The sequence below is a fragment of the Oncorhynchus nerka genome, linkage group LG19 (assembly GCF_034236695.1).
Source record: "Oncorhynchus nerka isolate Pitt River linkage group LG19, Oner_Uvic_2.0, whole genome shotgun sequence".
In the NCBI taxonomy this organism is placed as follows: Eukaryota; Metazoa; Chordata; class Actinopteri; order Salmoniformes; family Salmonidae; genus Oncorhynchus; species Oncorhynchus nerka.
In genome coordinates this window covers 41454685-41598863 of record NC_088414.1, presented here as the reverse complement: position 1 = coordinate 41598863, position 144179 = coordinate 41454685, and the positions used below count along the sequence as shown (strand labels likewise).

The 144179-nt window shown below is 44.2% G+C and overlaps 1 protein-coding gene across 2 annotated transcripts; it reads left to right on the top strand.

The window, feature by feature from the left end:
- The first annotated feature begins 39807 nt into the window (after window positions 1-39807).
- LOC115127383 (sterile alpha motif domain-containing protein 9-like) lies at window positions 39808-114091 on the top strand. Of its 2 annotated transcripts, XM_065004944.1 has the most exons (10): window positions 39808-39922; window positions 87258-87322; window positions 90150-93545; window positions 93910-93947; window positions 97284-97351; window positions 99803-100017; window positions 111219-111460; window positions 111600-111719; window positions 111878-112019; window positions 112186-114091. In XM_065004944.1, the coding sequence occupies exons 3-10, from the start codon at window positions 90623-90625 to the stop codon at window positions 112494-112496; spliced, it is 4059 nt and encodes a 1352-aa protein (XP_064861016.1). In that variant the 5' UTR covers window positions 39808-39922; window positions 87258-87322; window positions 90150-90622; the 3' UTR covers window positions 112497-114091. The 2 variants fall into 2 exon arrangements, with proteins under 2 accessions (XP_064861016.1, XP_064861017.1); XM_065004945.1 differs by lacking the exons at window positions 39808-39922; window positions 87258-87322 and having other exon boundaries at window positions 87349-93545.
- Window positions 114092-144179: the final 30088 nt, after the last annotated feature.

The window sequence follows — 144179 nt, the reverse complement described above, 5'->3', positions numbered from 1 at the left end:
GGGGATTATCTTGTTTTTTATTTGGATTATCTCATGATGAGAACAAAACTACTTATTTTACTCAACTAGAGACTGAAATAAATGGCGTTGCTTTAAAAAGATGTCTCTGACTGACATGGACATGGACTCCTCACCTTATTATCCTCGTGGTTATCCATGGTTGTTGGTTCTTTACCAGGTAACAACAAGTGAAAAGGACTGAAACAATATACTCCTTATTTTACACAACTAGAAGTTAATATAAATGGTGTTTCTTTGAAAAGATGTGCCTGGCTGACATGACAAATACAACAAGTGGAAAATATCCACTGGTTGCCATGGTTAACACGAACACAGGACATTGAATGCCACCTGAATTGACTCAGAAAAGTAAAGTGCAGAATCCTACAGTATCACATAGGTCAAACAGGTGTGTGTGTTAGTCAGATTATCCAGTGTCCACAGTTACACTATTAATTATTCTCTACCCCCAGTGTATGTGGTATATTGTGGTCTTAGCCCCCCAGTGTATGTGGTATATTGTGGTCTTAGCCCCCCAGTGTATGTGGTATATTGTGGTCTTAGCCCCCCAGTGTATGTGGTATATTGTGGTCTTAGCCCCCCAGTGTATGTGGTATATTGTGGTCTTAGCCCCCCAGTGTATGTGGTATATTGTGGTCTTAGCCCCCCAGTGTATGTGGTATATTGTGGTCTTAGCCCCCCAGTGTATGTGGTGTTCTGTGGTCTTATCTCCCCAGTGTATGTGGTATGTTGTGGTCTTAGCCCCCCAGTGTATGTGGTATATTGTGGTCTTAGCCCCCCAGTGTATGTGGTATATTGTGGTCTTAGCCCCCCAGTGTATGTGGTATATTGTGGTCTTAGCCCCCCAGTGTATGTGGTATATTGTGGTCTTAGCCCCCCAGTGTATGTGGTATATTGTGGTCTTAGCCCCCCAGTGTATGTGGTATATTGTGGTCTTAGCCCCCAGTGTATGTGGTATATTGTGGTCTTAGCCCCCCAGTGTATGTGGTATATTGTGGTCTTAGCCCCCCAGTGTATGTGGTGTTCTATGGTCTTAGCCCCCCAGTGTATGTGGTATATTGTGGTCTTAGCCCCCCAGTGTATGTGGTATATTGTGGTCTTAGCCCCCCATTGTATGTGGTATATTGTGGTCTTAGCCCCCCAGTGTATGTGGTGTACTGTGGTCTTAGCCCCCCAGTGTATGTGGTGTTCTATGGTCTTATCCCCTCAGTGTATGTGGTGTTCAATGGTCTTAGCCCCCCAGTGTATGTGGTGTACTATGGTCTCATCCATGATCTCAATAACCCTCATATTTTCTCTCTCTCTCTGTCTCCTCTACCGGAGGGCCTGAGACCTCTTGGACCGAGACTGAGGACAATCCTGCCCCAATCCCACCCAATGCCCCTCTGCCAATTACACCTGGCCCCCTCAAGTCACTGACAGCCCCCAACACTCCCCACACACCCAGAAATGTGGATTCCATTACTTACCATGAGGTCTTTATGAAAAGTGTGAAGTGTTAGTACTCTCTCTGTGGTCATGATGGATATTGTCTGAGCCTGCTGGTTATTCATATTGTTCTGGTATTGTTCTTTCCTTATTGAATGTATAGATAAAGGAAGACTATTATTTTATTTCCAAATAAGACAATGAAGACATTGTTATATTGAATGTATGTATTTTATACGGTCTGTATCTCTGTATTAAAGCAAGTCAAATAAAGATGAGTGCATAAACAGGCAGTGACACTTCCTTCTGTCAATGATTTCCTAAGGCTGAGGTATTTTGTCAGTTATCACTTATTCTATACCAAGGCTGCATGGCAACTGCACCACACACAACGGCAATGGGAACTAATAACACCACACTAACGCAGCCACTGCCAGCTAGCCTACAAAGTCAACAACGCAGCCACTGCCAGCTAGCCTACTTCAGCAGTACTGTATCATTTTAATCATTTTAGTCAATAAGATTCTTGCTACGTAAGCTCAACTTTCTGAACATTCGAGACGTGTAGTCCACTTGTCATTCCAATCTCCTTTTGCATTAGCGTAGCCTCTTCTGTAGCCTGTCAACTATGTGTCTGTCTATCCCTGTTCTCTCCTCTCTGCACAGACCATACAAACGCTCCACACCGCGTGGCCGCGGCCACCCTAATCTGGTGGTCCCAGCGCGCACGACCCACGTGGAGTTCCAGGTCTCCGGTAGCCTCTGGAACTGCCGATCTGCGGCCAACAAGGCAGAGTTCATCTCAGCCTATGCCTCCCTCCAGTCCCTCGACTTCTTGGCACTGACGGAAACATGGATCACCACAGATAACACTGCTACTCCTACTGCTCTCTCTTCGTCCGCCCACGTGTTCTCGCACACCCCGAGAGCTTCTGGTCAGCGGGGTGGTGGCACCGGGATCCTCATCTCTCCCAAGTGGTCATTCTCTCTTTCTCCCTTACCCATCTGTCTATCGCCTCCTTTGAATTCCATGCTGTCACAGTTACCAGCCCTTTCAAGCTTAACATCCTTATCATTTATCGCCCTCCAGGTTCCCTCGGAGAGTTCATCAATGAGCTTGATGCCTTGATAAGCTCCTTTCCTGAGGACGACTCACCTCTCACAGTTCTGGGCGACTTTAACCTCCCCACGTCTACCTTTGACTCATTCCTCTCTGCCTCCTTCTTTCCACTCCTCTCCTCTTTTGACCTCTCCCTCTCACCTTCCCCCTACTCACAAGGCAGGCAATACGCTCGACCTCATCTTTACTAGATGCTGTTCTTCCACTAACCTCATTGCAACTCCCCTCCAAGTCTCCGACCACTACCTTGTATCCTTTTCCCTCTCGCTCTCATCCAACACTTCCCACACTGCCCCTACTCGGATGGTATCGCGCCGTCCCAACCTTCGCTCTCTCTCCCCGCTACTCTCTCCTCTTCCATCCTATCATCTCTTCCCTCTGCTCAAACCTTCTCCAACCTATCTCCTGATTCTGCCTCCTCAACCCTCCTCTCCTCCCTTTCTGCATCCTTTGACTCTCTATGTCCCCTATCCTCCAGGCCGGCTCGGTCCTCCCCTCCCGCTCCTTGGCTCGACGACTCATTGCGAGCTCACAGAACAGGGCTCCGGGCAGCCGAGCGGAAATGGAGGAAAACTCGCCTCCCTGCGGACCTGGCATCCTTTCACTCCCTCCTCTCTACATTTTCCTCTTCTGTCGCTGCTGCTAAAGCCACTTTCTACCACTCTAAATTCCAAGCATCTGCCTCTAACCCTAGGAAGCTCTTTGCCACCTTCTCCTCCCTCCTGAATCCTCCTCCCCCCCCCTCCTCCCTCTCTGCAGATGACTTCGTCAACCATTTTGAAAAGAAGGTCGACGACATCCGATCCTCGTTTGCTAAGTCAAACGACACCGCTGGTTCTGCTCACACTGCCCTACCCTGTGCTCTGACCTCTTTCTCCCCTCTCTCTCCAGATGAAATCTCGCGTCTTGTGACGGCCGGCCGCCCAACAACCTGCCCGCTTGACCCTATCCCCTCCTCTCTTCTCCAGACCATTTCCGGAGACCTTCTCCCTTACCTCACCTCGCTCATCAACTCATCCCTGACCGCTGGCTACGTCCCTTCCGTCTTCAAGAGAGCGAGAGTTGCACCCCTTCTGAAAAAACCTACACTCGATCCCTCCGATGTCAACAACTACAGACCAGTATCCCTTCTTTCTTTTCTCTCCAAAACTCTTGAACGTGCCGTCCTTGGCCAGCTCTCCCGCTATCTCTCTCAGAATGACCTTCTTGATCCAAATCAGTCAGGTTTCAAGACTAGTCATTCAACTGAGACTGCTCTTCTCTGTATCACGGAGGCGCTCCGCACTGCTAAAGCTAACTCTCTCCTCTGCTCTCATCCTTCTAGACCTATCGGCTGCCTTCGATACTGTGAACCATCAGATCCTCCTCTCCACCCTCTCCGAGTTGGGCATCTCCCGGCGCGGCCCACGCTTGGATTGCGTCCTACCTGACAGGTCGCTCCTACCAGGTGGCGTGGCGAGAATCCGTCTCCTCACCACGTGCTCTCACCACTGGTGTCCCCCAGGGCTCTGTTCTAGGCCCTCTCCTATTCTCGCTATACACCAAGTCACTTGGCTCTGTCATAACCTCACATGGTCTCTCCTATCATTGCTATGCAGACGACACACAATTAATCTTCTCCTTTCCCCCTTCTGATGACCAGGTGGCGAATCGCATCTCTGCATGTCTGGCAGACATATCAGTGTGGATGACGGATCACCACCTCAAGCTGAACCTCGGCAAGACGGAGCTGCTCTTCCTCCCGGGGAAGGACTGCCCGTTCCATGATCTCGCCATCACGGTTGACAACTCCACTGTGTCCTCCTCCCAGAGCGCTAAGAACCTTGGCGTGATCCTGGACAACACCCTGTCGTTCTCAACTAACATCAAGGCGGTGGCCCGTTCCTGTAGGTTCATGCTCTACAACATCCGCAGAGTACGACCCTGCCTCACACAGGAAGCGGCGCAGGTCCTAATCCAGGCACTTGTCATCTCCCGTCTGGATTACTGCAACTTGCTGTTGGCTGGGCTCCCTGCCTGTGCCATTAAACCCCTACAACTCATCCAGAACGCCGCAGCCCGTCTGGTGTTCAACCTTCCCAAGTTCTCTCACGTCACCCCGCTCCTCCGCTCTCTCCACTGGCTTCCAGTTGAAGCTCGCATCCGCTACAAGACCATGGTGCTTGCCTACGGAGCTGTGAGGGGAACGGCACCTCAGTACCTCCAGGCTCTGATCAGGCCCTACACCCAAACAAGGGCACTGCGTTCATCCACCTCTGGCCTGCTCGCCTCCCTACCACTGAGGAAGTACAGTTCCCGCTCAGCCCAGTCAAAACTGTTCGCTGCTCTGGCCCCCCAATGGTGGAACAAACTCCCTCACGACGCCAGGACAGCGGAGTCAATCACCACCTTCCAGAGACACCTGAAACCCCACCTCTTTAAGGAATACCTAGGATAGGATAAAGTAATCCTTCTCACCCCCCTTAAAAGATTTAGATGCACTATTGTAAAGTGGCTGTTCCACTGGATGTCATAAGGTGAATGCACCAATTTGTAAGTCGCTCTGGATAAGAGGTCTGCTAAATGACTTAAATGTAATGTAAATGTAATTCATCTCATTGGTACATGTCTGTTAAATATTCCACCAATAAAAATGTGGATATCTTAAACCTCCGAAAGGGGTACACAATAAAGGATGTTTATAAATTAAAGTAAGGAAAACATTTTTTTATTAGATACAGTGGTTCTTCCTTTAAAAGTTTTGAGCTTATGCCCGCGACTGTTAGTGTTAGATGGTGGCATTGTCACACCCTGATCTGTTTCACCTGTCTTTGTGCTTGTCTCCACACCTCCTCCAGGTGTCGCCCATCTTCTCCATTAACCCCTGTGTATTTATACATGGGTTCTCTGTTTGTCTGTTGCCAGTTTGTTTTGTTCGCCAAGCCTTCCGGCGTTTTAACCCACTGCTCCTGTCTTTTCCCAGTTTTGACCATTTCTACCTGCCCTGACCCTGAGCCTGCCTGCCGTTCTGTACCTTTTCACACTACCCTGGATTTTTGACCTCTACCTGCCCTGACCCTGAGCCTGCCTGCCGTTCTGTACCTTTTCACACTACCCTGGATTTTTGACCTCTACCTGCCCTGACCCTGAGCCTGCCTGCCGTTCTGTACCTTTTCACACTACCCTGGATTTTTGACCTCTACCTGCCCTGACCCTGAGCCTGCCTGCCGTTCTGTACCTTTTCACACTACCCTGGATTTTTGACCTCTACCTGCCCTGACCCTGAGCCTGCCTGCCGTTCTGTACCTTACGGACTCTGATCTGAATTAACCTCTCCGGGCTAGGTGGGACGGTATAGTCCCACCTGGCAAACATCCTGTGAAATAGCAGAGCGCAAGAATTCTAAATACACCATTCGTAATATTAAACGTTCTTGTAAATACATGTATCCTACACCATTTAAAAGCTTGACTTCTTGTTAATCCAGCCGCTGTGTCAGATTTCAAAAAGGATTTATGGAGAAGGAAATGGCTAAGAGCTGTGGACATCCCCCCCATCTCACAGCTAGCCTTCAGGGAGCAGCTCATCCGGGAGCTTGCTAGCTACAGCAAGTCCACTGCAGCACCTTCTGTCCCCTCTACCTCTGTCCCTTCTGCTACTGCCACCAGTGGTGTCCACATGCCCAAATGCATATCTGCAGACATGAATGTGCCTCAGGGCAAAAAGGGCACAGTGGGGAGGCGTCGTTGTGCGCTTTGTCACAGGAAATGCCCCATCACCAGCACCACCTGTTCAGTAAGCCTCTGTTTTACAGCAGAAAGAGACTGCTATGGGGCATGGCATCAGAAGCACAATACTGTTTAGAGGACTGAGGGTCTTCACAATATTATACATTATACATTGAATGTGTGTAAATAGTTACCCTTGTTATTTTAAATTTTTTCAAATTTTCATTTTTTATATTTTTTTGTAAAAACAATTTGGGGGTGTGTTAGAATCAAATTTCAGTCTTTTTTATTTAGTTGTTTACATCAAAAGATATCGCTGTACCAATTCGGCCACTTGGGTACATTTGGGCAACTTGTGCGGGACACCTGGGTAAGTGCATGCTCAATGTCATGTAGCTCCCTCATTCCTGAAGATATCTGTCTGAAACTTTTCTCAAATACTGGTGCCCTCGTATGTTCTGCATCATAATTATCCCCAGCTTCATATCTGAATGTTTGGCTGTTCTAATTCAGTTGAAAGATGATGCAACAACAATAAAAAACAGAAAATGTACATTTATTTCCTTGTACTTTCTTCTACCAGATCTATTGTGTTATATTCTCCTACATTCAATTCACATTTCCACAAACTTCAGAGTGTTTCCTTTCAAATGATACCAAGAATATGCATATCCTTGCTTCTGGGCCTGAGCTACAGACAGTTAGATTTGGGTATGTCTTCAGGCGGAAATATCCCGAAGAAGTTAATAACCTCTGCCTGCCCTTGACCTGTCGTTTTGGCTGCCCCCTGTTCTAGTAATACACTTTTGTTACTTTGACACTGTCTGCAGCTGGGTCTTCTCCTGATAGGAGATGGTGGCATTCTGTCATTGCACCACACTATCACAAGGGAGAGCTAGAACGCTGATTTTTCTGTAGTCTAAACTGTGGCACAAATGGACTATCTTTTTGTAAATGAATGGAGGTGTTTTCAGTTTGAGAGTCACTCTTCTCTGGCACTATTGTCTTACATCAGGCAACGACAACAACAAAAACCTGTTGGTGATCCACAGAACTTGGGTAAATAGGCATTTGGTTTATCTCCCTCTAAAAACAGATATAAATACATCTAAATAACCATCTGGCTATATTTACAAATTAGTAAGAATGTTTCACCCCATGTTCAAGACTGGCCTTTTCCCCTTTATTCAGATTACAACTGCTCACTTTATTCAGATTACAACTGCTCACTTTATTCAGATTACAACTGCTCACTTTATTCAGATTACAACTGCTCACTTTATTCAGATTACAACTGCTCACTTTCGGTTATTTGAAAACAAAATCATGGAGCTGGAGGCATTTTGTTTGTTGTTTGTCACAATCAGGCTGTGAATTCTGCAAACAACGTTTCCAGGATGGTCTATTAGCAGGTAAATAGACTCTTCAACCTTTACAAAAGGATAGTCCAATGGCTCGGCTACTGTAGGTGGGGGGAAAAAACACCAGTCTCAACGTCAACAGGGAAGAGGCTCTGTGATGCTGGCCTTCTAGGCAGAGTTCCTCTGTCCAGTGTCTGTGTTCTTTTGCCCATCTTAATCTTTTATTTTTATTGGGCCGTCTGAGATATGGCTTTTTCTTTGCAACTCTGCCTAGAAGGCCAGTATCCCGGAGTCACCTCCTCCTGTTTTGCGGGTACTTTTTATTGAAGCTGCCAGTTGAGGACTTGTGAGGCGTCTGTTTCTCAAACTAGACACTAATGTACTTGTCCTCTTGCTCAGTTGTGGACCGGGGCCTCCCACTCCTCTTTCTGTTCTGGTTAGAGCTAGTTTGCTCTGTTCTGTGAAGGGAGTAGTACACAGCGTTGTACGAGATCTTCAGTTTCTTGGCAATTTCTCGCATGGAATAGCCTTCATTTCTCAGAACAAGAATAGACTGACGAGTTTCAGAAGAAAGTTATTTGTTTCTAGCCATTTTGAGCCTGTAATCGAACCAAAAATGCAGATGCTCCAGATTTTTTTATTTTTATAAAAAATAAAAAAATAACCTTTATTTAACCAGGCAAGTCAGTTAAGAACAAATTCTTATTTTCAATGACGGCTTGGGAACAGTGGGTTAACTGCCTGTTCAGGGGCAGAACAACAGATTTGTACCTTGTCAGCTGGGGGGTTTGAACTCACAACCTTCCAGTTACTAGTCCAACACTCTACCCACTAGGATACCCTGCGAAGATACTCAACTAGAATCAAGAAGGCCAGTTTTATTGCTTCTTTAAATCAGAACAACAGTTTTCAGCTGTGCTAACGTAATTGCAAAAGGATTTTCTAATGATCAATTAGCCTTTTAAAATGATAAACTTGGATTAGCTAACACAACGTGCCATTGGAACACAGGAGGGACGGTTGCTGATGATGGGCCTCTGTACGCCTACGTAGATATTCCATTCAAAATCACCCATTTCCAGCTACAATAGTCATTTACAACATTAACAATGTCTACACTGTATTTCTGATCAATTTGATGTTATTTTAATGGACAAAAACAAGGACATTTCTAAGGGACCCCAAACATTCGAATAGTAGTGTACGTACAGGAGAACCGCCAGCAGGGTTTTAATATTATATTTATTTACCTCTACATCACCCGTCTCCTCAAGCTTCTTTTTTTGTTAAGAAGAAAGATGGAGGACTGCGCCCCTGCATTGATTATTGAACTCTGAATAAAGCCACCGTTAAGTTCAGCTATCCTTTACCCCTCATCCCAACCATCATCAAACAAATGCACCGCGCGCAGTACTTCACAAATCTGGCCTTGAGGAGCGCCTACCTTCTGGTGCGTATTCGTGCAGGGACGAATGGAAAATGGCTTTTACTACCACCACGGGCTTAATGCTCCTTCAGTCTTCCAGGCCTTTATTGCTGGGACGGGGCGTAGTGGTTTATATGCGCCCAGCTTGTCTCGTTGGTCAGGTCTGTGCTGGGAAGATTGTTGGATCTATATGTTAAACAAGACAAGTGTTTGTTTTTCCAGTGGTCCGTGACCTCATATCCACGGAGGGAATGGAGATGGAGGAGCCTGTGGTCAGCGCAGCCAGGTCAAGGCCCACCCCCAACTCCGTGAAACCAGTCCAGTCCAGTACCTGGACCCCTCACTTCCCTTCATCGTCGAGGTGGATGCCTCTGAAGTAGGAGTCGGGACAGTGATGTCCCAGCACACCGGAACCCCTCCAAAGCTGCGGCCCTGCACCTTTTACTCTAAGCAGCTGAGCCCCGCCCAGAGGAACTACTACATAGGGGACCAGGACCTATTTTTGGTCAAGAAGGCTCAGAAGGTGTGGAGGCTGGAGTTGTCCTAACACCCTTTCCTGGTGTGGAGGCTAAACCAGAGCCAGGTTCCAATTCACACTTTCTTATATGTCTCTTCCTGCTCCATCTGTGCCCAGTCACATTTACATTACATTTAAGTCATTTAGCAGACGCTCTTATCCAGAGCGACTTACAAATTGGTGCATTCACCTTATGACATCCAGTGGAACAGCCACTTTACAATAGTGTATCTAAATATTTTAAGGGGGGTGAGAAGGATTACTTTATCCTATCCTAGGTATTCCTTAAAGAGGTGGGGTTTCAGGTGTCTCCGGAAGGTGGTGATTGACTCCGCTGTCCTGGCGTCGTGAGGGAGTTTGTTCCACCATTGGGGGGCCAGAGCAGCGAACAGTTTTGACTGGGCTGAGCGGGAACTGAACTTCCTCAGTGGTAGGGAGGCGAGCAGGCCAGAGGTGGATGAACGCAGTGCCCTTGTTTGGGTGTAGGGCCTGATCAGAGCCTGGAGGTACTGAGGTGCCGTTCCCCTCACAGCTCCGTAGGCAAGCACCATGGTCTTGTAGCGGATGCGAGCTTCAACTGGAAGCCAGTGGAGAGAGCGGAGGAGCGGGGTGACGCGAGAGAACTTGGGAAGGTTGAACACCAGACGGGCTGCGGCGTTCTGGATGAGTTGTAGGGGTTTAATGGCACAGGCAGGGGGCCCAGCCAACAGCGAGTTGCAGTAATCCAGACGGGAGATGACAAGTGCCTGGATTAGGACCTGCGCCGCTTCCTGTGTGAGGCAGGGTCGTACTCTGCGGATGTTGTAGAGCATGAACCTACAGGAATGGGCCACCACCTTGATGTTATTTGAGAACGACAGGGTGTTGTCCAGGATCACGCCAAGGTTCTTAGCGCTCTGGGAGGAGGACACAATGGAGTTGTCAACCGTGATGGCGAGATCATGGAACGGGCAGTCCTTCCCCGGGAGGAAGAGCAGCTCCGTCTTGCCGAGGTTCAGCTTGAGGTGGTGATCCGTCATCCACACTGATATGTCTGCCAGACATGCAGAGATGCGATTCGCCACCTGGTCATCAGAAGGGGAAAGGAGAAGATTAATTGTGTGTCGTCTGCATAGCAATGATAGGAGAGACCATGTGAGGTTATGACAGAGCCAAGTGACTTGGTGTATAGCGAGAATAGGAGAGGGCCTAGAACAGAGCCCTGGGGGACACCAGTGGTGAGAGCACGTGGTGAGGAGACAGATTCTCGCCACGCCACCTGGTAGGAGCGACCTGTCAGGTAGGACGCAATCCAAGCGTGGGCCGCGCCGGGAGATGCCCAACTCGGAGAGGGTGGAGAGGAGGATCTGATGGTTCACAGTATCGAAGGCAGCCGATAGGTCTAGAAGGATGAGAGCAGAGGAGAGAGAGTTAGCTTTAGCAGTGCGGAGCGCCTCTGTGATACAGAGAAGAGCAGTCTCAGTTGAATGACTAGTCTTGAAACCTGACTGATTTGGATCAAGAAGATCATTCTGAGAGAGATAGCGGGAGAGCTGGCCAAGGACGGCACGTTCAAGAGTTTTGGAGAGAAAAGAAAGAAGGGATACTGGTCTGTAGTTGTTGACATCGGAGGGATCGAGTGTAGGTTTTTTCAGAAGGGGGTGCAACTCTCGCTCTCTTGAAGACGGAAGGGACGTAGCCAGCGGTCAGGGATGAGTTGATGAGCGAGGTGAGGTAAGGGAGAAGGTCTCCGGAAATGGTCTGGAGAAGAGAGGAAGGGATAGGGTCAAGCGGGCAGGTTGTTGGGCGGCCGGCCGTCACAAGACGCGAGATTTCATCTGGAGGGAGAGGGGAGAAAGAGGTCAGAGCACAGGGTAGGGCAGTGTGAGCAGAACCAGCGGTGTCGTTTGACTTAGCAAACGAGGATCGGATGTCGTCGACCTTCTTTTCAAAATGGTTGACGAAGTCATCTGCAGAGAGGGAGGAGGGGGAGGGGGAGGGAGGATTCAGGAGGGAGGAGAAGGTGGCAAAGAGCTTCCTAGGGTTAGAGGCAGATGCTTGGAATTTAGCGTGGTAGAAAGTGGCTTTAGCAGCAGAGACAGAAGAGGAAAATGTAGAGAGGAGGGAGTGAAAGGATGCCAGGTCCGCAGGGAGGCGAGTTTTCCTCCATTTCCGCTCGGCTGCCCGGAGCCCTGTTCTGTGAGCTCGCAATGAGTCGTCGAGCCACGGAGCGGGGGGGAGGACCGAGCCGGCCTGGAGGATAGGGGACATAGAGAGTCAAAGGATGCAGAAAGGGAGGAGAGGAGGGTTGAGGAGGCAGAATCAGGAGATAGGTTGGAGAAGGTTTGAGCAGAGGGAAGAGATGATAGGATGGAAGAGGAGAGAGTAGCGGGGAGAGAGAGCGAAGGTTGGGACGGCGCGATACCATCCGAGTAGGGGCAGTGTGGGAAGTGTTGGATGAGAGCGAGAGGGAAAAGGATACAAGGTAGTGGTCGGAGACTTGGAGGGAGTTGCAATGAGGTTAGTGGAAGAACAGCATCTAGTAAAGATGAGTTCGAGCGTATTGCCTGCCTTGTGAGTAGGGGGGGAAGGTGAGAGGGTGAGGTCAAAAGAGGAGAGGAGTGGAAAGAAGGAGGCAGAGAGGAATGAGTCAAAGGTAGGCGTGGGGAGGTTAAAGTCACCCAGAACTGTGAGAGGTGAGCCGTCCTCAGGAAAGGAGCTTATCAAGGCATCAAGCTCATTGATGAACTCTCCGAGGGAACCTGGAGGGCGATAAATGATAAGGATGTTAAGCTTGAAAGGGCTGGTAACTGTGACAGCATGGAATTCAAAGGAGGCGATAGACAGATGGGTAAGGGGAGAAAGAGAGAATGACCACTTGGGAGAGATGAGGATCCCGGTGCCACCACCCCGCTGACCAGAAGCTCTCGGGGTGTGCGAGAACACAAGGGCGGACGAAGAGAGAGCAGTAGGAGTAGCAGTGTTATCTGTGGTGATCCATGTTTCCGTCAGTGCCAAGAAGTCGAGGGACTGGAGGGAGGCATAGGCTGAGATGAACTCTGCCTTGTTGGCCGCAGATCGGCAGTTCCAGAGGCTACCGGAGACCAGTCAAAGACACCTCCCTTATGGAAAGCTCCTTGCACAACGACCCTGGTCAGTGAGTGAGTGAGTGAGTGAGTGAGTGAGTGACAGAGAGAAAGAGAGAAAAGAGAGAGAGAGAGAGAGTCAGGGAAAGAGAGAGAGAGACAGAGAGACAGAGAGAGAGAGAGAGAGAGAGAGAGAGAGAGAGAGTCAGAGATGCCACGTGCCAAAATGCCACGTGCGTTCATTTATTTCAGTATATTCGTAACAACATAATCATTACAAAACCTCTATTCGATCAAATAAGCCTCATGTAGCAAATTCCTTATTGTCATGGAGAGATTTTGGGTGGAGTAAAACCTTTCGCTTCGCCCGCCTCATCCTCACTGGTTCAACGTGGTGGTAGGGTTTGTAAGCTTGAGTGTATCTGTGGTTCATATCTCATTGGAATTCTGGAAATATATATCCTGCTAAAGCCGCTTCAGTTGCTGAGAGAGAGAGAGAGAGAGAGAGACAGAGACAGAGACAGAGACAGAGACAGAGACAGAGACAGAGACAGAGACAGAGACAGAGAGACAGAGAGACAGAGAGAGAGAGAGAGAGAGACAGAGACAGAGACAGAGACAGAGACAGAGAGACAGAGAGAGACAGAGAGACAGAGAGACAGAGACAGAGAGACAGAGACATAGAGACAGAGAGACAGAGACAGAGAGAGAGAGAAAGGGAGGGAAGAAAGGAAGGATAGAGAAAGCCAGTATGGGGACACGATAGAAGGACAGAAAAAAAGAGAAGAGAGAGATAGACAGGTAGAAGCCAAGAGACCAGACAGAATAGTGAGAGAGAGAGACAGGTAGAGAGAAGAAGAAGCCAAGAGAGCAGACAGAGTAGTGAGAGAGAGAGAGAGAGAGAGAGAGAGAGAGAGAGAGAGAGAGACAGGTAGAAGCCAAGAGAGCAGACAGAGGAGAGAGAGAGAGAGACGGGTAGAAGCCAAGAGAGCAGACAGAGTAGTGAGAGAGAGAGAGAGAGAGAGAGAGAGAGACTTTTGACTTTTGGTCTTTCTTTATTGAAACATTCTCAATTCATTTAAAACTCACCCCCCCACTCCTAAAATAAAAAACAAAAAAATATATCCTGTACAAATCACCATACACAAAAACCCTCTCCTACAACCGTATATCCAAAACATCTTCCCCAGCAATACAGACAGCCCCCCCAACACACCATATCTCCTCAAACATCTCCACACATTTGATCATTTTATAGAACTCAAACTCAACCCTAAGGCGCGCAGAGACCATCCCATTAAACAGTAGTAAAGGGTCTGTTATCCCCCCACCTTTGACCCTGTTCCTCCTTGTTAGCCAAATAGCTAACTTTGCCTGAGCAAACAGAAAATTCAACAAAACACATTTTTCTTTCTCCTTACTCGAATACCTGTATCCCATTATAAACATCCCAACAGCAAAAACCACCCCCAACCTGTCACACAGACATTCCAACAGAGACATTAATGGCATTAACCTGGTGCACACAGAAAACACATGAATTACAGTTTCTTTCATTTGTCAGAAAGGACACCCCTGCCCAATTCCCGGATCAACCCGTGCCAACCAGCTGTTTGTGGCCAGGGCTCCATGAAGAACCCTCCACTGGAGGTCCCCTGACCTCTTTGGTACTGGGGGGTTGTAGAGCGCCCTCCATCTAAAACCCACCATACTCTCCGCCCCACATACCCCCTGCCACTGATGTGCCTTCACTCCTGTTAGGCTTCTAATGCTCCTAACCTTAACGCAGAGGTTGTAGAGGGCTTTACCTCCCACCCCCTCAAACTCCCCCAGTCTCGGAGTGTTAAAATCTAACAAGTCCTCCAGACCCCCTTGCCAGTCTCCAGTCTCTACCGTCACCTGCAGTGGCGGGAACATTGGTGGCCCCTCTCCCTTTGGCCTCTCAAACACCCTCCTTACCGGCTCAGACAGTGCCTCCTGGACCTCCTCCAGGAATCTCTCCAGCAGCCTAAGAGACGTTATTCCTGTTTGTTGCGCCAAGACCTCCGGGGTTTTCCACCCCTCCTCTCCCAGCAGTCTCAGGTCACCCAGCCTTTGTAAACCCCCTGCCATCAGTTGCCTCTGCAGGGTGGCCGACTGAACCGATCTCAAAGGGATGGCTGGGTTGTGGAAGATAGGCTCCTCCCACACCCACTGCCCAGGCTCCACACCCCCTTCTCGTGTGGGCCTTAGCAGCTGCCAGGCCCTCAGCACCGCAGAGTAAAACTCTGAGAGACCTGCTGTACTCAGTCTCTCCAGCTTCATGAGGAACAGCTGCCGGTCCAACCCTAATCCGCCAGCTCTCCTCAGCAGCGCGCATGCTGGTTCCCTCCAGCCTCATGAGGAACAGCTGCCGGTCCAACCCTAATCCGCCAGCTCTCCTCAGCAGTACGCATGCTGGTTCCCTCGAGCCTCATGAGGAACAGCTGCCGGTCCAACCCTAATCCGCCAGCTCTCCTCAGCAGCGCGCATGCTGGTTCCCTCCAGCCTCATGAGGAACAGCTGCCGGTCCAACCCTAATCCGCCAGCTCTCCTCAGCAGCACGCATGCTGGTTCCCTCCAGCCTCATGAGGAACAGCTGCCGGTCCAACCCTAATCCGCCAGCTCTCCTCAGCAGTACGCATGCTGGTTCCCTCCAGCCTCATGAGGAACAGCTGCCGGTCCAACCCTAATCCGCCAGCTCTCCTCAGCAGCGCGCATGCTGGTTCCCTCCAGCCAACATCAGTGTGGTACAGCAGTCTCTGCACCGCCTTTAGTCGGAAAGCAGCCATCCTGCTCTCCAGTTCCACCAGGCCCTGTCCTCCTTCGTGGACGGTCATGTACAAAACTGCTGCCTTCAGCCAGTGATGTCCCGACCAAAAGAAGTCCACCAGCTTGCGTTGCAGGTCTGCAAGCAGACCGGCGGGGGGGTTGAGGACAGCCAGTTTATGCCACAAGGAAGATGCCACCAGGTTGTTGATTATCAGCACCCTCCCTCTATATGACACTTGGGACAGGAGCCACCTCCACCTGGCCAGTCTTGACACCACTGCCTGTGACAGCCCCTCCCAGTTCTTGCTGACCCACCTCTCCGAGCCCAGGTACACCCCCAACACTTTAAGCCCTTCACAACCCCACTGCAAACCCCCTGGAAGCAGAGGAGGAGCCCTATCCCCCCATGCCCCACATAACAGAGCTTTGCTCTTTCCCCAGTTTACCTTAGCTGATGAAGCTCCCTCGTACACCTTCAGACTGGTCTCTAGTTCCTGCATATCTTGGCCATCCCTGACCATCACAGAAACATCATCTGCATATGCTGAGACTGCTATTCCTGTCACCACATCCATGCCTGTCCAGCACACTCCCCGCAGTCTCCTGCGTAGAAGTCCTAAAAAAGGCTCAATGGCTATTGTGTACAGCTGCCCAGATAGAGGGCATCCTTGTCTAATGCCCCGTCTCACCCAGACCGGCCTACTGAGCCCCCCTCCCACCTTAACCATACATGACGCCCCAGCATACAACAGCTTCACACAGGTCACAAAACTCTTCCCAAACCCAAACACAGACATCACATTAAACAGATACTCATGATCCACTCTATCAAAAGCCTTCTCTTGATCTAAAGAGACCAGTCCAAAGTTCACATTAGAACCTCTCGACAAGTCCAACATGTCCCTAATCAAGAACAAGTTGTCCGTGATTGAGCGTCCCGGTACACAATATGTCTGGTCCTTGTGTATTATAGAGTCCAGATGGGACTTCAGTCTGTTAGAGAGGACCTTGGCAAAAATCTTGTAGTCCGCACAGAGTAATGCCACAGGCCTCCAGTTCTTAAGTTCACACAAGTCCCCTTTTTCGGGCAGGAGAGTCAGAGCCGCCCGACGGCAGCTCATCGGCAACTCTCCTACCCCGACGCATTCACGCAACACACAAAAGAAATCCTGTCCAATTGTTCCCAGAATTTTTGTAAAATTCCACTGGAAGTCCATCGACCCCGGGTGCACGACCGGGGGACATCTGGGTTACTGCCTCTGCCAGTTCATGTGACAACAGAGGAATGTCCATTTCATCCCTCTGTGCCCGAGAGAGCTTAGGGAGTCCTGCGAACAAGACCTGAGCACACATAGGATCACACATTTCTGCCCTATACAATTCAGTATAAAACTCCACAGTCCGCTCCCGCATCTCCCCCACCACAGAGGTCACCCGCCCATCAGACAGCCGTAGACAATGCATACCATTGGCTTCACTGCTCTGTCTTTCCAAACCAAAGAAGAAGGAGCTGGGAGCATCCATCTCCTTGAGCATGGAGAACCTAGCTCTTACAAGTGCTCCTTTTGCTTTAACCTGGAAAAAACTGCCCAGGTCCCTACGTAATTCGGCTAAGTTAGCCTGGAGGCCTACATTGCCTTGCCCCACCATCTCTACCTCCATCTCACTAATACACCGCTCTAGTTCCCCCAATACTCTCCTAGCCTCTGAGGATGAGAGAGCTGTGTACTGTTGACAGAAAAGCCGAATTTGCACTTTCCCCACATCCGACCATTGACTCAGAGACTCATACTCCTCTCTTCGCTGCCCCCATCTTTCCCAAAAAGTCTGGAAACCTGAGCAAAAAGTGACATCTTGTAAGAGCTTTACATTGAACTTCCAATAAGATGCCTGCCGGGGCCCTGGTGAAATAGACAGCCGAGCCATGGTTATGTGGTGATCCGAAAACACCACTGGGAGAATGGTAGCATCCAGCAGCGTATTGCTCTGATTCCTGGACATGTAAAACCGATCAAGTCGAGCTGCACTCACCCTAGCCCCAAAAACCTTCACCCACGTATACTGTCTTGTGTTTGGATGTTTAGTTCTCCAAACATCCACTAGGTCAAACTGATTAAAGATGTCCCTTAACACCCCCACTGACACTGAATGAGGCTCTTCCCCATTTCTGTCTTTTGTAAAATCCATTGTACAGTTCCAGTCACCTCCGATCACCAGCGTCTCCTCAGGCGCTACTTGTGAGAGTTCCTGTCTAAGACTCCCAAATATAACCCCTCTTTCTCTCCCTGTGTTAGGCGCATACACATTTATAAAGACAAAACACATGTTGTTAATTTCTGCTTTAACAACAAGCAACCTACCCCTACACCCCTCCTTTGAGGAGCAAATTTTTACAGCCAGACCCGGTGCAAAAAGGATTGCCACCCCTGCACTAAGATTTGTCCCATGGCTCAATACACTTGCCCCTTTCCACCAGAGCCCCCAATCAACTTCATTCACCACATCACTATGCGTCTCCTGCAGAAACAACACCTGTACTTTTTTTTGTTTTACATATTCACCCAACACACTCCTCTTTCCCGCATCTCTGGAGCCATTTATATTGAGCGAGCCTACCCGAAGAGTCTCCATAAGAAGTGGGAGAAAGGCCAGCAGAGAAATAGACCAATAGCAAAGCTCAAAAAGCCCCAGTGTCAGTAAGAAATTAAACATTTAAACAGTGTCTGAAGGTAAACCTTTACGCACTGTTGTGACCCACTTCCTCAACCTAAACCGTTTCCTGGGTGAGAGGACACCATGCCCCTCATTACTCATAGCATGTTGTACTGATCTTACAAACTTTCTAGGATCAGGAAAAAAAGCCTCAAGATGAACTTTTTCCCCCTTAGTCTCATTCAGGAACCTTGTCAGTTCTCTCAATGTGTATTTAGACCCCTCTGGTTGACTGGCTGTCAGCTCCGGGCCAATTGAAGAGGAGTCTGAAAAAAATAACTCCTCATCCTCTTCCTCAGACTCACTTTCCTCCTCTTCTCTATCTCCTACCCTGACCACCTGCCCCTTCTCTCTGGTTAGGGCCTCACCCACAGAAACAGGCAACATTTCCATGGTGCATTTGTCCACACCCTTTTTCCTTTTCCTCTTGACACCCTCCTCCTCCCCCCTAATCTCTTACACTTCCCCACTATACTCTCCTCATCCACTAGAATAACCTGACTAGACGCAGTATCATCTGCACCACCCTCCATAGCATGACTAGGGCCAGCCTCAGCTACACTACCCTCCATAGCATGACTAGGGCCAGCCTCAGCTACACCACCCTCCATAGCATGACTAGGCCCAGCATCATCTGCACCACCCTCCATAGCATGTCTAGGCCCAGCCTCAGATACCCCACCATCTCTAGCCTGACTAGACCCAGCCTCTGCTTCTCCACCATCTCTAGCCTGACTAGACCCAGCCTCCACTACCCTACCATCTCTAGCCTGACTAGGCCCAGCCTCATCTACACCACCATCTCTAGACTGACTAGGCCCAGCCTCTGCTGTCTGCATCTCCTTACCCCCTGCATTTTGACCTCGATTTCCCCCACTTGCGCTTGTACCCTCACCTTGTCTATGGCCTTTATGTGGGCACGCAAAGCTCTTGTGCCCCAAATCCCCACATTCAAAACACCGTAGACTATCTGTGCTGGCAAAACCTGCATAGAGCCCCTCCCCATGCCTCACTTTAAAATGCACATTTAGCTGTTGCTCATTATTGTTCAGAAACATAAACACTTGCCTCCTGAATGAAACAACGTGCTTAATGGCATCTGCCTGAAAACCTGCTGACAGTACACGGAAACCGCTAGCAAACTTACCAAAACGACTCAGCTCTTTCCTAATTTGATCATCCGTAATAAACGGAGGCACATTTGCCACTACAACTCTTGTTGAAGGGGTAGAGAGAGGTGAAATTGACACCAACACATCCCTTACAAATATTCCGCTAGCAATTAGCCTACCGACCAAATTAGCCCTTTTCATGAACACAACCACAGCTTTGTTCATTCTAGAAGCAGAATGTATAAACTCAGCTGCTACCTGTTCACCGACCGCGAGCAGAACCTCCTCCACCTTAACTCCGTTCTCAGGAACACACCTGAATCCATGCTGTATCGACAGCGTCTCCTCCGCGCTAGGCTGAGAAGCCATTGTGCACACTACACCTTCCAACCCCCAGGAAAGTTACTCTGTCCTCTTCCACCCTTTGAAAAAAAAACTTTGGATACCGCTAAAAAACAAATATTGCATTAACCCTCCACCATAGAAAATAACATGTAAAGAAAAGAATCAAGAAAGTTAGTTAGGATAGAGCTCTCCACACCAAACACCCAAACCCCAAAAACTCCCAGCATGCACCGAGAGAGAGAGAGAGAGAGAGAGAGAGAGAGAGAGAGATAGAGAGACTGGTAGAAGCCAAGAGAGCAGACAGAGTAGTGAGAGAGAGAGACAGGTAGAGAGAAGAAGAAGCCAAGAGAGCAGACAGAGTAGTGTGAGAGAGAGAGAGACAGGTAGAAGCTAAGAGAGCAGACAGAGAGGAGAGAGAGAGAGAGAGAGAGAGACGGGTAGAAGCCATGAGAGCAGACAGAGTAGTGAGAGAGAGACAGGTAGAAGCCAAGAATGCAGACAGAGTAGTGAGAGAGAAACAGGTAGAAGCCAAGAGAGCAGACAGAGGAGGGAGAGAGAGACAGGTAGAAGCCAAGAGAACAGACAGAGGAGGGAGAGAGAGACAGGTAGAAGCCAAGAGAACAGACAGAGTAGAGAGAGAGAGAGACAGGTAGAAGCCAAGAGAGCAGACAGAGGAGAGACAGAGAGAGAGAGAGGTAGAAGCCAAGAGAGCAGACAGAGGAGAGAGAGAGAGACAGGTAGAAGCCAAGAGAGCAGACAGAGGAGAGAGATGAGAATATATCAAAGTATTAGAGGAGATGAGGTGTTACTCCCTTGTGTGTGGTTGTGTTTTTTATGTTCTTTCAATTAGCACGGCATTGCTCCCGTAGTTGGCTCAGCCTTTGTTCTAAAATGTATGAAATATGTATGGCCTCCTGTCTCGTATCCCACATTACTGGATATCCTGCGGCAGCCTTTTTCAAACCTCTCCTTCGGGACCGACAGCCGTTCCGTGTAATTTGAACTATTCCAGAACTAGCACACCTGATTCAAACATGTCAACTAATCGTCAAGAGCTTGACGTGTAGAATCAAGTGTGCTAGTCCACTGGCCTGACGACTCACACTAAATTCTTCTGCTGCTCTGTCGTTTGCGACTTACTTTAGTCTGAGACTGACATATTTGAAGTCGTTTGTGGTGACGAAGGGCACGAGGAGTGTCGTACCAAACAAAGTCATCAGCGATTGGATCGTCTCTAACCAATCAGTGTATCAAACCCACTGAGCCAACCCATCGGTTTCTGGACCAGACGGCCCTGAAAGTGTTCGCTGAAGGGTCGGAGAGGTACTCAGATCCAGACTCACTGTGGAGAAGAAACTAACGTCCGTGGGCGTGGAGTAGCATATGGCCAGAGCAGGGATTCTGGGTAGCCAGGCAACTATACTCAGCAAAAAAATGAAATGTCCTCTCACTGTCAACTGCGTTGATTTTCAGCAAACTTAACATGTGTAAATATTTGTATGAACATAAGATTCAACAACTGAGACATAAACTGAACAAGTTCCACAGACGTGTGACTAACATAAATTGAATAATGTGTCCCTTCCTTGACCCCTGGGGGGTCAAAATCAAAATCAAAAGTAACAGTCAGTATCTGGTGTGGCCACCAGCTGCATTAAGTACTGCAGTGCATCTCCTCCTCATGGACTGCACCCGATTTGCCAGTTCTTGCTGTGACATGTTACCCCACTCTTCCACCAAGGCACCTGCAAGTTCCCGGACATTTCTGGGGGGAATGGCCCTAGCCTTCACCCTCCGATCCAACAGGTCCCAGACGTGCTCAATGGGATTGAGATCCGGGCTCTTCGATGATGCTGTGACACACTGCCCCAGACCATGACGGACCCTCCACCTCCAAATCGATCCTGCTCCAGAGTACAGGCCTCGGTGTAACGCGCATTCCTTTGACGATAAATGCAAATCTGACCATTACCCCTGGTGAGACAAAACCGCGACTCGTCAGTGAAGAACACGTTTGCCAGTCCTGTCTGGTCCTGCGACGGTGGGTTTGTGCCCATAGGCGACATTGTTGCCGGTGATGTCTGGTGAGGACCTGCCTTACTACAACAGGCCTACAATCTCTCAGTCCAGCCTCTCTCAGCCTATTGCGGACAGTCTGAGCACTGATGGAGGGATTGTGTGTTCCTGGTGTAGCTCGGGCAGTTGTTGTTGCCATCCTGTACCTGTCCCGCAGGTGTAATGTTTGGATGTACCGATCCTGTGTTATACGTGGTATGCCACTGCGAGGACGAACAGCTGTCCGTCCTGTCTCCCTGTAGCGCTGTCTTAGGCGTCTCACAGTACGGACATTGCAATTTATTGCCCTGGCCACATCTGCAGTCCTCATGCCTAAGGTACTTTCACGCAGATGAGCAGGGACCCTGGACATCTTTCTTTTGGTGTTTTTCAGAGTCAGTAGAAAGGCCTCTTTAGTGTCCTAAGTTTTCATAACTGTGACCTTAATTGCCTACGGTCTGTAAGCTGTTAGTGTCTTAATGACCGTTCCACAGGTGCATGTTCATTAATTGTTTATGGTTCATTGAACAAGCACGGGAAACAGTGTTTAAACCCTTTACAATGAAGATCTTTGAAGTTATTTGGAGTTTTACGAATTATCTTTGAAAGACAGGGTCCTGAAAAAGGGATGATTCTGTTTTTGCTGAGTTTAGTTCAGGGCTACAGCTAAACAGTGAAACGTATGAGAGGTTTGAAAAAGGCAGTCCTATGGCTCAGGCGAGTTTACACTGTTTAGCAAGTTACCCCTTTTTGGTCAAATTAAATACATTTAATGAAGTCAATTTGTCACCAGATTCATAAGCATTTGTCCTTTCTCCTTTTTAACATGGACAGCATTGACTCAAGCCTTCACAAAGGCACGACACACACAAACACGGCCTGGAATTAGAGCAGGCTGGGATATCAGGGAGCAACATGGAATCAGCATCTTCAACCACTTCCCTCGTCTTCCAGGATTAGTGACAACAGCCGGCCTATGTGTGTGTGAGTGTACGTGCGTACGGATTAGTGACAACAGCCGGCCGAAGCCAACGCTCTTATCTCCATGCTTCAGTCGTTCCATCCTTGCATTGACGAACACACATTCATCCAGTGGCCCACAGGACCAGCTAAGCCTCGAAAGGAATCATGGGAATTACCGAGCAGCCCCTAAGGATGGAATGCTCGGCTGTGATTGGTCAAGCATGGTTATGAAATATCCTCTCCCTAGACTCTTGCCTTTGGGTTCTTCTTAAAAGAGAGAACCAGAGACAGACCTCAACTATTCAACTCAACCTTCCCTGCCTAAACAAATTGAGTCAGACTCTAGCATCATTACTGAGAAGAAAATGTGATAAGTGATGCTTTTAATCAGCATTATGTCTAGGAATACTTTTATTGAAATTAAATTGAAGTTTAATTGACCCTGGTCAGCCAGTCAACTGCTCTTCCCTCTCTGCTCTTCCCTCTCTCAGACTCTAGTTGGCTTGGTGGAAGATCAGTGAATCTTTTTATTTTTATTTTTTCTCAACAATGTTGTAGTTGTGATGTGCTAGATGCTCAAGGCCTCTAATTCAGTCTGTAAAGCTGAAGCAGATTCCACAATAGAAATGTAAAGGGGCTTTCCCATTGAGCCGACGTACTCTATGCAGCGTTGTATTCGTACTCTATGCAGCGTTTCACCGTGAATACAATCTCTGCTAAAGTGGGAACATTTCCTTGAAATCTCAATCATGCTGTAAAGCTGAACTGTCGTGATATGGATTGAATATAGCCCTAAGATTGATGTAAAAAAAATAATCCACTAGGCAAATTTACCCAAACCTTTCTTACTACAGCTTGCTGCTCCCATGATAGCAGAAATAATGTTTTACCTGGCGGTGGTTTCTGGTTCCATCCCCAGGGTCTGGAAGGAGGCCCATATCGTCTCCCTGGTTCCATCCCCAGGGTCTGGAAGGAGGCCCATATCGTCTCCCTGGTTCCATCCCCAGGGTCTGGAAGGAGGCCCATATCGTCCCCCTGGTTCTATCCCCAGGGTCTGGAAGGAGGCCCATATCGTCCACCTGGTTCCATCCCCAGGGTCTGGAAGGAGGCCCATATCGTCCACCTGGTTCCATCCCCAGGGTCTGGAAGGAGGCCCATATCGTCCCCCTGGTTCTATCCCCAGGGTCTGGAAGGAGGCCCATATCGTCCCCCTGGTTCTATCCCCAGGGTCTGGAAGGAGGCCCATATCGTCCCCCTGGTTCCATCCCCAGGGTCTGGAAGGAGGCCCATATCCTCCCCCTGGTTCCATCCCCAGGGTCTGGAAGGAGGCCCATATCGTCCACCTGGTTCCATCCCCAGGGTCTGGAAGGAGGTCCATATCGTCCCCCTGGTTCTATCCCCAGGGTCTGGAAGGAGGCCCATATCGTCCCCCTGGTTCTATCCCCAGGGTCTGGAAGGAGGCCCATATCGTCCCCCTGGTTCCATCCCCAGGGTCTGGAAGGAGGCCCATATCCTCCCCCTGGTTCCATCCTCAGGGTCTGGAAGTAGGCCCATATCGTCCCCCTGGTTCCATCCCCAGGGTCTGGAAGGAGGCCCATATCGTCCCCCTGGTTCCATCCCCAGGGTCTGGAAGGAGGCCCATATCGTCCCCCTGGTTCCATCCCCAGGGTCTGGAAGGAGGCCCATATCCTCCCCCTGGTTCCATCCCCAGGGTCTGGAAGGAGGCCCATATCCTCCCCCTGGTTCCATCCCCAGGGTCTGGAAGGAGGCCCATATCCTCCCCCTGGTTCCATCCCCAGGGTCTGGAAGGAGGCCCATATCCTCCCCCTGGTTCCATCCCCAGGGTCTGGAAGGAGGCCCATATCCTCCCCCTGGTTCCATCCCCAGGGTCTGGAATGAGGCCCATATCGTCCCCCTGGTTCCATCCCCAGGGTCTGGAAGGAGGCCCATTTCGTCCCCCTGGTTCCATCTTCAGGGTCTGGAAGGAGGCCCAATAATCTTCATTGAGTATTTACCAAGTATTCTAAGATTTTAACTAGGAAATGTATTCTAAATGATCATCAGTCAGGTTTCAGACCTGGCCATAACACCATCTCTGCTGCTTCTATGGTTTTAAATGATGTTCATGAATTTGTATGGATAAGAGAGAGAGACACTGTGCGGACCTTTTTATTGACTTGTCTAAAGCCTTCTACACTGTGGATCACACATGACTTATTCAGAGGCTTTCATCAATTGGTCTGAACCAGGCTGTTGTAGCTGGTTGGAATGTTATTTAACTTCTTGGTGACAGGGGGCAGTATGTTCACATCTGGATGAAATGCATGCCCAAATTCAACTGCCTGCTACTCATCCCTAGAATATAAGATATGCATATTATCAGTAGATTTGGAGAGGAAACACTCTGCCGTTTTTAAAACTGTTTGAATCATGTCTGTGAGTATAACAGAACTTATGTAGCAGGCGAAACCCTGTGGACAAACCATTCAGATTCTTTTTTTTGAGGTCACTCTCTTTTCAATGGGATTTCATTGGGAATCCAGATTTCTAAGGGACCTTCTTGCAGTTCCGATCGCTTCCACTAGATGTCAACAGTCTTTACAAATTGGTTGAGGTTTTTCCTTTGTGTAATGAAGGAACTAGGATCACTTGAAGTGTACTGTTAGAGGCGCCTGACCAGAAAGCTAGCTACAGTTTGTTATCCTCCTGTATTGAACACAGATCATCCTGTCTTCAATTTTATTGATTATTTACGTAAAAAAATTGCTAAAGTTGTATTATAAAAGTAGTTTGAAATGTTTTGGCAAAAAAGGTAACTTTTGAGATATTTTGTAGTCACATTGCACAAGTTGGAACCAGTGTTTTTCTGGATCAAACGCGCCAAATAAATGGACATTTTGGATATATATCGACGGAATTAATCGAACAAAATGACCATTTGTGATGTTTATGGGACATATTGGAGTGCCAACAAAAGAAGCTCGTCAATGGTAAGGCATGAATGATATCTTTATTTCTGCGTTTTGTGTCGCGCCTGCAGGGTTGAAATATGCTTTTCTGTCTTTGTTTACTATCCTTTAGATAATAGCATCGTTTACTTTCGCCGAAAAGCTTTTTTGAAATCTGTCATGTTGGCTGGATTCACAACAAGTGTAGCTTTAATTTGCTCTCTTGCATGTGTGATTTAACCTCATAGTCCGACCAAACCCGTATGCGGTAGCGTAACTACAGCCTCAAGCTCATTAGCATAACGCAACGTTAGCGATTTCTAAAAATCGCAAATGAAATGAAATAAATATGCCTGTTCTCAAGCTTATCCTTTTCTTAACAATCCTGTCGTCTCAGATTTTCAAAATATGCTTTAGAACCAGAGAAAATCACTAATTTGTGTAAGAGTGGTGATAGCTAGCTTAGCATTAGCGTTAGCATTTAGCACGCAACATATTCACAAAAACCAGCCAAGGAATCAAATAAAATAATTTACCTTTGAAGAACTTCAGATGTTTCAATGAGGAGACTCTCAGTTACATAGCAGATGTCCAGTTTTTCCTGAAAGATTCTTGTGTAGGACACATCGTTCCCTTTTGTTACTATGCATATGGCTACCGAAACTAACCGAAAATTCAGTCACCTACATGTCGAACTTTTTTCCGAATTAACTCCATAATATCAACTGAAACATGGAAAACGTTGTTTGAATCAATCCTGAAGGTGGTTTGTCATATTTCTCTCCATTGAAAGCACCGTCCTTGTAGCCTGGTTTGTTCTGAGATTTGAATGGAAAAATACCGGGACCTGACTTTTGCGCACCGATTGCCACGCAGACACCAAGCGGGACACCTGGTAAATGTAGTCCCTTATGGTCAATCTTCCAATGATATGCCTACAAATACGTCACAATGCTGCAAAGACCTTGGGGAAACAAGAGAAAGAGTCCGTTCATTCCTGTCGCATTCACAGCCATATAAGGCGATCATGGAAAACGTAGCCTCAGAAATCCTGTGCATTTCCTGGTCGGTCATACATCTTGGTTTTGCCCGAAGCATTTGTTCTAAGGGACTCACAGTGAAAATCTTTGCATTTCTGGAAACGTAAGACTGTCTTCTTTCCAAAACTATCAATTCCAAGTATATTCGAGCATCTTTTCGTGACAAAATATTGCGCTTAAAACGGGCACGTCTTTTTATCCAAAAATGAAATACTGCCCCTAGAGTCTTAACAGGTTAATGAAAGTTTGATTTTTATATCATTTATTTGAATTTGGCGCTCTGCATTTCCCTGGCTTTTGGCCAGGTGGGTCCCACATATCCCAGAGAGGTTAAAGGACAGATCACATTGTTTATTTACTGATGGTGTTTATTCAGGTTTTTCTGGACACAACAAAAGGTGTCCCACACGGATCCATTCTTGGTCCGGTTCTTTTTACTATTTACCTTAATTAACAATATTGGTTTGTAAAAAAAAATCTACTTCCACATGAATGCAGATAACACTGTTGTGTATGCTCAATCAATCAAATGATATTTGTCACATGCTTCGTAAACAACAGGTGTAGACTAACAGTGAAATGCTGACTGACGGGTGCTTTTCCAACAATGCAGAGTTAGAGATAAAACATTTTTTTTTAATGAAATAGTGACACGGGGAAGAAATACACAGTGAATAATGAATAACAATAACAAGTAAAAAATAGCATTATATATACAGGAAGTATAAGGTAATAACATGGCTATGAACAGGAAGTACCAGGTAATAATATGGCTATATACAGGAAGTGCCAGGTAATAATATGGCTATATACAGGAAGTATCAGGTAATAACATGGCTATGAACAGGAAGTACCAGGTAATAATATGGCTATATACAGGAAGTACTAGGTAATAATATGGCTATATACAGGAAGTGCCAGGTAATAATATGACTATATACAGGAAGTATCAGGTAATAACATGGCTATGAACAGGAAGTACCAGGTAATAATATGGCTATATACCGAAAGTACCAGGTAATAATGTGGCTATATACAGAAAGGCTAGTTGAGAACACCTTTATTTAACCAGGTAGGCTAGTTGAGAACAAGTTCTCATTTGCAACTGCGACTTGGCCAAGATAAAGCATAGCAGTGTGAACAGACAACACAGAGTTACACATGGAGTAAACAATTAACAAGTCAATAACACAGTACAAAAAAAAGAGTCTATAGACATTGTGTGCAAAAGGCATGAGGAGGTAGGTGAATAATTACAATTTTGCAGATTAACACTGGAGTGATAAATGATCAGATGGTCATGTACAGGTAGAGATATTGGTGTGCAAAAGAGCAGAAAAGTAAATAAATATAAACAGTATGGGGAAGAGGTAGATAAATTGGGTGGGCTATTTACCAATAGACTATGTACAGCTGCAGCGATCGGTTAGCTGCTCAGATAGCAGATGTTTGAAGTTGGTGAGGGAGATAAAAGTCTCCAACTTCAGAGATTTTTGCAATTCGTTCCAGTCACAGGCAGCAGAGAACTGGAACGAAAGGCTGCCAAATGAGGTGTTGGCTTTAGGGATGATCAGTGAGATACACCTGCTGGAGCGCGTGCTAACAAAGACACACCCTTCCTCCCCTTAATCTTACCTGAGTCTGCCGCTTGGCGATGCATAGAAAAACTCAAATCAAATCAAATGTTATTGATCACATACACATGGTTAGCAGATGTGATTGTGAGTGTAGTGAAATGCTTATGCTTCTAGATCCAACAGTGCAGCAGTATCTAACAGGTAATATCTAACAATTCCACTACAAAACCTAATATTTACCAACTTCCATTACAAAACCTGATATCTAAAAACTTCCACAAAAAAACCTAATATCTAACTTCCTCTACAAAACCTAGTATCTAACAACTCCTCTACAAAACCTAATATCTAACAACTCCCTCTACAAAACCTAATATCTAACAACTCCCTCTACAAAACCTAATATCTAACAACTCCCTCTACAAAACCTAATATCTAACAACTCCCTCTACAAAACCTAATATCTAACAACTCCCTCTACAAAACCTAATATCTAACAACTCCCTCTACAAAACCTAATATCTAACAACTCCCTCTACAAAACCTAATATCTAACAACTCCCTCTACAAAACCTAATATCTAACAACTCCCTCAACAAAACCTAATATCTAACAACTCCCTCTACAAAACCTAATATCTAACAACTCCCTCTACAAAACCTAATATCTAACAACTCCCTCTACAAAACCTAATATCTAACAACTCCCTCTACAAAACCTAATATCTAACAACTCCTCTACAAAACCTAATATCTAACAACTCCTCTACAAAACCTAGTATCTAACAACTCCCTCTACAAAACCTAATATCTAATTCCCACAACAAAACCTAATATCTAACAACTTCCTCTACAAAACCTAATATCTAACAACTTCCTCACAAAACCTAATATCTAACAACTCCCTCTACAAAACCTAATATCTAACAACTCCTCTACAAAACCTAATATCTAACAACTCCTCTACAAAACCTAATATCTAACAAAACAAAACCTAATATCTAACAACTCCCTCTACAAAACCTAATATCTAACAACTCCCTCTACAAAACCTAATATCTAACAACTCCTCTACAAAACCTAGTATCTAACAACTCCCTCTACAAAACCTAATATCTAACAAAAATCTAACAACCCTCTACAAAACCTAATATCTAACAACTCCCTCTACAAAACCTAATATCTAACAACTCTACAAAACCTAATATCTAACAACTCCCTCTACAAAACCTAATATCTAACAACTCCCTCTACAAAACCTAATATCTAACAACTCCTCTACAAAACCTAATATCTAACAACTCCCTCTACAAAACCTAATATCTAACAACTCTCTACAAAACCTAGTATCTAACAACTCCCTCTACAAAACCTAATATCTAACAACTCCTCTACAAAACCTAACATCTAACAACTCCCTCTACAAAACCTAATATCTAACAACTCCTCTACAAAACCTAATATCTAACAACTCCTCTACAAAACCTAATATCTAACAACTCCCTCTACAAAACCTAATATCTAACAACTCCCTCTACAAAACCTAATATCTAACAACTCCCTCTACAAAACCTAATATCTAACAACTCCCTCTACAAAACCTAATATCTAACAACTCCTCTACAAAACCTAATATCTAACAACTCCCTCTACAAAACCTAATATCTAACAACTCCCTCTACAAAACCTAATATCTAACAACTCCATCTACAAAACCTAATATCTAACAACTCCTCTACAAAACCTAATATCTAACAACTCCCTCTACAAAACCTAATATCTAACAACTCCCTCTACAAAACCTAATATCTAACAACTCCCTCTACAAAACCTAATATCTAATTCCCACAACAAAACCTAATATCTAACAACTCCCTCTACAAAACCTAATATCTAACAACTTCCTCTACAAAACCTAATATCTAACAACTCCCTCTACAAAACCTAATATCTAACAACTCCCTCTACAAAACCTAATATCTAACAACTCCCTCTACAAAACCTAATATCTAACAACTCCCTCTACAAAACCTAATATCTAACAACTCCCTCTACAAAACCTAATATCTAACAACTCCCTCTACAAAACCTAATATCTAACAACTCCTCTACAAAACCTAATATCTAACAACTCCCTCTACAAAACCTAGTATCTAACAACTCCCTCTACAAAACCTAATATCTAACAACTCCTCTACAAAACCTAATATCTAACAACTCCCTCTACAAAACCTAATATCTAACAACTCCTCTACAAAACCTAATATCTAACAACTCCCTCTACAAAACCTAATATCTAACAACTCCCTCTACAAAACCTAATATCTAACAACTCCTCTACAAAACCTAATATCTAACAACTCCCTCTACAAAACCTAATATCTAACAACTCCCTCTACAAAACCTAATATCTAACAACTCCTCTACAAAACCTAATATCTAACAACTCCCTCTACAAAACCTAATATCTAACAACTCCCTCTACAAAACCTAACATCTAACAACTCCCTCTACAAAACCTAATATCTAACAACTCCCTCTACAAAACCTAATATCTAACAACTCCCTCTACAAAACCTAATATCTAACAACTCCCTCTACAAAACCTAATATCTAACAACTCCCTCTACAAAACCTAATATCTAACAACTCCCTCTACAAAACCTAATATCTAACAACTCCCTCTACAAAACCTAGTATCTAACAACTCCCTCTACAAAACCTAATATCTAACAACTCCCTCTACAAAACCTAATATCTAACAACTCCCTCTACAAAACCTAATATCTAACAACTCCATCTACAAAACCTAATATCTAACAACTCCCTCTACAAAACCTAATATCTAACAACTCCTCTACAAAAACCTAATATCTAACAACTCCCTGCACAAACCTAATATCTAACAAAACCTAATATCTAACAACTCCCTCTACAAAACCTAATATCTAACAACTCCCTCTACAAAACCTAATATCTAACAACTCCCTCTACAAAACCTAATATCTAACAACTCCCTCTACAAAACCTAATATCTAACAACTCCCTCTACAAAACCTAATATCTAACAACTCCCTCTACAAAACCTAATATCTAACAACTCCCTCTACAAAACCTAATATCTAACAACTCCCTCTACAAAACCTAATATCTAACAACTCCCTCTACAAAACCTAATATCTAACAACTCCCTCTACAAAACCTAATATCTAACAACTCCCTCTACAAAACCTAATATCTAACAACTCCCTCTACAAAACCTAATATCTAACAACTCCCTCTACAAAACCTAATATCTAACAACTCCCTCTACAAAACCTAATATCTAACAACTCCCTCTACAAAACCTAATATCTAACAACTCCCTCTACAAAACCTAATATCTAACAACTCCTCTACAAAACCTAATATCTAACAACTCCTCTACAAAACCTAATATCTAACAACTCCCTCTACAAAACCTAATATCTAACAACTCCTCTACAAAACCTAATATCTAACAACTCCCTCTACAAAACCTAATATCTAACAACTCCCTCTACAAAACCTAATATCTAACAACTCCCTCTACAAAACCTAGTATCTAACAACTCCCTCTACAAAACCTAATATCTAATTCCCTCTACAAAACCTAATATCTAACAACTCCCTCTACAAAACCTAATATCTAACAACTCCCTCTACAAAACCTAATATCTAACAACTCCCTCTACAAAACCTAATATCTAACAACTCCCTCTACAAAACCTAATATCTAACAACTCCCTCTACAAAACCTAATATCTAACAACTCCCTCTACAAAACCTAGTATCTAACAACTCCCTCTACAAAACCTAATATCTAATTCCTCTACAAAACCTAATATCTAATTCCTCTACAAAACCTAATATCTAACAACTCCCTCTACAAAACCTAATATCTAACAACTCCCTCTACAAAACCTAATATCTAACAACTCCTCTACAAAACCTAATATCTAACAACTCCTCTACAAAACCTAATATCTAACAACTCCCTCTACAAAACCTAATATCTAACAACTCCCTCTACAAAACCTAATATCTAACAACTCCCTCTACAAAACCTAATATCTAACAACTCCCTCTACAAAACCTAATATCTAACAACTCCTCTACAAAACCTAATATCTAACAACTCCCTCTACAAAACCTAATATCTAACAACTCCCTCTACAAAACCTAATATCTAACAACTCCCTCTACAAAACCTAATATCTAACAACTCCCTCTACAAAACCTAATATCTAACAACTCCTCTACAAAACCTAATATCTAACAACTCCTCTACAAAACCTAATATCTAACAACTCCCTCTACAAAACCTAATATCTAACAACTCCCTCTACAAAACCTAATATCTAACAACTCCCTCTACAAAACCTAATATCTAACAACTCCCTCTACAAAACCTAATATCTAACAACTCCCTCTACAAAACCTAATACACACTATCTAGTAAAGGAACAACCAGCGAGATGTTATTTATCCATGAAAGAACGGTCGAGGACAACAATCAGAACTTCACTTCAACTTCTCTAACACCACGGTGGACGCATTAAAATCCACACAGGGTTTAAGAGGAGGTAGAGAGTTCCTCCTTTAATTGTCACTGCTACTTGATTAATATAGGAATGGTGGGCCGTATGCACCAACAATAAATGACGTTTGTACAAAGACAGGAGAATATATATATATTATATATATTTTTTACAGGTAAGTTGACTGAGAACACGTTCTCATTTACAGCAACAACCTGGGGAACAACAGGGGAGAGGAGGGGGATGAATGAGCCAATTGTAAGCTGGGGATGATTAGGTGACCATGATTGTATGAGGGTCTGATTGGGAATTTAGCCCAGCCAGGACACTGGGGTTAACACCCCTAGTCTTACGATAAGTGCTTTGGGATCTTTAGTGACCACAGAGAGTCAGGACACCCGTTTAACGTCCCATCCGAAAGACGGCACCCTTCACAGGGCAATGTCCCCAATCACTGCCCTGGGCATTGGGATGTTTTTTTTAGACCAGAGGAAAGAGTGCCTCCTACTGGCCCTCCAACACCACAGCATCATCTGGTCTCCCATCCAGGGACTGACCAGGATCAACCCTGCTGCTTAGCTTCAGAAGCAAGCCAGCAGTGGAATACAGGGTGGTATACAGGGTGGTATACAGGGTGGTATGACACTCATTGTCTGTAAAATGTATCATACAGACAAAATAATATTGAAACTGTCCTGATAGTATTCAGGCTAACCATGGGATTTCAGGAGCAAGACAATGCCACAGGTGCCTAATAACATGATGCGGAAACCAGACTGTGGAAAATATTTGGGCAGAGATACATTTTCCGTGAGAACTCCTCTGTAAGCTAAAACCATATCAGTGTCTGTCATCACCTCTCAATGAGCTTTTCTGCTTAAGTCAACCCACTTAAGTTTCCTACATGTTGCCTTCCCAGTTGGAACGCCGAACTTCCGTTAATTCCGAAAGCGTCATTCCAATTCACATCATCATCAAAGTGCGACGCCGAACGCGAGAAAGAGCTTTGTTTGTTGTTTTGAACGTTTCTCAAAAAGTTTTTCCTGAAGAAAATCTTGAATTACAGGTTTAATTTGGATCCCGTGACAAGGTTAGCCTCAGTTGCTGGGACTGCTACTATCTTTCCTGGGATACTGTCAAACCCTAAAGTCTGAAGAGCTGCTAATTGGCCAAGCAGCTAGCCATGCTAGCCAAGCTAGCCAGGTTTCCTTAACAGTTTGAATAAAGCCTGCAGTGTTGTTAGCCCTTGTGTCTGGGACCACGGATTGTCCCGGGCTTGTGGCTGTTTAAATCCCTGCTGTTTCCATAGGCCCTGCGAGCTGTGCTGGCTGGAATTGCGTGGTGTACCAGCGTTAGCCAACGTTGATACCAACATTTTGCCCAAAGTTATTAAAGGTTGGAGTAAAGGAGAGGACAGTGTTTCGCTATTAAAGGTGAATGATCTTTTCAATCAACAAAAATATGTCTTCAAGCAATTGTTACAGCAACAGGAAAATTGCTTCAAGAGCTTTGTCCAAATACGGGTGGACCTCAACTAACAAATGAATGGATGATCTGACCATAAAGGTCCAAGACCTTAAGAACAGTTTGCAGTATTCCCAGGGAGACGTGGATGTCCTAAATCAAAAGCGTTCTCCCTGAAGCTTGGCTGGTGCATAAAAACCTGCAAATTCAGACTAACAAAGAGGTGTAGTGGTTTCACACACACAAAGATGTCTCATAAAGCTAATTTTATTATTCAATGTTTGAAATGTTTTACTGCATCAGGGACGCAGACGTTTTCAGCTTTACAGCCTTCTTCGGGGTGTAGGTACAATTATCTTTCATTCATAACAGGAGTTGTAAAGAACAACAGAAGAGGTGGATGTCCTGAAAGAGACTTGCAGCAAGATGACTACAAACTTTAAGTCCATGCAAGATCAGCACTGTGTGTCAATCATTACTACAGATGACTGGAAAAACAGACTATCTAGAGGGACAATTCAGGAGGAATAACATTGTTGTGGATGGAGTCCACATGACACCTTGGTGGAGTCCACATGACACCTGGATGGAGTCCACATGACACCTGGATGGAGTCCACATGACACCTGGATGGAGTCCACATGACACCTGGATGGAGTCCACATGACACCTGTGTGGATTCCACATGACACCTGGATGGAGTCCACATGACACCTGGATGGAGTCCACATGACACCTGGGTGGAGTCCACATGACACCTGGGTGGAGTCCACATGACACCTGGGTGGAGTCCACATGACACCTGGGTGGAGTCCACATGACACCTGGATGGAGTCCACATGACACCTGGATGGTGTCCACATGACACCTGGATGGAGTCCACATGACACCTGGATGGAGTCCACATGACACCTGGATGGAGTCCACATGACACCTGGATGGAGTCCACATGACACCTGGATGGAGTCCACATGACACCTGGATGGAGTCTGAGGAGAAAGTGTGAGAAAAATGATCACAGAAAAGCTGCAGATGGATCATAGGTAGATTGAGGTGAAGCCACGCCCACAGGTCTGGAATACCTGTAACGAGGTGACAGGTGACAGACCCAGGCAGATAGTGGTCAGGTTCCTACGTTTCAAGGTCAAGCTGGATGTTCTAGAGAACTTAAGAGTAACCAACAAATTCCTCAACGAGGACTTCTCTGGAGCTGTGCGCCAGAAGCGGAAAAAAATTATCAGCTATGAAAGCTGCCAGAGAGCAGGGACATTGCTTACATCCAAATGATTCATTGTCTACCCTCCGTTCCAAAAGCCTGGGAGGAGTGAGATAGCCTGGGAGCCTGGTAGGAGTGACACACACACACACACACACACACACACACACACACACACACACACACACGTTTGACTGACCGAACGTTTGACTGACTAAATTAGTGAAACAATGTTTTCCTCATCAATCAACACACTAAGCTAAAAAACAACCCTTTCCAGAGTTGATTCTACAAGGAACCCAGAAGGGTTCTACCTGGAGCCATAAAGGGTTCTACTTAGAACCAAAAAGGGTTCTCATAGGGGGACGACAAAATAACTATTTGGGAACCACGAGTGTGGCGTTTGCTATGTATTTGTATGTATTATGTATTTAATATAGATCCCATTAGTTCCTGCCAAGCCGCAGCTACTCTTATTATGGAGCTCCATTAGTTCCTGCCAAGCCAGCAGCTACTCTTCCTGGGGTTTATTATGGATCCCCATTAGTTCCTGCCAAGGCAGCAGCTACTCTTCCTGGGGTTTATTATGGATCCCCATTAGTTCCTGCCAAGCCAGCAGCTACTCTTCCTGGGGTTTATTATGGATCACCATTAGTTCCTGCCAAGCCAGCAGCTACTCTTCCTGGGGTTTATTATGGATCCCCATTAGTTCCTGCCAAAGCAGCAGCTACTCTTCCTGGGGTTTATTATGGATCCCCATTAGTTCCTGCCTAAGCAGCAGCTACTCTTCCTGGTGTTTATTATGGATCCCCATTAGTTCCTGCCTAAGCAGCAGCTACTCTTCCTGGGGTTTATTATGGATCCCCATTAGTTCCTGCCTAAGCAGCAGCTACTCTTCCTGGTGTACAGCAACATAAGACAGTTACATACAATACATTTCATAAAACCTTACAGTGTGTTCCCTCAGGCCACCACATCTATGTGTATGTATGTGTATAGTGCGTGTCTGTGCCTGTGTGTGTCTCTTCCCCGCTGTTTTCCAAATCTGATTCTACTGTTGCTGTGATGTGGAATAGAGTTCCATGTAGTACTGTGCGCCTTCCGTAATATATTCTGGACTTGGGGACTGTGAAGAGACCTCTGGTGGCATGTTTTTTTTTTTTTACCTTTATTTAACTTCTTGCGACTAGCAAACCCGTATCCGGAAGCGTAATCATAGCCTCAAATGCATTAGCATAACGCAACTTTTCCTATTCATGAAAATCGCAAATGAAATGAAATAAATATATTCAAACACAAGCTTAGCCTTTTGTTAACAACACTGTCATCTCAGATTTTCAAAATATGCGTTACAACCAACGCTAGACAAGCATTTGTGTAAGTTTAGCATGGCATAATGCTATGCTACGCTCTGCTGGCAGCAGGCAACATTTTCACGGAAATAAGAAAAGCAACCAAATTAAATCATTTACCTTTGAAGAACTTCAGATGCTTTCACTCAGGAGACTCCCAGTTAGATAGCAAATGTTCCTTTTTTCCCAAAATAATATTTTTTTGTAGGCGAAAAAGCTCCTGTTTGTTCATTAGTTTTGGCTGAGAAATCGACCGAAAAATACCCAAACTTTTTTCAAAATTTGCTCCATAATATCGACAGAAACACGGCAAACGTTGTTTAGGATCCATCCTCAAGGTGTTTTTAACATATATATTCGATAATATATCCATCGAGGCAATTGTTTTCTCATAAGAAGTGATTGGAAAAATGGCTACCTCAGTATTTTACATGAGATTTTCTCCGTGAGACACCATGTGACTACTCGCCAAATATGGTCCCTTACAGCTATTCTCCAAAGACGTCACAATGCTGTAGACACATTGGGGAATGCGTGGTAAACGTAAGCTCATTCGTAGCTCATTCACAGCCATATAAGGAGTCATTGGCACGAGGCGGTTTAAAAAAATGCGGCACTTCCTGATTGGATTTTTATCTGGGTTTCGCCTGTAACATCAGTTCTGTGGCATTCACAGACAATATCTTTGCAGTTTTGGAAACGTCAGAGGGATTTCTTTCCAAAGCTGTCAATTATATGCATAGTCAAGCATCTTTTTGTGACAAAATATCTTGTTCAAAACGGGAACGTTTTTCATCCAAAAATTAAAATAGCTGCCGCCCCATTTCTTGTGGGGTATGCATGGGTGTTCAAGCTGTGTGCTAGTAGTTTAAACAGACACCTCCGTTCATTCAGCTTCTCAACACTTCTTACAAAAACAAGTAATGATGAAGTCAATCTCTCCTCCACTTTGAGCTATGATAGATTGACATGCATATTAATAGTAACTCTCCATGTACATCCAAGGGCCAGCCGTGCTGCCGAAGTCCGTCTTTGTGGCACCTGACCACACGACTGAACAGTCATCCAGGTGCGACAAAACTAGAGCCTGTAGGACCTGCCTTGTTGATAGTGTTCTTAAAAAGGCAGAGCAGTGCTTTAATATGGACAGACTTCTCACCATCTTAGCTACTGTTGTACCAACATGTTTTGATGACAGTTTACAATCCAGGGTTACTCCAAGCAGTTTAGTCACCTCAACTTGTTCAAATGATTTGTCCCAAATACAATTATTTTGATTTATTTTTATATTTAGGACTGACTTATTCATTGCCACCCATTCTGAAACTAATTACAGTTCTTTGTTAAATGTTGCAGTGATTTCACTCGCTGTAGTAGCTGATGTGTATAGTGTTGGGTCATCCACATACATAGACACACTGGCTTTACTCAATACCAGTGGCATGTCATTAGTAAAGATTGAAAAAAGTAAGGGGCCTAGACAGCTGCCTTGGGGAATTCCTGATTCTACCTGGATTATGTTTGAGAGGCTTCCATTAAAGAACATCCTCTGTGTTCTGTTAGACAGGTAACTCTTTATCCACAACATAGCAGGGGGTGTAAAGCCATAAGACATACATTTTTCAATAAGCAGACTATGATCGATAATGTCAAAAGCTGCACTGAAGTCATCATCAGCCAATCGTCAATTGTGCTGTGCTTGTTGAATGTCCTTCCCTATAAGCATGCTGAAAGTCTGTTGTCAATTTGTTTACTGTAAAATAGTTTTGTATCTGGTCAAACACCATTTTTTCCAAAACTTTACTAAGGTTTGGTAAAAGGCTGATTGGTCGGCTATTTGTGCCAGTGAAGGGGGCTTTACTATTCTTGGGTAGCGGACTTACTGTTTATCCACATTGCGACAAAGAGGAAGGTCCTAAGATTTGCTTATATTACCAAAGAAAAAATTATTAAAGTAGTTTGCAATATCAATGGGTTTGTGATGAATGAGCCATATGATTCAATGAATGATGGAGCTGAGTTTGCCTTTTTGCCCAACATAGAGGCCAACAAGTGTTTGAGTGCAAAGATGGAGAAGGATTGTAGATGGCTTGATCATTGGAAAGGGGATGGTTGATGGAGTCTGGTGATGACTTTGTAGAGGGACTCTGGGAACCAGCTTGAGTAGTGTAGCGACTGGTCTTCTCCTTCACAATGTATTGCACCCACTTGGGTGATGCCTCAGCAGCTCTGGGTGCCAGAAAGCTCACCACACACAGTTCAGAGCAGTAACAGTTGACCAGTCGTCCTCACTACGAGTCCTCTGCCTCAGCACTGCATTCCTCTACTGCATTCACCATTCCTCTCACACTTCAGGTGACTCTCAGATCCTCAAAGAGTTCTAAAGCTGCACCATCGAGAGCATCTTGACCTACAGCATCACCGCTTGGAATGGCAATTGCTTGGCATCCAACCACAAGAAGGTAGTGTGTACGGCCCAGTACATCACTGGGACCAAGCTCCTTGCCATCCAGGACCTCTTTGCCAGGTGGTGTCAACATGGTCAAATACTCCAGCTACCCAAGTCTCTCTGCTTATGCTACACAAAGATACATAACATACAATCAGTTAGTTCGTTTTCTTGCACCTGCTACTGAAATGGTGGCTGCAGTTTAAATTATTTTTAAATAGTCTTCTTATACATTTTCAATTCTGAATGCGGGTTTTAGGTGAATAAAAATTCAACCTGTTGGATATCCTGACTTCCAATAGGAATTACACATCAGGGAAGGACTGAGTAGAGTCAGATGTAGAGGAGGAAGGAACGTAGACTACACTGACATTGGTTACTACACATTATTGGTTAATCATAACACTCACCCGCTGGCAAGATTGCAAGGAAATCCTTTTATGGGCAGGACATAGTAACATTGGGCAGGGTGATGTTCCGACCTGTTTTACCGGTTCTCTCTGTCCTTCCCTTTACAGGAAATCAAAGCTGAATAAGGTGTGTGTAGTAGTTGGCCCTGTAGTTACTGCCGTTTTGTAATCATGCGTGGACCAGAATCTCTGTTTGAAATACACAAAAAGAAGCTTGCTGTAGTTGGTGTGTTGGAATGAATAGTCAAGGTTTCTCCACAAGTCCAGTGCTTGTACCAGACGGAAGGTATGTTTGTTTTTGTCTCTCATATTTATAATTGTTACAACTCAGAAACATAAGATATTTTTGGTAGAGCTGTATCGTTTGCACCCAATAGCCTCGGAGAAAAGCAAAACGTTCAGTCTGCGGAGTTCCCAGCAAACATGTCCACATTGGCTTTGGGGGATTGTTAACGTGGGGCTATGTAACACACACACACACACACACACACACACACACACACACACACACACACACACACACACACACACACACACACACACACACACACACACACACACACACACACACACACACACACACACACACACACGGAGAGAAGCAAGATGTTAAGGAAGAATGAAACACATTCATTGCTGTAATTGTATCTGTGATCTTAGATGAGACCTGCACATGGTGCTGTTAGACTGGGGTTATATAGTTCTGTTAGATGGTGTTGTTAGACTGGGGTTGTATAGTTCCATTACATGGTGTTGATAGACTGGGGTTGTATAGTTCCATTACATGGTGTTGTTAGACTGGGGTTGTATAGTTCCATTACATGGTGTTGTTAGACTGGGGTTGTATAGTTCCATTACATGGTGTTGTTAGACTGGGGTTGTATAGTTCCATTACATGGTGTTGTTAGACTGGGGTTGTATAGTTCCATTACATGGTGTTGTTAGACTGGGGTTGTATAGTTCCATTACATGGTGTTGTTAGACTGGGGTTGTATAGTTCCATTACATGGTGTTGTTAGACTGGGGTTGTATAGTTCCATTACATGGTGTTGTTAGACTGGGGTTGTATAGTTCCATTACATGGTGTTGTTAGACTGGGGTTGTATAGTTCCATTACATGCTGTTAGACTGGGGTTATATAGTTCTGTTACATGGTGTTGTTAGACTGGGGTTGTATAGTTCCATTACATGGTGTTGTTAGACTGGGGTTATATAGTTCTGTTACATGGTGCTGTTAGACTGGGGCTATATAGTTCCATTACATGGTGCTGTTAGACTGGGGTTGTATAGTTCCATTACATGCTGTTAGACTGGGGTTGTATAGTTCCATGACATGGTGCTGTTAGACTGGGGTTATATAGTTCTGTTACATGGTGTTGTTAGACTGGTGTTGTATAGTTCCATTACATGGTGTTGTTAGACTGGGGTTATATAGTTCTGTTACATGGTGCTGTTAGACTGGGGCTATATAGTTCCATTACATGGTGCTGTTAGACTGGGGTTGTATAGTTCCATTACATGCTGTTAGACTGGGGTTGTATAGTTCCATGACATGGTGCTGTTAGACTGGGGTTATATAGTTCTGTTACATGGTGTTGTTAGACTGGTGTTGTATAGTTCCATTACATGGTGTTGTTAGACTGGGGTTATATAGTTCTGTTACATGGTGCTGTTAGACTGGGGCTATATAGTTCCATTACATGGTGCTGTTAGACTGGGGTTGTATAGTTCCATTACATGTGCTGTTAGACTGGGGTTGTATAGTTCCATGACATGGTGCTGTTAGACTGGGGTTATATAGTTCTGTTACATGGTGTTGTTAGACTGGTGTTGTATAGTTCCATTACATGGTGTTGTTAGACTGGGGTTATATAGTTCTGTTACATGGTGCTGTTAGACTGGGGCTATATAGTTCCATTACATGGTGCTGTTAGACTGGGGTTGTATAGTTCCATTACATGCTGTTAGACTGGGGTTGTATAGTTCCATTACATGCTGTTAGACTGGGGTTATATAGTTCCATTACATGGTGTTAGACTGGGGTTGTATAGTTCCATTACATGGTGTTGTTAGACTGGGGTTATATAGTTCCATTACATGGTGCTGTTAGACTGGGGCTATATAGTTCCATTACATGGTGTTAGACTGGGGTTGTGTAGTTCCATTACATGGTGCTGTTAGACTGGGGTCATATAGTTCCATTACATGGTGCTGTTAGACTGGGGTTGTATAGTTCCATGACATGGTGTTAGACTGGGGTTGTATAATTCTGTTACATGGTGCTGTTAGACTGGGGTTGTATAGTTCCATTACATGGTGTTAGACTGGGGTTATATAGTTCCATTACATGCTGTTAGACTGGGGTTGTATAGTTCCATTACATGGTGTTAGACTGGGGCTATATAGTTCCATTACATGCTGTTAGACTGGGGTTATATAGTTCTGTTACATGGTGCTGTTAGACTGGGGTTATATAGTTCCATGACATGGTGCTGTTAGACTGGGGTTGTATAGTTCTGTTACATGGTGCTGTTAGACTGGGGTTGTATAGTTCTGTTACATGGTGCTGTTAGACTGGGGTTGTATAGTTCTGTTACATGGTGCTGTTAGACTGGGGTTGTATAGTTCCATTACATGGTGTTAGACTGGGGTTGTATAGTTCCATTACATGGTGTTAGACTGGGGTTGTGTACTTCCATTACATGGTGTTAGACTGGGGTTGTATAGTTCCATTACATGGTGTTAGACTGGGGTTGTGTAGTTCCATTACATGGTGTTAGACTGGGGTTGTGTAGTTCCATTACATGGTGTTAGACTGGGGTTGTATAGTTCCATTACATGGTGTTAGACTGGGGTTGTGTAGTTCCATTACATGGTGTTAGACTGGGGTTGTGTAGTTCCATTACATGGTGTTAGACTGGGGTTGTGTAGTTCCATTACATGGTGTTAGACTGGGGTTGTGTAGTTCCATTACATGGTGTTAGACTGGGGTTGTATAGTTCCATTACATGGTGTTAGACTGGGGTTGTATAGTTCCATTACATGGTGTTAGACTGGGGTTGTGTAGTTCCATTACATGGTGTTAGACTGGGGTTGTATAGTTCCATTACATGGTGTTGTTAGACTGGGGTTGTATAGTTCCATTACATGGTGTTAGACTGGGGTTGTGTAGTTCCATTACATGGTGTTAGACTGGGGTTGTATAGTTCCATTACATGGTGTTGTTAGACTGGGGTTGTATAGTTCCATTACATGGTGTTAGACTGGGGTTGTGTAGTTCCATTACATGGTGTTAGACTGGGGCTGTATAGTTCCATTACATGGTGTTAGACTGGGGTTGTGTAGTTCCATTACATGGTGTTAGACTGGGGTTGTATAGTTCCATTACATGGTGTTAGACTGGGGTTGTGTAGTTCCATTACATGGTGTTAGACTGGGGTTGTGTAGTTCCATTACATGGTGTTAGACTGGGGTTGTGTAGTTCCATTACATGGTGTTAGACTGGGGCTGTATAGTTCCATTACATGGTGTTGTTAGACTGGGATTGTGTAGTTCCATGACGTGGCGTTAGACTGGGGTTGTGTAGTTCCATTACATGGTGTTAGACTGGGGTTGTGTAGTTCCATTACATGGTGTTAGACTGGGGTTGTGTAGTTCCATTACATGGTGTTAGACTGGGGTTGTGTTTTTCCATTACATGGTGTTACACTGGGGTTGTGTAGTTCCATTACATGGTGTTAGACTGGGGTTGTGTAGTTCCATTACATGGTGTTAGACTGGGGTTGTGTAGTTCCATTACATGGTGTTAGACTGGGGTTGTGTAGTTCCATTACATGGTGTTAGACTGGGGTTGTGTAGTTCCATTACATGGTGTTAGACTGGGGTTGTGTAGTTCCATTACATGGTGTTAGACTGGGGTTGTGTAGTTCCATTACATGGTGTTAGACTGGGGTTGTGTAGTTCCATTACATGGTGTTAGACTGGGGTTGTGTAGTTCCATTACATGGTGTTAGACTGGGGTTGTATAGTTCCATTACATGTGTGTTAGACTGGGGTTGTATAGTTCCATTACATGGTGTTAGACTGGGGTTGTGTAGTTCCATTACATGGTGTTAGACTGGGGTTGTGTAGTTCCATTACATGGTGTTAGACTGGGGTTATATAGTTCCATTACATGGTGTTAGACTGGGGTTATATAGTTCCATATCATGGTGTTAGACTGGGGTTGTGTAGTTCCATTACATGGTGTTAGACTGGGGTTGTGTAGTTCCATTACATGGTGTTAGACTGGGGTTGTGTAGTTCCATTACATGGTGTTAGACTGGGGTTGTATAGTTCCATTACATGGTGTTAGACTGGGGTTTGTTCCATTACATGGTGTTAGACTGGGGTTGTAGTTCCATTACATGGTGTTAGACTGGGGTTGTATAGTTCCATTACATGGTGTTAGACTGGGGTTGTGTAGTTCCATTACATGGTGTTAGACTGGGGTTGTGTAGTTCCATTACATGGTGTTAGACTGGGGTTGTGTAGTTCCATTACATGGTGTTAGACTGGGGTTGTGTAGTTCCATTACATGGTGTTAGACTGGGGTTGTGTAGTTCCATTACATGGTGTTAGACTGGGGTTGTATAGTTCCATTACATGGTGTTAGACTGGGGTTGTATAGTTCCATTACATGGTGTTAGACTGGGGTTGTATAGTTCCATTACATGGTGTTGTTAGACTGGGGTTGTATAGTTCCATTACATGGTGTTAGACTGGGGTTGTGTAGTTCCATTACATGGTGTTAGACTGGGGTTGTATAGTTCCATTACATGGTTCCATTACATGGTGTTAGACTGGGGTTGTATAGTTCCATTACATGGTGTTAGACTGGGGTTGTATAGTTCCATTACATGGTGTTAGACTGGGGTTGTATAGTTCCATTACATGGTGTTAGACTGGGGTTGTGTAGTTCCATTACATGGTGTTAGACTGGGGCTGTATAGTTCCATTACATGGTGTTAGACTGGGGTTGTGTAGTTCCATTACATGGTGTTAGACTGGGGCTGTATAGTTCCATTACATGGTGTTAGACTGGGGTTGTGTAGTTCCATTACATGGGTTGTTAGACTGGGGGTTGTATAGTTCCATTACATGGTGTTGTTAGACTGGGATTGTGTAGTTCCATGACGTGGCGTTAGACTGGGGTTGTGTAGTTCCATTACATGGTGTTAGACTGGGGTTGTGTAGTTCCATTACATGGTGTTAGACTGGGGTTGTGTAGTTCCATTACATGGTGTTAGACTGGGGTTTAGACATGGTGTTAGACTGGGGTTGTATAGTTCCATTACATGGTGGTTAGACTGGTGTTTTCCATTACATGGTGTTAGACTGGGGTTGTGTAGTTCCATTACATGGTGTTAGACTGGGGTTTGTAGTTCCATTACATGGTGTTAGACTGGGGTTGTGTAGTTCCATTACATGGTGTTAGACTGGGGTTGTGTAGTTCCATTACATGGTGTTAGACTGGGGTTGTGTAGTTCCATTACATGGTGTTAGACTGGGGTTATATAGTTCCATTACATGGTGTTAGACTGGGGTTACATGGTGTTATAGTTCCATTACATGGTGTTAGACTGGGGTTGTGTAGTTCCATTACATGGTGTTAGACTGGGGTTGTGTAGTTCCATTACATGGTGTTAGACTGGGGTTGTGTAGTTCCATTACATGGTGTTAGACTGGGGTTGTGTAGTTCCATTACATGGTGTTAGACTGGGGTTGTGTAGTTCCATTACATGGTGTTAGACTGGGGTTGTATAGTTCCATTACATGGTGTTAGACTGGGGTTGTGTAGTTCCATTACATGGTGTTAGACTGGGGTTGTATAGTTCCATTACATGGTGTTAGACTGGGGTTGTATAGTTCCATTACATGGTGTTAGACTGGGGTTGTGTAGTTCCATTACATGGTGTTAGACTGGGGTTGTATAGTTCCATTACATGGTGTTAGACTGGGGTTGTATAGTTCCATTACATGGTGTTAGACTGGGGTTGTGTAGTTCCATTACATGGTGTTAGACTGGGGTTGTATAGTTCCATTACATGGTGTTAGACTGGGGTTGTGTAGTTCCATTACATGGTGTTAGACTGGGGTTGTATAGTTCCATTACATGGTGTTAGACTGGGGTTGTGTAGTTCCATTACATGGTGTTAGACTGGTGTTAGACTGGGGTTGTATAGTTCCATTACATGGTGTTAGACTGGGGTTGTGTAGTTCCATTACATGGTGTTAGACTGGGGGTAGTTCCATTACATGGTGTTAGATAGTTCCATTACATGGTGTTGTTAGACTGGTTATTGTATAGTTCCATGACGTTGGTGTTATGGTGTTAGACTGGGGTTGTGTAGTTCCATTACATGGTGTTAGACTGGGGTTGTGTAGTTCCATTACATGGTGTTAGACTGGGGTTGTGTAGTTCCATTACATGGTGTTAGACTGGGGTTGTGTAGTTCCATTACATGGTGTTAGACTGGGGTTGTGTAGTTCCATTACATGGTGTTAGACTGGGGTTGTGTAGTTCCATTACATGGTGTTAGACTGGGGTTGTGTAGTTCCATTACATGGTGTTAGACTGGGGTTGTGTAGTTCCATTACATGGTGTTAGACTGGGGTTGTATAGTTCCATTACATGGTGTTAGACTGGGGTTGTATAGTTCCATTACATGGTGTTAGACTGGGGTTGTGTAGTTCCATTACATGGTGTTAGACTGGGGTTGTGTAGTTCCATTACATGGTGTTAGACTGGGGTTATATAGTTCCATAACATGGTGTTAGACTGGGGTTATATAGTTCCATATCATGGTGTTAGACTGGGGTTGTGTAGTTCCATTACATGGTGTTAGACTGGGGTTGTATAGTTCCATTACATGGTGTTAGACTGGGGTTGTATAGTTCCATTACATGGTGTTAGACTGGGGTTGTATAGTTCCATTACATGGTGTTAGACTGGGGTTGTGTAGTTCCATTACATGGTGTTAGACTGGGGTTATATAGTTCCATTACATGGTGTTAGACTGGGGTTGTATAGTTCCATTACATGGTGTTAGACTGGGGTTGTTGTATAGTTCCATTACATGGTGTTAGACTGGGGTTGTGTAGTTCCATTACATGGTGTTAGACTGGGGTTAGTATAGTTCCATTACATGGTGTTAGACTGGGGTTGTATAGTTCCATTACATGGTGTTAGACTGGGGTTGTGTAGTTCCATTACATGGTGTTAGACTGGGGTTGTATAGTTCCATTACATGGTGTTAGACTGGGGTTGTGTAGTTCCATTACATGGTGTTAGACTGGGGTTGTATAGTTCCATTACATGGTGTTAGACTGGGGTTGTGTAGTTCCATTACATGGTGTTAGACTGGGGTTGTATAGTTCCATTACATGGTGTTAGACTGGGGTTGTGTAGTTCCATTACATGGTGTTAGACTGGGGTTGTATAGTTCCATTACATGTGTGTTAGACTGGGGTTATTGTATAGTTCCATAGACATGGCTGGGGTTGTTAGACTGGGGTTGTGTAGTTCCATTACATGGTGTTAGACTGGGGTTGTATAGTTCCATTACATGGTGTTAGACTGGGGTTATATAGTTCCATTACATGGTGTTAGACTGGGGTTGTGTAGTTCCATTACATGGTGTTAGACTGGGGTTGTGTAGTTCCATTACATGGTGTTAGACTGGGGTTGTGTAGTTCCATTACATGGTGTTAGACTGGGGTTGTATAGTTCCATTACATGGTGTTAGACTGGGGTTGTGTAGTTCCATTACATGGTGTTAGACTGGGGTTGTGTAGTTCCATTACATGGTGTTAGACTGGGGTTGTGTAGTTCCATTACATGGTGTTAGACTGGGGTTGTGTAGTTCCATTACATGGTGTTAGACTGGGGTTGTATAGTTCCATTACATGGTGTTAGACTGGGGTTGTGTAGTTCCATTACATGGTGTTAGACTGGGGTTGTGTAGTTCCATTACATGGTGTTAGACTGGGGTTGTATAGTTCCATTACATGGTGTTAGACTGGGGTTGTGTAGTTCCATTACATGGTGTTAGACTGGGGTTGTGTAGTTCCATTACATGGTGTTAGACTGGGGTTGTGTAGTTCCATTACATGGTGTTAGACTGGGGTTATATAGTTCCATAACATGGTGTTAGACTGGGGTTATATAGTTCCATATCATGGTGTTAGACTGGGGTTGTGTAGTTCCATTACATGGTGTTAGACTGGGGTTGTGTAGTTCCATTACATGGTGTTAGACTGGGGTTGTGTAGTTCCATTACATGGTGTTAGACTGGGGTTGTGTAGTTCCATTACATGGTGTTAGACTGGGGTTGTGTAGTTCCATTACATGGTGTTAGACTGGGGTTGTATAGTTCCATTACATGGTGTTAGACTGGGGTTGTGTAGTTCCATTACATGGTGTTAGACTGGGGTTGTATAGTTCCATTACATGGTGTTGTTAGACTGGGGTTGTATAGTTCCATTACATGGTGTTAGACTGGGGTTGTGTAGTTCCATTACATGGTGTTAGACTGGGGTTGTATAGTTCCATTACATGGTGTTAGACTGGGGTTGTATAGTTCCATTACATGGTGTTAGACTGGGGTTGTGTAGTTCCATTACATGGTGTTAGACTGGGGTTGTATAGTTCCATTACATGGTGTTAGACTGGGGTTGTGTAGTTCCATTACATGGTGTTAGACTGGGGTTGTATAGTTCCATTACATGGTGTTGGGGACTGGGGTTGTGTAGTTCCATTACATGGTGTTAGACTGGGGTTGTATAGTTCCATTACATGGTGTTAGACTGGGGTTGTGTAGTTCCATTACATGGTGTTAGACTGGGGTTGTATAGTTCCATTACATGGTGTTGTTAGTTCCATTACATGGTGTTAGACTGGTACATGGTGGGGTTGTGTAGTTCCATTACATGGTGTTAGACTGGGGTTGTGTAGTTCCATTACATGGTGTTAGACTGGGGTTGTGTAGTTCCATTACATGGTGTTAGACTGGGGTTGTGTAGTTCCATTACATGGTGTTAGACTGGGGTTGTGTAGTTCCATTACATGGTGTTAGACTGGGGTTGTGTAGTTCCATTACATGGTGTTAGACTGGGGTTGTGTAGTTCCATTACATGGTGTTAGACTGGGGTTGTGTAGTTCCATTACATGGTGTTAGACTGGGGTTGTGTAGTTCCATTACATGGTGTTAGACTGGGGTTATATAGTTCCATTACATGGTGTTAGACTGGGGTTATATAGTTCCATTACATGGTGTTAGACTGGGGTTGTGTAGTTCCATTACATGGTGTTAGACTGGGGTTGTATAGTTCCATTACATGGTGTTAGACTGGGGTTGTATAGTTCCATTACATGGTGTTAGACTGGGGTTGTGTAGTTCCATTACATGGTGTTAGACTGGGGTTATATAGTTCCATAACATGGTGTTAGACTGGGGTTGTATAGTTCCATTACATGGTGTTAGACTGGGGTTGTATAGTTCCATTACATGGTGTTAGACTGGGGTTGTATAGTTCCATTACATGGTGTTAGACTGGGGTTGTGTAGTTCCATTACATGGTGTTAGACTGGGGTTGTATAGTTCCATTACATGGTGTTAGACTGGGGTTGTGTAGTTCCATTACATGGTGTTAGACTGGGGTTGTATAGTTCTGTTACATTACATGGTGTTAGACTGGGGTTGTATAGTTCCATTACATGGTGTTAGACTGGGGTTGTATAGTTCCATTACATGGTGTTAGACTGGGGTTGTATAGTTCCATTACATGGTGTTAGACTGGGGTTGTATAGTTCCATTACATGGTGTTAGACTGGGGTTATATAGTTCCATTACATGGTGTTAGACTGGGGTTATGTAGTTCCATTACATGGTGTTAGACTGGGGTTGTGTAGTTCCATTACATGGTGCTGTTAGACTGGGGTTGTGTAGTTCCATTACATGGTGTTAGACTGGGGTTGTGTAGTTCCATTACATGGTGTTAGACTGGGGTTGTATAGTTCCATTACATGGTGTTAGACTGGGGTTGTGTAGTTCCATTACATGGTGTTAGACTGGGGTTGTATAGTTCCATTACATGGTGTTAGACTGGGGTTGTGTAGTTCCATTACATGGTGTTAGACTGGGGTTGTGTAGTTCCATTACATGGTGTTAGACTGGGGTTGTGTAGTTCCATTACATGGTGCTGTTAGACTGGGGTTGTGTAGTTCCATTACATGGTGTTAGACTGGGGTTGTATAGTTCCATTACATGGTGTTAGACTGGGGTTGTATAGTTCCATTACATGGTGTTAGACTGGGGTTGTGTAGTTCCATTACATGGTGTTAGACTGGGGTTATATAGTTCCATTACATGGTGTTAGACTGGGGTTGTGTAGTTCCATTACATGGTGCTGTTAGACTGGGGTTGTGTAGTTCCATTACATGGTGTTAGACTGGGGTTGTGTAGTTCCATTACATGGAGTTAGACTGGGGTTGTATAGTTCCATTACATGGTGTTAGACTGGGGTTGTGTAGTTCCATTACATGGTGTTAGACTGGGGTTGTATAGTTCCATTACATGGTGTTAGACTGGGGTTGTATAGTTCCATTACATGGTGTTAGACTGGGGTTATATAGTTCCATTACATGGTGTTAGACTGGGGTTGTATAGTTCCATTACATGGTGTTAGACTGGGGTTGTGTAGTTCCATTACATGGTGTTAGACTGGGGTTGTGTAGTTCCATTACATGGTGTTAGACTGGGGTTGTATAGTTCCATTACATGGTGTTAGACTGGGGTTGTGTAGTTCCATTACATGGTGTTAGACTGGGGTTGTGTAGTTCCATTACATGGTGTTAGACTGGGGTTATATAGTTCCATTACATGGTGTTAGACTGGGGTTATATAGTTCTGTTACATGGTGTGGGTTGTTAGACTGGGGTTGTGTAGTTCCATTACATGGTGTTAGACTGGGGTTGTATAGTTCCATTACATGGTGTTAGACTGGGGTTGTGTAGTTCCATTACATGGTGTTAGACTGGGGTTGTATAGTTCCATTACATGGTGTTAGACTGGGGTTGTATAGTTCTGTTACATGGTGTTAGACTGGGGTTGTATAGTTCCATTACATGGTGTTAGACTGGGGTTGTGTAGTTCCATTACATGGTGTTAGACTGGGGTTGTATAGTTCTGTTACATGGTGTTAGACTGGGGTTATATAGTTCCATGTTACATGGTGTTAGACTGGGGTTGTATAGTTCCATTACATGGTGTTAGACTGGGGTTGTATAGTTCCATTACATGGTGTTAGACTGGGGTTGTATAGTTCCATTACATGGTGTTAGACTGGGGTTGTATAGTTCCATTACATGGTGTTAGACTGGGGTTGTGTAGTTCCATGACATGGTGCTGTTAGACTGGGGTTATATAGTTCCATTACATGGTGTTAGACTGGGGTTGTATAGTTCCATTACATGGTGTTAGACTGGGGTTATATAGTTCCATTACATGGTGTTAGACTGGGGTTGTATAGTTCCATTACATGGTGTTAGACTGGGGTTGTATAGTTCCATTACATGGTGTTAGACTGGGGTTGTGTAGTTCCATTACATGGTGTTAGACTGGGGTTGTGTAGTTCCATTACATGGTGTTAGACTGGGGTTGTATAGTTCCATTACATGGTGTTAGACTGGGGTTATATAGTTCCATTACATGGTGTTAGACTGGGGTTATATAGTTCCATTACATGGTGTTAGACTGGGGTTGTATAGTTCCATTACATGGTGTTAGACTGGGGTTGTATAGTTCCATTACATGGTGTTAGACTGGGGTTATATAGTTCCATTACATGGTGTTAGACTGGGGTTGTATAGTTCCATTACATGGTGTTAGACTGGGGTTGTGTAGTTCCATTACATGGTGTTAGACTGGGGTTGTGTAGTTCCATTACATGGTGTTAGACTGGGGTTGTATAGTTCCATTACATGGTGTTAGACTGGGGTTGTGTAGTTCCATTACATGGTGTTAGACTGGGGTTGTGTAGTTCCATTACATGGTGTTAGACTGGGGTTGTATAGTTCCATTACATGGTGTTAGACTGGGGTTGTATAGTTCCATTACATGGTGTTAGACTGGGGTTGTATAGTTCCATTACATGGTGTTAGACTGGGGTTATATAGTTCCATTACATGGTGTTAGACTGGGGTTGTATAGTTCCATTACATGGTGTTAGACTGGGGTTGTGTAGTTCCATTACATGGTGTTAGACTGGGGTTGTATAGTTCCATTACATGGTGTTAGACTGGGGTTGTGTAGTTCCATTACATGGTGTTAGACTGGGGTTATATAGTTCTGTTACATGGTGTTGTTAGACTGGTGTTGTATAGTTCCATTACATGGTGTTAGACTGGGGTTATATAGTTCCATTACATGGTGTTAGACTGGGGTTGTGTAGTTCCATTACATGGTGTTAGACTGGGGTTGTATAGTTCCATAACATGGTGTTAGACTGGGGTTATATAGTTCTGTTACATGGTGTTAGACTGGGGTTATATAGTTCCATTACATGGTGTTAGACTGGGGTTGTATAGTTCCATTACATGGTGTTAGACTGGGGTTGTATAGTTCCATTACATGGTGTTAGACTGGGGTTATATAGTTCCATTACATGGTGTTAGACTGGGGTTATATAGTTCCATTACATGGTGTTAGACTGGGGTTGTATAGTTCCATTACATGGTGTTAGACTGGGGTTGTGTAGTTCCATTACATGGTGTTAGACTGGGGTTGTATAGTTCCATTACATGGTGTTAGACTGGGGTTGTGTAGTTCCATTACATGGTGTTAGACTGGGGTTATATAGTTCTGTTACATGGTGTTAGACTGGGGTTGTGTAGTTCCATTACATGGTGTTAGACTGGGGTTGTATAGTTCCATTACATGGTGTTAGACTGGGGTTGTGTAGTTCCATTACATGGTGTTAGACTGGGGTTGTATAGTTCTGTTACATGGTGTTAGACTGGGGTTATATAGTTCCATAACATGGTGTTAGACTGGGGTTATATAGTTCTGTTACATGGTGTTAGACTGGGGTTGTGTAGTTCCATAACATGGTGTTAGACTGGGGTTGTGTAGTTCCATTACATGGTGTTAGACTGGGGTTGTAGTTCCATTACATGGTGTTAGACTGGGGTTGTGTAGTTCCATTACATGGTGTTAGACTGGGGTTGTGTAGTTCCATTACATGGTGTTAGACTGGGGTTGTGTAGTTCCATTACATGGTGTTAGACTGGGGTTATATAGTTATGTTACATGGTGTTAGACTGGGGTTGTGTAGTTCCATTACATGGTGTTAGACTGGGGTTATATAGTTCTGTTACATGGTGTTAGACTGGGGTTATATAGTTCTGTTACATGGTGTTAGACTGGGGTTGTGTAGTTCCATTACATGGTGTTAGACTGGGGTTATATAGTTCCATTACATGGTGTTAGACTGGGGTTGTATAGTTCCATTACATGGTGTTAGACTGGGGTTATATAGTTCCATTACATGGTGTTAGACTGGGGTTATATAGTTCCATTACATGGTGTTAGACTGGGGTTGTATAGTTCCATTACATGGTGTTAGACTGGGGTTGTGTAGTTCCATTACATGGTGTTAGACTGGGGTTGTGTAGTTCCATTACATGGTGTTAGACTGGGGTTGTATAGTTCCATTACATGGTGTTAGACTGGGGTTGTATAGTTCCATTACATGGTGTTAGACTGGGGTTGTATAGTTCCATTACATGGTGTTAGACTGGGGTTGTGTAGTTCCATTACATGGTGTTAGACTGGGGTTGTATAGTTCCATTACATGGTGTTAGACTGGGGTTGTGTAGTTCCATTACATGGTGTTAGACTGGGGTTATATAGTTCTGTTACATGGTGTTGTTAGACTGGTGTTGTATAGTTCCATTACATGGTGTTAGACTGGGGTTATATAGTTCTGTTACATGGTGTTGTTAGACTGGTGTTGTATAGTTCCATTACATGGTGTTAGACTGGGGTTGTATAGTTCCATTACATGGTGTTAGACTGGGGTTGTGTAGTTCCATTACATGGTGTTAGACTGGGGATGTATAGTTCCATAACATGGTGTTAGACTGGGGTTATATAGTTCTGTTACATGGTGTTAGACTGGGGTTATATAGTTCCATAACATGGTGTTAGACTGGGGTTATATAGTTCCATTACATGGTGTTAGACTGGGGTTGTGTAGTTCCATAACATGGTGTTAGACTGGGGTTATATAGTTCTGTTACATGGTGTTAGACTGGGGTTGTATAGTTCCATTACATGGTGTTAGACTGGGGTTGTGTAGTTCCATTACATGGTGTTAGACTGGGGTTGTATAGTTCCATTACATGGTGTTAGACTGGGGTTGTGTAGTTCCATTACATGGTGTTAGACTGGGGTTGTGTAGTTCCATTACATGGTGTTAGACTGGGGTTGTATAGTTCCATTACATGGTGTTAGACTGGGGTTGTATAGTTCCATTACATGGTGTTAGACTGGGGTTATATAGTTCCATTACATGGTGTTAGACTGGGGTTGTATAGTTCCATTACATGGTGTTAGACTGGGGTTGTATAGTTCCATTACATGGTGTTAGACTGGGGTTGTATAGTTCCATTACATGGTGTTAGACTGGGGTTGTATAGTTCCATTACATGGTGTTAGACTGGGGTTATATAGTTCCATTACATGGTGTGTTAGACTGGTGTTGTATAGTTCCATTACATGGTGTTAGACTGGGGTTGTATAGTTCCATTACATGGTGTTAGACTGGGGTTGTGTAGTTCCATTACATGGTGTTAGACTGGGGTTGTATAGTTCCATAACATGGTGTTAGACTGGGGTTATATAGTTCTGTTACATGGTGTTAGACTGGGGTTATATAGTTCCATTACATGGTGTTAGACTGGGGTTGTGTAGTTCCATTACATGGTGTTAGACTGGGGTTGTATAGTTCCATTACATGGTGTTAGACTGGGGTTGTATAGTTCCATTACATGGTGTTAGACTGGGGTTGTGTAGTTCCATTACATGGTGTTAGACTGGGGTTGTATAGTTCCATTACATGGTGTTAGACTGGGGTTATATAGTTCCATTACATGGTGTTAGACTGGGGTTGTGTAGTTCCATTACATGGTGTTAGACTGGGGTTGTATAGTTCCATTACATGGTGTTAGACTGGGGTTATATAGTTCTGTTACATGGTGTTAGACTGGGGTTGTATAGTTCCATTACATGGTGTTAGACTGGGGTTATATAGTTCCATTACATGGTGTTAGACTGGGGTTATATAGTTCCATTACATGGTGTTAGACTGGGGTTATATAGTTCCATTACATGGTGTTAGACTGGGGTTATATAGTTCCATTACATGGTGTTAGACTGGGGTTGTATAGTTCCATTACATGGTGTTAGACTGGGGTTGTGTAGTTCCATTACATGGTGTTAGACTGGGGTTGTGTAGTTCCATTACATGGTGTTAGACTGGGGTTGTATAGTTCCATTACATGGTGTTAGACTGGGGTTGTGTAGTTCCATTACATGGTGTTAGACTGGGGTTGTGTAGTTCCATTACATGGTGTTAGACTGGGGTTGTATAGTTCCATTACATGGTGTTAGACTGGGGTTGTATAGTTCCATTACATGGTGTTAGACTGGGGTTATATAGTTCCATTACATGGTGTTAGACTGGGGTTATATAGTTCCATTACATGGTGTTAGACTGGGGTTGTATAGTTCCATTACATGGTGTTAGACTGGGGTTGTGTAGTTCCATTACATGGTGTTAGACTGGGGTTGTATAGTTCCATTACATGGTGTTAGACTGGGGTTGTGTAGTTCCATTACATGGTGTTAGACTGGGGTTATATAGTTCTGTTACATGGTGTTGTTAGACTGGTGTTGTATAGTTCCATTACATGGTGTTAGACTGGGGTTATATAGTTCTGTTACATGGTGTTAGACTGGGGTTATATAGTTCCATAACATGGTGTTAGACTGGGGTTATATAGTTACATTACATGGTGTTAGACTGGGGTTGTGTAGTTCCATAACATGGTGTTAGACTGGGGTTATATAGTTCTGTTACATGGTGTTAGACTGGGGTTGTATAGTTCCATTACATGGTGTTAGACTGGGGTTGTATAGTTCCATTACATGGTGTTAGACTGGGGTTATATAGTTCCATTACATGGTGTTAGACTGGGGTTATATAGTTCCATTACATGGTGTTAGACTGGGGTTGTGTAGTTCCATTACATGGTGTTAGACTGGGGTTGTATAGTTCCATTACATGGTGTTAGACTGGGGTTATATAGTTCCATTACATGGTGTTAGACTGGGGTTATATAGTTCCATTACATGGTGTTAGACTGGGGTTATATAGTTCCATTACATGGTGTTAGACTGGGGTTGTATAGTTCCATTACATGGTGTTAGACTGGGGTTGTGTAGTTCCATTACATGGTGTTAGACTGGGGTTGTATAGTTCCATTACATGGTGTTAGACTGGGGTTATATAGTTCCATTACATGGTGTTAGACTGGGGTTGTATAGTTCCATTACATGGTGTTAGACTGGGGTTGTATAGTTCCATTACATGGTGTTAGACTGGGGTTGTATAGTTCCATTACATGGTGTTAGACTGGGGTTATATAGTTCCATTACATGGTGTTAGACTGGGGTTGTATAGTTCCATTACATGGTGTTAGACTGGGGTTATATAGTTCTGTTACATGGTGTTGTTAGACTGGTGTTGTATAGTTCCATTACATGGTGTTAGACTGGGGTTATATAGTTCTGTTACATGGTGTTGTTAGACTGGTGTTGTATAGTTCCATTACATGGTGTTAGACTGGGGTTATATAGTTCCATTACATGGTGTTAGACTGGGGTTGTGTAGTTCCATTACATGGTGTTAGACTGGGGTTGTATAGTTCCATAACATGGTGTTAGACTGGGGTTATATAGTTCTGTTACATGGTGTTAGACTGGGGTTATATAGTTCCATAACATGGTGTTAGACTGGGGTTATATAGTTCTGTTACATGGTGTTAGACTGGGGTTGTGTAGTTCCATAACATGGTGTTAGACTGGGGTTATATAGTTCTGTTACATGGTGTTAGACTGGGGTTATATAGTTCCATTACATGGTGTTAGACTGGGGTTGTGTAGTTCCATTACATGGTGTTAGACTGGGGTTGTATAGTTCCATTACATGGTGTTAGACTGGGGTTGTGTAGTTCCATTACATGGTGTTAGACTGGGGTTGTGTAGTTCCATAACATGGTGTTAGACTGGGGTTATATAGTTCTGTTACATGGTGTTAGACTGGGGTTATATAGTTCTGTTACATGGTGTTAGACTGGGGTTGTGTAGTTCCATTACATGGTGTTAGACTGGGGTTATATAGTTCTGTTACATGGTGTTAGACTGGGGTTATATAGTTCTGTTACATGGTGTTAGACTGGGGTTGTGTAGTTCCATTACATGGTGTTAGACTGGGGTTATATAGTTCCATTACATGGTGTTAGACTGGGGTTGTATAGTTCCATTACATGGTGTTAGACTGGGGTTATATAGTTCCATTACATGGTGTTAGACTGGGGTTATATAGTTCCATTACATGGTGTTAGACTGGGGTTGTATAGTTCCATTACATGGTGTTAGACTGGGGTTATATAGTTCTGTTACATGGTGTTGTTAGACTGGTGTTGTATAGTTCCATTACATGGTGTTAGACTGGGGTTGTATAGTTCCATTACATGGTGTTAGACTGGGGTTGTGTAGTTCCATTACATGGTGTTAGACTGGGGTTGTATAGTTCCATAACATGGTGTTAGACTGGGGTTATATAGTTCTGTTACATGGTGTTAGACTGGGGTTATATAGTTCCATTACATGGTGTTAGACTGGGGTTGTATAGTTCCATTACATGGTGTTAGACTGGGGTTGTATAGTTCCATTACATGGTGTTAGACTGGGGTTGTGTAGTTCCATTACATGGTGTTAGACTGGGGTTGTGTAGTTCCATAACATGGTGTTAGACTGGGGTTATATAGTTCTGTTACATGGTGTTAGACTGGGGTTATATAGTTCTGTTACATGGTGTTAGACTGGGGTTGTGTAGTTCCATTACATGGTGTTAGACTGGGGTTATATAGTTCTGTTACATGGTGTTAGACTGGGGTTATATAGTTCTGTTACATGGTGTTAGACTGGGGTTGTGTAGTTCCATTACATGGTGTTAGACTGGGGTTGTATAGTTCCATTACATGGTGTTAGACTGGGGTTATATAGTTCCATTACATGGTGTTAGACTGGGGTTGTATAGTTCCATTACATGGTGTTAGACTGGGGTTATATAGTTCCATTACATGGTGTTAGACTGGGGTTGTATAGTTCCATTACATGGTGTTAGACTGGGGTTGTGTAGTTCCATTACATGGTGTTAGACTGGGGTTGTATAGTTCCATTACATGGTGTTAGACTGGGGTTGTATAGTTCCATTACATGGTGTTAGACTGGGGTTGTATAGTTCCATTACATGGTGTTAGACTGGGGTTGTATAGTTCCATTACATGGTGTTAGACTGGGGTTGTATAGTTCCATTACATGGTGTTAGACTGGGGTTGTATAGTTCCATTACATGGTGTTAGACTGGGGTTGTATAGTTCCATTACATGGTGTTAGACTGGGGTTGTATAGTTCCATTACATGGTGTTAGACTGGGGTTGTGTAGTTCCATTACATGGTGTTAGACTGGGGTTATATAGTTCTGTTACATGGTGTTAGACTGGGGTTGTGTAGTTCCATTACATGGTGTTAGACTGGGGTTATATAGTTCTGTTACATACATGGTGTTAGACTGGGGTTGTATAGTTCCATTACATGGTGTTAGACTGGGGTTGTATAGTTCCATTACATGGTGTTAGACTGGGGTTGTGTAGTTCCATTACATGGTGTTAGACTGGGGTTGTATAGTTCATTACATGGTGTTAGACTGGGGTTATATAGTTCCATTACATGGTGTTAGACTGGGGTTGTGTAGTTCCATTACATGGTGTTAGACTGGGGTTATATAGTTCATTACATGGTGTTAGACTGGGGTTATATAGTTCTGTTACATGGTGTTAGACTGGGGTTGTGTAGTTCCATTACATGGTGTTAGACTGGGGTTATATAGTTCCATTACATGGTGTTAGACTGGGGTTGTATAGTTCCATTACATGGTGTTAGACTGGGGTTATATAGTTCCATTACATGGTGTTAGACTGGGGTTATATAGTTCCATTACATGGTGTTAGACTGGGGTTGTATAGTTCCATTACATGGTGTTAGACTGGGGTTGTGTAGTTCCATTACATGGTGTTAGACTGGGGTTGTATAGTTCCATTACATGGTGTTAGACTGGGGTTGTATAGTTCCATTACATGGTGTTAGACTGGGGTTATATAGTTCCATTACATGGTGTTAGACTGGGGTTGTATAGTTCCATTACATGGTGTTAGACTGGGGTTGTGTAGTTCCATTACATGGTGTTAGACTGGGGTTGTATAGTTCCATTACATGGTGTTAGACTGGGGTTGTGTAGTTCCATTACATGGTGTTAGACTGGGGTTATATAGTTCCATTACATGGTGTTAGACTGGGGTTGTATAGTTCCATTACATGGTGTTAGACTGGGGTTATATAGTTCCATTACATGGTGTTAGACTGGGTTGTATAGTTCCATTACATGGTGTTAGACTGGGGTTATATAGTTCCATTACATGGTGTTAGACTGGGGTTGTGTAGTTCCATTACATGGTGTTAGACTGGGGTTGTATAGTTCCATAACATGGTGTTAGACTGGGGTTATATAGTTCTGTTACATGGTGTTAGACTGGGGTTATATAGTTCCATAACATGGTGTTAGACTGGGGTTATATAGTTCTGTTACATGGTGTTAGACTGGGGTTGTGTAGTTCCATAACATGGTGTTAGACTGGGGTTATATAGTTCTGTTACATGGTGTTAGACTGGGGTTATATAGTTCTGTTACATGGTGTTAGACTGGGGTTGTGTAGTTCCATGACATGGTGTTAGACTGGGGTTGTATAGTTCCATTACATGGTGTTAGACTGGGGTTGTGTAGTTCCATTACATGGTGTTAGACTGGGGTTGTGTAGTTCCATTACATGGTGTTAGACTGGGGTTATATAGTTCTGTTACATGGTGTTAGACTGGGGTTATATAGTTCTGTTACATGGTGTTAGACATAGTTCCATTACATGGTGTTAGACTGGGGTTATATAGTTCTGTTACATGGTGTTAGACTGGGGTTATATAGTTCTGTTACATGGTGTTAGACTGGGGTTGTGTAGTTCCATTACATGGTGTTAGACTGGGGTTATATAGTTCCATTACATGGTGTTAGACTGGGGTTATATAGTTCCATTACATGGTGTTAGACTGGGGTTATATAGTTCCATTACATGGTGTTAGACTGGGGTTATATAGTTCCATTACATGGTGTTAGACTGGGGTTGTATAGTTCCATTACATGGTGTTAGACTGGGGTTGTATAGTTCCATTACATGGTGTTAGACTGGGGTTGTATAGTTCCATTACATGGTGTTAGACTGGGGTTGTATAGTTCCATTACATGGTGTTAGACTGGGGTTGTATAGTTCCATTACATGGTGTTAGACTGGGGTTGTGTAGTTCCATTACATGGTGTTAGACTGGGGTTGTATAGTTCCATTACATGGTGTTAGACTGGGGTTGTATAGTTCCATTACATGGTGTTAGACTGGGGTTGTATAGTTCCATTACATGGTGTTAGACTGGGGTTGTATAGTTCCATTACATGGTGTTAGACTGGGGTTGTATAGTTCCATTACATGGTGTTAGACTGGGGTTGTGTAGTTCCATTACATGGTGTTAGACTGGGGTTATATAGTTCCATTACATGGTGTTAGACTGGGGTTGTGTAGTTCCATTACATGGTGTTAGACTGGGGTTGTATAGTTCCATTACATGGTGTTAGACTGGGGTTATATAGTTCCATTACATGGTGTTAGACTGGGGTTGTATAGTTCCATTACATGGTGTTAGACTGGGGTTATATAGTTCCATTACATGGTGTTAGACTGGGGTTATATAGTTCCATTACATGGTGTTAGACTGGGGTTGTATAGTTCCATTACATGGTGTTAGACTGGGGTTGTATAGTTCCATTACATGGTGTTAGACTGGGGTTGTGTAGTTCCATTACATGGTGTTAGACTGGGGTTATATAGTTCTGTTACATGGTGTTGTTAGACTGGTGTTGTATAGTTCCATTACATGGTGTTAGACTGGGGTTATATAGTTCTGTTACATGGTGTTGTTAGACTGGTGTTGTATAGTTCCATTACATGGTGTTAGACTGGGGTTATATAGTTCCATTACATGGTGTTAGACTGGGGTTGTATAGTTCCATTACATGGTGTTAGACTGGGGTTGTGTAGTTCCATTACATGGTGTTGTTAGACTGGGGTTATATAGTTCCATTACATGGTGTTAGACTGGGGCTATATAGTTCCATTACATGGTGTTGTTAGACAGGGGTGATATAGTTCCATTACATGGTGTTAGACTGGGGTTGTGTAGTTCCATTACATGGTGTTAGACTGGGGTTGTATAGTTCCATTACATGGTGTTAGACTGGGGTTGTGTAGTTCCATTACATGGTGTTAGACTGGGGTTGTGTAGTTCCATTACATGGTGTTAGACTGGGGTTGTGTAGTTCCATTACATGGTGTTAGACTGGGGTTGTATAGTTCCATTACATGGTGTTAGACTGGGGTTGTGTAGTTCCATTACATGGTGTTAGACTGGGGTTATATAGTTCCATTACATGGTGTTAGACTGGGGTTATATAGTTCCATTACATGGTGTTAGACTGGGGTTGTGTAGTTCCATTACATGGTGTTAGACTGGGGTTATATAGTTATGTTACATGGTGTTAGACTGGGGTTATATAGTTCCATTACATGGTGTTAGACTGGGGTTGTATAGTTCCATTACATGGTGTTAGACTGGGGTTATATAGTTCATTACATGGTGTTAGACTGGGGTTGTATAGTTCCATTACATGGTGTTAGACTGGGGTTATATAGTTCCATTACATGGTGTTAGACTGGGGTTATATAGTTCCATTACATGGTGTTAGACTGGGGTTGTATAGTTCCATTACATGGTGTTAGACTGGGGTTGTGTAGTTCCATTACATGGTGTTAGACTGGGGTTGTATAGTTCCATTACATGGTGTTAGACTGGGGTTGTATAGTTCCATTACATGGTGTTAGACTGGGGTTGTGTAGTTCCATTACATGGTGTTAGACTGGGGTTATATAGTTCCATTACATGGTGTTAGACTGGGGTTGTATAGTTCCATTACATGGTGTTAGACTGGGGTTGTATAGTTCCATTACATGGTGTTAGACTGGGGTTGTGTAGTTCCATTACATGGTGTTAGACTGGGGTTGTATAGTTCCATTACATGGTGTTAGACTGGGGTTGTGTAGTTCCATTACATGGTGTTAGACTGGGGTTATATAGTTCTGTTACATGGGTGTTAGACTGGGGTTGTATAGTTCCATTACATGGTGTTAGACTGGGGTTATATAGTTCTGTTACATGGTGTTGTTAGACTGGTGTTGTATAGTTCCATTACATGGTGTTAGACTGGGGTTATATAGTTCCATTACATGGTGTTAGACTGGGGTTGTGTAGTTCCATTACATGGTGTTAGACTGGGGTTATATAGTTCTGTTACATGGTGTTAGACTGGGGTTATATAGTTCCATAACATGGTGTTAGACTGGGGTTATATAGTTCTGTTACATGGTGTTAGACTGGGGTTGTGTAGTTCCATAACATGGTGTTAGACTGGGGTTATATAGTTATGTTACATGGTGTTAGACTGGGGTTGTATAGTTCCATTACATGGTGTTAGACTGGGGTTGTGTAGTTCCATTACATGGTGTTAGACTGGGGTTGTATAGTTCCATTACATGGTGTTAGACTGGGGTTGTGTAGTTCCATTACATGGTGTTAGACTGGGGTTGTGTAGTTCCATAACATGGTGTTAGACTGGGGTTATATAGTTATGTTACATGGTGTTAGACTGGGGTTATATAGTTCTGTTACATGGTGTTAGACTGGGGTTGTGTAGTTCCATTACATGGTGTTAGACTGGGGTTATATAGTTCTGTTACATGGTGTTAGACTGGGGTTATATAGTTCTGTTACATGGTGTTAGACTGGGGTTGTGTAGTTCCATTACATGGTGTTAGACTGGGGTTATATAGTTCCATTACATGGTGTTAGACTGGGGTTATATAGTTCCATTACATGGTGTTAGACTGGGGTTGTATAGTTCCATTACATGGTGTTAGACTGGGGTTGTGTAGTTCCATTACATGGTGTTAGACTGGGGTTGTATAGTTCCATTACATGGTGTTAGACTGGGGTTGTATAGTTCCATTACATGGTGTTAGACTGGGGTTGTGTAGTTCCATTACATGGTGTTAGACTGGGGTTGTGTAGTTCCATTACATGGTGTTAGACTGGGGTTGTATAGTTCCATTACATGGTGTTAGACTGGGGTTGTGTAGTTCCATTACATGGTGTTAGACTGGGGTTGTGTAGTTCCATTACATGGTGTTAGACTGGGGTTGTATAGTTCCATTACATGGTGTTAGACTGGGGTTGTATAGTTCCATTACATGGTGTTAGACTGGGGTTGTATAGTTCCATTACATGGTGTTAGACTGGGGTTATATAGTTCCATTACATGGTGTTAGACTGGGGTTGTATAGTTCCATTACATGGTGTTAGACTGGGGTTGTATAGTTCCATTACATGGTGTTAGACTGGGGTTGTATAGTTCCATTACATGGTGTTAGACTGGGGTTGTGTAGTTCCATTACATGGTGTTAGACTGGGGTTGTTAGTTCCATTACATGGTGTTAGACTGGGGTTGTATAGTTCCATTACATGGTGTTAGACTGGGGTTGTATAGTTCCATTACATGGTGTTAGACTGGGGTTGTATAGTTCCATTACATGGTGTTAGACTGGGGTTATATAGTTCCATTACATGGTGTTAGACTGGGGTTGTGTAGTTCCATTACATGGTGTTAGACTGGGGTTGTATAGTTCCATTACATGGTGTTAGACTGGGGTTGTATAGTTCCATTACATGGTGTTAGACTGGGGTTATATAGTTCCATTACATGGTGTTAGACTGGGGTTATATAGTTCTGTTACATGGTGTTAGACTGGGGTTGTGTAGTTCCATTACATGGTGTTAGACTGGGGTTATATAGTTCCATTACATGGTGTTAGACTGGGGTTGTGTAGTTCCATTACATGGTGTTAGACTGGGGTTGTGTAGTTCCATTACATGGTGTTAGACTGGGGTTGTGTAGTTCCATTACATGGTGTTAGACTGGGGTTGTATAGTTCCATTACATGGTGTTAGACTGGGGTTGTGTAGTTCCATTACATGGTGTTAGACTGGGGTTGTGTAGTTCCATAACATGGTGTTAGACTGGGGTTATATAGTTCTGTTACATGGTGTTAGACTGGGGTTGTGTAGTTCCATTACATGGTGTTAGACTGGGGTTGTATATTACATGGTGTTAGACTGGGGTTGTATAGTTCCATTACATGGTGTTAGACTGGGGTTGTATAGTTCCATTACATGGTGTTAGACTGGGGTTGTGTAGTTCCATTACATGGTGTTAGACTGGGGTTGTGTAGTTCCATTACATGGTGTTAGACTGGGGTTATATAGTTCCATTACATGGTGTTAGACTGGGGTTGTGTAGTTCCATTACATGGTGTTAGACTGGGGTTGTGTAGTTCCATTACATGGTGTTAGACTGGGGTTGTATAGTTCCATTACATGGTGTTAGACTGGGGTTGTATAGTTCCATTACATGGTGTTAGACTGGGGTTGTGTAGTTCCATTACATGGTGTTAGACTGGGGTTGTATAGTTCCATTACATGGTGTTAGACTGGGGTTGTATAGTTCCATTACATGGTGTTAGACTGGGGTTGTATAGTTCCATTACATGGTGTTAGACTGGGGTTGTATAGTTCCATTACATGGTGTTAGACTGGGGTTGTATAGTTCCATTACATGGTGTTAGACTGGGGTTGTATAGTTCCATTACATGGTGTTAGACTGGGGTTGTGTAGTTCCATTACATGGTGTTAGACTGGGGTTATATAGTTCCATTACATGGTTGTTAGACTGGGGTTGTATAGTTCCATTACATGGTGTTAGACTGGGGTTATATAGTTCTGTTACATGGTGTTGTTAGACTGGGTTGTATAGTTCCATTACATGGTGTTAGACTGGGGTTATATAGTTCCATTACATGGTGTTAGACTGGGGTTGTATAGTTCCATTACATGGTGTTAGACTGGGGTTATATAGTTCTGTTACATGGTGTTAGACTGGGGTTGTGTAGTTCCATTACATGGTGTTAGACTGGGGTTATATAGTTCTGTTACATGGTGTTAGACTGGGGTTGTGTAGTTCCATTACATGGTGTTAGACTGGGGTTATATAGTTATGTTACATGGTGTTAGACTGGGGTTATATAGTTCCATTACATGGTGTTAGACTGGGGTTGTGTAGTTCCATTACATGGTGTTAGACTGGGGTTGTATAGTTCCATTACATGGTGTTAGACTGGGGTTGTGTAGTTCCATTACATGGTGTTAGACTGGGGTTGTGTAGTTCCATTACATGGTGTTAGACTGGGGTTATATAGTTATGTTACATGGTGTTAGACTGGGGTTATATAGTTCTGTTACATGATGTTAGACTGGGGTTGTGTAGTTCCATTACATGGTGTTAGACTGGGGTTATATAGTTCTGTTACATGGTGTTAGACTGGGGTTGTGTAGTTCCATTACATGGTGTTAGACTGGGGTTGTGTAGTTCCATTACATGGTGTTAGACTGGGGTTATATAGTTCCATTACATGGTGTTAGACTGGGGTTATATAGTTCCATTACATGGTGTTAGACTGGGGTTGTATAGTTCCATTACATGGTGTTAGACTGGGGTTGTGTAGTTCCATTACATGGTGTTAGACTGGGGTTGTGTAGTTCCATTACATGGTGTTAGACTGGGGTTGTATAGTTCCATTACATGGTGTTAGACTGGGGTTGTGTAGTTCCATTACATGGTGTTAGACTGGGGTTGTGTAGTTCCATTACATGGTGTTAGACTGGGGTTGTATAGTTCCATTACATGGTGTTAGACTGGGGTTGTGTAGTTCCATTACATGGTGTTAGACTGGGGTTGTGTAGTTCCATTACATGGTGTTAGACTGGGGTTGTATAGTTCCATTACATGGTGGTTGTACATAGACTGGGGTTGTATAGTTCCATTACATGGTGTTAGACTGGGGTTAGTTCCATTACATGGTGTTAGACTGGGGTTGTATAGTTCCATTACATGGTGTTAGACTGGGGTTATATAGTTCCATTACATGGTGTTAGACTGGGGTTGTATAGTTCCATTACATGGTGTTAGACTGGGGTTGTATAGTTCCATTACATGGTGTTAGACTGGGGTTATATAGTTCCATGTTACATGGTGTTAGACTGGGGTTATATAGTTCCATTACATGGTGTTAGACTGGGGTTGTGTAGTTCCATTACATGGTGTTAGACTGGGGTTGTATAGTTCCATTACATGGTGTTAGACTGGGGTTGTGTAGTTCCATTACATGGTGTTAGACTGGGGTTGTGTAGTTCCATTACATGGTGTTAGACTGGGGTTGTATAGTTCCTGTTACATGGTGTTAGACTGGGGTTATATAGTTCCATTACATGGTGTTAGACTGGGGTTGTGTAGTTCCATTACATGGTGTTAGACTGGGGTTGTATAGTTCCATTACATGGTGTTAGACTGGGGTTATATAGTTCCATTACATGGTGTTAGACTGGGGTTGTGTAGTTCCATTACATGGTGTTAGACTGGGGTTGTATAGTTCCATTACATGGTGTTAGACTGGGGTTATATAGTTCCATTACATGGTGTTAGACTGGGGTTGTGTAGTTCCATTACATGGTGTTAGACTGGGGTTGTGTAGTTCCATTACATGGTGTTAGACTGGGGTTGTATAGTTCCATTACATGGTGTTAGACTGGGGTTGTGTAGTTCCATTACATGGTGTTAGACTGGGGTTGTGTAGTTCCATTACATGGTGTTAGACTGGGGTTGTGTAGTTCCATTACATGGTGTTAGACTGGGGTTGTATAGTTCCATTACATGGTGTTAGACTGGGGTTGTATAGTTCCATTACATGGTGTTAGACTGGGGTTGTGTAGTTCCATTACATGGTGTTAGACTGGGGTTGTATAGTTCCATTACATGGTGTTAGACTGGGGTTATATAGTTCCATTACATGGTGTTAGACTGGGGTTATATAGTTCTGTTACATGGTTGTTAGACTGGGGTTGTATAGTTCCATTACATGGTGTTAGACTGGGGTTGTATAGTTCCATGTTACATGGTGTTAGACTGGGGTTGTATAGTTCCATTACATGGTGTTAGACTGGGGTTATATAGTTCCATTACATGGTGTTAGACTGGGGTTGTGTAGTTCCATTACATGGTGTTAGACTGGGGATGTATAGTTCCATAACATGGTGTTAGACTGGGGTTATATAGTTCTGTTACATGGTGTTAGACTGGGGTTATATAGTTCCATAACATGGTGTTAGACTGGGGTTATATAGTTCTGTTACATGGTGTTAGACTGGGGTTGTGTAGTTCCATAACATGGTGTTAGACTGGGGTTATATAGTTCCATTACATGGTGTTAGACTGGGGTTGTGTAGTTCCATTACATGGTGTTAGACTGGGGTTGTGTAGTTCCATTACATGGTGTTAGACTGGGGTTATATAGTTCCATTACATGGTGTTAGACTGGGGTTATATAGTTCATTACATGGTGTTAGACTGGGGTTGTGTAGTTCCATTACATGGTGTTAGACTGGGGTTATATAGTTCCATTACATGGTGTTAGACTGGGGTTATATAGTTCCATTACATGGTGTTAGACTGGGGTTGTATAGTTCCATTACATGGTGTTAGACTGGGGTTGTATAGTTCCATTACATGGTGTTAGACTGGGGTTATATAGTTCCATTACATGGTGTTAGACTGGGGTTGTGTAGTTCCATTACATGGTGTTAGACTGGGGTTGTGTAGTTCCATTACATGGTGTTAGACTGGGGTTGTGTAGTTCCATTACATGGTGTTAGACTGGGGTTGTATAGTTCCATTACATGGTGTTAGACTGGGGTTGTATAGTTCCATTACATGGTGTTAGACTGGGGTTATATAGTTCCATTACATGGTGTTAGACTGGGGTTGTATAGTTCCATTACATGGTGTTAGACTGGGGTTGTATAGTTCCATTACATGGTGTTAGACTGGGGTTGTGTAGTTCCATTACATGGTGTTAGACTGGGGTTGTGTAGTTCCATTACATGGTGTTAGACTGGGGTTGTATAGTTCCATTACATGGTGTTAGACTGGGGTTGTATAGTTCCATTACATGGTGTTAGACTGGGGTTGTATAGTTCCATTACATGGTGTTAGACTGGGGTTATATAGTTCCATTACATGGTGTTAGACTGGGGTTGTATAGTTCCATTACATGGTGTTAGACTGGGGTTATATAGTTCCATTACATGGTGTTAGACTGGGGTTGTGTAGTTCCATTACATGGTGTTAGACTGGGGTTGTGTAGTTCCATAACATGGTGTTAGACTGGGGTTGTATAGTTCCATTACATGGTGTTAGACTGGGGTTGTATAGTTCCATAACATGGTGTTAGACTGGGGTTTATAGTTCCATTACATGGTGTTAGACTGGGGTTGTATAGTTCCATTACATGGTGTTAGACTGGGGTTATATAGTTCCATTACATGGTGTTAGACTGGGGTTATATAGTTCCATTACATGGTGTTAGACTGGGGTTGTATAGTTCCATTACATGGTGTTAGACTGGGGTTGTGTAGTTCCATTACATGGTGTTAGACTGGGGTTGTGTAGTTCCATTACATGGTGTTAGACTGGGGTTGTGTAGTTCCATTACATGGTGTTAGACTGGGGTTGTATAGTTCTGTTACATGGTGTTAGACTGGGGTTATATAGTTCCATTACATGGTGTTAGACTGGGGTTGTATAGTTCCATTACATGGTGTTAGACTGGGGTTATATAGTTCCATTACATGGTGTTAGACTGGGGTTGTGTAGTTCCATTACATGGTGTTAGTGTTACATGGTGTTAGACTGGGGTTATATAGTTCTGTTACATGGTGTTAGACTGGGGTTGTGTAGTTCCATTACATGGTGTTAGACTGGGGTTATATAGTTCCATTACATGGTGTTAGACTGGGGTTGTATAGTTCCATTACATGGTGTTAGACTGGGGTTGTGTAGTTCCATTACATGGTGTTAGACTGGGGTTATATAGTTCCATTACATGGTGTTAGACTGGGGTTGTATAGTTCCATTACATGGTGTTAGACTGGGGTTGTGTAGTTCCATTACATGGTGTTAGACTGGGGTTTATGGTGTTAGACTATAGTTCCATTACATGGTGTTAGACTGGGGTTGTATAGTTCCATTACATGGTGTTAGACTGGGGTTGTATAGTTCCATTACATGGTGTTAGACTGGGGTTGTATAGTTCCATTACATGGTGTTAGACTGGGGTTGTGTAGTTCCATTACATGGTGTTAGACTGGGGTTGTATAGTTCCATTACATGGTGTTAGACTGGGGTTATATAGTTCCATTACATGGTGTTAGACTGGGGTTGTATAGTTCCATTACATGGTGTTAGACTGGGGTTGTGTAGTTCCATTACATGGTGTTAGACTGGGGTTGTGTAGTTCCATTACATGGTGTTAGACTGGGGTTATATAGTTCCATTACATGGTGTTAGACTGGGGTTGTATAGTTCCATTACATGGTGTTAGACTGGGGTTGTATAGTTCCATTACATGGTGTTAGACTGGGGTTGTATAGTTCCATTACATGGTGTTAGACTGGGGTTAGACTGGGGTAGTTCCATTACATGGTGTTAGACTGGGGTTGTATAGTTCCATTACATGGTGTTAGACTGGGGTTGTATAGTTCCATTACATGGTGTTAGACTGGGGTTATATAGTTCCATTACATGGTGTTAGACTGGGGTTGTGTAGTTCCATTACATGGTGTTAGACTGGGGTTGTATAGTTCCATTACATGGTGTTAGACTGGGGTTGTGTAGTTCCATTACATGGTGTTAGACTGGGGTTGTGTAGTTCCATTACATGGTGTTAGACTGGGGTTGTATAGTTCCATTACATGGTGTTAGACTGGGGTTGTGTAGTTCCATAGACATAGTTCCATTACATGTGTTAGACTGGGGTTGTATAGTTCCATTACATGGTGTTAGACTGGGGTTGTATAGTTCCATTACATGGTGTTAGACTGGGGTTGTATAGTTCCATTACATGGTGTTAGACTGGGGTTGTATAGTTCCATTACATGGTGTTAGACTGGGGTTATATAGTTCCATAACATGGTGTTAGACTGGGGTTGTATAGTTCCATTACATGGTGTTAGACTGGGGTTGTATAGTTCCATTACATGGTGTTAGACTGGGGTTGTATAGTTCCATTACATGGTGTTAGACTGGGGTTGTATAGTTCCATTACATGGTGTTAGACTGGGGTTGTGTAGTTCCATTACATGGTGTTAGACTGGGGTTGTATAGTTCCATTACATGGTGTTAGACTGGGGTTGTGTAGTTCCATTACATGGTGTTAGACTGGGGTTGTATAGTTCCATTACATGGTGTTAGACTGGGGTTGTATAGTTCCATTACATGGTGTTAGACTGGGGTTTGTTCCATTACAGTTCCATTATTACATGGTGTTAGACTGGGGTTGTATAGTTCCATTACATGGTGTTAGACTGGGGTTGTATAGTTCCATTACATGGTGTTAGACTGGGGTTGTATAGTTCCATTACATGGTGTTAGACTGGGGTTGTGTAGTTCCATTACATGGTGTTAGACTGGGGTTGTGTAGTTCCATTACATGGTGTTAGACTGGGGTTGTATAGTTCCATTACATGGTGTTAGACTGGGGTTGTATAGTTCCATTACATGGTGTTAGACTGGGGTTGTGTAGTTCCATTACATGGTGTTAGACTGGGGTTGTGTAGTTCCATTACATGGTGTTAGACTGGGGTTATATAGTTCCATTACATGGTGTTAGACTGGGGTTGTATAGTTCATGGTGTTAGACTGGGGTTGTTAGTTCCATTAGACTGGGACTGGGGTTGTATAGTTCCATTACATGGTGTTAGACTGGGGTTATATAGTTCCATTACATGGTTGTTAGACTGGGGTTGTATAGTTCCATTACATGGTGTTAGACTGGGGTTATATAGTTCCATTACATGGTGTTAGACTGGGGTTGTATAGTTCCATTACATGGTGTTAGACTGGGGTTGTATAGTTCCATTACATGGTGTTAGACTGGGGTTATATAGTTCCATTACATGGTGTTAGACTGGGGTTATATAGTTCCATTACATGGTGTTAGACTGGGGTTATATAGTTCCATTACATGGTGTTAGACTGGGGTTGTGTAGTTACAGTTAGACTGGGGTTATATAGTTCCATTACATGGTGTTAGACTGGGGTTGTGTAGTTCCATTACATGGTGTTAGACTGGGGTTGTGTAGTTCCATTACATGGTGTTAGACTGGGGTTATATAGTTCCATTACATGGTGTTAGACTGGGGTTATATAGTTCCATTACATGGTGTTAGACTGGGGTTGTGTAGTTCCATTACATGGTGTTAGACTGGGGTTGTATAGTTCCATTACATGGTGTTAGACTGGGGTTGTATAGTTCCATTACATGGTGTTAGACTGGGGTTGTGTAGTTCCATTACATGGTGTTAGACTGGGGTTGTATAGTTCCATTACATGGTGTTAGACTGGGGTTGTATAGTTCCATTACATGGTGTTAGACTGGGGTTGTATAGTTCCATTACATGGTGTTAGACTGGGGTTGTGTAGTTCCATTACATGGTGTTAGACTGGGGTTGTGTAGTTCCATTACATGGTGTTAGACTGGGGTTGTATAGTTCCATTACATGGTGTTAGACTGGGGTTGTATAGTTCCATTACATGGTGTTAGACTGGGGTTGTGTAGTTCCATTACATGGTGTTAGACTGGGGTTGTATAGTTCCATTACATGGTGTTAGACTGGGGTTGTATAGTTCCATTACATGGTGTTAGACTGGGGTTGTATAGTTCCATTACATGGTGTTAGACTGGGGTTGTGTAGTTCCATACATGGTGTTAGACATGGTGTTAGACTGGGGTTGTATAGTTCCATTACATGGTGTTAGACTGGGTTGTTAGTTATAGTTAGACTGGGGTTGTAGTTCCATTACATGGTGTTAGACTGGGGTTATATAGTTCCATTACATGGTGTTGTTAGACTGGGGTTATATAGTTCCATTACATGGTGTTAGACTGGGGTTGTATAGTTCCATTACATGGTGTTAGACTGGGGTTATATAGTTCCATTACATGGTGTTAGACTGGGGTTGTGTAGTTCCATTACATGGTGTTAGACTGGGGTTGTATAGTTCCATTACATGGTGTTAGACTGGGGTTATATAGTTCCATTACATGGTGTTAGACTGGGGTTATATAGTTCCATTACATGGTGTTAGACTGGGGTTGTATAGTTCCATTACATGGTGTTAGACTGGGGTTGTATAGTTCCATTACATGGTGTTAGACTGGGGTTATATAGTTCATTACATGGTGTTAGACTGGGGTTGTGTAGTTCCATTACATGGTGTTAGACTGGGGTTGTGTAGTTCCATTACATGGTGTTAGACTGGGGTTGTGTAGTTCCATTACATGGTGTTAGACTGGGGTTGTGTAGTTCCATTACATGGTGTTAGACTGGGGTTGTGTAGTTCCATTACATGGTGTTAGACTGGGGTTGTATAGTTCCATTACATGGTGTTAGACTGGGGTTGTATAGTTCCATTACATGGTGTTAGACTGGGGTTGTGTAGTTCCATTACATGGTGTTAGACTGGGGTTGTATAGTTCCATTACATGGTGTTAGACTGGGGTTGTGTAGTTCCATTACATGGTGTTAGACTGGGGTTGTATAGTTCCATTACATGGTGTTAGACTGGGGTTATATAGTTCCATTACATGGTGTTAGACTGGGGTTGTGTAGTTCCATTACATGGTGTTAGACTGGGGTTATATAGTTCTGTTACATGGTGTTAGACTGGGGTTGTGTAGTTCCATTACATGGTGTTAGACTGGGGTTGGGGTTGTATAGTTCCATTACATGGTGTTAGACTGGGGTTACTGGGGTAGTTCCATTACATGGTGTTAGACTGGGGTTGTATAGTTCCATTACATGGTGTTAGACTGGGGTTGTGTAGTTCCATTACATGGTGTTAGACTGGGGTTGTATAGTTCCATTACATGGTGTTAGACTGGGGTTGTATAGTTCCATTACATGGTGTTAGACTGGGGTTGTATAGTTCCATTACATGGTGTTAGACTGGGGTTATGTAGTTCCATTACATGGTGTTAGACTGGGGTTGTATAGTTCCATTACATGGTGTTAGACTGGGGTTGTATAGTTCCATTACATGGTGTTAGACTGGGGTTATATAGTTCCATTACATGGTGTTAGACTGGGGTTGTGTAGTTCCATTACATGGTGTTAGACTGGGGTTGTATAGTTCCATTACATGGTGTTAGACTGGGGTTGTGTAGTTCCATTACATGGTGTTAGACTGGGGTTGTGTAGTTCCATTACATGGTGTTAGACTAGTTCCATTACATGGTGTTAGACTGGGGTGTAGTTCCATTACATGGTGTTAGACTGGGGTTGTATAGTTCCATTACATGGTGTTAGACTGGGGTTGTGTAGTTCCATTACATGGTGTTAGACTGGGGTTGTATAGTTCCATTACATGGTGTTAGACTGGGGTTATATAGTTCCATTACATGGTGTTAGACTGGGGTTATATAGTTCCATTACATGGTGTTAGACTGGGGTTATATAGTTCCATTACATGGTGTTAGACTGGGGTTGTGTAGTTCCATTACATGGTGTTAGACTGGGGTTGTGTAGTTCCATTACATGGTGTTAGACTGGGGTTGTGTAGTTCCATTACATGGTGTTAGACTGGGGTTGTGTAGTTCCATTACATGGTGTTAGACTGGGGTTGTATAGTTCCATTACATGGTGTTAGACTGGGGTTGTATAGTTCCATTACATGACATGTAGTTCCATTACATGGTGTTAGACTGGGGTTATATAGTTCCATTACATGGTGTTAGACTGGGGTTGTATAGTTCCATTACATGGTGTTAGACTGGGGTTGTATAGTTCCATTACATGGTGTTAGACTGGGGTTGTATAGTTCCATTACATGGTGTTAGACTGTTTAGACATGGTGTTAGACTGGGGTTGTATAGTTCCATTACATGGTGTTAGACTGGGGTTGTATAGTTCCATTACATGGTGTTAGACTGGGGTTGTATAGTTCCATTACATGGTGTTAGACTGGGGTTGTATAGTTCCATTACATGGTGTTAGACTGGGGTTGTATAGTTCCATTACATGGTGTTAGACTGGGGTTGTATAGTTTACATTAGTTCCATTACATGGTGTTAGACTGGGGTTGTATAGTTCCATTACATGGTGTTAGACTGGGGTTGTGTAGTTCCATTACATGGTGTTAGACTGGGGTTGTGTAGTTCCATTACATGGTGTTAGACTATAGTTCCATTACATGGGTTAGATATAGTCCATTACATGGTGTTAGACTGGGGTTGTATTAGTTCCATTACATGGTGTTAGACTGGGGTTGTATAGTTCCATTACATGGTGTTAGACTGGGGTTGTTCCATTATAGTTCCAGTTACATGGTGTTAGACTGGGTTATATAGTTCCATTACATGGTGTTAGACTGGGGTTGTATAGTTCCATTACATGGTGTTAGACTGGGGTTGTGTAGTTCCATTACATGGTGTTAGACTGGGGTTGTATAGTTCCATTACATGGTGTTAGACTGGGGTTGTATAGTTCCATTACATGGTGTTAGACTGGGGTTGTATAGTTCCATTACATGGTGTTAGACTGGGGTTGTATAGTTCCATTACATGGTGTTAGACTGGGGTTGTATAGTTCCATTACATGGTGTTAGACTGGGGTTGTGTAGTTCCATTACATGGTGTTAGACTGGGGTTGTATAGTTCCATTACATGGTGTTAGACTAGTTCCATTACATGGTGTTAGACTGGGGTTATATAGTTCCATTACATGGTGTTAGACTGGGGTTGTGTAGTTCCATGACATGGTGTTAGACTGGGGTTGTATAGTTCCATTACATGGTGTTAGACTGGGGTTGTATAGTTCCATTACATGGTGTTAGACTGGGGTTGTTCCATTACATAGTTCCATTACATGGTGTTAGACTGGGGTTGTGTAGTTCCATTACATTACATGGTGTTAGACTGGGGTTGTATAGTTCCATTACATGGTGTTAGACTGGGGTTGTGTAGTTCCATTACATGGTGTTAGACTGGGGTTGTATAGTTCCATTACATGGTGTTAGACTGGGGTTGTATAGTTCCATTACATGGTGTTAGACTGGGGTTGTATAGTTCCATTACATGGTGTTAGACTGGGGTTGTATAGTTCCATTACATGGTGTTAGACTGGGTTATATAGTTCCATTACATGGTGTTAGAGTAGTTCCATTACATGGTGTTAGACTGGGGTTGTATAGTTCCATTACATGGTGTTAGACTGGGGTTGTATAGTTCCATTACATGGTGTTAGACTGGGGTTGTATAGTTCCATTACATGGTGTTAGACTGGGGTTGTGTAGTTCCATTACATGGTGTTAGACTGGGGTTGTATAGTTCCATTACATGGTGTTAGACTGGGGTTGTGTAGTTCCATTACATGGTGTTAGACTGGGGTTGTATAGTTCCATTACATGGTGTTAGACTGGGGTTGTGTAGTTCCATGACATGGTGCTGTTAGACTGGGGTTATATAGTTCCATTACATGGTGTTAGACTGGGGTTGTATAGTTCCATTACATGGTGTTAGACTGGGGTTGTATAGTTCCATTACATGGTGTTAGACTGGGGTTGTGTAGTTCCATTACATGGTGTTAGACTGGGGTTATATAGTTCCATTACATGGTGTTAGACTGGGGTTGTATAGTTCCATTACATGGTGTTAGACTGGGGTTGTATAGTTCCATTACATGGTGTTAGACTGGGGTTGTGTAGTTCCATTACATGGTGTTAGACTGGGGTTGTATAGTTCCATTACATGGTGTTAGACTGGGGTTGTGTAGTTCCATTACATGGTGTTAGACTGGGGTTGTGTAGTTCCATTACATGGTGTTAGACTGGGGTTGTGTAGTTCATTACATGGTGTTACATGGTGTTAGACTGGGGTTGTATAGTTCCATTACATGGTGTTAGACTGGGGTTATATAGTTCCATTACATGGTGTTAGTTCCATTACATGGTGTTAGACTGGGGTTGTGTAGTTCCATTACATGGTGTTAGACTGGGGTTGTGTAGTTCCATTACATGGTGTTAGACTGGGGTTGTGTAGTTCCATTACATGGTGTTAGACTGGGGGGGTTGTTAGACTAGTTGTGTAGTTCCATTACATGGTGTTAGACTGGGGTTGTGTAGTTCCATTACATGGTGTTACACTGGTTGTATAGTTCCATTACATGGTGTTAGACTGGGGTTGTATAGTTCCATTACATGGTGTTAGTGTTAGACTGGGGTTGTATAGTTCCATTACATGGTGTTAGACTGGGGTTGTATAGTTCCATTACATGGTGTTAGACTGGGGTTGTATAGTTCCATTACATGGTGTTAGACTGGGGGTAGTTCCATTACATGGTGTTAGACTGGGGTTGTATAGTTCCATTACATGGTGTTAGACTGGGGGTTAGTATAGTTCCATTACATGGTGTTAGACTGGGGTTGTATAGTTCCATTACATGGTGTTAGACTGGGGTTGTATAGTTCCATTACATGGTGTTAGACTGGGGTTGTATAGTTCCATTACATGGTGTTAGACTGGGGTTGTGTAGTTCCATTACATGGTGTTAGACTGGGGTTATATAGTTCCATTACATGGTGTTAGACTGGGGTTGTGTAGTTCCATTACATGGTGTTAGACTGGGGTTGTGTAGTTCCATTACATGGTGTTAGACTGGGGTTGTGTAGTTCCATTACATGGTGTTAGACTGGGGTTGTGTTAGTTCCATTACATGGTGTTAGACTGGGGTTGTGTAGTTCCATTACATGGTGTTAGACTGGGGTTGTATAGTTCCATTACATGTTAGACTGTTAGACTAGGGGTTGTATAGTTCCATTACATGGTGTTAGACTGGGGTTGTGTAGTTCCATTACATGGTGTTAGACTGGGGTTGTGTAGTTCCATTACATGGTGTTAGACTGGGGTTGTGTAGTTCCATTACATGGTGTTAGACTGGGGTTGTATAGTTCCATTACATGGTGTTAGACTGGGGTTGTGTAGTTCCATTACATGGTGTTAGACTGGGGTTGTATAGTTCCATTACATGGTGTTAGACTGGGGTTGTGTAGTTCCATTACATGGTGTTAGACTGGGGTTATATAGTTCCATTACATGGTGTTAGACTGGGGTTGTGTAGTTCCATTACATGGTGTTAGACTGGGGTTGTATAGTTCCATTACATGGTGTTAGACTGGGGTTGTATAGTTCCATTACATGGTGTTAGACTGGGGTTATATAGTTCCATTACATGGTGTTAGACTGGGGTTGTGTAGTTCCATTACATGGTGTTAGATGGTGTTAGGGGTTGTAGTTCCATTACATGGTGTTAGACTGGGGTTGTGTAGTTCCATTACATGGTGTTAGACTGGGGTTGTGTAGTTCCATTACATGGTGTTAGACTGGGGTTGTATAGTTCCATTACATGGTGTTAGACTGGGGTTGTATAGTTCCATTACATGGTGTTAGACTGGGTTGTTAGTTCCATTACATGGTGTTAGACTGGGGTTGTATAGTTCCATTACATGGTGTTAGACTGGGGTTGTATAGTTCCATTACATGGTGTTAGACTGGGTGTTAGACTGGGGTTGTGTAGTTCCATTACATGGTGTTAGACTGGGGTTGTGTAGTTCCATTACATGGTGTTAGACTGGGGTTGTGTAGTTCCATTACATGGTGTTAGACTGGGGTTGTATAGTTCCATTACATGGTGTTAGACTGGGGTTGTGTAGTTCCATTACATGTAGTTCCATTACATGGTGTTGTTAGACTGGGGTTGTATAGTTCCATTACATGGTGTTAGACTGGTGTTGTATAGTTCCATTACATGGTGTTAGACTGGGGTTGTATAGTTCCATTACATGGTGTTAGACTGGGGTTGTATAGTTCCATTACATGGTGTTAGACTGGGGTTGGTAGTTCCATTACATGGTGTTAGTTCCATTACATGGTGTTAGACTGGGGTTGTATAGTTCCATTACATGGTGTTAGACTGGGGTTGTGTAGTTCCATTACATGGTGTTAGACTGGGGTTGTGTAGTTCCATTACATGGTGTTAGACTGGGGTTGTGTAGTTCCATTACATGGTGTTAGACTGGGGTTGTGTAGTTCCATTACATGGTGTTAGACTGGGGTTTGTAGTTCCATTACAGTTCCAGTTTACATGGTGTTAGACTGGGGTTGTGTAGTTCCATTACATGGTGTTAGACTGGTAGTTCCATTACATAGACTGGGGTTGTGTAGTTCCATTACATGGTGTTAGACTGGGGTTATATAGTTCCATTACATGGTGTTAGACTGGGGTTATATAGTTCCATTACATGGTGTTAGACTGGGGTTGTATAGTTCCATTACATGGTGTTAGACTGGGGTTGTATAGTTCCATTACATGGTGTTAGACTGGGGTTGTGTAGTTCCATTACATGGTGTTAGACTGGGGTTGTGTAGTTCCATTACATGGTGTTAGACTGGGGTTGTATAGTTCCATTACATGGTGTTAGACTGGGGTTATAGTTCCATTACATGGTGTTAGACTGGGGTTGTGTAGTTCCATTACATGGTGTTAGACTGGGGTTGTTAGTTCCATTACATGTGTTAGGTTGTATAGTTCCATTACATGGTGTTAGACTGGTGTTAGACTGGGGTTGGGGTTGTAGTTCCATTACATGGTGTTAGACTGGGGTTGTATAGTTCCATTACATGGTGTTAGACTGGGGTTGTATAGTTCCATTACATGGTGTTAGACTGGGGTTGTATAGTTCCATTACATGGTGTTAGACTGGGGTTGTGTAGTTCCATTACATGGTGTTAGACTGGGGTTGTATAGTTCCATTACATGGTGTTAGACTGGGGTTGTATAGTTCATGGTGTTAGACATTACATGGTGTTAGACTGGGGTTGTATAGTTCCATTACATGGTGTTAGACTGGGGTTGTATAGTTCCATTACATGGTGTTAGACTGGGGTTGTATAGTTCCATTACATGGTGTTAGACTGGGGTTGTATAGTTCCATTACATGGTGTTAGACTGGGGTTGTGTAGTTCCATTACATGGTGTTAGACTGGGGTTGTATAGTTCCATTACATGGTGTTAGACTGGGGTTGTGTAGTTCCATTACATGGTGTTAGACTGGGGTTGTGTAGTTCCATTACATGGTGTTAGACTGGGGTTGTATAGTTCCATTACATGGTGTTAGACTGGGGTTGTATAGTTCCATTACATGGTGTTAGACTGGGGTTGTATAGTTCCATTACATGGTGTTAGAGAGTTCCTGGGTTGACTGGGGTTGTGTAGTTCCATTACATGGTGTTAGACTGGGGTTGTGTAGTTCCATTACATGGTGTTAGACTGGGGTTGTATAGTTCCATTACATGGTGTTAGACTGGGGTTGTATAGTTCCATTACATGGTGTTAGACTGGGGTTGTATAGTTCCATTACATGGTGTTAGACTGGGGTTGTTAGTTCCATTACATGGTGTTAGACTGGGGTTGTGTTAGTTCCATTACATGGTGTTAGACTGGGGTTGTATAGTTCCATTACATGGTGTTAGACTGGGGTTGTGTAGTTCCATTACATGGTGTTAGACTGGGGTTGTATAGTTCCATTACATGGTGTTAGACTGGGGTTGTGTAGTTCCATTACATGGTGTTAGACTGGGGTTGTATAGTTCCATTACATGGTGTTAGACTGGGGTTGTATAGTTCCATTACATGGTGTTAGACTGGGGTTGGTAGTTCCATTACATGGTGTTAGACTGGGGTTGTGTAGTTCCATTACATGGTGTTAGACTGGGGTTGTATAGTTCCATTACATGGTGTTAGACTGGGGTTGTATAGTTCCATTACATGGTGTTAGACTGGGGTTGTGTAGTTCCATTACATGGTGTTAGACTGTTCCATTACATGGTGTTTGGGTTATATAGTTCCATTACATGGTGTTAGACTGGGGTTGTGTAGTTCCATTACATGGTGTTAGACTGGGGTTGTATAGTTCATTACATGGTGTTAGACATGGGGTTGTGTTCCATTACATGGTGTTAGACTGGGGTTGTATAGTTCCATTACATGGTGTTAGACTGGGGTTGTGTAGTTCCATTACATGGTGTTAGACTGGGGTTGTATAGTTCCATTACATGGTGTTAGACTGGGGTTGTGTAGTTCCATTACATGGTGTTAGACTGGGGTTGTTAGTTCCATTACATGGTGTTAGACTGGGGTTGTGTAGTTCCATTACATGGTGTTAGACTGGGGTTGTGTAGTTCCATTACATGGTGTTAGACTGGGGTTGTGTAGTTCCATTACATGGTGTTAGACTGGGGTTGTATAGTTCCATTACATGGTGTTAGACTGGGGTTATATAGTTCCATTACATGGTGTTAGACTGGGGTTGTGTAGTTCCATTACATGGTGTTAGACTGGGGTTGTATAGTTCCATTACATGGTGTTAGACTGGGGTTGTGTAGTTCCATTACATGGTGTTAGACTGGGGTTGTGTAGTTCCATTACATGGTGTTAGACTGGGGTTGTGTAGTTCCATTACATGGTGTTAGACTGGGGTTGTATAGTTCCATTACATGGTGTTAGACTGGGGTTATGTAGTTCCATTACATGGTGTTAGACTGGGGTTGTATAGTTCCATTACATGGTGTTAGTTCCATTACATGGTGTTAGACTGGGGTTGTATAGTTCCATTACATGGTGTTAGACTGGGGTTGTAGTTCCATTACATGGTGTTAGACTAGTTCCATTACATGGTGTTAGACTGGGGTTGTTAGTTCCATTACATGGTGTTAGACTGGGGTTGTATAGTTCCATTACATGGTGTTAGACTGGGTTGTATAGTTCCATTACATGGTTAGTTCCATTACATGTGTTAGACTGGGGTTGTATAGTTCCATTACATGGTGTTAGACTGGGGTTGTGTAGTTCCATTACATGGTGTTAGACTGGGGTTGTATAGTTCCATTACATGGTGTTAGACTGGGGTTGTATAGTTCCATTACATGGTGTTAGAGAGTTCCATTACATGGTGTTAGACTGGGGTTGTGTAGTTCCATTACATGGTGTTAGACTGGGGTTGTATAGTTCCATTACATGGTGTTAGACTGGGGTTGTGTAGTTCCATTACATGGTGTTAGACTGGGGTTGTGTAGTTCCATTACATGGTGTTAGACTGGGGTTGTATAGTTCCATTACATGGTGTTAGACTGGGGTTGTGTAGTTCCATTACATGGTGTTAGACTGGGGTTGTATAGTTCCATTACATGGTGTTAGACTGGGGTTGTATAGTTCCATTACATGGTGTTAGACTGGGGTTGTGTAGTTCCATTACATGGTGTTAGACTGGGGTTGTATAGTTCCATTACATGGTGTTAGACTGGGGTTGTGTAGTTCCATTACATGGTGTTAGACTGGGGTTGTGTAGTTCCATTACATGGTGTTAGACTGGGGTTAGACTATAGTTCCATTACATGGTGTTAGACTGGGGTTGTGTAGTTCCATTACATGGTGTTAGACTGGGGTTGTATAGTTCCATTACATGGTGTTAGACTGGGGTTGTATAGTTCCATTACATGGTGTTAGACTGGGGTTGTGTAGTTCCATTACATGGTGTTAGACTGGGGTTGTGTAGTTCCATTACATGGTGTTAGACTGGGGTTGTGTAGTTCCATTACATGGTGTTAGACTGGGGTTGTGTAGTTCCATTACATGGTGTTAGACTGGGGTTGTGTAGTTCCATTACATGGTGTTAGACTGGGGTTGTGTAGTTCCATTACATGGTGTTAGACTGGGGTTGTGTAGTTCCATTACATGGTGTTGGGGACTGGGGTTGTGTAGTTCCATTACATGGTGTTAGACTGGGGTTGTATAGTTCCATTACATGGTGTTAGACTGGGGTGTTCCATTACATGGTGTTAGACTGGGGTTGTATAGTTCCATTACATGGTGTTAGACTGGGGTTGTATAGTTCCATTACATGGTGTTAGACTGGGGTTGTATAGTTCCATTACATGGTGTTAGACTGGGGTTAGACTGTTGTAGTTCCATTACATGGTGTTAGACTGGGGTTGTGTAGTTCCATTACATGGTGTTAGACTGGGGTTGTATAGTTCCATTACATGGTGTTAGACTGGGGTTGTTAGACATGGTGTTAGGTTGTGTAGTTCCATTACATGGTGTTAGACTGGGGTTGTGTAGTTCCATTACATGGTGTTAGACTGGGGTTGTGTAGTTCCATTACATGGTGTTAGACTGGGGTTGTGTAGTTCCATTACATGGTGTTAGACTGGGGTTGTGTAGTTCCATTACATGGTGTTAGACTGGGGTTATATAGTTCCATTACATGGTGTTAGACTGGGGTTGTATAGTTCCATTACATGGTGTTAGACTGGGGTTGTGTAGTTCCATTACATGGTGTTAGACTGGGGTTGTGTAGTTCCATTACATGGTGTTAGACTGGGGTTGTGTAGTTCCATTACATGGTGTTAGACTGGGGTTGTGTAGTTCCATTACATGGTGTTAGACTATAGTTCCATTACATGGTGTTATAGTTCCATTACATGGTGTTAGACTGGGGTTGTATAGTTCCATTACATGGTGTTACATGGTGTTAGACTGGGGTTGTGTAGTTCCATTACATGGTGTTAGACTGGGGTTGTATAGTTCCATTACATGGTGTTAGACTGGGTTGTAGTTCCATTACATGGTGTTAGACTGGGGTTGTGTAGTTCCATTACATGGTGTTAGACTGGGGTTGTGTTAGAGTTCCATTACATGGTGTTAGACTGGGGTTGTATAGTTCCATTACATGGTGTTAGACTGGGGTTGTGTAGTTCCATTACATGGTGTTAGACTGGGGTTGTGTAGTTCCATTACATGGTGTTAGACTGGGGTTGTATAGTTCCATTACATGGTGTTAGACTGGGGTTGTATAGTTCCATTACATGGTGTTAGACTGGGGTTAGACTAGTTCCATTACATGGTGTTAGACTGGGGTTGTATAGTTCCATTACATGGTGTTAGACTGGGGTTGTATAGTTCCATTACATGGTGTTAGACTGGGGTTGTGTAGTTCCATTACATGGTGTTAGACTGGGGTTGTATAGTTCCATTACATGGTGTTAGACTGGGGTTGTATAGTTCCATTACATGGTGTTAGACTGGTGGACTGGGGTTGTAGTTCCATTACATGGTGTTAGACTGGGGTTGTGTAGTTCCATTACATGGTGGTGGGGTTGTTAGTTCCATTACATGGTGTTAGGGGTTGTGTAGTTCCATTACATGGTGTTAGACTGGGGTTGTATAGTTCCATTACATGGTGTTAGACTGGGGTTGTGTAGTTCCATTACATGGTGTTAGACTGGGGTTGTGTAGTTCCATTACATGGTGTTAGACTGGGGTTGTTAGTTCCATTACATGGTGTTAGACTGGGGTTATATAGTTCCATTACATGGTGTTAGACTGGGGTTGTGTAGTTCCATTACATGGTGTTAGACTGGGGTTGTAGTTCCATTAGTTCTGGGGTTATATAGTTCCATTTATTACATGGTGTTAGACTGGGGTTGTGGGGTTATATAGTTCCATTACATGGTGTTAGACTGGGGTTGTGTAGTTCCATTACATGGTGTTAGACTGGGGTTGTGTAGTTCCATTACATGGTGTTAGACTGGGGTTGTGTAGTTCCATTACATGGTGTTAGACTGGGGTTGTGTAGTTCCATTACATGGTGTTAGACTGGGGTTGTATAGTTCCATTACATGGTGTTAGACTGGGGTTGTATAGTTCCATTACATGGTGTTAGACTGGGGTTCCATTACATGGTGTTAGACTGGGGTTGTATAGTTCCATTACATGGTGTTAGACTGGGGTTGTATAGTTCCATTACATGGTGTTAGACTGGGGTTGTGTAGTTCCATTACATGGTGTTAGACTGGGGTTGTGTAGTTCCATTACATGGTGTTAGACTGGGGTTGTGTAGTTCCATTACATGGTGTTAGACTGGGGTTGTGTAGTTCCATTACATGGTGTTAGACTGGGGTTGTGTAGTTCCATTACATGGTGTTAGACTGGGGTTGTATAGTTCCATTACATGGTGTTAGACTGGGGTTGTATAGTTCCATTACATGGTGTTAGACTGGGGTTGTATAGTTCCATTACATGGTGTTAGACTGGGGTTGTTGACTAGTTCCATTACATGGTGTTAGACTGGGGTTGTGTAGTTCCATTACATGGTGTTACTGGGGTTGTGTAGTTCCATTACATGGTGTTAGACTGGGGTTGTGTAGTTCCATTACATGGTGTTAGACTGGGGTTGTGTAGTTCCATTACATGACTGTTAGACTGGGGTTAGACTGTATAGTTCCATTACATGGTGTTAGACTGGGGTTGTGTAGTTCCATTACATGGTGTTAGACTGGGGTTGTGTAGTTCCATTACATGGTACTGGGGTTGGTGTTCCATTACATGGTGTTAGACTGGGGTTGTGTAGTTCCATTACATGGTGTTAGACTGGGGTTGTATAGTTCCATTACATGGTGTTAGACTGGGGTTGTGTAGTTCCATTACATGGTGTTAGACTGGGGTTGTGTCCATTACAGTTCCATTACATGGTGTTAGACTGGGGTTGTAGTTCCATTACATGGTGTTAGACTGGGGTTGTGTAGTTCCATTACATGGTGTTAGACTGGGGTTGTGTAGTTCCATTACATGGTGTTAGACTGGGGTTGTGTAGTTCCATTACATGGTGTTAGACTGGGGTTGTATAGTTCCCATTACATGGTGTTAGACTGGGGTTGTGTAGTTCCATTACATGGTGTTAGACTGGGGTTGTGTAGTTCCATTACATGGTGTTAGACTGGGGTTGTGTAGTTCCATTACATGGTGTTAGACTAGTTCCATTACATGGTGTTAGACTGGGGTTGTAGTTCCATTACATGGTGTTAGACTGGGGTTGTGTAGTTCCATTACATGGTGTTAGACTGGGGTTGTGTAGTTCCATTACATGGTGTTAGACTGGGGTTGTGTAGTTCCATTAGTTCCATTACATGGTGTTACATGGTGTTAGACTGGGGTTAGACTGTTCCATTACATGGTGTTAGACTGGGGTTGTGTAGTTCCATTACATGGTGTTAGACTGGGGTTGTGTAGTTCCATTACATGGTGTTAGACTGGGGTTGTGTAGTTCCATTACATGGTGTTAGACTGGGGTTGTATAGTTCCATTACATGGTGTTAGACTGGGGTTGTGTAGTTCCATTACATGGTGTTAGACTGGGGTTGTGTAGTTCCATTACATGGTGTTAGACTGGGGTTGTGTAGTTCCATTACATGGTGTTAGACTGGGGTTGTGTAGTTCCATTACATGGTGTTAGACTGGGGTTGTGTAGTTCCATTACATGGTGTTAGACTGGGGTTGTAGACTGGGGTTGTAGTTCCATTACATGGTGTTAGACTGGGGTTGTGTAGTTCCATTACATGGTGTTAGACTGGGGTTGTGTAGTTCCATTACATGGTGTTAGACTGGGGTTGTGTAGTTCCATTACATGGTGTTAGACTGGGGTTGTGTAGTTCCATTACATGTTGTGTAGTTCCATTACATGGTGTTAGACTGGGGTTGTTAGTTCCATTACATGGTGTTAGACTGGGGTTGTGTAGTTCCATTACATGGTGTTAGACTGGGGTTGTGTAGTTCCATTACATGGTGTTAGACTGGGGTTGTGTAGTTCCATTACATGGTGTTAGACTGGGGTTGTTGTAGTTCCATTACATGGTGTTAGACTGGGGTTGTGTAGTTCCCATTACATGGTGTTAGACTGGGGTTGTGTAGTTCCATTACATGGTGTTAGACTGGGGTTGTGTAGTTCCATTACATGGTGTTAGACTGGGGTTGTATAGTTCCATTACATGGTGTTAGACTGGGGTTGTGTAGTTCCATTACATGGTGTTAGACTGGGGTTGTGTAGTTCCATTACATGGTGTTAGACTGGGGTTGTGTAGTTCCATTACATGGTGTTAGACTGGGGTTGTGTAGTTCCATTACATGGTGTTAGACTGGGGTTGGGGTTGACTGGGGTTGTAGTTCCATTACATGGTGTTAGACTGGGGTTGTGTAGTTCCATTACATGGTGTTAGACTGGGGTTGTGTAGTTCCATTACATGGTGTTAGACTAGTTCCATTACATGGTGTTAGACTGGGGTTATATAGTTCCATTACATGGTGTTAGACTGGGGTTGTGTAGTTCCATTACATGGTGTTTGGGGTTGACTGGGGTTGTGGGGTTGTGTAGTTCCATTACATGGTGTTAGACTGGGGTTGTGTAGTTCCATTACATGGTGTTGGTGTTAGACATGGTGTTGGGGTTGTGTAGTTCCATTACATGGTGTTAGACTGGGGTTGTGTAGTTCCATTACATGGTGTTAGACTGGGGTTGTGTAGTTCCATTACATGGTGTTAGACTGGGGTTGTGTAGTTCCATTACATGGTGTTAGACTGGGGTTGTGTAGTTCCATTACATGGTGTTAGACTGGGGTTGTGTAGTTCCATTACATGGCGTCGTGCGATATTTCATATGTATGAATTTCAGTTCCCTATTATGAGTGAACTGCCTTTAGCAAGTGTCCTAAATGGCTTCATATTCCCTATATAGTGCACTACATTGCACCAGAGCCCTATGAAGTAGTAGACTATACAGGGAATAGAAGGCCATTTGTGACGAATCTCTTGCGTAGGATCCGTATCCTGAAAAAGTGTTTTTCTACATGTTGGAGTGGTTTATCATGTAGGAGTGGTTTAAGTAAAAACGAAACTAAATCTGTCTTTGTGCAGCAGGATCCATTTGGAGACGACAGAGCACAAGATAATCTCTATTCACGGAGAGAGGAGATGACAACGTAAGTATCCAGAATGGAAATAGAGGAAAGACCAAGCAGATTAAAAAGTGATTTTCTAAATTATAGAGTATTAGACAGGAAGTTCATTGAATAACGGTTGAACTAAGTCCCCGTCACCGGCAACGTTGACAGAGGAAGTGAATGTTAAGATGGTGGTGGAGATTAGACCACTGTTAATAAAAAAGTACTTTGGTGGTGAATGGAATACTGAATACATTTTTGATAACCACATACAATGATATGAACATTCAATTCGCTATGAGTTTAATTACTGAGAATGGCACCGAGGTGTATAACTGTAACGGTTTTCTTCTGGTGAAAGAGAGGCGGACCAAAATGCAGCGTGGTTAGTTTTGTACATCTTTAATAAAGATGAAAGTACAACAATCTACAAAACAAGAACCGTGAAAAAACCAAAACAGTCCTATCTGGTGCCACAAACACAAAGACAGGAACAATCACCCACAAAAACCCAACACAAAACAGGCTACCTAAATATGGTTCCCAATCAGAGACAATGACTAACACCTGCCTCTGATTGAGAACCATATCAGGCCAAACATAGAAATAGACAAACCAGACACACAACATAGAATGCCCACCCAGCTCACGTCCTGACCAACACTAAAACAAGGAAAACACACACGAACGATGGTCAGAACGTGACAATAACTTGGAACAGAGTCGATGGGAATTAACACATAGTGTAGAGTGTAGGATATCCTGCACACTGTTGTTCCATGGAAGTAGGAGTCCCAGCAAACATGCCCACATTGGCACGATGTGGGCCCAATGCAGGTTCAAATATTGTCCCCATGTAGGCCGCTCACATTCGACTGATGCGACTACACCGTACAATAACATACTACACTGCAGTATCCCTCATGTGTAGGAGTTACTATAGAATTTTGTCGTATACTGTAGATACTACAGTAATACTACAGTAATGTCTTCAAAAACACTACGGTCTGCAAAACCACTACTAAATACTACAGTATTTCATTTGCTCATACCCTGCCCATTCCCCTCCCCATATCCCCATTTGGTACATGCAAGTTGTAAAAAATAGCAGAAGCGCTGAACAATCTGTTCAGACCCCAGTCCTACCTACAGGTTATGAAAATGTGCTATTTTACTATTTCTCCAGTAATACTAATAGAGCAAAAGAGAAAGCCTCCAGTTCTATGTCAAAGATAATACAACTAAAATAATATGGTAAATACTACAGTATATTACAATCTTCAAAAATACTACATTAATTACTACAGTATATTACAATCTGCAAAAACACTACATTAATTACTATAGTGTACACTACAGTTCTCTTTTACTACAGTATTTATACTATAGTTAACTGTAAATACTACAGCATACCACAGTAAATACTACAGTATTCATTGTAGTGTTTTTGCCCCAAAAAATTCTGTGTTTTTGATGTGGGTTAGCCTGTGCTGGACTTGGTGTGGGTTAGCCTGTGTTGGGCTGGTGGGGGCTTTTTGTGGCTAGCATGTGTTAGGCTGATTTGAGTTTGGTCTAGCCTATGCCTGTGTTGGGTTGGTCTCGGCTGGCCCGTGTAAGGCTAATGTGGGCTTGGTGTGGGATAACCAGTGTTGGGCTGGTGTGAGCTTGGTGTTGGCTAGCCTGTGTTGGGATGGTGTGGTCTCGGTGTATACAAGTGTTGGGCTGGTGTGGGCTACCATGTGCTGGGCAGGTTGGGCTTGATGTGGGATAGCTAGTGCCCACCTTACCCACCGAATACTCACATGGGCCAATGGGGTCATATTTGCTGGCTTCCTGGCTTCTATGGCAACAGACCAACAAATACACACAGCTTACAGTAGCTTTATACAGTGGGTGAGGAATCAGGGCAAAGGGTTTCAAAATGCCTTCTATCCCATTCACTAGGAAATCACTTTAAAAGTGTATGCTTTTACAGTATATGTATGTTAATTAGTTTGTAAGATGCGTAGTTCAGCAGTGTTTTAGCTGTATTAGATCGAGCTGAAATGGTCTTTTAACTGTATTAGAAATACGTATTTTAATTACTTCTGAGTATTTTGTCATTTGAATTACACTGGGCTGAACTACAATCCAATGTATTCGATATTTGGTATTCTCAAAATACTGTCATTTGTATTTTCAAAATGCAAAATACGTTTACATTTTGTGGCCCCTCGCTTTTCATCCTGCATTGGTATCAGAAGTCTAATTGCACTATGGCGTAATAAAAGCTTCTGTTACATGACAAATGTAAATGTATATGTAAAAGTGAACAATTGCAAAGCATGCTGAGTACTATTCTAATGAGCTCCGCCCCTGAAATGAGTTCAAAAAGAATACCCAGTGTGCTTTGCAGTTTATTTTGGTGTGTTCATTTTCAATTATACATTTCGATTTTGGTCATTTAGCAGACACTGTTATCCAGCTTGACTTGCTTCAACTAAGGTAGATAAACGACAACATATAACAGTCATAGCAAGTAAAACGTTTTTGTAACAGTTACTGAGAATTTTGTTGCTGTTCGGCCCATCTACTTCCAAATGTATTTTTGTATTTTGAAATGCAAAAACCATATATATTTTTTTAAATACTGTACAATACAAAATACAAGTCTGGTATTTTGTTTGTAAAAATTAGTAATTCAGCAGGGTTTTAACTATATCAGATCAAGCTGAAATTGTCCCTTGATCTTGACAGTATTTTGTATCAGTATTTTGTATCAGTATTTCTTCATTGTAATTCAGTAATTTTTGCCTGGTTTTCATTCATCAAACTTAATCTTATTTTGACTGAAACGTTGTTTGTTTCCGGAACATTCTCCCTGTAGACTGGACATGACAAAAACCTGTTGAAAATAACCAAGATCAACTGGAACAAACGACAGCTCCACGTAAAAAATAACATTGTCTTTGTTTAACAAAGCTTCATTCAAATGTGGCCTTCGTTAAACCCAATAGAAAGCAAGGAACAAAGTCCTGACCAACAACCATTGGCTTTATCTCAAATCAATCAACTATTTTTGAACCTCCCTCTGAACACAGCCTCTGAGCACCCTATACGTCTCTGATTCACGGCCATGCCTCGCACTCATGTGATTTGCAAAGAGAAAATACATGCAATACATTAGTTGGATTGGTTGATATTCCAGTCTTATCTGTGCTGTACTTAGTAATAGCCTAGGGGAAAGGTTACTCCCTCCTTGCCACAGGAATTATCAGCCTTTGCAGGAGTCATCAGATGCCATCAGATGCAAATCTCTTTTCCCTCCACTGTGAGAGAGTCTCAACATAGCTACCTGTCATGGCAGGCAAAGTGATACCAACCCTACCCAATGCTGGAGGGGGGGTGATTCTCATGGACAGTGAACTCATGGACTCACTCTCATTTCTAGATGTCTTGAGTGCAAGTGAGTTTGAAGGAGAACAAATCGACCCAGCAGTTGCTTTGGAGACTGAGACAGATTTTTACAAGGGAACCCCACCTAAATGGATGAACTTTTACCTGGCCGATGAGAGGGAAAACTCTGACAGCAGTGCCACACCTACAGGAGAAAAAAAGGACATTGAATGTATCAGAAGAGATGGTTATGAAAAGCTGAAGGAACTCATCAAGTTACAGAGACAGGGCAGTTGGAGTGTAAACAGTATTAAGCTGTTGCACCAGCCAGGCAGTGGAGGAACCACCCTGGCCATGCAAATACTCTGGGACCTGAGGAAAGAGCTCAGGTGTGCTGTTCTAGTCGACCCGTCTTCTGACAAGAAAGATTTGGGCAAACAAGTCCAGAAAGACCCCCTGTCGGACACCAGGATTATTGCTAAACAGGTGGTCGAACTTTTTGCTACCGGTGATCCAGAAAAGCAGAATACAGTGCTTCTTTTGCAGGACAATGAACACCTGAGGGACCACTTACAGGAATTCCTCATCAGAGAAATAACAGAGCAAAAAATCAGTGCTCAATTCCCAGTGGTCATCGTTCTACAATGCATACGCTCGACCTGTATCATAGACGATGAGGAGGATGAGAGTAGAACTGAGGCAGATTTACTCCTGAAATCACGTCTTTCTGACAAAGAGAAAACACGCTTTGTTAGCAAAGACAAACTAGTACAGAGGCATCACAGAGACGAGATGGGGAAGTTTCACGGCTTTAACATAATGCTAAATAATTTCAATGAAGAATACACGAGAAAAACATTTTGTTCGGAAGAGGGAAAAGAAATCATCAAATATCTTCAGCAAAACAAAGTCTCCCGCAACACCAAACTCTTTGCCTTTTTAGCTCTGGTGAACTCCTATGTCCCTGGCTCCTACCTCTTACAGTCACAATGTGAGGCATTCCTCAGCCATCAAGACCCCTTTGGTGTGAACTTGTCATTTGAGAAACGCATGCAACCTTTCAGTGATCTCATAGTCACATTCTCAAGACATGGAGGAGAAGACAAGAGAGTCCGCATAGCACACCCAGTACTTGCACAGCAATGTGTTCAGTTGCTGGCAGATGCTGGTATCGCTAGGAGCTCAGCAACACTGGCCTTTCTGCAGTACTTAACCAGACAACAAATTCAGCCATCCTTGTTACTGTTCTTCAAAGACATGTTAACAAAGAGAGAAACAACCTCAAATGGCCAAGAGATCTTTTCCAGGTTAATTCTAGATATTGAGAAACATGAAGGCATTCCCGAATGTGCGAATGTGTTGAAAACCGCATCAGAAACATTTAAACATGACCCGTTCTACCCTCAATCTCTTGCACGTTTTTACTACATCAAAATGTCTGATTTTACAAGAGCTGAGATTTGGGCTGAAAAAGCTAAAGAGAGAGTTCCCACCAACTCATTCATTGCTGATACACTGGGACAAGTTCATAAGAACCATTTGTATAAACAAGTCAATGGCAAATCAGGTGAAAAATCAGGGACCAGAGATATTTTGTTTTGGGCAGAGAAAGCCATCAAGGCTTTCAAACAAGAGGAGGAGTTAGCTGAAAGGGAATCAGTGAATCACATGGAGGGTGACAGTCCAACGAAAATGTATCACACCTTCAACAACAGGGGAATCTTTGGTTATCTACAGGTTGCTAACATTGTTTATAATTCCCTCACAAATCTCAACCCAAAATGGAGGAAAATCCTTACCCAGGAAATATCAGCTGAACATCTCTCGATACTGTCTGAGGACAGAAAGCTCATGAAGTACCAGACTTTCATCACCAGCCTCAGAGTTGCGGTTGAAAGGAAATTTTACAATTTTTTTGAGAGTTACCTCACTTACTCTGAGCCCAGGAACTGGAAGGATCAGACACCATACTTTCAGCGAGACATTGTTGATTGTTTTTGCAAGTATACAAGTGCCCCCAGTCCAAAAGAGGAACTACCATTAAAGACACTCAAAGAAAAAATGGCCTCTACCTTTCCTGGCCTCTCCACCCTCAATCGAAATGCCAACTTGAGTAAAATCACAGAGCTGTGGAAAATAATCAATAAAGAAAACCCTGACGATGTCAACACTGCCTGTAATTACATCCTGGCCAACATCCTCCAGACCAATGGGCCAGTGGCATCTCCAGAACCTGCAACTCTACCACAACTTAGAGCCATTCTTCAGAAATTCATGGAGAAAGAAAATACCACACTTTGGACTCCAGAGTTTTACCTCCTTGTCCTTCTACTGTTTTGGCCCGAGGAGGCAAGAGAGGGCGATGTCACCAATGACATTGATCTTAACAAGTATGTTGAGTGCATGAAACAGGCCTTTGACAACAAATACAAGAAGTACCTACAATCTAGGGAACTTGTGCCCTTGTTTTACCTGGGTAAAGGTGCTGGGTTGAAAAGACTTGTTCACAAATCAAGCATAGACGACATCTGTGTGGATCTGAAAAAAAGGAAATCAAGGACTCTCAATAAAACAAGAGGCAGTGCAGAGATCAGGGACACTTGCATTCAGGATCACCTTCTTCGTGTCAATGGAGTGGTCAGAGTGCATAAAGCATTTGCCCGTATGGCAGATAAAGAGATCGAGATTTGTCCCCAGAAGCAGGCCAGTGTGTGGAAGGATGGCAACATCTCATTTTACCTTGGCTTCAATATCAGTGGCCCTCAAGCTTTTGACATAAAGTACACAATGCCCACAGTGGGATCTGGAGGAAATGTTCAGAAACAAAGGGATGATGCCATTGGATCAGAGGGAACCAGAATGGAAGAATCAAAAACATTCAATCGAGGTAAGTCATACCTTGACTTGTATTAGGTCTATTCCACATGATGGTGCCCGTTTTAAATGTTAGTAATGAGTGTAAAACTTTGAAGTAAATGTTTACCTGGTAATGTTGAATTATCTAGACATTGGGGGCAAAATAAGTGACTTTCTAAAAAATGAATACACAGATGAAAGTTAGTCTTATACAGAATATTATGTGGGGTGAATATCTCGATTTATATTCATGTTCGACAGTTGTTTATTTGGTTTAATACAAATATACAATGGTGTGTATAATGTGTCCATGGGTTTGTTTCTGAGATACAGTACCAGATGGCTCCAAATCCAAAAACAAGTGAGAAAATGTTGACCATTGATTCTTATTTCAGGGATTCCAAAGGGGTTTAAGACTTCTAGCCACATTCATGTAAGTAATCATTTATTTTATATATATAGTGCCTTGCGAAAGTATTCGGCCCCCTTGAACTTTGCGACCTTTTGACACATTTCAGGCTTCAAACATAAAGATATAAAACTGTATTTTTTTGTGAAGAATCAACAACAAGTGGGACACAATCATGAAGTGGAACAACATTTATTGGATATTTCAAACTTTTTTAACAAATAAAAAACTGAAAAATTGGGCGTGCAAAATTATTCAGCCCCCTTAAGTTAATACTTTGTAGCGCCACCTTTTGCTGCGATTACAGCTGTATGTCGCTTGGGGTATGTCTCTATCAGTTTTGCACATCGAGAGACTGACATTTTTTCCCATTCCTCCTTGCAAAACAGCTCGAGCTCAGTGAGGTTGGATGGAGAGCATTTGTGAACAGCAGTTTTCAGTTCTTTCCACAGATTCTCGATTGGATTCAGGTCTGGACTTTGACTTGGCCATTCTAACACCTGGATATGTTTATTTTTGAACCATTCCATTGTAGATGTTGCTTTATGTTTTGGATCATTGTCTTGTTGGAAGACAAATCTCCGTCCCAGTCTCAGGTCTTTTGCAGACTCCATCAATTCTTCCAGAATGGTCCTGTATTTGGCTCCATCCATCTTCCCATCAATTTTAACCATCTTCCCTGTCCCTGCTGAAGAAAAGCAGGCCCAAACCATGATGCTGCCACCACCATGTTTGACAGTGGGGATGGTGTGTTCAGGGTGATGAGCTGTGTTGCTTTTACGCCAAACATAACATTTTGCATTGTTGCCAAAAAGTTCAATTTTGGTTTCATCTGACCAGAGCACCTTCTTCCACATGTTTGGTGTGTCTCCCAGGTGGCTTGTGGCAAACTTTAAACAACACTTTTTATGGATATCTTTAAGAAATGGCTTTCTTCTTGCCACTCTTCCATAAAGGCCAGATTTGTGCAATATACGACTGATTGTTGTCCTATGGACAGAGTCTCCCACCTCAGCTGTAGATCTCTGCAGTTCATCCAGAGTGATCATGGGCCTCTTGGCTGCATCTCTGATCAGTCTTCTCCTTGTATGAGCTGAAAGTTTAGAGGGACGGCCAGGTCTTGGTAGATTTGCAGTGGTCTGATACTCCTTCCATTTCAATATTATCGCTTGCACAGTGCTCCTTGGGATGTTTAAAGCTTGGGAAATCTTTTTGTATCCAAATCCGGCTTTAAACTTCTTCACAACAGTATCTCGGACCTGCCTGGTGTGTTCCTTGTTCTTCATGATGCTCTCTGCGCTTTTAACGGACCTCTGAGACTATCACAGTGCAGGTGCATTTATACGGAGACTTGATTACACACAGGTGGATTGTATTTATCATCATTAGTCATTTAGGTCAACATTGGATCATTCAGAGATCCTCACTGAACTTCTGGAGAGAGTTTGCTGCACTGTAAAGGGGCTGAATAATTTTGCACGCCCAATTATTCAGTTTTTGATTTTTTTTTTTATATTTGAAATATCCAATAAATGTTGTTCCACTTCATGATTGTGTCCCACTTGTTGTTGATTCTTCACAAAAAAATACAGTTTTATATCTTTATGTTTGAAGCCTGAAATGTGTCAAAAGGTCGCAAAGTTCAAGGGGGCCGAATACTTTCGCAAGGCACTGTATATATATACATACAGTGGGGCAAAAAACGTATATAGTCAGCCACCAATTGTGCAAGTTCTCCCACATAAAAAAGATGCAAGAGGCCTGTAATTTTCATCATAGGTACACTTCAACTATGACAGACAAAATTAGGGAAAAAAATTCAGAAAATCACATTGTAGGATTTTTAATTAATTATGGTGGAAAATAAGTATTTGGTCACCTACAAACAAGCAAGATTTCTGGCTCTCACAGACCTGTAACTTCTTCTTTAAGAGGCTCCTCTGTCCTCCACTCGTTACCTGTATTAATCACACTCCAAACTCCACTATGGCCATGACCAAAGAGCTGTCAAAGGACACCAGAAACAAAATTGTAGACCTGCACCAGGCTGGGAAGACTGAATCTGCAATAGGTAAGCAGCTTGGTTTGAAGAAATCAACTGTGGGAGCAATTATTAGGAAATGGAAGACATACAAGACCACTGATAATCTCCCTCGATCTGGGGCTCCACGCAAGAACTCACCCCGTGGGGTCAAAATGATCACAAGAACGGTGAGCAAAAATCCCAGAACCAGACGGGGGGACCTAGTGAATGACCTGCAGAGAGCTGGGACCAAAGTAACAAAGCCTTCCATCAGTAACACACTACGCCGCCAGGGACTCAAATCCTGCAGTGCCAGACGTGTCCCCCTGCTTAAGCCAGGACATGTCCAGGCCGGTCTGAAGTTTGCTAGAGAGCATTTGGATGATCCAGAAGAAGATTGGGAGAATGTCATATGGTCAGATGAAACCAAAATATAACTTTTTGGTAAAAACTCAACTCGTCGTGTTTGGAGGACAAAGAATGCTGAGTTGCATCCAAAGAACACCATACCTACTGTGAAGCATGGGGTTGGAAACATCATGTTTTGGGGCTGTTTTTCTGCAAAGGGACCAGGACGACTGATCCGTGTAAAGGAAAGAATGAATGGGGCCATGTATCGTGAGATTTTGAGTGAAAACCTCCTTCCATCAGCAAGGGCATTGAAGATGAAACGTGGCTGGGTCTTTCAGCATGACAATGATCCCAAACACACCGCCCGGGCAACGAAGGAGTGGCTTCGTAAGAAGTATTTCAAAGTCCTGGAGTGGCCTAGCCAGTCTCCAGATCTCAACCCCATAGAAAATCTTTGGAGGGAGTTGAAAGTCCGTGTTGCCCAGCAACAGCCCCAAAACATCACTGCTCTAGAGGAGATCTGCATGGACGAATGGGCCAAAATACCAGCAACAGTGTGTGACAACCTTGTGAAGACTTACAGAAAACGTTTGACCTCTGTCATTGCCAACAAAGGGTATATAACAAAGTATTGAGATAAACTTTTGTTATTGACCAAATACTTATTTTCCACCATAATTTGCAAATAAATTCATAAAAAATCCTACAATGTGATTATCTGGATTTTTTTTCTCATTTTGTCTGTCATATTTGAAGTGTACCTATGATTGAAAATTACAGGCCTCTCTCATCTTTTTAAGTGGGCGAACTTGCACAATTGGTGGCTGACTAAATACTTTTTTGCCCCACTGTGTATATATATATATTTTAAAACTTTTATTTAACCAGGCAAGTCAGTTAAGAGCAAATTATTATTTACAATGATGTCTTAGGAACAGTGGATTAAAGTGTTGGCTGACATGTTTGTGTTCCTTTTTCTATTCCAGACCCCAACTCTTTGGACAGAACCTGAATGGAAAAACATCCATCCACAATTGACAAAAACCCATTACAGGTTAGCATTTATTATCCATGAATGCATTTTTCACTTGAAGGGGAAGGTCAGGATTTTACAACCTGATGTTAGATGGTTCCTCACGCTGACAGAAGTCTAAAAACCAGGAGAAACTCTAATTCGTGGTTCAGTTTTGTCTAAACAGCCGCTCAGTTGGAGTGATGACACGTGTGGAAATGTTCAAAATGTAACGGCCAAATCAACTCAAATCAACTCCATATTTGGTTTGATGTTAATTAAGCTGAAAGAAAACACGCCGCTATTACTTCCATTGATTGTTTGCTAGTGGTTGCCAGGTTAGTTGAAGTTTGTAGGGCTGTTTTATTTCTTTCTTTGTCTTTTGGCAAGGGGAGCCCTGCTTCATACAAAACAAGGCAGCAGGATGATATAATGTATAGAATTTATGATATAAATAGAACAATAAAGGCAGTATCATCAGAAATACAACAATACTAGAAAAAAACAGTGAGCTCCAAAAGTATTGGGACAGTGAATTCTGTTGTAGTTTTGACTCTGTACTCCAGCACTTTGGATTTGAAATGATACAATGACTGTGAGGTTAAAGTGCAGACTGTCAGAAATTACAGCACTTTTTGTATTAGCATTGAGACAAATGAACTTTTATGTGTATTAAATATAAATGCAAAATGAAACAATTTCAAATATTTTACGAAGTTAAAGTTCATATTAGGAAATACATGTATTTGATCCTGGATTCCACATGACTAGGAATACAGATACAGAACACAGCTCTAGTGGAGATTACTGCAGTCAGCATGCCAATTGCACGCTCCCTCAAAACTTGAGACATCCTTGGCATTTTTTGTTGTGTGACAAACTGCTCATTTTAGAGTGGCCTTTTATTGTCCCCAGCACAAGGTGCACCTATGTAATTACCCTGCTGTTCAATCAGCTTCTTGATATGTCACACCTGTCAGGTGGATGGATTATCTTGGCAAAGGAGAAATGCTCACTAACAGGTATGGAAGAAAACCAAATATTTGAGAAATAAGCTTTTTGTGCATATGGAACATTTCTGGGATCTTTTATTTCAGCTCATGAAACCTGGGCTCAACACTTTACATGTTGCGTTTATATTTTTGTTCACTATAGTAAACAGGTAAGTATTTGGTCCCATATTCAAGCTGGAGACTCCACAAACTGGTTGGATGCATTTGGTCAGATTATTTTGTTCCCAACAGAAAGGAAATGAATGGTAAATAATGCATTGTGTCATTTTGGAGTCACTTTTATTGTAAATAAGAATAGAATATGTTTCTAAACACTTCTACATTAATGTTGCTAATGATGGATAATTAATCGGGAATAACGATGAGCGAGAAAGTTACAGACGCATAAATATCATACCCCCAAGACATCCTAACCTCTCACAATTAGAATAACAGGGGAAGTTAGGATATGACATTAAAGCAGTATGTGTACTGCTTTATTACACATAAGCGAATTTGTCCCAATACAGCACTTTTGGTCCCCTAAAATGGGGGGACTACAGTATGAACAAAAAGTGTTGTAATTTCTAAACGATTCACCTGATATGGATGAAAATACCTTCAAATTAAAGCTGTCTGTCAGCACTTCAACTTCATAGTCATTGTATCATTTCAAATCCACAAATGCTGGAGTACAGAGCCAAAACCTTTGGAGCTCACTGTACATCTTGTCTGTGAACAGGTCATTTACCAATTCCCTAAAATGCCCAAATGGCAGTAGTGAATTTTAGGGTACTCAGTTTGGAACGCGGTAGTGAAGATAAACAAGGACAGACAACTTTTTACACACTTCAGCACTCGCGGTCCCGTTCTTTGAGCTTGTGTGGCCTGCCAATTAGCGACTGAGCCGTTGTTGCTCCAAGACGTTTCCACTTCACAATAGCAGCATTTACAGTTTCTCTAATAGGGCAGAAATTTGACGAACTGACTTGTTGGAAAGGTGGCATCCTATGACGTTGAAAGTCACTGAGCTCTTCATTCTACTGCCAATGTTTGTCTATGGAGATCGCATGGCTGTGTGCTCGATTTTATACACCTGTCAGCAACGAATCCACTAATTCGAAGGGATGTCCACATACTGTACCTTTGGCCATGTCTTGTATTTCCTTCCTCTGTGTCTTAGAAGCGATGTGAGGTAATATGGTAAATTCTGCAAGAGAGCTGTAAATGAATAGAATGCATTGTTGCGTTCTCTGCTTTGCCAGTGACAGCCAGCCCACTTCCTGATACAGATCACAGTGATGTCACATCGGTCACACGTAATAATGCGGCGACAGCAACTACATCGCCGTAGTCAAAGCGACATCATTTATTTGACATAGAAATAAAACCTGACCAATGGATTATAGTTTCTCCTGGCCCATACACTACTTCCTGGGTGAGGAACCATCTAAAATATATATTTTTTTAATGAGTGCCACTTCTGTCCTGTGGCCCCCAGGCTCCAGTGCCCTCATGCAGGCCTGTTCCAGTGCAGGTTGACAGGGCTGATGTTTCTGATGGAGGGGGAGGGGGAGGTGCTTTACAGGACTGTCCAATGGGACGACAGTCTCCTGCACTCCACAGGCCGGACACCTGCCGGACCTCTGTTCAGCATTGAGTGTCCTCGGGGATCTGTTCGTCAGTTACACCTCCCACACTGTGAGATTTCCTCTGGTGAGTTTTACACTACATCTTCATCAAAGTTCAGCATCTGTCCAAATGCCAACATAATATCAACATCTGTCCAAATAGACAATTGTAACACACCACATAATTCTTGGGATAGGGCAGAGTCATTAAAGACTTCAACTGGGTACATGGTAAGGAAACAGGTCACGCTAGACAGAACTACATAAATATTATTAATAACTAATTCATTAAGGTGTTACAGTTACAGGGGTAAATATGAAAAAGTTGATTAATTAATTAATTGAAACAAACTGCTTGCCTACTACAGAAGTCCATCAAACAGCGTTGTTTAAGTTGAAGGGTGAAGTACACACGGTTTAAATGTCACAGCAAAGAATTTAGGGCACTATTCAAATAGATCCGCTTTAGTCGACAGCCACATAGCTGTTTTAACGGTGTCGGGGGTGGAGCTGCTTTACAGCTGTCGAATCCACAAATAGCTCCCGGCATTATACGGGACCTAAAGCGGACGTTGCAATCGGCTGCACGGAGTTAAATTAAGAGAAATCCAATACAGCCTTGTTTACCAGTTCTAACACTGAAATGTGAGATGTAATCTACGCCTCGATTAAACTGATTGAAATACGAATTATTTTGTTTCATGATTTTCAAATTGAGTGTCATAATTTCAATATAGCTTACACTTTCTCGTTCTGAATTTCTAACCCGAGTGGGATGGGTGTGGCTTCTTGACAACGATCACAAGAGCAGCTGCGCACCGATTTGACAGCTCTATTGCAGTTCCACCTACCAACACCTCCAAAAACATCCACTATCACCCGGGTTAACCCTTGATCTGATTGGATCTAGGCCTTAGTTCAGTAGGTAGCAGCTCTCAGTCAAGGTAGAGCAAACAGAACAGCACACAGTGAGAAGCCACACAAGCAAGAAATTGGGGCTACAAATTGACTGAGGATTCAGGATTTATTCTGTGTTCAAACCTTTAAACACAGAATAAAATAAATATATTAATTATAATAAAATGCAAACGGTTCAATAAATAAGGACCAGAAACAAACAAAACTTTACTTTAATAAGCTTCACAACAACAATACTCTAAAACACCTTGCCAACAACAATACTCTAAAACACCTTGACAACAACAATACTCTAAAACACCTTGACAACAACAATACTCTAAAACACCTTGACAACAACAATACTCTAAAACACCTTCACAACAACAATAAAACACTAAAACACCTTGACAACAACAATACTCTAAAACACCTTGACAACAACAATACTCTAAAACACCTTGACAACAACAATACTCTAAAACACCTTGACAACAACAATACTCTAAAACACCTTGACAACAACAATACTCTAAAACACCTTGCCAACAACAATACTCTAAAACACCTTGACAACAACAATACTCTAAAACACCTTGACAACAACAATACTCCAAAACACCTTGACAACAACAATACTCTAAAACACCTTCACAACAACAATACTCTAAAACACCTTGACAACAACAATACTCTAAAACACCTTGACAACAACAATACTCTAAAACACCTTGACAACAACAATACTCTAAAACACCTTGACAACAACAATACTCTAAACGCCTTGACAACAACAATACTCTAAAACACCTTGACAACAACAATACTCTAAACGCCTTGACAACAACAATACTCTAAACGCCTTGACAACAACAATACTCTAAAACACCTTGACAACAACAATACTCTAAAACACCTTCACAACAACAATACTCTAAAACACCTTGACAACAACAATACTCTAAAACACCTTCACAACAACAATACTCTAAAACACCTTTGCAACAACAATACTCTAAAACACATTGACAACAATGCTCTAAAACGCCCTGACAACAACAATACTCTAAAACACATTGACAACAACAATACTCTAAAACACCTTGCCAACAACAATACTCTAAAACACCTTGACAACAACAATACTCTAAAACACATTGACAACAATGCTCTAAAACGCCCTGACAACAACAATACTCTAAAACACATTGACAACAACAATACTCTAATACGCCTTGACAACAACAATACTCTAAAATGCGCCGACAACAACAATACTCTAAAACGCCTTGGCATCAACAATACTCTAAAACACCATGACTACAGCAATACTCTAAAACGCATTGACACCTTGACAACAACAATACTCTAAAACACCTTGACTAAAAACAATACTCTAAAACACCAATAAAACACCTTGACAACAACTCTAAAACACCTTGACAACAACAATACTCTAAAACACCTTGACAACTACAATACTCTAAAACACCTTGACAACAACAATACTCTAAAACACCTTGACAACAACAATACTCTAAAACACCTTGACAACAATGCTCTAAAACGCATTGACAACAACAATACTCTAAAACGCCTTGACAACAACAATACTCTAAAACACCTTGACAACAACAATACTCTAAAACACCTTGACAACAACAATACTCTAAAACACCTTGACAACAACAATACTCTAAAACACCTTGACAACAACAATACTCTAAAACACCTTGACAACAACAATACTCCAAAACACCTTGACAACAACAATACTCTAAAAACACCTTGACAACAACAATACTCTAAAACACCTTGACAACAACAATACTCTAAAACACCTTGACAACAACAATACTCTAAAACACCTTGACAACAACAATACTCTAAAACACCTTGACAACAACAAACACCTTTGCAACAACAATACTCTAAAACACCTTGACAACAACAATACTCTAAAACACCTTGACAACAACAATACTCTAAAACACATTGACAACAACAATACTCTAAAACACCTTGACAACAACAATGGCAAAACACCTTGGAGTCCAACAATACTCTAAAACACCTTCTTAAAACACCTCTCCCGATCTGGCTTCAAATCAAATCAATTTATATTTGTCACATGCTTTGACATACAACAAGGTGTAAAACACCTTGACAACAACAATGCTTACTGACAACAACAATACAAGCCCTTAACCAACAACGCAGTTCAAGAAATATAGTTAAGAAAATATTTATATAGTTAAAAACCTTGTAACACAAGAAAATTACATAACAATAAAAAGGCTATATAGGGTATTACGGTACTGAGTCAATGTGGAGGCTATATACACAACAATACCTAAAACACCTTGACAGAGTCAATGTGGAGGCTATATAAAACACCTTGACAGAGTCAATGTGGAGGCAATATACAGGGGGTCCAAAACACCTTTACTGAGTCAATGTGGAGGCTATATACAGGTGGTACTAAAACACCTTGACAACAGAGTCAATGTGGAGGCTATATACAGGGGTACCAACAACAGAGTCAATGTGGAGGCTATAAACAGAGGGTACCAGTACGAGTCAATGTGGAGGCTATAAACACCTTGGGGTACTGGTACAGAGTCAATGTGGAGATAATACCTTGACAACAACAATACTCTAAAACACTTGACAACAACAATACTGAGTCAATGTGGAGGCTAAAACACAGGGGATACAACAATACTCTACAGAGTCAATGTGGAGGCTATATACAGGGGGTACCTTGACAACACAAGTCAATGTGGAGGCAATATACAGGGGACAACAACAATACTCTAAAACAGAGTCAATGTGGAGGCAATATACAGGGGTACTCTAATACGCCTTGACAACAACAGAGTCAATGTGGAGGCAATATACAAAAACCTTGACAACAACAGAGTCAATGTGGAGGCTATATACAGGGCTTCAAATCAAATACCGGTACAGAGTCAATGTGGAGGCTATATACAGGGGTATTTATACAGAGTCAATGTGGAGGCTATATACAGGTGGAGGCTATATACAGGGGGTACAGAGTCAATGTATTATACAGGGGTACGTTACTGAGTCAATGTGGAGGCTATATACAGGGGTACCGGTACAGAGTCAATGTGGAGGCTATATACAGGTGGTACCGGTACAGAGTCAATGTGGAGGCTATATACAGGGGGTACCGGTACAGAGTCAATGTGGAGGCTATATACAGAGGGTACCAGTACCGAGTCAATTTGGAGGCTATATACAGGGGTACTGGTACAGAGTCAATGTGGAGATAATATACAGGGTATTACGGTACTGAGTCAATGTGGAGGCAATATACAGGGGGTACCGGTACAGAGTCAATGTGGAGGCTATATACAGGGGGTACCGGTACAGAGTCAATGTGGAGGGTATATACACGGGGTACCGGTACAGAGTCAATGTGGAGGCTATATACAGGGGGTACAAGTACAGAGTCAATGTGGAGGCTATATACAGGGTATTACGTTCCTGAGTCAATGTGGAGGCTATATACAGGGGGTACCGGTACAGAGTCAATGTGGAGGCTATATACAGGTGGTACCGGTACAGAGTCAATGTGGAGGCTATATACAGGGGGTACCGGTACAGAGTCAATGTGGAGGCTATATACATGTGGGGCAATATACAGGGGGTACAGAGTCAATGTGGAGGCTATATACAGGGGGTACCGGTACAGAGTCAATGTGGAGGCTATATACAGGGTATTACGTTCCTGAGTCAATGTGGAGGCTATATACAGGGGGTACCGGTACAGAGTCAATGTGGAGGCTATATACAGGTGGTACCGGTACAGAGTCAATGTGGAGGCTATATACAGGGGGTACCGGTACAGAGTCAATGTGGAGGCTATATACAGAGGGTACCAGTACCGAGTCAATGTGGAGGCTATATACAGGGGTACTGGTACAGAGTCAATGTGGAGATAATATACAGGGTATTACGGTACTGAGTCAATGTGGAGGCAATATACAGGGGGTACCGGTACAGAGTCAATGTGGAGGCTATATACAGGGGGTACAAGTACAGAGTCAATGTGGAGGCTATATACAGGGGGTACCGGTACTGAGTCAATGTGGAGGCTATATACAGGGGGTACCGGTACAGAGTCAATGTGGAGGCAATATACAGGGGGTACCGGTACTGAGTCAATGTGGAGGCTATATACAGGTGGTACCGGTACAGAGTCAATGTGGAGGCTATATACAGGGGGTACCGGTACAGAGTCAATGTGGAGGCTATATACAGAGGGTACCAGTACCGAGTCAATGTGGAGGCTATATACAGGGGTACTGGTACAGAGTCAATGTGGAGATAATATACAGGGTATTACGGTACTGAGTCATGTGGAGGCTATATACAATGGGGATACCGGTACAGAGTCAATGTGGAGGCTAATATGTACATTGGGGTAGGGGGTACAGTGACAATGTGGAGGCAATATGTACAAGGTACAGGACTAATGGGGGTACAGAGTCAATCTGGGCTATATGTACATGTAGGTAGGGGTACAGTGTCAATGGGGGTGGAGGTAATATGTACATGGGGTACCGGTACAGAGTCAATGTGACTATATACAGGGGGTACAGGTACAGAGTCAATGTGGAGGCTATATACAGTAGGTAGGGTACAGAGTCAATGTGGAGGTCTGGGTAATATACAGTAGGTAGGGGTACGTTCCTGAGTCAATCTGGAGGCTATGTACACAGGGGCACCGGTACAGAGTCAATGTGGAGGCTATATACAGGTGGTAATATGTACAGAGTCAATGTGGAGGCTATATACAGGGGGGTAATATGTACAGAGTCAATGTGGAGGCTATATACATGGGGTACCGGTACAGAGTCAGTGTGGAGGCTATATACAGGTAGGGGGGGTCTGGGTACAGAGTACAATGTGGAGTGCTATATACAGGTTAGGTAATATGTCCTGAGTCAATGTGGAGGCTAATATGTACAGGGGTATGGGGTACAGAGTCAATGTGGAGTGCTATATACAGGTGGTCTGGGTACATAGTCAATGTGGAGGCTATATACATGGGGGTACCGGTGACAGAGTCAATGTGGGAGGCTATATACAGAGGGTACCAGTACCGAGTCAATGTGGAGGCTATATACAGGGTACTGGTACAGAGTCAATGTGGAGATAATGACAGGGTATTACGGTTACTGAGTCAATGTGACTATGGGGGAGGTAATATACATGGGGTACCGGTACAGAGTCAATGTGGAGGCTATATACATGTAGGGGGGTACAAGTACAGAGTCAATGTGGAGGCTATATACTGGGTAATATGTACTGAGTCAATGTGGAGGCTATGTACAGGGGTACTGGGTACAGAGTCAATGTGGAGGCAATATACAGGGGTACAGGGTAGTCAGAGTCAATGTGGAGGCTATATACATGGGGGTACCGGTTACAGAGTCAATGTGGAGGCTACAGTGACAGGGGGTACCGGTAGTCAGATGTCAATGTGGAGGCTATATACAGGGTACAGGTTAGTCTGGGTAATATGTCAATGTGGAGGACTATATACAGGCTAGTCTGGGTAATATGTACATGAGTCAATGTGGAGGCTATATACAGGTGGTCTGGGTAAGAGTCAATGTGGAGGCTATGATATGGGGGTACCAGGTTAGTCAGAGTCAATGTGGAGGCTATATACATGGGGGGGGGTACAGTAGGGGTACAGTGACGGTACAGAGTCATGTACATGTAGGAGGCTATATGACATGGGGGTACAGGTACAGAGTCAATGTGGAGGCTATATACAGGGGGTACAGGTTAGTCTGAGTCAATGTGGAGGCTATATACAGGGGGTACAGGTTACTGGGTAAGAGTCAATGTGGAGGGTAATATGTACAGGGGGTACCGGTACAGAGTCATGTGGAGGCTATATACATGGGGGTACAGGTTAGTCAGAGTCAATGTGGAGGGTATATGACAGAGGGTACCAGGTTAGTCTGGAGTCAATGTGGAGGCTATATACATGGGGGTACTGGTACAGAGTCATATGTACATGAGATAATATACAGGGTACAGGTTAGTCGGTACTGAGTCATGTGGAGGCAGTGATATACAGGGGGCAGTCTGGGTACAGAGTCAATGTGGAGGCTATAGTGACATGGGGGTACAAGTACAGAGTCAATGTGGAGGCTATATACAGGGGGTCCGGTACTGAGTCAATGTAGGAGGCTATATAGGGGGGTACCGGTACAGAGTCAATGTGGAGGCAATATACAGGGGGTACCGGTACTGAGTCAATGTGGAGGCTATATACAGGTGGTACGGTACAGAGTCAATGGGTGGAGGTCTAATATGTACATGGGGTAGGGGTACAGAGTCAATGTGGAGGCTATATACAGGGGGTACAGTGACAGAGTCAATGTGGAGGCTATATACATGTAGGGGGTACAGTTCCTGAGTCAATGTGGAGGCTAATATGTACAGGGGGTACAGTGACTATGGGGGTACAGGGAGTCTGGGTAATATGTACATGTAGGGAGGCAGTGACTATATACAGGTGGTCTGGGTACAGATGTCAATGTGGAGGCTATGGGGGTACAGGGCAGTCCGGTACATATGTCAATGTGGAGGCTGACTATACAGGGTTAGTCTGGGTACATATGTCATGTAGGAGGCTATATACAGGTTAGTCTGGGTAATATGTACATGTAGGTAGGGGTACAGAGTCAATGTGGAGGCTATATGTACATGGGTATTACGTTCCTGAGTCAATGTGGAGGCTATATACAGGGGTACCGGTACAGAGTCAATGTGGAGGCTATATGTACAGGTGGTACAGGGTACAGAGTCAATGTGGAGGCTATATACAGGGGTACCGGTACAGAGTCAATGTGGAGGCTATATACAGTAGGGTACCAGTCCGAGTCAATGTGGAGGCAGTGATATACAGGGTACTGGTACAGAGTCAATGTGGAGATAATATACAGGGTAGGTAATATTACGGTACTGAGTCAATGTGGAGGCAATATGTACATGGGGTAGGGGTACAGAGTCAATGTGGAGGGTCTATATACATGTAGGTAGGGGTACAAGTGACAGAGTCAATGTGGAGGCTATATACAGGGGTACAGTGACTAACAGGTTACTGAGTCAATGTGGAGGCTATGTACAGGGGTCTGGGTAATAGAGTCATGTGGAGGGGTACAGTGACATGGGGGTACAGGTTAGTCAGTAATAGTCAATGTAGGTAGGGGTTATATGGGGGTACAGGTTAGTCTGGGTACAGAGTCAATGTGGAGGCTATATACAGGGGTCTGGGTACAGAGTCAATGTGGAAGCTATATACAGGGGTACCGGTACAGAGTCAATGTGGAGGCTATATACAGGGGTAGTGACTATGGGGGTACAGAGTCAATGTGGAGGCTATTTACATGGGGGTACCAGGAGTCTGAGGTAATATCACATGTGGAGGCAGTGATATGGGGGTACAGGTTAGGGGTACATGTAGGTACCGAGTCAATGTGCCAGGGGTACAGGTTAGTCTGGGAAATATGTACATGTAGGTAGGGGTACAGTGACTATGGGGGTACAGGGCAGTCTGGGTAATATGTACATGTAGGTAGGGGTATAGTGACTATAGGGGTACAGGTTAGTCTGGGTAATATGTAGATGTAGGTAGGGGTACAGTGACTATGGGGGTACAGGGCAGTCTGGGTAATATGTACATGTAGGTAGGGGTACAGTGACTATAGGGGTACAGGTTAGTCTGGGTAATATGTACATGTAGGTAGGGGTACAGTGACTATGGGGTACAGGTTAGTCTGGGTAATATGTACAAGTAGGTAGGGGTACAGGGCAGTCTGGGTAATATGTACATGTAGGTAGGGGTACAGTGGGTACAGGGCAGTCTGGGTAATATGTACATGTAGGTAGGGGTACAGGTTAGTCTGGGTAATATGTACATGTAGGTAGGGTACAGTGACTATGGGGGTACAGGGCAGTCTGGGTAATATGTACATGTAGGTAGTGGGGTACAGGGCAGTCTGGGTAATATGTACATGTAGGTAGGGTACAGTGAGGGGTACAGGGCAGTCTGGGTAATATGTACATGTAGGTAGGGGTACAGTGACTATTGGGGTACAGGTTAGTCTGGGTAATATGTACATGTAGGTAGGGGTACAGGGCAGTCTGGGTAATATGTACATGTAGGTAGGGGTACAGTGACTAATGGGGGTACAGGTTAGTCTGGGTAATATGTACATGTAGGTAGGGGTGACAGGGCAGTCTGGGTAATATGTACATGTAGGTAGGGGTACAGTGACTAATGGGGGTACAGGGCAGTCTGGGTAATATGTACATGTAGGTAGGGGTACAGTGACTAATGGGGGTACAGGTTAGTCTGGGTAATATGTACATGTAGGTAGGGGTACAGGGCAATCTGGGTAATATGTACATGTAGGTAGGGGTACAGTGACTAATGGGGGTACAGGGCAGTCTGGGTAATATGTACATGTAGGTAGGGTACAGTGCATGTAATGGGGGTACAGGTTAGTCTGGGTAATATGTACATGTAGGTAAGGGGTACAGGTTAGTCTGGGTAATATGTACATGTAGGTAGGGGTACAGTGACTATGGGGTACAGGTTAGTCTGGGTAATATGTACATGTAGGTAGGGGTACAGTGACTATGGGGGTACAGGTTAGTCTGGGTAATATGTACATGTAGGTAGGGGTACAGTGACTATGGGGGTACAGGTTAGTCTGGGTAATATGTACATGTAGGTCTAGTAATATGTACAGTGACTATGGGGGTACAGGTTAGTCTGGGTAATATGTACATGTAGGTAGGGGTACAGTGACTATGGGGGTACAGGTTAGTCTGGGTAATATGTACATGTAGGTAGGGTACAGTGACTATGGGGGTACAGGTTAGTCTTGGTAATATGTACATGTAGGTAGGGTACAGTGACTATGGGGGTACAGGTTAGTCTGGGTAATATGTACATGTAGGTAGGGGTACAGTGACTATGGGGGTACAGGTTAGTCTGGGTAATATGTACATGTAGGTAGGGGTACAGTGACTATGGGGGTACAGGTTAGTCTGGGTAATATGTACATGTAGGTAGTGGTACAGTGACTATGGGGGTACAGGTTAGTCTGGGTAATATGTACATGTAGGTAGGGGTACAGGGCAGTCTGGGTAATATGTACATGTAGGTAGGGGTACAGTGACTAATGGGGGTACAGGTTAGTCTGGGTAATATGTACATGTAGGTAGGGGTACAGTGACTATGGGGGTACAGGTTAGTCTGGGTAATATGTACACATAGGTAGGTACAGTGACTATGGGGGTACAGGGCAGTCTGGGTAATATGTACATGTAGGTAGGGGTACAGTGACTAATGGGGGTACAGGTTAGTCTGGGTAATATGTTCATGTAGGTAGGGGTACAGTGCAGTCTGGGTAATATGTACATGTAGGTAGGGGTACAGTGACTAATGGGGGTACAGGGCAGTCTGGGTAATATGTACATGTAGGTAGGGGTACAGTGACTAATGGGGGTACAGGTTAGTCTGGGTAATATGTACATGTACAGTGTAGGGGTACAGGGCAGTCTGGGTAATATGTACATGTAGGTAGGGGTACAGTGACTAATGGGGGTACAGGGCAGTCTGGGTAATATGTGCATGTAGGTAGGGGTACAGTGACTAATGGGGGTACAGGTTAGTCTGGGTAATATGTACATGTAGGTAGGGGTACAGGGCAGTCTGGGTAATATGTACATGTAGGTACAGTGGTACAGGGCAGTCTGGGTAATATGTACATGTAGGTAGGGGTACAGTGACTATGGGGGTACAGGGCAGTCTGGGTAATATGTACATGTAGGTAGGGGTACAGTGACTAATGGGGGTACAGGTTAGTCTGGGTAATATGTACATGTAGGTAGGGGTACAGTGACTATGGGGGTACAGGTTAGTCTGGGTAATATGTACATGTAGGTAGGGGTACAGTGACTATGGGGGTACAGGTTAGTCTGGGTAATATGTACATGTAGGTAGGGGTACAGGTTAGTCTGGGTAATATGTACATGTAGGTAGGGGTACAGTGACTATGGGGGTACAGGTTAGTCTGGGTAATATGTACATGTAGGTAGGGGTACAGTGACTATGCACCCAGACCCGCTTCAATATCTTCTTCTTCTTCTTTGGTGGGTATTAGGGCTACATCCTGAAAAGTTGTTCCTGTATTTATGTAAACAGAATCCAAAACAGAAATGGGAAAACAAAATTTTCTGACATCCTCTAACGTCCTAGTAGCAGGACAATCTTCACCATGTTACATAATCACCACAGTTCACAAATGACACCTTTCTCTATTGCAGGGAAAGGCTTTGATTCCTTATCTGTGGCCCATGTTACTGGTGACAGTGTGGAAGTTTTGCAGCCAGTCAGGGTGACTGACTCACATGCGGTGGTGGACATCACAGACCTTTCCTTTTGGGGCCTGCTATCCTACATATTCTCATCCTCAGTGGAAGGCCAAGTGTTGCTGTTCCACAAACCACAACTTCGCAAGTCAACTCTGAACGTACATTTACTTCCAGTGAACGTGCCTGTCATTGAGGTACAAAAACCCTTACATTCAGTATAAGGACACTTTTGTTGCTAAAATGAATCTGAAAGTCACTTTAGGCAGTAAAATGTGTAATTTGTCTCTCCTCTGATAGTCGAAGGACCCTTATTGATAGTCTGCTCTCTTGCAGGTGGAGAAGCTACAGCGGGCCTGCAGATACATTCAGATCGCCTCAAACTGCCCGCTTACCTGTGGGGAAACATACAAACTCTGCTGTGATTCTGCCATGAAAAACAAGATACAACCATTGGTACAATAAATCCCTTTTTCCCCCATGTTTTTAGCAGACATAATCCTGGATCATGTGAATGTGACATTGTCGTACCATAATGGTGTGTGATTTTGAAATGTGAGCTGTACTGAATGCCAGTTGGTGGAGACATAACATTGACTTTGACTTTGTTTCAGAAGGAAACGTTTCACCGTGACTACGGCCCCAACCACCACCCCACCTTCCAGGTGTTCCTGGAGGCTGGCACAGAGGATGTGGAGCTTAGGCTTCTGAAGAGAGGGGATGAGGAGGTATGGATACGCCAAGTGCCACTAACCGGTAAGTTGCTATTTAAACCCATCCAGTCCCTTTACTGTGTTACTTACTCTGTGGCTGTCACATATCTATAGTGTAGATCGTATCTATATCTATAGTGTGGATCAGGTATCTTCCATCACAAGTACATATTTGGCAAATGTATCTCTTACTTTTCCCTGCCCCCCAGATACCCCCCCGGATACTGCATTGATTGGTGGGCAGGAGGTCGATGCTATGGAGCAGCTGAAGTCTGTGAGGCAGAAGTTTGCGGAAACGGTATCAGAGCCTATAACTAAATGTCTCCTGGACGGGCTCCTGCAGAAGAATGTGATCAATGATTATGAAATGGAGTCAGTAAACGTAAACGCTGAGAGGGCAGACAAGGCACGCGCCATCATCAAAATGGTGCTTAAAAAAGGACCTTCGGCATGTTTGACAATGAAAACACTTCTGTGGGAATTAGACCAATTCTTATGCTCAGACCTGGGTTTGAGCTAGAACACTGTTGGAGAATGAGACAACTTGTTGAGTATACCCATCTCCCGGCATGAGTCTCTTGGCAAACAGTTACAGATGTAAGATCTTAATTTGACCACCTCTGTTGCAGAACTGTCCTTTAAAACTTGAAGTGTATTTTATGTTTAAAAAAGCTTCTAAAGTTTGTAATTTCCAAATTTCAGACTTGATTTTACCTTGTGTATTAACCTCTACAAAATGTACTTTAAATGTCCATTAATATAATATAATATATTAATATTAATATAATATGATATTTCACATTTCTTGTTGCTGCAGGATTATTTTCCTGCTGTTGGAGACTGGCTCAAATTAAAAGAGGTTAAGGATCTGTCCCTTTTTTTCCAATTTTCGCTTTAAATGACATACCCAAATCTAATTGAGGGTAGCTCAGGTCCTGAAGCTAAGATATGCATTATCTTGGTACCATTTGAAAGGAAACACTTTGAGGTTTGTGGAAATGTGAAATGAATGGAGGAGAATATAACACATTAGATCTGGTAAAAGATCATACAAGAAAAAAACAACTGCTTTTTTGTACCATCATCTGTGAAATGCAAGAGAAAGGCCATAATGTACTATTCTAGCCCAGGTGCAATTTAGATGTTGGCCACTAGATGGCATCAGTGTGTGTGAAAAGTGTTAGACTGGTCCAAAATGAACCATTGCATTTTTGTTGCAAATGTTGTATCAAGACTGCCCAAATGTGCCTAATTTGTTTATTCATAATTTTTCATGTTCACAACTGTGTACTCTCCTCAAACAATAGCATGGTATTCTTTCATTGTAATAGCACCTATAAATTGGACAGTGCAGTTAGGTTAGCAATAATTTAAACTTTCTGCCAATATCCGATATGTCAATGTCCTCGGAAATGTTCTTGTTACTTACAACCTCATGCTAATCGCATTAGCCTACGTTAGCTCAACCGTCCAGCAGGGGACCCACCAATCCCAAATCAGTTTTAAGATCCTACATCTGTTCACAGAGATGTCATCACCCGGACTCGCAGAATACCACTTCACATTCAACACTGTACTGAGACAAAACTCTGTTAACAATGTTAACATGTTTAAGAACGCCTGCTAAATGGCCAAAGTATACATTTTTTAAAAGTTGGAACTGTATTGTTGGAAGTCTTTAACAAAATGTACAAATTGTAAACAATCAACATGGAAGTTGTTAAAATGAACAGTTGGTCATTAGCCGTTTACCAGCTCTTGTGGTATATCCGTGCGAGCCAGTGCATGCTAGCACTAGAGAAACTTGAAAAATGTTAGTATCAACATTGACTCAACACGCGATTCTGTAAATAAGAACGTCTGGCTGACATTTTGTATATTGTTCAATTCCAGCCAACCAAAATGAACCACATTTATAAGGAAACATTGTATTGTTATTAAAGTGAATATTGATAATGTATTTTATTTTATTTTTTACTTATGTTTGTGAATTGGAGGCCTGCATGAAAATGTTTTTTATTTTCTTACAATAGATCCTAGTGCTCGATACACTACGTTTATGAATGTTCTCTCACATGCTGTAAATAAAAATGATAAAGAAATGTAATCATCGAATATTGTAAGAGCTTTCATTGTCTGCTTATATGCCCTCTTTATTTATCCTACAGTTCTGACTTGGTGTACAGGGAGAACACTGTAAGAACGGCCCATGTTCTGAATTCTGTTGCAGTACAACACAAAAGTTCTAAACAAATAGTTATATTGACTATGTCTGTCCTAGCTCGCTCACTAATGTCTTAATCGAAATTACGGATTGCCTCTTATCCGCTCGTTGTTCCCTTACGCCATAGTTTGTACATCTCAGTTGTCATTAGAAAGCACATTTGTTTAAACAAGTCAGCCATATCAGCTATGTTTTTTTTAAAGGCAGTAAATGAGGCTGAATGAACTGTTTCGCTGCCAGACAAGGCTCCGCTGATAGCCAGTTGTTGCAGTGGTAAGGTGTTGGGACTGCTGTTGGGACAGCTTTATGTAGGGCACACAGGACTCCGGCCCATACTCCATACCTCACAGACCAGTGCGCCATAACCAATCAGAGCTGCAGTATCCCTATATGCAAATCGACCATTGCCATATATGGATCTGTGCCGTTAACTTTGAAATGGACCCGTTTACAGCGTCATTAGTAGATGCACTTGTTTGTTTGGAAATCAAAGCGAGAGCAGCATGTAGCCACGGGTGCACATTTTGTTCACATCCTTTGCTGGTTAGTGAGCTTTCAGCCCAGTTATAGGTCATTTGTAGTCAACAATGGGGGAGTGATTGTTTCCTACAAGAGCACAAAACGTGTGCATTTCTAGACATCTTTGAAAAGTGAGTCAGGTAAAGAGATTTGTTTTGTCTTAAAGGGACAGTGTTGTATTTTGAGACAGGCGATAAGCTAAGTAGCCGATAGGCAGAGGGAAACACGATTTGTCTGATTCTCTCTAATAACGGTATGGGAATAATGATGCATTTAATTTTACATTATCAGTGAGTTCCTTGTCTGAAGGACAAGTGGATTAACAGCTTAATGTCAAGCCCTTCATGTTTTTTTCATAAGTCTCATGGAATGTAGGCCTACATTGAAAACCACTCATTGGCTGCTACTGTAGGCTGAATGATCAAACAGCTATTTCCATGTTAAAATGTTTTGGGATGCAATTTCTGCATTTATTTTGATGGAAGGCCACTCTGGTAGTCCTACATTATAATCAAATAGCCACAATAGCCTACTTGACCACTGTTAAAACTGTGACATAAATTGGGTAAAGCCTCACTGTAAAAGCACAATGGAAGTTGCACAGAAATTTCACAATGTTTAAGTCTGCTCTCAGCTGACCTGGAATTTGCTCAGGGACATTTTTTTGTGTGAACATTAGCTACACGATGTAGGGATGTAGGGATGTAGGGGTGTAGGGGTGTAGGGATGTAGGGATGTAAGGGTGTAGGGGTGTAACTATTGCAGGGTTGGAGTGAGCCGGTCGCATCCGCGCTTCGGTCTGCAGGTTGTATAACTTTTTCATTACATTTCATTACATTTCATTATAGTACAACGGTCTGATTTGTCTAATCTTAGCAATTTCTTCTTAGCTAGCTACATAGCCGTCGTTGTATCAAAGATAATTGCGTAATTATCGTATTTCGTCGTCCTCCTATCTGCCCAACACGTTCACCGTCTACCGTAGCACTGTAGTAACTATCATACTCAACTGAACGACTTGATTAGTGTAGTGTTAGCTAGCTACATATTTGTCTTTGCTGTCTTCGTATCCAAGATAATTGTGTAGTTTAGAGCGTGGAGTCTTAGAGTGATAATTGCGTTATTATCGTATTTCGTCGTCCTCCTATCTGCCTAGCAGCTAGGCAGCTAGCATACGTTCACCGGCTACCGTAGCACTGTAGTAACTATCACACTCAACTGAACGACTTGATTAGTAGTATTAGCTAGCTACATAGTTGTCTTTGCTGTCTTCGTATCCAAGATAATTGTGTAGTTTAGAGTGTGTAGTCTTAGAGTGATTATCTTAATTTACCGAGGTTAGCTAGCCAGCTATTTTGTTGTCCTTAATGTAGGAGACACTCCTAGCTAGCCAACAGCCAGCCAACGTCTACTGAATAGAACTTTCGCATTCCGGTCGCATTCCGCTTCGCTCCACAGGTAGTATCACATTTTCATTTCATTTCATTACAGTCCCAACGGTGTGATTTGTTTGATCGTAGCTAGCTACATAGCTAGCTACATAGCCGTCTTTGTTTCAAAGATAATTGTGTAGTCTAGAGCGATTTTCTAGGTTAGCTAGCCAGCTATTGTCGTTCTCCTAACGCAACGTAACGTAACCAACACTTCTAGCTAGCCAGCTAGCCCCCGAATAGCAGCATTGTAGAAACTTCACACTCAACGGAACGACTTGATTAGGGTAGTGTCAACAACGCAGCTAGCCTACCTCAGCAGTACTGTATCATTTTAATCATTTTAGTCAATTAGATTCTTGCTACGTAAGCTTAACTTTCTGAACATTCGAGACGTGTCGTCCACTTGTCATTCCAATCTCCTCTGCATTTAGCGTAGCCTCTTCTGTAGCCTGTCAACTATGTGTCTGTCTATCCCTGTTCTCTCCTCTCTGCACAGACCATACAAACGCTCCACACCGCATGGCCGCGGCCACCCTAATCTGGTGGTCCCAGCGCGCACGACCCACGTGGAGTTCCAGGTCTCCGGTAGCCTCTGGAACTGCCGATCTGCGGCCAACAAGGCAGAGTTCATCTCAGCCTATGCCTCCCTCCAGTCCCTCGACTTCTTGGCACTGACGGAAACATGGATCACCACAGACAACACCGCTACTCCTACTGCTCTCTCTTCGTCCGCCTACGTGCTCTCGCACACCCCGAGAGCTTCTGGTCAGCGGGGTGGTGGCACCGGGATCCTCATCTCTCCCAAGTGGTCATTCTCTCTTTCTCCCCTTACCCATCTGTCTATCGCCTCCTTTGAATTCCATGCTGTCACAGTTACCAGCCCTTTCAAGCTTAACATCCTTATCATTTATCGCCCTCCAGGTTCCCTCGGAGAGTTCATCAATGAGCTTGATGCCTTGATAAGCTCCTTTCCTGAGGACGGCTCACCTCTCACAGTTCTGGGCGACTTTAACCTCCCCACGTCTACCTTTGACTCATTCCTCTCTGCCTCCTTCTTTCCACTCCTCTCCTCTTTTGACCTCACCCTCTCACCTTCCCCCTACTCACAAGGCAGGCAATACGCTCGACCTCATCTTTACTAGATGCTGTTCTTCCACTAACCTCATTGCAACTCCCCTCCAAGTCTCCGACCACTACCTTGTATCCTTTTCCCTCTCGCTCTCATCCAACACTTCCCACACTGCCCCTACTCGGATGGTATCGCGTCGTCCCAACCGTCGCTCTCTCTCCCCCGCTTCTCTCTCCTCTTCCATCCTATCATCTCTTCCCTCTGCTCAAACCTTCTCCAACCTATCTCCTGATTCTGCCTCCTCAACCCTCCTCTCCTCCCTTTCTGCATCCTTTGACTCTCTATGTCCCCTATCCTCCAGGCCGGCTCGGTCCTCCCCTCCCGCTCCGTGGCTCGACGACTCATTGCGAGCTCACAGAACAGGGCTCCGGGCAGCCGAGCGGAAATGGAGGAAAACTCGCCTCCCTGCGGACCTGGCATCCTTTCACTCCCTCCTCTCTACATTTTCCTCCTCTGTCTCTGCTGCTAAAGCCACTTTCTACCACTCTAAATTCCAAGCATCTGCCTCTAACCCTAGGAAGCTCTTTGCCACCTTCTCCTCCCTCTTCCTCCCCCTCCCCCTCCTCCCTCTCTGCAGATGACTTCGTCAACCATTTTGAAAAGAAGGTCGACGACATCCGATCCTCGTTTGCTAAGTCAAACGACACCGCTGGTTCTGCTCACACTGCCCTACCCTGTGCTCTGACCTCTTTCTCCCCTCTCTCTCCAGATGACATCTCGCGTCTTGTGACGGCCGGCCGCCCAACAACCTGCCCGCTTGACCCTATCCCCTCCTCTCTTCTCCAGACCATCTCCGGTGACCTTCTCCCTTACCTCACCTCGCTCATCAACTCATCCCTGACCGCTGGCTACGTCCCTCCCGTCTTCAAGAGAGCGAGAGTTGCACCCTTCTGAAAAAACCTACACTCGATCCCTCCGATGTCAACAACTACAGACCAGTATCCCTTCTTTCTTTTCTCTCCAAAACTCTTGAACGTGCCGTCCTTGGCCAGCTCTCCCGCTATCTCTCTCAGAATGACCTTCTTGATCCAAATCAGTCAGGTTTCAAGACTAGTCATTCAACTGAGACTGCTCTTCTCTGTATCACGGAGGCACTCCGCACTGCTAAAGCTAACTCTCTCTCCTCTGCTCTCATCCTTCTAGACCTATCGGCTGCCTTCGATACTGTGAACCATCAGATCCTCCTCTCCACCCTCTCCGAGTTGGGCATCTCCGGCGCGGCCCACGCTTGGATTGCGTCCTACCTGACAGGTCGCTCCTACCAGGTGGCGTGGCGAGAATCTGTCTCCTCACCACGCGCTCTCACCACTGGTGTCCCCCAGGGCTCTGTTCTAGGCCCTCTCCTATTCTCGCTATACACCAAGTCACTTGGCTCTGTCATAACCTCACATGGTCTCTCCTATCATTGCTATGCAGACGACACACAATTAATCTTCTCCTTTCCCCCTCTGATGACCAGGTGGCGAATCGCATCTCTGCATGTCTGGCAGACATATCAGTGTGGATGACGGATCACCACCTCAAGCTGAACCTCGGCAAGACGGAGCTGCTCTTCCTCCCGGGGAAGGACTGCCCGTTCCATGATCTCGCCATCACGGTTGACAACTCCATCGTGTCCTCCTCCCAGAGCGCTAAGAACCTTGGCGTGATCCTGGACAACACCCTGTCGTTCTCAACTAACATCAAGGCGGTGGCCCGTTCCTGTAGGTTCATGCTCTACAACATCCGCAGAGTACGACCCTGCCTCACACAGGAAGCGGCGCAGGTCCTAATCCAGGCACTTGTCATCTCCCGTCTGGATTACTGCAACTCGCTGTTGGCTGGGCTCCCTGCCTGTGCCATTAAACCCCTACAACTCATCCAGAACGCCGCAGCCCGTCTGGTGTTCAACCTTCCCAAGTTCTCTCACGTCACCCCGCTCCTCCGCTCTCTCCACTGGCTTCCAGTTGAAGCTCGCATCCGCTACAAGACCATGGTGCTTGCCTACGGAGCTGTGAGGGGAACGGCACCTCAGTACCTCCAGGCTCTGATCAGGCCCTACACCCAAACAAGGGCACTGCGTTCATCCACCTCTGGCCTGCTCGCCTCCCTACCACTGAGGAAGTACAGTTCCCGCTCAGCCCAGTCAAAACTGTTCGCTGCTCTGGCCCCCCAATGGTGGAACAAACTCCCTCACGACGTCAGGACAGCGGAGTCAATCACCACCTTCCGGAGACACCTGAAACCCCACCTCTTTAAGGAATACCTAGGATAGGATAAAGTAATCCTTCTCACCCCCCTCCCCCTTAAAAGACCTAGATGCACTATTGTAAAGTGGCTGTTCCACTGGATGTCATAAGGTGAAAGCACCAATTTGTAAGTCGCTCTGGATAAGAGCGTCTGCTAAATGACTTAAATGTAATGTAAATGTAGGGATGTAGGGGTGTAGGGATGTAGGGATGTAGGGGTGTAGGGATGTAGGGGTGTAGGGGTGTAGGGATGTAGGGGTGTAGGGGTGTAGGGGTGTAGGGGTGCAGGGATGAAGGGATGTAGGGGTGGGATGAATGTAGGGGTGCAGGGATGTAGGGATGTAGGGGTGCAGGGATGTAGGGATGTAGGGGTGTAGGTAGGGATGTAGGAATGTAGGGGTGTAGGGGTGTAGGGATGTAGGGTGTAGGGGTGTAGGGGTGTAGGGGTGTAGGGATGTAGGGGTGTAGGGATGTAGGGATGTAGATGGGTGTAGGGATGCAGGGATGTAGGGTGTAGGGATGTAGGGATGTAGGGATGTAGGGATGTAGGATGTAGGGATGTAGGGTTGTAGGGTGTGGGGTTTTAGGGATGTAGGGATGTAGGGATGTAGGGGTGTAGGGAGGGTAGGGATGTAGGGATGTAGGGATGTAGGGGTGCAGGGATGTGGGATGTGGGGGATGTAGGGGGATGTAGATGGGGGTGTAGGGATGTAGGGATGTAGGGTGAGGGGTGTAGGGATGCAGGGGTGTAGGGATGTAGGGATGCAGGGTGTAGGGGTGTAGGGGTGTAGGGATGTAGGGATAGGGGTGTAGGGGTGTAGGGATGTAGGGGTGTAGGGATGCAGGGTAAAGGAGGGCAGGTGTAGGGACGTAGGGATGTAGGGGTGCAGGGGTGTAGGGATGTAGGGATGTAGGGTGTAGGGATGTAGGGATGTAGGGATGTAGGGTAGGGATAGGGATGTGTGTAGGGATGTAGGGATGTAGGGGTGTAGGGATGTAGGGGTGTAGGGATGTAGGGATGTGGGGTGGGATGTAGGGATTTAGGGGATGCAGGGACGCAGGGAGGGGTGTAGGGGTGTAGATGGGTGTAGGGGTGTAGGGATGTAGGGATGTAGGGGACGCAGGAGTGCAGGGATGTAGGGGTGTAGGGGGTGTAGGGGTGTAGGGATGTAGGGGCAGGGGTAAAGGGGTGTAGGGACAGGGATGTAGGGGTGTAGGGATGTAGGGGTGCAGGGATGTAGGGGTGTAGGGATGTAGGGTGTAGGGATGTAGGGGTGTAGGGATGTAGGGGATGCAGGGGTGCAGGGGGTGTAGGTGTCAGGGATGTAGGGATGTAGGGATGCAGGGATGCAGGGGTGTAGGGGTGTAGGGGTGTAGGGTGTAGGGTGTGGGTGGGGTGCAGGGGTGTAGGGAGGGATGTAGGGGTGCAGGGTGTAGGGAGTGCAGGGGTGTAGGGGTGTAGGGGTGCAGGGTAAGGGATGTAGTAGGATGTAGGGGTGTAGGGTGTAGGGATGTATTGGGGTGTAGGATGTAGGGGTGTAGGGTGTAGGGATGTAGGGGTGTAGGGTGTAGGGGTGTAGGGATGTAGGGATGTAGGGATGTAGGGGTGTGGGGTGGGTGCAGGGGTGCAGGGGTGCAGGGGTGTAAAGTGTAGCAGGATGTAGGGGTGTAGGGGTGTAGGGGGGTAGGGGCAGGGGTGTAGGGATGTAGGGGTGCAGGGGCAGGGATGTAGGGTGTAGGGTGTAGGGTGCAGGGGTGTAGGGGCAGGGCAGGGTGCAGGGATGTAGGGGTGCAGGTGGGGTGTAGGGGTGCAGGGTGTAGGGGTGTAGGGTGTAGGGATGTAGGGTTGTAGGGGGTGCAGGGGTGCAGGGGTGTAGGGGTGTAGGGGTGTAGGGGTGTAGGGATGTAGGGATGTAGGGGTGTAAAGGGTGTAAAAGTGTAGGGGTGTAGGGGTGTAGGGATGTAAGGATGTAGGGTGTAGGGGTGTAGGGTGTAGGGTGTAGGGATGTAGGGGTGTAGGTGTGTAGGGGTGTAGGGGTGTAGGGGTGTAGGGATGTAGGGATGTAGGGATGTAGGGATGTAGGGGTGTAGGCGTGTAGGGATGTAGGGGTGTAGGGATGTAGGGAGCAACAAGGGCTGAATCTCAATCCGGACACTTTGAGCACTCCATCACTCGATATGCGTATTCACGAGTCAGTTGAGTCAAGTCATTGAGGGCTCCACTGCGCACTTTGAAAACCTCTTTATCGAATGGGCATCCTATGGACTCAGCGGCCTTGGCAGCATCTTAGCATGTTACCTAGCAACAACATAGCAACTGAAATGGCTAACCAAACCCTAGCTAAAACTCTGTTCAAATATAAGTATGCTTAGCATAGTTTTCTGAGTATAGTTTTACTCAAAATGTTCTCTAAATGGAGTTTGGAAAATAATATATATATATGCATTACCTCAACAAGACCTTTCTATGTATTTTAACATTTTTATTTAACCTTTATTTAACTCGGTATGAGCTGTGTGTTTTGTCACACAACACAATGCCATAGATGTCTCAGGTTTTGAGGGAGCGTGAAATTGGCATGCTGACAGAAGGAATGTCCACCTGAGCCGTTGCCAGAGAATTTAATGTTAATTTCTCTACCGTAAGCCGCCTTCAACGTAATTTGGTAGTACGCCCTACTGGCCTCGCAACCACAGACCACGTGTATGGCGTTCTGTGGGCATGCGTTTTGCTGATGTCAGCATTGTGAAGAGTGCCCCATGGTGGCGGTGGGGTTATGGTATGGGGCAGGCATAAGCTACAGACAACAAACACAATTGCATTTTATCAAAGGCAATTTGAATGCACAGAGATACCGTGACGAGATCCTGAGGCCCATTGTCATGCCATTAATCCGCAGTCATCATCATCTCATGATAATGCATGGCGTCATGTCGCAAGGATCTGTATGCAATTCCCGGAAGCTGAAAATGCCCCAGTTCTCGCATATTTGGGATGCTCTGGATGGACGTGTACAACAGCGTGTTCCAGTTCCCGCCAATATCCCAAAACTTCTCACAGCCATTGAAGAAGAGAGGGACAACATTCCACAGGCCACAATCAGCAGCCTCATCAACTCTATGTGAAGGAGATGTGACGTGCTGCATGAGGCAAATGGTGGTCACACCAGAAACTGACAGGTTTTATGATCCAAGCCCCAACTTTTTTTTTTATCTGAATGCCCAGTCATGTGAAATCCATAGATTTAGGGCCTAATAAATGTATTTAAATTGACTGATTTCTTTATATGAACTGTAACTCAGTAAAATCATTGAAATTGTTGCATGTTGCGTTTATATTTGTTTTCAGTGTAGCTAACTAGCTAGCTAGGTTCACGTTAGCTCCAGCTTGCCGTTGAACGTTACTAACGTTAAGTGGCTTAACGTTAACCTAGCTATCTAGCTAAGTGGCTTAACGTTAGCCTAGCTATCTAGCTAAGTGGCTTAACGTTAACAAAGCTATCTAGCTAAGTGGCTTAATGTTAACCTAGCTATCTAGCTAAGTGGCTTAACGTTAACCTAGCTATCTAGCTAAGTGGCTTAACGTTAACCTAGCTATCTAGCTAAGTGGCTTAACGTTAACATAGCTATCTAGCTAAGTGGCTTAACGTTAACCTAGCTATCTAGCTAAGTGGCTTAGCGTTAACCTAGCTATCTAGCTAAGTGGCTTAACGTTAACCTAGCTATCTAGCTAAGTGGCTTAACGTTAACCTAGCAAGTGGCTTAACGTGAACCTAGCTATCTAGCTAAGTGGCTTAACGTTAACCTAGCTATCTAGCTAAGTGGCTTAACGTTAACCTAGCTATCTAGCTAAGTGGCTTAACGTTAACCTAGCTATCTAGCTAAGTGGCTTAACGTTAACCTAGCTATCTAGCTAAGTGGCTTAGCGTTAACCTAGCTATCTAGCTAAGTGGCTTAACGTTAACCTAGCTATCTAGCTAAGTGGCTTAACGTTAACTAGCTATCTAGCAAGTGGCTTAACGTGAACCCAGCTATCTAGCTAAGTGGCTTAACGTTAACCTAGCTATCTAGCTAAGTGGCTTAACGTTAACCTAGCTATCTAGCTAAGTGGCTTAACGTTAACCTAGCTATCTAGCTAAGTGGCTTAACGTTAACCTAGCTATCTAGCTAAGTGGCTTAACGTTAACCTAGCTATCTAGCTAAGTGGCTTAACGTTAACCTAGCTATCTAGCTAAGTGGCTTAACGTTAACCTAGCTATCTAGCTAAGTGGCTTAACGTTAACCTAGCTATCTAGCTAAGTGGCTTAACGTGAACCTAGCTATCTAGCTAAGTGGCTTAACGTTAACCTAGCTATCTAGCTAAGTGGCTTAACGTGAACCTAGCTATCTAGCTAAGTGGCTTAACGTTAACCTAGCTATCTAGCTTAAGTGGCTTAACGTTAACCTAGCTATCTAGCTAAGTGGCTTAACGTTAACCTAGCTATCTAGCTAAGTGGCTTAACGTTAACCTAGCTATCTAGCTAAGTGGCTTAACGTTAACCTAGCTATCTAGCTAAGTGGCTTAACGTTAACCTAGCTATCTAGCTAAGTGGCTTAACGTTAACATAGCTATCTAGCTATGTGGCTTAACGTTAACATAGCTATCTAGCTAAGTGGCTTAACGTTAGCTAGCTAGCTACACAACATTAGCTGAGTAACGTTAGTCATCTAGCAATGTCTTATATAGCTAGCTAATTCAATACTAAACACATTTTGTTGTCAACATCGCACGGACTGACAAGCAAACTTTCACCCTGATAAGGTTGAGGGTGGAGAATATAACTGGTTCCACTGGCTGCAGAACTGCGTCTACTCTGGGCTTTGACTAGTTGTGCCTAGTAGCTAGCTAGTAGTAACGTTAATGGATTCGCCACTGTTGTTCATTGTACATATCTTAAAAGATCCTTCTATGGACCTAATAAAAGAAGTGCAGCTGGTGGGGCTAGTGTCTGGCAAGCAGAATAGCAAGAAATGGGAGAATTTAAAGAGGAAGTACCAGCCAGGGGACCAGCCAGGAGACAAGCCAGGGGACCAGTGAGTGGACCAGCCAGGGGACCAGTGAGTGGACCAGCCAGGGGACCAGTGAGTGGACCAGACAGGGGACCAGTGAGTGGACCAGACAGGGGACCAGGGAGTGGACCAGCCAGGTGACCAGTGAGTGGACCAGACAGGGGACCAGTGAGTGGACCAGCCAGGGGACCAGTGAGTGGACCAGCCAGGGGAACAGTGAGTGGACCAGCCAGGGGACCAGCCAGGGGATCAGTGAGTGGACCAGACAGGGGACCAGGGAGTGGACCAGCCAGGTGACCAGTGAGTGGACCAGACAGGGGACCAGTGAGTGGACCAGCCAGGGGACCAGTGAGTGGACCAGCCAGGGGACCAGTGAGTGGACCAGCCAGGGGACCAGCCAGGGGATCAGTGAGTGGACCAGCCATGGGACCAGCCAGGAGACAAGCCAGGAGACAAGCCAGGAGACCAGCCAGGGGACCAGCCTTGGGACCAGCCAGGGGACCAGCCAGAAGACCAGTGAGTGGACCAGCCAGGGGACCAGCTAGGGGACCAGCCAGGGGACCAGCCAGGAGTCCAATGAGTGGACCAGTCAGGGGACCAGCCAGGGGACCAGCCAGAAGACCAGTGAGTGGACCAGCCAGGGGACCAGCTAGGGGACCAGCCAGGGGACCAGCCAGGAGTCCAATGAGTGGACCAGCCAGGGGACCAGTGAGTGGACCAGACAGGGGACCAGTGAGTGGACCAGACAGGGGACCAGGGAGTGGACCAGTCAGGTGACCAGTGAGTGGACCAGACAGGGGACCAGTGAGTGGACCAGCCAGGGGACCAGTGAGTGGACCAGCCAGGGGACCAGTGAGTGGACCAGCCAGGGGACCAGCCAGGTGACCAGTGAGTGGACCAGACAGGGGACCAGTGAGTGGACCAGCCAGGGGACCAGTGAGTGGACCAGCCAGGGGACCAGTGAGTGGACCAGCCAGGGGACCAGCCAGGGGATCAGTGAGTGGACCAGCCATGGGACCAGCCAGGAGACAAGCCAGGGGACCAGCCAGGGGACCAGCCAGGAGACAAGCCAGGAGACCAGCCAGGGGACCAGCCAGAAGACCAGTGAGTGGACCAGCCAGGGGACCAGCTAGGAGACCAGCCAGGGGACCAGCCAGGAGTCCAATGAGTGGACCAGTCAGGGGACCAGTCAGGGGACCAGCCAGGGGACCAGCCAGAAGACCAGTGAGTGGACCAGCCAGGGGACCAGCTAGGGGACCAGCCAGGGGACCAGCCAGGAGTCCAATGAGTGGACCAGCCAGGGGACCAGTGAGTGGACCAGCCAGGGGACCAGCCAGGGGATCAGTGAGTGGACCAGCCATGGGACCAGCCAGGAGACAAGCCAGGGGACCAGCCAGGGGACCAGCCAGGAGACAAACTAGGAGACCAGCCAGGAGACCAGCCAGGGGACCAGCCTTGGGACCAGCCAGGGGACCAGCCAGAAGACCAGCCAGGGGACCAGCCAGCCAATGAGTGGACCAGCCAGGGGACCAGCCAGGGGAGTGGACCAGACAGGGGACCAGCCAGGGGACCAGCAGGGGACCAGCCAGGGGACCAGCCAGGGGACCAGCCAGACCAGCCAGGAGTCCAATGAGTGGACCAGCCAGGGGACCAGTCAGGGGACCAGCCAGGGGACCAGCCAGGGTGGACAGTGTGGACCAGCCAGGGGACCAGCCAGGAGACCAGCCAGGGACCAGTGAGTGCACCAGCCAGGGGACCAGGGAGTGGACCAGCCAGGGGACCAGCCAGTGGACCAGCCAGGAGACAAGCCCGGGGACCAGCCAAGGGACTAGCCAGGAGATCAGCCAGGGGACCACCCAGGGGACAAGCCAGGAGACCAGCCAGGGGACCAGTGAGTGGACCAGCCAGGGGACCAGCCAGGGGACCAGTGAGTGGACCAGCCAGGGGACCAGTCAGGGGACCAGTGAGTGGACCAGCCAGGGGACCAGCCAGGGACCAGCCAAGGGACCAGTGAGTGGACCAGCCAGGGGACCAGCCAGGGGACCAATGAGTGGACCAGACAGGGGACCAGGGAGTGGACCAGCCAGGGGACCAGCCAGGGGACCAGTGAGTGGACCAGCCAGGGGACCAGCCAGGGGACCAGCCAGGGGACCAGTGAGTGGACAAGCCAGGGGACCAGTGAGTGGACCAGCCAGGGGACCAGCCAGGGGAACAGTGAGTGGACCAGCCAGGGGACCAGGGAGTGGACCAGCCAGGGGACCAGCCAAGGGACCAGTGAGTGGACCAGCCAGGGGAGAAAATATTAATGGAATGAATTATAATTAAATGAAAAGAAAGTATTAAAGTAATGTATAGCCTACTAAATCAACTCTGGTCTCATTGTCAAATATTTTCCAGTTATCTTTCTTTGACCACTAGATGTCCTCAGTCATATTCAGATCAATGGTTCAGATACATATTGATTGATGTGTCAAGCATTGTGGGGGTGTTGGTAAATCATACAGTATTGAAAGGAGTTGTGCACACGCTAAGAGTTTTAACATTTATTACAAATCAAACAGTTTTTAAAAATATGAATGATTAAAACACTTTTTTTGATGAATGTTTTTTATTTTGATTAATGATTCATTTTTTTTATTATTAATGACTGAAATCAGAGTATAGGTTAAAGGGATGTCTTTGTCAAGAACTTCATTGCAAAATGAGGGCACATGTTTACCATTGAGGCATGTATGATGTAGAGATTAAATCGAGTGATATTAACACACAAATAGACAAGACAAATAAGACCTTTCTATCAAACAAACAATTGGTGAGAAACACTCAGGTGATACAATGACAAGGAACTGATTGCTGATCATAAAATAAATAACAAAGAACTGATGACCTAAATAGTTAGAAAATATAGCTGTTTTAAAAGACAGCTATTTATGAAGGAGGGAGAGTGAGAGAAGAGGGAGTGAGAGGGAGAGAGAGAAGAGGGAGAGAGGGAGAGAAGAGGGAGAGAGAGAGAGAGAAGAGGGGGGAGAGGGAGAGAGGAGGGAGAGAAAAGGGAGAGAGGAGGGAGAGAAAATGGGAGAGAAGAGGGAGAGAAGAGGAGAGAGGGGGAGAGAAGAAGGAGAGAGAGGGGGAGAGAGGGGGAGAGAAGAGGGAGGGAGAGAGGGGGAGAGAAGGAGGGAGAGAGAGGGGGAGAAGAGGGAGAGAAGAGGGGGAGAAGAGGTAGAGAGAGGGAGAGAGGGGGAGAGAAGGTGAGAGAAGAGGGAGAGAGGGGGAGAGAGAGGGAGAGAAGAGGGAGAGAGGGGGAGAGAGGGGGAGAGAAGAGGGAGAGGCTGGAGAGAAGGGGAGAGAGGTGGAGAGAAGAGGGAGAGAAGAGGAGAGAAGGGAGAGAGAAAGGGGTGAGACTAAGCAGTGACCAGCTGGTGTAGAGACTTCTCCTGCCAGTCTCTGGCTCCTCTCCAGCATCGGGTGATGGACTCACGATGCCATCCCTCCAACATGTTCCTATGTGTGGGACACATACCGCCACAACCTCGGAGAAGAAGAGGACTCGCACCTCCAAAACCTTGGAAGAAAGTAGTGCCACCTGGTTTTTATCCGCCCAAACGATCACTCCACCACATTGCAAGTTCTTGTATGTTCTTGACCTGTATGTCGAGGACAGGAGAGGACAATAGAGGAGAGGAGAATAGAGGAGAGGAGAGGAGAATAGAGGAGAGGAGAATAGAGGAGAGGAGAATAGAGGAGAGGAGAATAGAGGAGAGGAGAGGAGAGGAGAGGAGAATAGATGAGAGGAGAATAGAGGAGAGGAGAACAGAGGAGAGGAGAGGACAGAGAATAGAATAGAGAGAGAGAGAACAGAGGACAATAGAGAGAGAGAGGAGAATAGAGGATATTAGAGGACAGGAGAGGAGAATAGAGGAGAGGAGAATAGAGGATATTAGAGGACAGGAGAGGAGAATAGAGGAGAGGAGAATAGAGGATATTAGAGGACAGGAGAGGAGAATAGAGGAGAGGAGAATAGAGGAGAGGAGAATAGAGGAGAGAATAATGGAGGAGAGGAGAATAGAGGAGGGAGAATAGTGGTGAGGAGAGGAGAATAGAGGAGAGGCTAATGGGAGGAGAGGAGAATAGAGGAGAAGAGAATAGTGGAGAGGAGAGGAGAATAGAGGAGAGAATAATGGAGGAGAGGAGAATAGAGGAAGGCCAATAGTGGTGAGGAGAGGAGAATAGAGGAGAGGCTAATGGGAGGAGAGGAGAATAGAGGAGAAGAGAATAGTGGAGATGAGAGGAGAATAGAGGAGAGAATAATGGAGGAGAGGGAGAATAGAGGAGAGGAGAACAGAGGACAATAGTGGAGAGGAGAGGACAGGAGGGAGAATAGAGGAGAGGAGAACAGAGGAGAGGAGAATAGAATAGAGGAGAATAGAGGGAGAGAATAATGGAGGAGAGGAGAATAGAGGAGGGAGAATAGTGGTGAGGAGAGGAGAATAGAGGAGAAGAGAATAGTGGAGAGGAGAGGAGAATAGAGGAGAGGCTAATGGGAGGAGAGGAGAATAGAGGAGAAGAGAATAGTGGAGAGGAGAGGAGAATAGAGGAGAGAATAATGGAGGAGAATAGAGGAGAGGAGAATAGTGGAGAGGAGAATAGAGGAGAATAGAATAGTGGAGAGGAGAGGAGAATAGAGGAGAGAATAATGGAGGAGAGGAGAGACAATAGTGGAGAGGAGAGGAGAATAGAGGAGAGAATAATGGAGGAGAGGAGAATAGAGGAGAGGAGAATAGAGGAGAGGAGAGGAGAAGTAGAGGAGAGGAGAATGGAGGAGAGAATAATGGAGGAGAGGAGAATAGAGGAGGAGAGGAGAATAGAGAGAGGAGAGAGAGAATAGAGGAGAGGTAATAGAGGAGAATAGAGGAGAGGGTAACCTCCAAAACCTTGGAAGAAAGTAGTGCCACCTGGTTTTTATCCGCCCAAACGATCACTCCACCACATTGCAAGTTCTTGTATGTTCTTGACCTGTATGTCCTTGTATGTCCTTGACCTGTATGTCCTTGACCTGTATGTCCCTGTATGTCCTTGACCTGTATGTCCTTGACCTGTATGTCCTTGACCTGTATGTCCTTGACCTGTATGTCCTTGTATGTCCTTGACCTGTATGTCCTTGACCTGTATGTCCTTGTATGTCCTTGACCTGTATGTCCTTGTATGTCCTTGACCTGTATGTCCTTGACCTGTATGTCCTTGACCTGTATGTCCTTGTATGTCCTTGACCTGTATGTCCTTGACCTGTATGTTCTTGCATGTCCTTGACCTGTATGTCCTTGTATGTCCTTGACCTGTATGTCCTTGTATGTCCTTGACCTGTATGTCCTTGACCTGTATGTTCTTGTATGTCCTTGACCTGTATGTCCTTGACCTGTATGTCCCTGTATGTCCTTGACCTATATGTCCTTGTATGTCCTTGACCTGTATGTCCTTGTATGTCCTTGACCTGTATGTCCTTGACCTGTATGTCCTTGACCTGTATGTCCTTGTATGTCCTTGTATGTCCTTGACCTGTATGTCCTTGTATGTCCTTGTATGTCCTTGACCTGTATGTCCTTGTATGTCCATGACCTGTATGTCCTTGACCTGTATGTCCTTGTATGTCCTTGTATGTCCTTGACCTGTATGTCCTTGACCTGTATGTCCTTGACCTGTATGTCCTTGTATGTCCTTGTATGTCCAGGTCAGGGATCATCCTGCCTGATGTGCGGATCACCTGGAACATGATCAAGGTAAACCTCAGGTGTGATCATATTGATCAAACCAAAACAAATTATAAATATTTTTTTTAACAAAACTATAACTACAAAACAGGTGATCAGATGTTATCTAGCTGTACTATATGGTAATAGGAACAATATGAAATGGCTTGTTCGTTCTCGCTATGTGAAAATAAAAGTGAGGTGATTTGTTGCTCTCGAGAACAGAATGTTTTTGTTAGATGGTACGGCTCGCAGGAAGTTTGCAAATGGATTTCAAATTTTGGAATATTGATAATTGGCAGTTTAGGATGTCAATTACACATCATTTCAATGCTCATTTTGGCCAAAACACTCTGCAGACTCGGGTGATGAACACATTAGCAAGTGGCCACTCAATAAAGGGCTTGGGGGTTTTGGTTGAGATTCAGTCAAGATGCTTTTGTTAATCTTAGTGCAGCAAACACGTCCTTCAGCTCATTTCTCATGATAATGACCTTGATTAGTTGAAACAAGAGTGGATGATTGGAGAGGAACTGGAAGGAGGACAGAGGAGAGGAGAATAAAGGATAATAGAGGAGATGAGAATAGAGGAGAATAGATGAGAGGAGAATAGAGGAGAGGGAGAATAGATGAGAATAGAGGAAAGGAGAATAGAGGAGAGGAGAATAGATGAGCGGAGAGGAGAATAGAGGAGAAGAGAATAGAGGAGAGGAGAATAGAGGAGAGGAGAACAGAGGAGAGGAGAATAGAGGATATTAGAGGACAGGAGAGGAGAATAGAGGAGAGGAGAATAGAGGAGAGGAGAATAGAGGAGAGAATAATGGAGGAGAGGAGAATAGAGGAGAGGAGAATAGAGGAGAGGAGAGGACAATAGTGGAGAGGAGAGGAGAATAGAGGAGAGGAGAGGAGAATAGATGAGAATAGAGGAAAGGAGAATAGAGGAGAGGAGAGGAGAATAGAGAGGAGAGGAGAATAGAGGAGAGGAGAGGAGAATAGATGAGAATAGAGGAGAGGAGAATAGAGGAGAGGAGAGGAGAATAGATGAGAATAGAGGAAAGGAGAATAGAGGAGAGGAGAAAAGAGGAGAGGAGAATAGATGAGAGAGAGGAGAATAGAGGAGAATAGAATAGAGGAGAGGAGAATAGAGGAGAGGAGAATAAAGGAGAGGAGAATAAAGTAGAATAGAGGAGAGGAGAATAGAGGAGAGAGGAGAATAGAGGAGAGGAGAATAGAGGAGAAGAGAATAGAGGAGAGGAGAATAAAGGAGAGGAGAATAGAGTAGAGGAGAATAGAGGACAGGAGAGAGAATAGAGGAGAGGAGAATAGAGTAGAGGAGAATAGAGGACATGAGAATAGAGGGAGGAGAATAGAGGAGAGGAGAATAGAGGAGAGGAGAGAGGACAATAGAGGAGAGAGAGGACAGGAGAGGAGAATGGAGGAGAATAGAGGAGAGGAGAACAGAGGAGAGAGAATAGTGGAGAGGAAAATAGAGAAGAGGAGAATAGAGGAGAGAAGAATGGAGGAGAGGAGAGGAGAACAGAGGACAATGGAGGAGAGGGAGAGGACAGGAGAGGAGAATAGAGGAGAGGAGAATAGAGGAGAGGAGAGGAGAATAGAGGAGAGGAGAATAGAGGAGAGGAGAATAGAGGAGAGGAGAATAGAGGAGAGGAGAGGAGAATAGATGAGAGGAGAATAGAGGAGAGGAGAATAGAGGAGAGGGAACAGAGGACAATAGAGGAGAGGAGAGGACAGAGAGGAGAATAGAGGAGAGGAGAACAGAGGAGAGGAGAATAGAGGAGAGGAGAGGACAGGAGAGGAGAATATAATAGAGGAGAGGAGAGGAGAACAGAGGAGAGGGGAATAGAGGATATTAGAGGACAGGAGAGGAGAATAGAGGAGAGGAGAATAGAGGATATTAGAGGACAGGAGAGGGAGAATAGAGGAGAGGAGAATAGAGGAGAGAATAATGGAGGAGAGGAGAATAGAGGAGGGGAGAATAGTGGTGAGAGAGGAGAATAGAGGAGAGGCTAATGGGAGGAGAGGAGAATAGAGGAGAAGAGAATAGTGGAGATGAGAGGAGAATAGAGGAGAGGCTAATGGGAGGAGAGGAGAATCCTTGAGAAGAGAATAGTGGAGATGAGAGGAGAATAGAGGAGAGGCTAATGGGAGGAGAGGAGAATAGAGGAGGAGAGAATAGTGGAGAGGAGAGGAGAATAGAGGAGAGGAGAATAGAGGAGAATAGAGGAGAGGAGATGAGAATAGAGGAGAATAGAGGAGAGGAGAATAGAGGAGAATAGAGGGAGAGGAGAGGAGAATAGAGGAGAATATAGGAGAGGATAATAGAGAAGAGGAGAGGACAGGAGAGGAGAATAGAGGAGAATAGAGGAGAGGAGAGGAGAATAGAGGGAGATGAGAATAGAGGGGAGGAGAATAGAGGAGAGGAGAATAGATGAGAGGAGAATAGAGGAGAGGCTAATGGGAGGAGAGGAGAATAGAGGAGAAGAGAATAGTGGATGAGAGGAGAATAGAGGAGAGAATAATGGAGGAGAGGAGAATAGAGGAGGGAGAATAGAGGGAGAGGAGAGGACAATAGTGGAGAGGAGAGGAGAATAGAGGAGAGAGAATAGAGGAGAGGAGAGGAGAATGAGGAGAATAGAGGAGAATAGAGGAGAATAGAGGAGAGGGTAATATAGGAGAGGATAATAGAGAAGAGGAGAGGACAGGAGAGGAGAATAGAGGAGAATAGAGGAGAGGAGAGGAGAATAGAGGAGATGAGAATAGAGGGGAGGAGAATAGAGGAGAGGAGAATAGAGGAGAGGAGAATAGAGGAGAGGAGAATAGAGGAGAGGAGAATAGATGACAATAGAGGAGAGGAGAGGAGAGGAGAATGGAGGGGAATAGAGGAGAGGAGAACAGAGGAGAGGAGAATAGTGGAGAGGAAAATAGAGAAGAGGAGAATAGACTATGAGAAGAATAGAGGAGAAGAGAGGAGAACAGAGGACAATAGAGGAGAGGAGAGGAGGAAGGAGAGGAGAATAGAGGGAGGAGAATAGAGGAGAGGAGAGGAGAATAGAGGAGAGGAGAATAGAGGAGAGGAGAATAGAGGAGAGGGGAATAGACAGAGGAGAATAGATTTTGGAGGAAGGAGACAGAGGAGAGTAGATGAGGAGAGGAGAATAGAGGAGAGGAGAATAAGGAGAGGAGAACAGAGGACAATAGAGGAGAGGAGAGGACAGGAGAGGAGAATAGAGGAGAGGAGAGGACAGGAGAGGAGAACAGAGGAGGAGAATAGTGGAGAGGAGAATAGAGAAGAGGAGAATAGAGGAGAGGAGAATAGAGGAGAGGAGAGGAGAGGAGAACAGAGGACAATAGAGGAGATGATAGGAGAATAGAGGATATTAGAGGACAGGAGAGGAGAATAGAGGAGAGGAGAATAGAGGAGAGGAGAATAGAGGAGAGAATAATGGAGGAGAGGAGAATAGAGGAGAGAATAATGGAGGAGAGGAGAATAGAGGAGAGGCTAATGGGAGGAGAGGAGAATAGAGGAGAGAATAATGGAGGAGAGGAGAATAGAGGAGAGAATAATGGAGGAGAGGAGAATAGAGGAGAGGAGAGGACAATAGTGGTGAGGAGAGGAGAATAGAGGAGAGGATAATGGGAGGAGAGGAGAATAGAGGAGAAGAGAATAGAGGAGAATAGAGGAGAGGTTAATAGAGGAGAATAGAAGAGAGGAGAGGAGAATAGTGGAGAGGAGAGGAGAATAGAGGAGAGGAGAATAGAGGAGAGGAGAATAGAGGAGAGGAGAACAGAGGAGAGGAGAATAGAGGAGAATAGATGAGAGGAGAATAGTGGAGAGGAGAGGAGAATAGAGGAGAGGAGAACAGAGGATAGGAGAGGAGAGGAAAGGAGAATAGAGGGAGAGGAGAATAGAGGAGAGGAGAATAGAGGAGATAAGAATAGTGGAGAGGAGAGGAGAATAGAGGAGAGGAGAATAGTGGAGAGGAGAGGAGAATAGAGGAGAGGAGAGAGGAGAGGAGAGGAAAGGAGAATAGTGGAGAGGAGAGTAGAATAGAGGAGAGGAGAATAGTGGAGAGAAGAATAGAGGAGAGGGAGGGGAGGAGAATAGAGGAGAATAGAGGAGAGGAGAGGAGAATAGAGGAGAGGAGAGGAGAATAGAGGAGAGGAAATGAGAATAGTGGAGAGGAGAGGAGAATAGATGAGAGTAGAATTGAATAGAGGAGAGGAGAATAGAGGAGAGGAGAATAGTGGAGAGGAGAATAGAGGAGAGGAGAGTAGTGGAGAGGAGAATAGAGGAGAGGAGAATAGTGGAGAGGAGAATAGAGGAGAGGAGAGTAGTGGAGAGGAGAGGAGAATAGAAGAGAGGTTATTAGAGGAGAGGAGAATAGTGGAAGGGAGAATAGAGGAGAGGAGAGGAGAATAGAAGAGAGGTTAATAGAGGAGAGGAGAATAGTGGAAGGGAGAATAGAGGAGAATAGAGGAGAGGAGAGGAGAATAGAGGAGAGGATAATGGAGGAGAGGAGAGGAGAATAGAGGAGACACACACACAGAGGAGGAGAGAGCGAGAGACAGAAATGACAGTATGTTTTTTAGAGTGATGATGAGCAAGAAATTGTGAGAGAATACGGGGGAGGTGTGAAAGAATAAGGTCGAGGAAGGGGATGAGGACAGAGAGCAATAGAGAGAGAGAGAGAGAGACAGACAGAGAGAGAGAGACGGAAGGGCGGACGGACGGACAGAGAGAGAGAGAGAGAGAGAGAGAGACAGACAGACAGACAGACAGACAGACAGACAGACAGACAGACAGACAGACAGACAGACAGACAGAGACTGAGAGAGACTGAGAGACTGAGAGAGACAGAGCGACAGAGAGACAGAGAGAGAGAGAGATAGAAAGAGAGAAAGAGAGAGTACACAGTGTCAGAACACCTGACCACTGTTACTGACCCAAAACAAAGAAAAGGCTTGACTATGTACAGACATATGCAGATCAGGCTCTGAAGAGAAGACAGGCTATGTGCTCACTGCCCACAAAATAAGGTGGAAACTGAGCTGCACTTCCTAACCTGCTTTTTGTACTATGTTGCTATGTCTGTATGCTACGTCTTTGTGACGCTTGTCGTTGGAATGAGGTGAGGACCAACGCGCAGTGTTCATCTTGTTTTAATAAGAAATACTGAACACTGAACAAAACAATAAAATGACAAAACTGTATGCTACGTCTTGCTTGTCCTATGTTGCTCTGTCTGTATGCTACGTCTTGCTTGTCCTATGTTGCTCTGTCTGTATGCTACGTCTTGCTTGTCCTATGTTGCTCTGTCTGTATGCTACGTCTTGCTTGTCCTATGTTGCTCTGTCTGTATGCTACGTCTTGCTTGTCCTATGTTGCTCTGTCTGTATGCTATGTCTTGCTTGTCTTCTTGTCCTATGTTGCTCTGTCTGTATGCTACGTCTTGCTTGTCCTATGTTGCTCTGTCTGTACGTCTTGCTTGCTACTGTCTGTATGCTACGTCTTGCTTGTCCTATGTTGCTCTGTCTGTATGCTACGTCTTGCTTGTCCTATGTTGCTCTGTCTGTATGCTACGTCTTGCTTGTCCTATGTTGCTCTGTCTGTATGCTATGTCTTGTTTGTCCTATGTTGCTCTGTCTGTGTGCTACGTCTTGCTTGTCCTATGTTGCTCTGTCTGTATGCTATGTCTTGTTTGTCCTATGTTGCTCTGTCTGTGCTTGTCCTATGTTGCTCTGTCTTGCTTGTTCCTATGTTGCTCTGTCTGTATGCTACGTCTTGCTTGTCCTATGTTGCTCTGTCTGTGTGCTACGTCTTGCTTGTCCTATGTTGCTCTGTCTGTATGCTACGTCTTGCTTGTTCTATGTTGCTCTGTCTGTATGCTACGTCTTGCTTGTTCTATGTTGCTCTGTCTGTATGCTACGTCTTGTTTGTTCTATGTTGCTCTGTCTGTATGCTACGTCTTGCTTGTTCTATGTTGCTCTGTCTGTATGCTACGTCTTGCTTGTCCTATGTTGCTCTGTCTGTATGCTATGTCTTGTTTGTCCTATGTTGCTCTGTCTGTATGCTACGTCTTGTTTGTCCTATGTTGCTCTGTCTGTATGCTATGTCTTGCTTGTCCTATGTTGCTCTGTCTGTATACTATGTCTTGTTTGTCCTATGTTGCTCTGTCTGTGTGCTATGTCTTGCTTGTCCTATGTTGCTCTGTCTGTATGCTACGTCTTGTTTGTCCTATGTTGCTCTGTCTGTATGCTACGTCTTGCTTGTTCTATGTTGCTCTGTCTGTATGCTACGTCTTGCTTGTTCTATGTTGCTCTGTCTGTATGCTATGTCTTGTTTGTCCTATGTTGCTCTGTCTGTATGCTACGTCTTGCTTGTCCTATGTTGCTCTGTCTGTATGCTATGTCTTGCTTGTCCTATGTTGCTCTGTCTGTATACTATGTCTTGTTTGTCCTATGTTGCTCTGTCTGTGTGCTATGTCTTGCTTGTCCTATGTTGCTCTGTCTGTATGCTACGTCTTGTTTGTCCTATGTTGCTCTGTCTGTATGCTACGTCTTATTTATCCAATGTTGCTCTGTCTGTATGCTACGTCTTGCTTGTCCTATGTTGCTATTGTCTATATTGTAATTGTTTTTAATATCCTGCCCAGGGACTTCGGTTGAAAATTAGCCGGCTGGCTAAAACCGTCACTTTCACTGAAACGTTGATTAATGTGCACTGTCCCTGTAAAAATAAAATAAATTCAAACTCAAACTCAAACCTCCTGCCAAATGTATGACAATATTAGAGACACATATTTCCCTAAAAGTAACCCCCCCCCCCCATTTGTTTACATATATGTTTTTGTTGTTGTTCTTTTGTTTGTGTTTTGGTCCTGTAAACATGTATCCAGGGTTAGAAAGAGAGAAAAGGGCAGTTTGTCAAAGCTCTTTATTGACACAGTTTTCCATCTGAAACAGATCTTCGTCAGGTCAAACAAACAGAGTGCTCACATCCCATAATATACACATTTCACCTCACATGGCCGTTACTTGGGTGCAAACACAATGTACATCTTTCATCATTTGATATCAGTGAGATGGGCGCATGTAGGTTGGTGGTTGGTTTTCCATTCATTCCAGATGTAATGTATTTTGGCCACTGGTTGGTTTTCCATTCATTCCAGATGTAATATATTTTGGCCACCGGTTGGTTTCCATTCATTCCAGATTATATTTTGGGCCACTGGTTGGTTTTCCATTCATTCCAGATGTAATATATTTTGGGCCACTGGTTGGTTTTCCATTCATTCCAGATGTAATGTATTTTGGGCCACCGGTTGGTTTTCCATTCATTCCAGATGTAATGTATTTTGGGCCACTGGTTGGTTTTCCATTCATTCCAGATGTAATATATTTTGGGCCACTGGTTGGTTTTCCATTCATTCCAGATGTAATATATTTTGGGCCACTGGTTGGTTTTCCATTCATTCCAGATGTAATTATTTTGGGCCACTGGTTGGTTTTCCATTTATTCCAGATGTAATATATTTTGGGCCACTGGTTGGTTTTCCATTAATTCCAGATGTAATATATTTTGGGCCACTGGTTGGTTTTCCATTTCAGATGTAATATATTTTGGGCCACTGGTTGGTTTTCCATTCATTCCAGATGTAATGTATTTTGGGCCACTGGTTGGTTTTCCATTCATTCAGATGTAATATATTTTGGGCCACTGGTTGGTTTTCCATTCATTCCAGATGTAATATATTTTGGGCCAATGGTTGGTTTTCCATTCATTCCAGATGTAATGTATTTTGGGCCACTGGTTGGTTTTCCATTCATTCCAGATGTAATATATTTTGGGCCACTGGTTGGTTTTCCATTCATTCAGATGTAATATATTTTGGGCCACCGGTTGGTTGTGCACAATTCAATTTCCCATATATACCGACAACGGCGTTGAACAAACACTGAAAAAGAAGGCTAATAGTATTTTCTTGAAGAGGTACAGATGTCTTTCCCATTTACTGAGTGAAGGTCCCCTTAGCCAATCAGAGGGAACACAAGAGGACTGAGCGGGACGAATAGGGATAGTCATGGGGCGGGAGTTAATAATGAGGAGAATTTGAGTGTGAGGCAAAGACCAACTAAAACTTTACTGTATGTTTCAAAATGATCCCCCGTCTTCCAACCGTCTCGAGTTGGTTAGTTGTGTGTTCTGTTTAGTAGGACAGGATCACTGATTTAATGTTGACTGAGACAGTACTTTAAACATTTACACATCATTACAACACTGTTTATAGACATAATGTGACATTTGTAATGTCTTTATTCTTTTGGAACTTCTGCGAGTGTAATGTTTACTGTTCATTTTTATTGTTTATTATCTACTTGACTTGCTTTGGCAATTTTAACATATTTTTCCCATGACAATAAAGGCCTGTTATGGCTGCAATCCCGCTAACGGGATCGATATGACAACTACCAGTGAAAATAGAGGGCGCCAAATTCAAACCACAGACATCTCATAATTACAATTCCTAAAACATACATGTGTTTTATATCATTTTAAAGCTATTCTCATTGTTAATCCCACCAAAGTGTCCGATTTCAAATAGGCTTTTCAGCGAAAGCACTACAAACGATTATGTTCGGTCTCCACCAAACCACAATAAGCACAGCCATTTTCCTGCAAAATATAGCATTCACAAAAACCACTAACCTTGAATTATCTTCATCAGATGATACTCATAGGACTTCATGTTACACAATACATGCATGTTTTGTTTGATAAAGTTCATATTTATAATAAGGAGCAGGCCGTTTGATATGGGCACCTTTCATCCAAGCTACTCAATACTGCCCCTGCAGCCCTAAGAAGTTCAATTGAATTGAGTTGCCAGCTCTCTCCAGGGGAAAGGAAGGAAGCTGTATCATTTATCTTCAAGCAGTAGATGATTACATACTGCTCTGGACTGTCTGATCTCTACTGACATTACCTAAGATTACATACTGCTCTGGACTGTCTAATCTCTACTGACATTACCTATGATTACATACTGCTCTGGACTGTCTGATCTCTACTGACATTACCTACGATTACATACTGCTCTGGACTGTCTGATCTCTACTGACATTACCTACGATTACATACTGCCCTGGACTCTCTAATCTCTACTGACATTACCTACTGGATACATTTTAGCACACACATCTTAGCACACACATCTTAGCACACACATCTTAGCACAAACATTTTAGCACACACATTTTAGCACACACATCTTAGCACACACATCTTAGCACACACATCTTAGCACACACATCTTAGCACACACATCTTAGCACACACATTTTAGCACACACATTTTAGCACACACATTTAGCACACACATTTTAGCACACACATCTTAGCGCACATTTTAGCACACATTTTAGCACACACATTTTAGCACACATCTTAGCACACACATCTTAGCACACACATCTTAGCACACACATTTTTAGAATCTGGCTCAAAATATTTCAATCAGTTATAGAACCAATTGCTCTATATGGCAGTGAAGTATGGGGTCCAATCTCTAATAATGAATATACCAAATGGGACAAACATCCAATCAAAATGCTGCATGCAGAGTTTTGCAAGACTGTATTGCAAGTGCAAAGAAAAACTCAAATAACGCTTGTAGAGCAGAATTGGGCCAATACCCCCTCCTCATTCAGATAGAAAAAAGAGCCATCAAATTTTACAACCATCTAAAAACAAGTGACCCCAAAACATTCCATCACACAGCTCTACAATGTCAAGAGATGAAACAAGAGAAGAGTCCCCTCAGCCAGCTGGTTCTGAGGCTCAGTTCACCAACCCAAACCAACCCCATAGAGCCTCAGGACAGCACTCAGCCAGATCTGGCCCAACCAAATCTGAGGCAAAACAAAAATACAAACCATCACCTATTGGAAAAACAGGACAAAAACTCAGTAAACTTCAATGCTATTTGGTAAACAGTCTGCCACCTACTGTCTTCTGACCACACAAAAACCCCAGGAAAGAGCCTCAGGACAGACTCAGTGAGCACAGCTGGTTAGAGGCTCAGTTCAGACAAACCTGGCTGCCCAGGACAGTCTGGCCATAGAGCCTCAGACAACTGGCTACCCAGCCAGTCTGGTTCTGAGGCTCACAGACAAACCCAAACCAAGTCTGGCCATAGAGCCTCAGGACAAACCTGGCTGCCCAGGACAGTCTGGCTCTAGAGGCTCAGTTCGTCACAGACCCAAACCTGGCTGCCCATAGAGCCTCAGGACAGCACTCAGACCAGCTGGCTTCAGAGAGGACAGTCTGGCTATAGAACCGGTCGTCAAACCAAACCTGAGCCTCAGGACAGGACAGCTGGCTGGTTAGAGGCCAGTTCGTCAACAAACCAACCCCATAGAGCCTCAGGAGCACTCAGCCAGCTGGCTCTAGAGGCTCAGTCGTCACAGACCCAAACCAACCCAGAGAGCCTCAGGACCAGTACTCAGCCAGCTGGTTCTGAGGACAGTCTGGCTATAGAGACCCGTCAAACAACCCCTGGAGCCCAGGACAGTCTGGCTCAGCCAGCTGGTTCTGAGGTCAGTTCACAGACAAACCAACTGCCCATAGAGACTCAGAACAGCACTCAGAAAATCAGGCCCAACCAAATCATCACAAAACAAAAATACAAAAATATATCACCTATTGGAAAGACAAGAAAAAAAAATTTAAGTAAACTTCAATGTATTTGGCTCTAAACAGTCTGCCCCTGCCACAACCTATCTGACCACTGTGACTGATAAAATCTGTGGAAAACATTGACTAGGTACAGACTCAGGGAGCTAAACAGTCTGGCTATAGAGACCTGTCGTCACAGACAAACCTGGCTGCCCAGAGAGGACAGTCTGGCTATAGAGACCTGTCGTCACAGGGACAAACCTGGCTGCCCAGAGAGGACAGTCTGGCTATAGAGACCGGTCGTCACAGACAATCCTCCTGGCTGCCCAGAGAGGACAGTCTGTGCTCCTCCTGCCACAACCTGGTCGTCACAGACAAACCTGGCTGCCCAGAGAGGACAGTCTGGCTATAGAGACCAACCTGTCACAGACAAACCTGGCTGCCCACAAGGACAGTCTCCTATACAACCGGTGAGGGACAGCTAAATCCTGTGTCCTCCTGCCCAACCTGAGGACAGTCTGGCTATAAAGATGTGTCGTCCAGACAAACCTGGCTGCCCAGAGGGACAGTCTGTGTCCTCCTATACAGACCTGAGGGACAGACAAACCTGTGTCCTCCTGCCACAACCTGAGGACACAGTGTCCCCCTGCCACAACCTGAGGGATAGCTAAACCTGCAACAACCTGAGGGACAGACAAACCTGTGTCCCCTGCCCAACCTGAGGACAGTCTGGCTATAGAGACCTGGGACACAACCTGAGGGACACAACCTGGTCCTCCTGCCCAGGACAGTCTGGGGACAGAAATATGTGTCGTCCTGCCACAACCTGGGGACCCAAGATGTGGACAACCTGGGGATAGAATATGTGTCGTCACAGACAAACCTGGCTGCCCACAACCTGAGGACAGTCTGGCTGCCACAACCTGAGGGACAGCAGAAAATGTGTCCTGGCTGCCACAACCTGAGGGACAGTCTGGCTATGTGACACGGTCCTGAGGGACAAACCTGGCTGCCCAGAGAGGACAGTATGTGTCCCCCTATCAACCTGAGGGACAGCCAACAATCCTCCTGCCCAGAGAGGACACAACCTGAGGGACACAACCTGAGGGACACAACCTGGCTGCCTGAGGGGCAGACAAATATGTGGACAGTCTGGCTATAGGACAGCTAAATATGTGTCCTCCTGCCACAACCCTGCCAGGGACAGTCTGGCCCTAGCCACAACCTGAGGGACAGCTAAAACCTGGCTGCCCAGAGGGACAGTCTGGCTATAGAACCGGTGTCACAGACAAACCTGACTGCCCAGAGAGGACAGGCTGTGCTCACTCTGCCACAACCTGAGGGACAGCTAGAGACAGTGTCCCCTGCACAACCTGAGGGAGCTAAATATTTCCCCTGCCACAACCTTATAATTCAATACAAAAATTTGAAACTATAAAACCTGATAAAGAAAAAATTCAAATATTTATTGTCCTCCTGAAAACCTAAATGTGCAGTTTGAGGGGACACAACCGGCAGCCAAATATGTGTCCCCCTGCCACAACCTGAGGGACACAACCTGAGGGACAGATAAACAAATCTGTGCCCCTGCCACAACCTGAGGGACACAACAACCTGAGGGACAGCTAAATATGTGTCCTCCTGCCACAACCTGAGGGACAGCCAAATATGTGTCCTCCTGCCACAACCTGAGGGACACAACCTGAGGGACACAACCTGAGGGCCACAACCTGAGGGACACAACCTGAGGGACACAACCTGAGGGACACAACCTGAGGGACACAACCTGAGGGACAACCTAAATATGTGTCCCCTGCCACAACCTGAGGGACACCACACAACCTGAGGGACAGCCAAATATGTGTCCTCCTGCCACAACCTGAGGGACACAACCTGAGGGACACAACCTGAGGGACACAACCTGAGGACACAACCTGAGGGACACAACCTGAGGGACAGCAAATATGTGTCCCCTGCCACAACCTGAGGGACAGCTAAATATGTGTCCTCCTGCCACAACCTGAGGGACAGCTAAATATGTGTCCTCCTGACACAACCTGAGGGACAACCTAAATATGTGTCCCCCTGCCACAACCTGACACAACCTCCTGCCACAACCTGAGGGACAGCTAAATATGTGTCCCCTGCCACAACCTGAGGGACAGCTAAATATGTGACCTCCTGCCACAACCTGAGGGACAGCTAAATATGTGTCCTCCTGCCACAACCTGAGGGACAGATAAATATGTGTCCCCCTGACACAACCTGAGGGACACAACCTGATGGACACCCCTGAGGGACACAACCTGAGGGACAGCTAAATATGTGTGTCCCCCTGACACAACCTGAGGGACAGCCAAATATGTGTCCTCCTGCCACAACCTGAGGGACAGCAATGTGTCCTGAGGGCCACAACCTGAGGGACACAACCTGATTTGGCCACAACCTGAGGGACAGCCAAATATGTGTCCCCCTGCCACAACCTGAGGGACACAACCTGAGGGACAGCCAAATATGTGTCCTCCTGCCACAACCTGAGGGACACAACCTGAGGGACACAACCTGAGGGGACACAACCTGAGGGACACAACCTGAGGGGCAGACAAATATGTGTTCCCCTGCCACAACCTGAGGGACAGCTAAATATGGTCCTCCTGCCACAACCTGAGGGACAGCAAATATGTGTCCCCCTGCCACAACCTGAGGGCCACAACCTGAGGGACACAACCTGAGGGCAGACAAATATGTGTCCCCTGCCACAACCTGAGGGACACTAAACCTGTGGACACAACCTGAGGGACAGCCAAATATGTGTCCCCCTGCCACAACCTGAGGGACAGCCAAATATGTGTCCCCTGAGGGACACAACCTGAGGGACAGCTGAAATATGTCCCCCTGCCACAACCTGAGGGACAGCCAACCTGGTCCCCCTGCCACAACCTGTGGGCCACAACCTGAGGGACACAACCTGAGGGACACAACCTGAGGGACAGCCAAATATGTGTCCTCCTGCCACAACCTGAGGACACAACCTGAGGGACACAACCTGAAGGACACAAAATGTGTCCCCCTGCCTCAACCTGAGGGACACAACCTGAGGGACACAACCTGAGGGACACAACCTGAGGGACACAACCTGAGGGACACAACCTGAGGGCAGCCAAATATGTGTCCCCCTGCC

Coding starts and splice junctions, on each gene's coding strand:
- LOC115127383 (XM_065004944.1), top strand. CDS start 90,623: ATGGCAGGCAAAGTGATACCAACCCTACCCAATGCTGGAGGGGGGGTG. Junction 100,018..111,218: donor ACACTGTGAGATTTCCTCTG/GTGAGTTTTACA, acceptor TCTCTATTGCAG/GGAAAGGCTTTGATTCCTTA. Junction 112,020..112,185: donor ACGCCAAGTGCCACTAACCG/GTAAGTTGCTAT, acceptor CCTGCCCCCCAG/ATACCCCCCCGGATACTGCA.